The sequence below is a fragment of the Tiliqua scincoides genome, chromosome 1, assembly GCF_035046505.1.
Source record: "Tiliqua scincoides isolate rTilSci1 chromosome 1, rTilSci1.hap2, whole genome shotgun sequence".
Taxonomy (NCBI): Eukaryota; Metazoa; Chordata; class Lepidosauria; order Squamata; family Scincidae; genus Tiliqua; species Tiliqua scincoides.
In genome coordinates this window covers 314,079,856-314,217,678 of record NC_089821.1, presented here as the reverse complement: position 1 = coordinate 314,217,678, position 137,823 = coordinate 314,079,856, and the positions used below count along the sequence as shown (strand labels likewise).

General features: G+C 52.2%; 8 protein-coding genes and 1 pseudogene across 12 annotated transcripts; 5 read left to right on the top strand and 4 right to left on the bottom strand.

Annotated features, from left to right (window-relative positions):
* The first annotated feature begins 13,228 nt into the window (after positions 1-13,228).
* Positions 13,229-28,876, top strand: LOC136653715 (cytochrome P450 2C29-like). Of its 2 annotated transcripts, XM_066630601.1 has the most exons (9): positions 13,229-13,408; positions 13,836-13,998; positions 17,658-17,807; positions 19,985-20,145; positions 25,612-25,788; positions 26,666-26,807; positions 27,324-27,511; positions 28,168-28,309; positions 28,695-28,876. In XM_066630601.1, exons 1-9 carry the CDS (start codon positions 13,229-13,231, stop codon positions 28,874-28,876), a joined length of 1,485 nt encoding a protein of 494 aa, XP_066486698.1. The 2 variants fall into 2 exon arrangements, with proteins under 2 accessions (XP_066486698.1, XP_066486704.1); XM_066630607.1 differs by lacking the exon at positions 25,612-25,788.
* A 6,080-nt stretch (positions 28,877-34,956) lies between these two features.
* Positions 34,957-55,057, bottom strand: CWF19L1 (CWF19 like cell cycle control factor 1). Of its 3 annotated transcripts, XM_066630576.1 has the most exons (14): positions 55,010-55,057; positions 54,830-54,914; positions 54,669-54,747; positions 54,469-54,573; positions 54,104-54,318; positions 51,843-51,961; positions 45,549-45,633; positions 44,642-44,779; positions 43,405-43,516; positions 42,632-42,711; positions 40,918-41,127; positions 40,181-40,300; positions 37,295-37,392; positions 34,958-36,835 (listed from the first exon to the last, which is right to left on the bottom strand). In XM_066630576.1, the coding sequence occupies exons 1-14, from the start codon at positions 55,039-55,041 to the stop codon at positions 36,691-36,693; spliced, it is 1,623 nt and encodes a 540-aa protein (XP_066486673.1). In that variant the 5' UTR covers positions 55,042-55,057; the 3' UTR covers positions 34,958-36,690. The 3 variants fall into 3 exon arrangements, with proteins under 3 accessions (XP_066486681.1, XP_066486687.1, XP_066486673.1); XM_066630584.1 differs by lacking the exon at positions 40,918-41,127 and having other exon boundaries at positions 34,957-36,835; XM_066630590.1 differs by lacking the exon at positions 54,830-54,914 and having other exon boundaries at positions 34,957-36,835.
* Positions 55,058-55,113: 56 nt separating this feature from the next.
* Positions 55,114-62,899, top strand: LOC136653672 (erlin-1-like). Of its 2 annotated transcripts, XM_066630560.1 has the most exons (11): positions 55,114-55,228; positions 55,338-55,419; positions 55,513-55,559; positions 55,647-55,708; positions 55,954-56,079; positions 56,825-56,898; positions 58,419-58,477; positions 59,360-59,451; positions 59,867-59,956; positions 60,889-60,968; positions 61,120-62,899. In XM_066630560.1, exons 1-11 carry the CDS (start codon positions 55,125-55,127, stop codon positions 61,372-61,374), a joined length of 1,071 nt encoding a protein of 356 aa, XP_066486657.1. In that variant the 5' UTR covers positions 55,114-55,124; the 3' UTR covers positions 61,375-62,899. The 2 variants fall into 2 exon arrangements, with proteins under 2 accessions (XP_066486657.1, XP_066486662.1); XM_066630565.1 differs by lacking the exon at positions 59,867-59,956.
* Positions 62,900-64,389: 1,490 nt separating this feature from the next.
* On the bottom strand, positions 64,390-76,214 carry TUBGCP2 (tubulin gamma complex component 2). Its single transcript, XM_066630523.1, has 17 exons — positions 75,991-76,214; positions 75,758-75,886; positions 75,486-75,665; positions 75,075-75,234; positions 74,565-74,772; positions 74,029-74,228; positions 73,325-73,514; positions 72,999-73,144; positions 72,174-72,354; positions 71,143-71,323; positions 70,312-70,484; positions 69,941-70,069; positions 69,499-69,619; positions 68,455-68,598; positions 67,514-67,642; positions 67,151-67,314; positions 64,390-67,048 (listed from the first exon to the last, which is right to left on the bottom strand). The coding sequence occupies exons 1-17, from the start codon at positions 76,135-76,137 to the stop codon at positions 66,931-66,933; spliced, it is 2,700 nt and encodes an 899-aa protein (XP_066486620.1). The 5' UTR covers positions 76,138-76,214; the 3' UTR covers positions 64,390-66,930.
* Positions 76,104-79,671, top strand: ZNF511 (zinc finger protein 511). The gene is made up of 5 exons (XM_066630551.1): positions 76,104-76,247; positions 76,322-76,615; positions 76,730-76,857; positions 77,088-77,276; positions 77,639-79,671. Exons 1-5 carry the CDS (start codon positions 76,182-76,184, stop codon positions 77,706-77,708), a joined length of 747 nt encoding a protein of 248 aa, XP_066486648.1. The 5' UTR covers positions 76,104-76,181; the 3' UTR covers positions 77,709-79,671.
* Positions 79,672-80,143: 472 nt separating this feature from the next.
* On the bottom strand, positions 80,144-85,030 carry LOC136653639 (disintegrin and metalloproteinase domain-containing protein 21-like). Its single transcript, XM_066630532.1, has one exon. It carries the CDS (start codon positions 84,777-84,779, stop codon positions 82,668-82,670), a length of 2,112 nt encoding a protein of 703 aa, XP_066486629.1. The 5' UTR covers positions 84,780-85,030; the 3' UTR covers positions 80,144-82,667.
* Positions 85,031-86,611: 1,581 nt separating this feature from the next.
* Positions 86,612-98,639, bottom strand: MMADHC (metabolism of cobalamin associated D). Its single transcript, XM_066630540.1, has 6 exons — positions 98,607-98,639; positions 98,264-98,506; positions 95,766-95,874; positions 95,347-95,477; positions 89,127-89,213; positions 86,612-86,888 (listed from the first exon to the last, which is right to left on the bottom strand). The coding sequence occupies exons 1-6, from the start codon at positions 98,613-98,615 to the stop codon at positions 86,694-86,696; spliced, it is 774 nt and encodes a 257-aa protein (XP_066486637.1). The 5' UTR covers positions 98,616-98,639; the 3' UTR covers positions 86,612-86,693.
* A 3,275-nt stretch (positions 98,640-101,914) lies between these two features.
* On the top strand, positions 101,915-102,034 carry LOC136637124 (5S ribosomal RNA; annotated as a pseudogene).
* Positions 102,035-102,969: 935 nt separating this feature from the next.
* On the top strand, positions 102,970-112,244 carry CYB561 (cytochrome b561). Its single transcript, XM_066612704.1, has 5 exons — positions 102,970-103,519; positions 104,109-104,207; positions 105,276-105,379; positions 107,619-107,776; positions 110,655-112,244. The coding sequence occupies exons 1-5, from the start codon at positions 103,312-103,314 to the stop codon at positions 110,848-110,850; spliced, it is 765 nt and encodes a 254-aa protein (XP_066468801.1). The 5' UTR covers positions 102,970-103,311; the 3' UTR covers positions 110,851-112,244.
* The last annotated feature ends 25,579 nt before the right edge of the window (positions 112,245-137,823 follow it).

The window sequence follows — 137,823 nt, the reverse complement described above, 5'->3', positions numbered from 1 at the left end:
GAGCGCGATACCATAGTCTTTCGAGACTGAAGGTTGCCAATACAATAGGGTTATTTAGTAAAAAGAATTTAAATTTAACAAACAAAACTGATATAATGCAGAATCCAAAAGACAAAAAAGTCATGCGGTGGTTAAGTTGGTAGCCCATGCAGATGATGTATCCATTTTGGTTAAAAATAAGGAAGAAATGGAAAGAGTAATTATGATGTTTAATGATTATGAAAAATGTTCAGGATCAAGATTAAATATTCAAAAAAGTTTTCTAATTTCTTTAAAGACATTTGAAAAAGAAATGACAGTTATTCCAATGAAAGATGTAATTAGTTCAGATTTAAAAATAACAATGAATATGGAAAAACAAGAATTTGTAAAATTATTAGGACTCTACTTTTCAGTTGGAAAAAATGGATGGGAAGTTAATTGGAGAAAATGGTTAGAAAAAATTACAGAAAAAATAAAAATATGGAAAAATTGGACCCTTACAGTGTACCAACGAGCAATTTACGTAAGAACTTATCTATTACCCATGGCAATAAACATAGCAGCGGTGTACCCTCCTCCTCAGTGGTTAATTAAGGAAGCAGATACCTTGATTTTTAAATTTTTATGGGGAACTATTCATTTTCCGCTTGCAAGAACAACAGCATTTAGACGTGTTATTGATGGAGGACTTGATCTGCCAGCTATAGGGCCAATTTCTTTAGCAACCTTTTTATCTTTCAATTTTGGAAAGTGGGCTCAACTGGAATTTCAAGACGCTAAAAGGACAGATGTTAAATTTTGGTTAATAGCATTCGCATATGGTTGGAAAGGAAAACCCTGGTGTAATAAGTGGTGGGAATTAGGTAGTCTCTCTTATAATGTAACTCAGGTAATGAAACTTACAGGACCTGATTACTTATGTGGAATTTATGGAAATGTAAAAAAGTGGAATATAAATGCTGATGTGTTAAAAGAATATGGTATTTCTGTAAAAACAGCAAAAAAGAAAATATATCAACATATACTAGAAAAATGTTACTTTCAACCAGAATTAGAAAAAAAGAAACTTAAAATTAATTTGTGTAACTATTTAAGAGAACCGGATTATCCAATTGAGTATTTTAAGGACAAGAGAGTGCCATTTTATTTGTGGGACTTGAGATGGCGATTATATCATCAAGTTTATGGAGTGTTAGCAGCCAGACCGTGGCTGGCTGTCAATGACCAAACTTGTACCCGAATAGCATGTCAGAGACAATCAGTTACAACAAGACAATGTTATACAGAGACAATAGAGCATTTTGTTAGTAATTGTATCACAGCACAAGAAACTTGGAAGAAATTAGCGGAAAAAATGGACTGGCCAGATTTAGCCAAACAGAATTGGGAAAATATTGTTTCCGGAAAAAATGAAACAGAGTTTTTTACGGGACCAAGAAAGAAGAGTACAAAGAAAAGGAGAAGGAATGAAGACCAACCAACTATGAAAAACTATTGGAGTGTTCCCTGGTCAACAGTTCGCTTAATAAATTTGATAGTATTATTAGCATTAGCGTATCAAAGAAGTAGAGAAATTAAAAGTGGCAAAGAAAGTAATATAAAAAATTCGGTTGAATTTATATTGTTTAAGGTAAGTAGATATGAAAGAGAAAGAATGACGGTAACAAAATGGAAAAAGTTTTGGCCTTGGGACCAGGGAACAACAGTTCCAATAATGTGAAAGAATAACATGAAAGAACAACAACAAATATTGAAGCATTCTTTTATTAGTGATAGTTGGTAAAATGTATTAGCGATAAGTTAGAGAGTTTAATAAAATTGTACTAGTTAGAAAAAATATATATAAACCGAAATGTAACGGACTTTCGTGAACGGGAATGTAAATACAAGAAGTAGTAAGAAAAATTTCAAATAAAAAAAAATATATATACCTAAAATATATATATAAATATATATATACCTAACCCTAACCCTAACCCTAACCCTAACCCTAAGAACAGCCCCACTGGATCAGGCCATAGGCCCATCTAGTCCAGCTTCCTGTATCTCACAGTGGCCCACCAAATGCCCCAGGGAGCACACCAGATAACAAGAGACCTCATCCTGGTGCCCTCCCTTGCATCTGGCATTCTGACATAGCCCATTTCTAAAATCAGGAGGTTGCACATACACATTATGGCTTGTCACTCGTAATGGATTTTTCCTCCAGAATGGACAAGTGGCGGCAGCGGTGGGGCTGGCTGCAGGGGGTGCACCCGCCCATCACTTAGACGGGGCTCCTCGTGCTGTACATATCTGTAAATATCTGTATATATGTCAACATATATACATGTTTTTGTATGCAGTTTTCCAATATCAGTTTAGCGATGTATTTCAGCCAGGATGGACCTTTGTGTTTTTGGATGTGTGTTTTTCCCTTCCTTTCCTTTCTGTTAGCACCAGGAGGGACTTTGTTGGGGGGGGATGGTGCGGTATGGGGGATGTGACTTTGTAGCCTTTTTATGTATTTGAGTTGTATGGGGGAGCTCTGCTTGCATTTTATGTAGCAGGCATCTCCCCTCTTTGTACTTGTATTTTGTAGAACGGTGGTTTTAACCCAATAAAAAAATTATATTTTCCTAAAAAAAAAAAATTTATATTTTCCTAACCCTAACCCTAACCTTGGTTCCAGTGTTCGTGGCAACATTTCTGGCTTACAATTTTGGTGGTTTGGCAGAGTGGGAAGTAAAAAGGCTGAGGCTGAGTCAGAGAACGAACCAGAACTGGAAGATAAATTCTCACCAAACTTACAGATGGTGTGGGAGAGGTTTGGAGCCAGTTGGGGAGAATCCAGATGGGGCAAGAAGTGGTGGATAGAGGGAGAGACAGATTTTGTACTTACTCGGGCACTGAAATTTCCTTTACTCTAATATATTAAGGAAGTGGCCATTTGGATTAAAGAGCTGGGTGTAAAATCAGAAAAGTATAAGGTTAAGGGTATGGTGGGGAAACATTTAAAGAGGATGATTTATGATGACATCGTGCAAAGGAGCATTCAGAATCTGAGGAGCAAGAAACAACTCAAAAGGGCCCGACTGTCAGACTACGTTTTTCAAGAAGAGGCGACCATCGAGTATTTTAGTGACAGGAAAATCCCTTTTAGTTTGTGGGAGATTAGGTGGAGGGCTTATCATGAGGTACTCAAAATAGGTGCTACCTGCCCGTGGCTGCCCAAAAAGCAGAAAAGATGTAAGAGGTTGTCGTGTGCAGGCCCATCTTCTTCCGGGGTCAAAGATTCTCCGGTTGTTGAGACGGTGAAACACTTTGTAAAGGGATGTCACCTAGCTAAAGAATTGTGGAAAGGGGTAGCAAAAGCCTTGAGCTGGTTGGAGTTAGCCGATCAGACATGGGAGTATGTGATTTCCGGGAAGGAACCAGAACAAGGTATGCAAGGGCCAAAAGTACGCTTTTTCTAGAAGGCAGGGTGGCAGAGGGACAGAGTATTGAAAAGTTCCATGGACGCTAGTCTACCTGATCAATCTTTACGTTCTGCTCGCTCTGAGTATACAGAGAGAGAAAGAACTTGAGAGGAAACTGGCTAGGACCAAATGGTGGGTGGAATTTGTTTTCTCTAGACTCAAAGTATAATAATAAATAAGGCTTTCGACCTGGTCAGCAGAGATGGCCTCTTCAAGATTCTCCCCAAGATCAGATGTCCACCCAGGCTCCTCAGCATCATCAGATCTTTCCACAAGGACGTGAAGGGCACTGTTGTCTTCGATGGCTCCACATCAGACCCCTTTGACATCCAAAGCGGCATGAAGCAGGGCTGTGTTCTTGCACCAACCTTGTTTGGGATTTTCTTCACTGTCCTGCTGAAGCATGCCTTTGGAACTGCAACAGAAGGAATCTATCTCCGGACCAGATCAGACGGAAAGCTCTTCAACCTCTCCAGACTGAGAGCAAAGTCCAAAGTCCAGCTGAAATGTCTGCGTGACTTCCTCTTTGCCGATGATGCAGCTGTCACTACCCACTCTGCCAAAGATCTCCAGCAGCTCATGGATCGTTTTAGCAAGGCCTGCCAAGATTTTGGACTGACAATCAGCCTGAAGAAAACACAGGTCATGGTTCAGCATGTGGACCCACCTCCCTGCATTACAATATCTGCACATGAACTGGAGGTTGTCCATGACTTTGTGTACCTTGGCTCAACGATCTCCGACACTCTTTCTCTCGATACCGAGCTAAACAAGCGCATCAGTAAAGCAGCTACCACGTTTTCCAGACTCACAAAGAGAGTCTGGTCCAACAAGAAGCTGACGGAACATACCAAGATCCAGGTCTACAGAGCTTGTGTCCTGAGTACACTTCTGTACTGCAGCGAGTCATGGACTCTTCGCTCACAACAGGAGAGGAAACTGAACGCTTTCCACATGCACTGCCTCTGATGCATCCTCGGCAGGACAAAGTTCCAAACAACACAGTCCTGGCACGAGCTGAAATCCCTAGCATGTATGCACTGCTGAAATAGAGACACCTGCGTTGGCTCGGTCATATCGTGAGAATGGATGATGGGTGGATCCCAAAGGATCTCCTCTATGGAGAACTTGTGCAAGGAAAGCACCCTACAGGTAGACCACAGCTGCGATACAAGGACATCTGCAAGAGGGATCTGAATGCCTTAGAAGTGGACCTCAACAGGTGGTAAACCCTGGCCTCTGAGCGGCCCGCTTGGAGGCAGGCTGTGCAGCATGGCCTTTCCCAGTTTGAAGAGACACTTGGCCAACAGTCTGAGGCAAAGAGGCAAAGAAGGAAGGCCCATGTGAAAAGTCTGAATTCTTTTGTTCTTGTCGTCATGGTCTCTGTATATCCCCTGGGGGCTGGGGATTAGAATAGGCCCTCAGTTTGGCTGTACTTGTCGTAAGAGGCGACTAAACAGCCACCGGGTAGATGGGACTCGTCAGCCTGGGAAGGCAGCTTATCTGAGAGAAGGAAAACTCTGATCCCAAACCTCCACTGCCTTGTGGCTACATCCAGTTATGGAAAAGGCTTCAGGAGTCAACCTCGAGGCAAAATCTGGAGCCGGAGTCCCTGAGGCAGTTCGTGGCTGAACACAATCACATTCTGGCAACTCCTGCGACGCCGCTGGAACCAACCGTATTGGCCTCTGCCTTTCCATTGGACCATTTCAGTGACGTGGAGAGGGGGGATTTGCTGCATGGGTACCAGCCTATCCTCCATACCTACTTTACCCAGGCTTCACGCACTGGAGAGGACACTCTGTTCTAGAACCACCATTCAGAGCGTGACACCATAGTCTTCCAAGACTGAAGGATGCCAACAACAAGGTCTCTGTATGCATTACCTGAGAATGTCTATAAAATTAGCATTCAGGAATCAGAATATTCTGGGACCCCAAGTGTCAGGTAAACTGAGAGTTTAGCATCTGGGTGAGGAGAAGGCAAGTAGACCTCTGAGTTTTGGAGAAGGAGAGGAGGAAGACGACGAGAGGGTAAGTGTACTCTTTCTAACTCTTTGTCTTTCTAACTCCCTGTCTTCTAACCTTAACTTTAACTTTAAATCAACCTTAAAGCAAAATTGAAAGTTAGCACCTAAGGGAGGTACGTAGGTCTACTCTGAGCAGGAGCAGAGTCCTACTCGTGAGTAAGAGCCCAAGGGTCAGGCACTTAAATCAAAGTTGAAAGTTAGCTGCACCTAAGTTAGCACCTAATCGAAGGAAGGGAGGAGGATAAAGTGGAAAGCAGGTTTTTCTACTTTGTTTTAAATTAACCCTATACTCAACCCAAGTTAAACTTAATCTAAGTTAGAACATAGCCTAAACAGTTCAGTAAATTGGGACACAGGATCTAGAAAGCAATAAATAATTAAACAAACTAAAAAAAAAACTAGCTTGAGGTTACAAAACAGTCCAGCCTAAGAGAACAGAACTAGGAGGGAAAGAAACTAGTAAGGGCCAATTCCCAACCACCCAGGCATAGTCCATTTTTAGAATTTCAGCATCACCACCTTAGGAGGTGATAAGAGCCCCATTAGGCTAATCCAAGCACTCCATTCAGGAGCCTGCAGAGTAGGTTACGCCCATCAGTAGCCTTTTGTCTTCCTGAGCTTTTGTAAACTCACCTGGGAAGACCAGCCCCCCTTTCAATCAGGAAGGAAGGAGGGAGGAGGAGCCAGCCAGGAGTATAAAGCTAGGCCTACCATCACGTGAGGCTCTCTACAGACGTGTGGGGCCTCTGGGACCCCAAGTGCCTCTGGGACCCCAAGTGCCAGGTGAACTGAGAGTTTATCATCTGGGAGAGTTCAGCAGCAGGGCGAGGAGGCCAGGGCCCCATACACTGCCCTTCCTCTTCCCTTGAGAAGAGGGCTGCTATCCAGTGTAGGGTTTTTAAAAGGACCCCTAAATAAAACAACAACAAAAACGCTATGCAGTCAGACAGACAGCAGCAGGGTGGGGGCTATCCAGTGTTCTGCATCAAGTGCCACATGTATGATTATATGCCTCTGGGGCATAAGTCATGGGTGTGTCCTCGGTGCAAGGAGCTCCAGGGTCTCAGGGAACGCGTCCGCTCCCTTGAAGCCTTGGTGGCCGACCTGGAGAAGCGCAGGCAGGCAGAGGAAGACCGTGGGGAGACTTCCCGGGACGATCAGGCTTCGTCCCAACCTCAGGCGTGCAGCTCCTCAGCTGCCTGGGTGGGAAGTCTCGGGACTGGAGGACGTCATCCTGGAGAGGAGGGAAACAATCCCCTAGGGGGGACCCCTTCTCCAGGGGATGGGCCCGTATCTGAACACACTCGGGATACTCCTCGGCAGGAGGGGGGTCGGGAGCTTCTTGTAGTGGGGGATTCGATTATTAGAAACATAGAGAGGGGGGTTTGCGACGGATGTGAGGACCGCATGGTGACTTGCCTGCCTGGTGCGAAGGTTGCGGACATCACTTCTCGTCTAGACAGGCTAGTAGACAGTGCTGGGGGAGAGGTAGCGGCTGTGGTGCATGTCGGCACCAACGATGTGGGCAAGTGTAGCTGGGAGGTCCTGGAGGCCAAATTTAGGCTTTTAGGCAGGAAGCTGAAAGCCAGGACCTCAAAGGTAGCATTCTTTGAAGTGCTACCTGTTCCACGGGCAGGGCCAGCTAGGCAGGCGGAGATCAGGGGTCTCAATGCGTGGATGAGACGGTGGTGTAGGGAGGAGGGGTTTAGATTCGTTAGGCACTGGGGAACATTTTGGGACAAGCGGGGCCTGTACAAGAGGGACGGGCTCCACTTGAACCAGAATGGAACCAGACTGCTGGCGCATAACATTAAAAAGGTGGCAGAGCAGCTTTTAAACTGATCCCTGGGGGAAGGCCGACAGGAGCCGAGGGGCATCCGGTTCGGGACTCCTCATCCCTATGGGATGAGGATGGGGAGGTTAGAGAACAACAAGACAAAGGCAGAGTAGGAGAAGAAATTGGGAAAGGTAGCGAGATGGGATGTGATAGACGGTTTGGCACAATGAGAGGATGCGGGGACAAAGGAGCGAATAAGCAGCCCATCTTAGGGCATTCCATGTACAAATGCTTTTGTGCGAATGCCCGAAGTCTACGAGCAAAGGTGGGAGAACTGGAATGTCTGGTGACAAGGGAAAACATTGACATAGTGGGCATAACGGAAACCTGGTGGAATGCAGAGAATCAGTGGGATACCGCAATCCCGGGCTATAAACTCTACAGGAGGGACAGGCAGGGGCGTGTTGGAGGTGGGGTGGCCCTTTATGTTAAGGAAGGGATAGAATCCAGCAAAGTAGAGATTAAAGGTGGGTCCGACTCCACCGTAGAATCTCTGTGGGTTAAATTACCAGGCTTGTGCAGCGATGTAATACTGGGGCGTGCTATCGTCCTCCAGACCAGAAATCTGATGGGGACCTTGAAATGAGGAAACAGATCAGGGAGGTGACAAGGAGGGACAGGGTTGTAATCATGGGGGACTTCAATTATCCTCATATTGACTGGGTCAATTTGTGTTCTGGTCACGATAAGGAAACCGGATTTCTTGATGTGCTAAATGACTGTGGCTTAGAGCAGCTAGTCACGGAGCCCACCAGAGGACAGGTGCCTCTGGATTTAATATTGTGCGGTATGCAGGACCTGGTTAGAGATGTAAACGTTACTGAGCCATTGGGGAACAGTGATCATGCTGCGATCCGTTTTGACGTGCACGTTGGGGGAAGAATACCAGGCAAATCTCTAACAAAAACCCTTGACTTCCAACGGGCAGACTTCCCCCAAATGAGGAGGCTGGTTAGGAGGAGGTTGAAAGGGAGGGTAAAAAGAGTCCAATCTCTCCAGAGTGCATGGAAGCTGCTTAAAACAACAGTAATAGAGGCCCAGCAGAGGTGTATACCACAAAGAAAGAAGGGTTCCACTAAATCCAGGAGGGTGCCCGCATGGCTAACCAGCCAAGTTAGAGAGGCTGTGAAGGGCAAGGAAGCTTCCTTCCGTAAATGGAAGTCTTGCCCTAATGAAGAGAATAAAAAGGAACATAAACCTTGGCAAAAGAAATGTAAGAAGGTGATACTGGAGGCCAAGTGAGACTATGAGGAACGCATGGCCAGCAACATTAAGGGGAATAATAAAAGTTTCTTCAAATATGTTAGAAGCAGGAAACCCGCCAGAGAAGCGGTTGGCCCTCTGGATGGTGAGGGAGGGAAAGGGGAGATAAAAGGAGACTTAGAGATGGCAGAGAAATTAAATGAGTTCTTTGCATCTGACTTCACGGCAGAAGACCTCGGGCAGATACCGCTGCCCGAACGGCCCCTCCTGACCGAGGAGTTAAGTCAGATAGAGGTTAAAAGAGAAGATGTTTCAGACCTCATTGATAAATTAAAGATCAATAAGTCACTGGGCCCTGATGGCATCCACCCAAGGGTTATTAAGGAATTGAAGAATGAAGTTGCAGATCTCTTGACTAAGTTATGCAACTTGTCCCTCAAAATGGCCACGGTGCCAGAAGATTGGAGGATAGCAAATGTCATGCCTATATTTAAAAAGGGAAAGAGGGGGGACCCGGGAAACTATAGGCCGGTCAGCCTAACATCCATACCGGGTAAGATGGTGGAATGCCTCATCAAAGATAGGATCTCAAAACACATAGACGAACAGGCCTTGCTGAGGGAGAGTCAGCATGGCTTCTGTAAGGGTAAGTCTTGCCTCACCAACCTTATAGAATTCTTTGAAAAGGTCAACAGGCATGTGGATGTGGGAGAACCCGTGGACATTATATATCTGGACTTTCAGAAGGCGTTTGACACGGTCCCTCACCAAAGGCTACTGAAAAAACTCCACAGTCAGGGAAATAGAGGACAGGTCCTCTCATGGATTGAGAACTGGTTGGCGGCCAGGAAGCAGAGAGTGGGTGTCAATGGGCAATTTTCACAATGGAGAGAGGTGAAAAGCGGTGTGCCCGAAGGATCTGTCCTGGGACCCGTGCTTTTCAACCTCTTCATAAATGACCTGGAGACAGGGTTGAGCAGTGAAGTGGCTAAGTTTGCAGACGACACCAAACTTTTCCGAGTGGTGAAGACCAGAAGTGATTGTGAGGAGCTCCAGAAGGATCTCTCCAGACTGGCAGAATGGGCAGCAAAATGGCAGATGCGCTTCAATGTCAGTAAGTGTAAAGTCATGCACATTGGGGCAAAAAATCAAAACTTTAGATATAGGCTGATGGGTTCTGAGCTGTCTGTGACAAATCAGATCTTGGGGTGGTGGTGGACAGGTCGATGAATGTATCGACCCAATGTGCGGCAGCAGTGAAGAAGGCCAATTCTATGCTTGGGATCATTAGGAAGGGTATTGAGAACAAAACGGCTAGTATTATAATGCTGTTGTACAAATCTATGGTAAGGCCACACCTGGAGTATTGTGTCCAGTTCTGGTCGCCGCATCTCAAAAAAGACATAGTGGATATGGAAAAGGTGCAAAAGAGAACGACTAAGATGATTACTGGGCTGGGGCACCTTCCTTATGAGGAAAGGCTACGGCGTTTGGGCCTCTTCAGCCTAGAAAAGAGACGCCTGAGGGGGGACATGATTGAGACATACAAAATTATGCAGGGGATGGACAGAGTGGATAGAGAGATGCTCTTTACACTCTCACATAACACCAGAACCAGGGGACATCCACTAAAATTGAGTGTTGGGCGGGTTAGGACAGACAAAAGAAAATATTTCTTTACTCAGCGTGTGGTCGGTCTGTGGAACTCCTTGCCACAGGATGTGGTGCTGGCGTCTAGCCTAGATGCCTTTAAAAGGGGATTGGACAAGTTTCTGGAGGAAAAATCCATTATGGGGTACAAGCCATGATGTGTATGCGCAACCTCCTGATTTTAGAAATGGGTTATGTCAGAATGCCAGGTGCAAGGGAGAGCACCAGGATGAGGTCTCTTGTTATCTAGTGTGCTCCCTGGGGCATTTGGTGGGCCACTGTGAGATACAGGAAGCTGGACTAGATGGGCCTATGGCCTGATCCAGTGGGGCTGTTCTTATGTTCTTAACTACAATTCCCAGGAAGCCTTGCAGGTCTCTTGTTATCTGGTGTGCTCCCTGGGGCATTTGGTGGGCCGCTGTGAGATACAGGAAGCTGGACTAGATGGGCCTATGGCCTGATTCAGTGGGGCTGTTCTTATGTTCTTATGTTCTAATATGTGAGATGCACAGATAGACAAATGCTACAACCTATAGTAAAAACTGTGAAACAGTGATTGTGGTAAGAATCTGGGCACCTGGTAAGGGCATCTGGGGGATGGGGAATTGCAGGGGGGAATGTTCCTTGGGGTTCTGCAGGAGAGAATGTTTTGCGGGGGGATGGTCCCTGGGGTTCTCTCTGCTGCTCATGAAAGCCAGCACTTTCCCTGCTGCTCTGCAAGCCACGGTGACTGACCCACTAGAAGTCTGCTCCATTTCCATTGGCTAAATGCCATCATCTGCTGAATACAAAGGGAGGGGGTTACCTAGCAGGACCCCCCACTGGATCCATCTCTCTGTCTTCCCCACAGGAAAGAGATCCCACAAGTGGAGAATGAAGGCAACCAGCCTCTCCTGCAGGAGGAGTCTGTGAGAGTCACGCTCTGAAAAAGGCTGGTGCCTGATGGGGCAGAGATGGGGGGAGAGACTGCATTGCGTAGTGCGAGTTCAAGGCAGCCCCAGAGCCATCAGCCTGTGTAGTATATACAATGTATCCATGCAGGCAGTCGGAGTTCTTTTGTTTGCACTAAACTGGTTAATCATTACTCCATCCTATTGGCTTTGCAGGTTAATGACTGCCCCGGTATCTGCAAACTGAACTCCCTTGAACTGGGTTGGCCTGATCTGAGCATTCAGGAGGCAAATGGCCACTGCCGGAACAGGACTCTCTGAGCTTCTGCGAACTGCGTGGGCAGGAGTGCTTGAGAGGTTGGTGGCGCAGCAGCCAAGAATTGCCCTCAGTGTTCAGGCAGGGAAAGGACAGGGAGGGCAAAAGGCTCTCCCCCGAATTCCCCTGAGTGTTGTGGCATTTCCCAAAGGCCACAAAAGTGCTCACTGCATTTCCAGCTTCGGAAATGTGAATAGAGAGCCTGCAGAGGCTGGCAAGCCAGTGGCACATGTGCCCTCTTCCTTTGTGTTAGGAGGAAGCTGTCTTGCCCCCCAGCTCAGCACTGTCCACAACACATTCTCTGGGCATTCTGGCAGAGAAGGGTAGAGATGGGCTGGAGTCACTGCAGCAAGATTCAAGTTGAATCCTGAGTGCCCACCCCCTGTGACTCGATTCGTGCACGAGTCATAGTGCGCCCATGGCGACTCGCCCCAGAACTTCCCGAGTCATTTTGACACGAGTCAGAGTCTTTTGTGACACGAACCGCGGCACGAGTCAGATGCAACTCCCTGGAAAAAGCAACCATTTCATTTATGTAAACAAAAACTGTGCTGGTGGTGTCATTCAAGCGAGCGTAGCAGTGTAATGAGTACAGAAAAAGAATTGGTTCCATACAAATCCCAGAGACAAAATGGGATTCCCCCATTCACATCACAACTTCAGCAGGAGCACCAAGCACACCAGGGCAGGGAGCAACAGGGACTGGGAGGCGCCTGAGCTCGGTAAGGCAGAGGTTGGGACAGACTACATTGGAGTGAGGACAGAAGCAGTAATTGGGAGGAAGGCCATGCGCAGCAACTGGGAAGCTTGCCAGTATGATCCAGTCCTTTGCAACTCTACTCGGAAGTAGTTCCGTTGTGGTCGGTCATTCCACAAGCCCGCTGCAGCAATGAGTTTCTTTTTGATCACCAGGAACTGCCTCCTCCACCACTTCCCCACCTCCTCCTTCATGAGCTTCTCCAGCTAAGGCAAGAACCCCACCCCCATCCCTTGGGCTCCTTCTCCCCTCACTCGTCCAGAGAAAAAAAAACCTTCATCCAATGATCTTCAGTTCCTTCCAAAATGGACAAGAGGGCCTGCTCCCATATCCCTACTCCCCAGCACCTGCTCAATGCAAAATGAAAACATTAACCCTTCCCTGCTGCTCGCCTGGTCTGAATGATGGCACCACAAGGTCTTTCATGTGCCAAAAAAGTAAGCAAGCACACCCAGACTTGGGACTCAAGTTGTTTGGATTCATGACTCATTTCCGAGTCAATTACCTGAGTCCTGAATCATTGACACATGTGACTTGAGTGTACATTAGTCAATAAAAAACTCCCATGTGAGTCCTGAGTCTCGAGTTCCCATCTCCGAAGAAGTGTCCGACTTTTCCAGCTAAGAGGCACTACTGGGGACTGAACTTGAACTCCAAGTACAACTAAACTTAAAAGACAGCATTCTCCTTCCAAGAAAACCGTCCCCCACCCTAGGAAGGATGCTCATCTGGGCAGAGAAGAGCAGCCCCAACTCTCCCAGTGCTAGGGAGACACCCAAAGCTGGTCAATTTTCTGAAACCCCAGGCACACTGGCACAGCCTCAAGGCTTGGCAGAGAGCAGATCACAAGTCTTCTGTGAACAGGGTGTGCAGCTGTTCATAGGATCAATTGAAAACAGAAAGAGAAGGAAAGGTCAGAGAAGTTCATTTCTGGATCTCAAACAAGCTGAGCTATGTAATGGCTAATCTTATCTACTCAAAGAAACCTGGGATTCTAATTGGTGAACTTGCACTTGGAAGTTGGCTTCACAAAGAGTACATAAAGCACAGATTGTGACACCTAAACTCCACTGTGGAGCAACCTGAACTCCCTGACAGCCTCTATCATGGAGCCTCTGGGGGCAGCAAGTGTCTTTCTGACCATCTTCCTCTCTTGCCTTGTATTCTTGGCAGCCTGGAGAAGGAGCCTAAAGACTGGAAAGCTGCCCCCTGGCCCAGCCCCGTTGCCCATCCTTGGCAACGCTCTGCAACTGAAGACAAATAATTTGTGTCAGACTCTCCAAGAGGTAAGCTGGACATCACCCCCGGCATGAAAAACAGGTGAAGCAATCGCAGGAAACTGGGGGTTTTCACCATGGTGCAGCTCAGTGCACAAGATTCAAGCTACATATGGAAGGCAGGGCAGATCCAGTCACCTCAGTGGTGCTTCCCTTTCCTTCCTGCACTGACTGTAGATTGTTGGCAGTTTTCTGAATGGAGACTCTGCACTTGTGGTCTTAAGTACAGGGCAGGTGTGTTTGTGGCCTCCCCGCATTTTGAATAGCTGCTCCTTGATTGGACTCAAACTGTTTCCAGGTGCAGGTGGCAGACAGACCAGGTGCTTCAGAACTCTGCCAATCTGGCTGCCATCAGTGAACCAGGCGGGCTCTCTGCATCCGCTGAGTGACCCTTCCAGAGCACCCCAGCTGTGCCTCCTGTCTTGTATTTCCCCAGCTCGGTGAGAAGTACGGCCCGGCATTCACACTACATTTCGGAGCGGAGCGTGTTGTGGCACTGTACGGCTATGAGGCGATAAAAGAGGCACTGATTGACCGTGGAGAAGAGTTTGTGGCCAGGGGAAGTCTGCCCATAGCTGACAAACTCAACCGAGGACTAGGTATCTTATGCTCGTCCATGTGTGGGGTGGGGGTGGGGGTGGGGGTGGGGGTAGAGGTCAAGCCACTCCTTCTGTATTAGTGAGGGCAACTTCCAAAGTGGGGGGGGTCTGTGTGTGTGTGAGAGAGAGAGAATTCATAGAATAAAGTTGAGCTGCCCATCCTCCCAATTTGAAGAGATCCTTTAGTGTCATCTGCAAACTTAGACACCTCGCTGCTCACCCCTTTCTCCAGGTCATTTATGAAGAGGTTGAAGAGCACCGGTCCCAGGACAGATCCTTGGGGCACACCGCTTTTCACCTCTCTCCATTGTGAAAATTGCCCATTGACACCCACTCTCTGCTTCCTGGCCTCCAACCAGTTCTCAATCCACGAGAGGACCTGTCCTCTAATTCCCTGACTGTGGAGTTTTTTCAGTAGCCTTTGGTGAGGGACCGTGTCAAACGCCTTCTGAAAGTCCAGATATATAATGTCCACGGGTTCTCCTGCATCCACAGGCCTGTTGACCTTTTCAAAGAATTCTATAAGGCTCGTGAGGCAAGACTTACCCTTACAGAAGCCAGGCTGATTCTCCCTCAGCAAGGTTTGCTTGCCTATGTGTTTTGAGATTTTATCTCTGACACACCAGTTTTGAACATTCTCTCTATTTCCAAATCAAGGCAAAGTCTTCATTCAAGGCCTTAACAGAATATTGGTAGCCTTTTGGCCCAACTCTCAATCTTTGAACATTTATTTCGTAGCGCTAATTTCTCTATCAATACAGTAACTAGTTGGACTGTGGGGTGAGGGGGCAGCTGAGAACTAGCAAATGCCTTGTCATGGCAGAAGCAGATTAGGTGGAATCAAGCACACAGGTATCAGGTGAAACTGACAAGGTAGAACCGCCTTCTGCTGCAGTCAGGCTTCTGCTCACCAACAGAGAACATTTGAAGCAAGCCAGCAAGCAAACCTGGATTTGATGGGTTTGGCGCTTTGAGAAGTGGTCCAGGTACAGTGGTGGAGCAGGGCTGGGATGGAAGGGGCAGTCTGCAGTGGGGAAAGGCCATGAGGGCAGGTTCAGGCAGTGCTGCATCATTTGCCTGCTGAGGCAGCCCCTCCCAACCAGGGTCCTTTGAAAAGTGCCATCACCGTGTGAGGCGCTGAAGCACTCACAACCCATGGGCTTTGCCTCTCATGGTGGCAGTGCTTTCAGAAGGACTCCAGTAGGGAGGCTCTGCCTTACTGCCCCCCCCCATCCACCGCATGTCCCTGCCACACTGGCTGGCACAAAAATCCGTTGCCAGCGCTACCCTGGAGACTACGTAAAAGTCCATGGAACAAGCACGATGGTCTCCTCAATTCCTCCCCCTTCACTTTTGCACCCTTACCCCCTTCCCTCTGAGCAGAGACTGCTGCTGCTGCTGCTCCTCCATGAGGGTAGATGTACTGAGGCATGTAGCCAGTGGTGTCGCTGGGGGGGTGCGGGCCACACCGGGTGACGCACCAGAGGGGTGACGCCCTGGGGGGATGATGCACTAAAATCACGGCTTTAGGAGCTACCCCATCATGCCATACACGGTTGAATGTGGAATTCCCAGTGGAATGCAAGGCAAAAAACCCAAGTGAAATAGCTCCTTTCCTTCAAAAGTTTTGGCCAAAAAACCGGGAAGAAAAAATGCATGGAACCCTATGGAAAGTGAAAGTGAGCCGTATCGTGCGTTTACTCGCAAGTACGCGTACTTGCCATAGTCTGTCGGAGAGGACAGGCTGAGAGGAATCCAATGACACTACAATGGTCCTGATCCAATGAATGCAGCCCCCCAAAAACACCCAAGAAGGAGGTCCCTCCCTCCCAGCTGCGAGTCTGTTGAGCCTGAAACAAAGCCATGTGGCTGCGTTTACTCGCAAGTAGGCAAATCTGCCTTAGTCCGTCAGAAAGGGCAGGCTGAGAGGACTCCAACAAAGTCAGAATGCTCCTGATCCAATGAACGCAGCCTCTGAAAACACCCGAGAAGGAGGTCCCTCCCTCCCAGCTGCAAGTCTATTGAGCCCTATGGAAAGTGAAGCAGCCTCACGGTCTCATTGACTCGTTAGTAGGCAGACATGCCTTGGCTGGTGGTCAGGCCAGGCAAAGGGGAATGTGAGGACACCAGAATGGTCCCAATCGGATGGAACTGGAGCGCAACAAATGCTCCAGAAGGCAGCCTCTCCCCTACACTAAAAAGGACAAAAAAGAGGCTTGAACTGGCAAGGGGAATGCTTTCTATTTTGTACTTGCAAAGCCAGGAGGTCTTTATCTTGATGTGCCTGAAATAGAAGAACTTAAAACTGGGCACTGGAGAGGGCTGGAAATCTCACTGATTCTTTTGGGGGGGGGGGGAGGTTATTGCAGGCAAATTCACTTGGTGGAACAGGACTGGCTCCCCCTTATTTAATTATTTCTTTTATTTTAATTTAATTATTTATAATTATTTATTTTAATTTGCTTTGATGATGTCACTTCTGGCCATGATATCACATCCAATGGGTCCTGGACAGATTGTCCTTATAAAAAGTGGGTCCCAGTGCTAAAAGTTTGAGAACTGCTGCAATAAGGTGTTAGTAAGTTCACATGGGGGGGGGTGAGACTCTACAAGTTTTCAAAATCACTAAAATCAGAGTCTGGAGGAATCATGGCTCATGCTCAAGACCATCATGCTGTATATTAATCAATGTGTAATTTCATGCAGAATGCAATGAAACAAACCACATAGAAATATCTGTGTTCTAACAAGAGGTACAGCCAAAAAACAGTGGGGGTGGGGCGATGGTGCACCTGGGGTGTTGCCCCGCCCACTGCATGGGGTGACGCGCAGGCCTCCCGCACCGGGTGACGCGAATCCTAGTGATGCCACTGCAAGTAGCTGATGAGGCCCAGTGAGATGGCCACAGACAGGTGTGAGTGTGTGTACCTTGTCTTGGGTTTCCTCTTTTCCATTTTGCGTGAGGCGGAGCAGAGCCATGCCACACTTTGAGCTTCAGCCTGGAGTGGATGGTGAGAAGCAGGCTTGTGTGTGAGAGAGAGTGAGGAGAAATGTCTCACTGATCAGGCCTTGCTGTGCTTGCTGAGGGGTCCAACCAAGGGGCTTGCAGACCCTCTTGGGGAGCAACATGGAGGCCAGCTCCATTCCGGCAGCATGCATGAGAGGGAAAGAGTACAAGTGCAAGCCCCTTTGCCTGGCAAAGTGCACACCCATCATTTGTTTGCTCCTTTGTGTCTGCTGCAGCAGTTGGAGGGATTTGGAAGCAGCCCCAGAGGCACTCGCTCTCGCCAGCCATTGGGTACCAAGCACCTCTCTTGCCCCTCTGCACCCCAAAAGGAGTTTCTTCCCATCAATCTCCTTCCTTTGCTGCAGCAACAATTCACCTTTCTCTTCCTCATTGCCCCTTTGGACGCAACCTGGTAATTGCCCAGTGCCATTCAGGCGGATTCAATCACAGAGGAGAGTGATAAAAACGGGAGGGGGGCTGTTCAATATTACCTGCCCTGGTGTCGTGCAGGAGCTGCGCCACTGTCTGGGAGAACAGCCGTGTGGGCTTGTGTGCCTGAGCTCAAACCAGCGATTGTTGGGGAAGGCCAAGGTGCCAAACTGCTGGTTCATGAGAAGCTGTTGCTGCCCGGCTCATGGGTGTCTCTTTGCAGGTGTCATATTCAGCAATGGGGAGAGATGGAAGCAGCTGCGGCGCTTCACGCTCACCACCCTGCGCAACTTTGGGATGGGAAAGAAGAGCATTGAGGAGCGGATCCTGGAGGAAGCCCAGTATCAGCTGGAAATGTTTCGGGACACACAAGGTGACTAGACCCCAGAGCTCTGGCATAGCCAGAGGGGGGTGGGGCACTAAGTTTTGCAAAACTTAGTGCCCCCCCCAGCTACGCTAGTGCCCCAGAGGCTTCTTTCAGCAAGGGGGCTGATGGAATCTACCACCTGCAAGCACAGCCGCAACCGCTCTCTCCCTTGTGCAGTACCCATTCCTTGCACCTGGCCCACTGCACTGCTCAGTTTTCTCTCAGCTGCAGATCAGACCCCACTGAGGATGCAATCCTATCCTTTGCTGGAACAGGCATGCGAAGAGGCTGACCCCTATGAGTCTCCTCAGACTTGTACCACCTCCTGAGGAGGCACAAGTCCAAGGAGAATGGAGTGACTTGAAGCCACTCCAAGCTACCTGGGAACAGGGGTTGGGATCCAGCATAACTGCTGGATCCCAGCCCCGCCTCCCACTCCCCACCCACCAGCCCCCTGGGCGACCCACTGCCCACTCTCCCCCTGCCCAGTAATGCCTCCCTCCCGCCTCCTCCCCGCCCACCCCAGAGCCTTGCATTGGCCCAGCTGGGCTGACACAAGGCTCGCCAAGGAAGCCGGTGCAGAGGCTTCTGTCAGCCTCCACAGGCTGGTGCACCTCCATGTGCCAGCCCGGCTTACTCCTGAGGAGGTGCAAATGTGCTTTACGGCACATGTGCAACCCTCCTGGGCCGGCACAAGGGCCTTGCGCTGGCCCAAGTGAAGGGCAGGATTGCGCCCTTTGTCAGTGCTGGAACCAGGGCCCAGCCTGCCTAACAGTGGTGGGGAATTGTTTGGAGACCAACTGAGCGGTTTAAGATCCATGAGGAGAAATGGGTGGGTTGTCAGCACTCCTCAGTTTTCAGGAGAAGAGTTCTCAGTTCTCTTCTCCTCAGTGAAGAATTGTCCCATGAGGCAATGAGTGATTATGGGCAGATGCCACACCAGAGACACCTGCTCTTTGCACACCAAAGAGTGCCTGCCTGTGCCCAGCTTCTGCCTCAGGTCATCTTGCCACTGGAACACAAGGTGCCAAGCTCAAAGTGTCTCACCTCTCCAGCCACCAAAGCCCCCTGCCACCTCCTCTTGGGGCAGCTCAATCAGAGGCCTGCCGTTGCCTCCAAAGAGGCGGAAAGGGCTGCCTTGACTCCTGGGAGACCTGATGCACAATGCTGGAGATGGCCCAGAGTGAGGGGCTTCTTTGCACATCCGTCTTCATTCTTAGAAAAGTTTCACACACCAAACAATGACTTCCAGGCTGCATACAAAGAGACAGGACGTGACCCAGAACTGCAGGCCTGATCCCATCCCCACCACCTTGCTCTCCAAAAGTCAATGAATGGCAGCTCAGCTACTATCACATGCCAATGAAAAGGCTTTTGATAATTTATGAACCGTGCAGGCAGGCTGGGGGGGGCAGGTCTCGGGTGTCAGCTGACTGATTCCAAAGACCACAGCTGCACAGGTGCAGCATGACCCAGACTTATAAAACTACGTATGGTGTGGGGAGAGAAACATTCTTCACCCCCCTTGCAAAATACTAGAGCCAGGCTAGGCCATCCAATGAAATAGATGGGCAAGCGATTTGGGACAGATAACTGAGGTCTCTCTTCATATGGAAGTGGTGATGGGCACCCACTTGGAGAGCTTTCAAAGGCGATTGGACCATGTCCCGGAGGGCTAGGGGTCAATCACTGGCTCCAAGCAGGGTGGCTGTGCGGTGCCTCTGAGCAGGTGGCAGGATGCATGCCAGGTGACAGAATGGATGCCAGTTGCAGGGGAGAGAAGTTGCAGCTGGTGAGCCACTGGGGACATAGCATGCTGGACTAGCTGAGCCTTTGGCCACTCCAGCAGGGTTTTCACATGTTCTTGTGTCCTTATGCAGACAAACCCCCACCCAGCCACCTACCCACTTCCCCTCAGGCTCACATGGGGAGAGAGGCAAGCTAGACCCAGGCTAATTGTCCAGGGCTTGCTGACTAGAATCTGGGAGACTCCAGCTTGAGGACCACCAAACACAAGGCCCTGACAGCAGCAGGTCCCTGTCCAAGGTCAGTCATTCATGCTGGCTTAGAATGTCCAGGAGAGATTATGTTGGACTAGATGACCTCCAGCAGCCCTTCCAATTCTTCCATTCTATGATTCTATGAAAAGGCCAGAGCCTGTATTTGCCTCTTTGTGTTTCCAGAGAGACCCTTTGATCCAACTGTCCTGTTCAGCCTGGCCTCCTCCAACATCATCTCCTCCATCGTCTTTGGAACTCGATACGAGTATGATGACAAGAGGTTTCTAATGCTCATTAACTTCATCAATGACAACTTCAAGGTGCTGAGCTCTCCCTGGGGACAGGTAAGTGCCATCTTCCGATGAGCCAAAGGACCCTTTCTTCAGGGAACAAAGGCCTGGAGGTTTTGCTTTCAGGAGGGCCATGACCAAGCTGAATATATATGAATTCAAATGTCAAAACACTTGATTTGGTCTTTTCAGTTTGTTCATGGGCTGGACAGGGATGTATCCAGGAAAACTTTCAAGGGGTGAAACTGGAACTTAATTAAAGTTCATTTTGAGGGACCGATTGGGTGGCCTCCCAGGGCAACCTTCCTGCTCAGAGCTAGGGAAAGAACATTTTGGGTATCCATTCACACCACCCATCATAGCGCCCTGGTACAACTCATTTGCACTCAATGGAGACCAGTCAAGCAGGCATCGGCCTTCCTCCCCACACCCCCAGTTTCAGAGTTGGTAACAAGAGTGAGGATGGAGAACTTCTCAATGAGGAACATGACCCAAGGACAGAAAGTGTTGCAAAAACTGCACGTTTTTCTTCTTTATACAAGTCCCACCACCACATAGGGGTCATATTTTGTCACCACACTAGGGGAGTATGTGCTGACATGTGTGATGTGTTGCCTATTTCAGGGCAGCGAACCCCTTGGGATGGTGACTGTTGAGGTGGTGGTGAGCGTGTATGGCTTTTCCCTGGTTTTTGTACTGTTTGATTGGGGGCCTGAGATCCTCCCTCACAGCTACCGATGTGATCCAGTAGACACTACTGCACCATGGAGCTTGAGGAACCAGTCAAAAGTGTTGATGTGGTAGGGAAGTCACCCCCCCCATAAGAAGAGCCCAGCTGGATCAGGCCAAAGGCCCATCTAGTCCAGCTTCCTGTATCTTACAGTGGCCCACCAAATGCCTCAGAGAACACACAATACACCTGTATCCTGGTGCCATTCCCTTGCAGCTGCCATTCTGAGGTAGCCTACTTTTAAAAATAGGTGGTTGCACATGCCCATCATGGCTTGTAACCTGTGATGGATTTTTCCTCCAGAAATTTGTCCAATTCCCTTTTAAAGGCATCTAGGCTGTTTTATGATAAAGTCAAACAGCCTGGATATTTTAGACAACACATTTTAAGAAGATCTTTAATTTGGATATGGGAACCGATAAAATACAAGAAATACTCTAAATTACCCAGATGGATAAAACCACTTGAAATAGCAACTAGTCCGAACTGGATTTAAAAAGACCAAAATATATCATATAAAGATCTGTTGAATATTAAAGGAGAGATCTTAAGTAAGTTAGAAGTGAAAGGAATAAAATTGGACTGGTGGAATGAAATGCAAATAAGAACAAGATTACGAGAAGACCAAAAAATAGGTTTTTATGAAGAAGATATAAGTTTTGATAAAATATTTTTGATTGATGAGGGGAAATATATAAAACAAAATGTACAATTTTCTCCTGGAGATAAGAATGGAGGATGAAATAGGTAAAGATGCAATGGTGTGCTGGGCAAAAAACTTTGGATATAATATATCGATGGATGACTGGAAACAAATTTGGAATATAAATATTAAGATAACTAAAGCAGTGTCTTTTAAAGAGAATTTATATAAAATGTTTTATAGATGGTATTTAACTCCAGAGAAATTAGCAAAAATGTATTCTGGGTCACCAGATAAGTGTTGGAAATGTAAAGAGGTTGAAGGAACTTTTTATCATATGTGGTGGACATGTGAAAAAGCAAAGAAATACTGGAAAATGATACATAAATTCTTGCAAGAGATATTGAATTGTGCATTACCATTCAAACCAGAAATATTCCTCTAAATGTGACATCAGAAATTAAAGACCAATATAGAAAATACCTTATTGTACATATTGTTACAGTGGCAAGAATACTGTTTGCGCAAAATTGGAAATCTACAGACGTGCCAGCTAGAGAAAATTTAATAGACAAAATTTATGAAATAGCAGAAATTGAAGTTTTAACAGAAAGAATGAAAGAGAGAGATTTAGGTAGAGTAAGAAAATACTGGAAGCCTTTATATGATTGGATAGATACTTTTAAACAATATCAAGTGTTTAGATAAGTTTAAATTTTTACAATAGCAAATATGATAGCTTTTGTATTGAAGATTATTGTGGTTTTTTCAGTCGTTTGATTGCTTTTCTTTTCTTTTCTTTTTTGAATAATGCATGTTTTAATCTAGGGCCATATCCTTATGTGTAACCTGTGTAGTACCTGCCCAAAGTCTAACCCATTTTCCTCACCTGTATCTGTAATAAATAAATAAAATATTTAATAAAAAAAAGTTAAACGCATCTAGGCCAGATGCCATCACCACACCCAGTGGCAATGAGTTCCACAGACCAACCACATGCTGAGTAAAGAAATATTTTCTTTTGTCTGTTCCAACTCTCCCAACATTCAATTTTAGTGGCTGTCCCCTGGTTCTGGTGTTATGTGAGAGTGTAAAGAGCATCTCTCTATCCACTCTGTCCATCCCCTGCATAATGTTATATGTCTCAATCATGTCCCCCCTCAGGCGTCTCTTTTCTAGGCTGAAGAGGCCCAAACGCCGTAGCCTTTCCTCATAAGGAAGGTGCCCCAGCCCAGTAATCATCTTAGTCGCTCTCTTTTGCACCTTTTCCATTTCCACTATGTCTTTTTTGAGATGTGGTGACCAGAACTGGACACAATACTCCAGGTGTGGCCTTACCATCGATTTGTACAATGGCATTATAATATTAGCCGTTTTATTCTCAATACGTTTTATAATGATCCCAAGCATAGAATTGGCCTTCTTTACTGCCACCGCACATTGAGTCGACACTTTCACCGACCTGTCCACCACCACCCCAAGATCTCTCTCCTGATCTGTCTCAGACAGCTCAGAACCCATCAGCCTGTATGTGAAGTTTTGATTTTTTGCCCCAATGTGCATGACTTTACACTTACAGGTTGAGACTAATTATTTGCATGGGTTCCCTTCCAAGCACTATAGCAAATCAATTTAAAAAACAAAGTTTCTTTGCTCCAGTGATTGAAAAACAGCCTTGCTGACCTTTTGACTCTAAGAGTCATTAAGAAGACAATCATCAATCAGCTCCTCCTCCAAGGCTTAGAAAGGCACTTCACTCAGCCCCTCCCTTCACCAATGCAAAATGATCACGTTTCTTTCATGTGCTGGGGGAAGGGAGGGGTCCCAAGGAGAGAGAAGGATTGATGGCTTGTTAGCCTGCTGCCCTCTCTCTCTCTCTCTCTCTCTCTCTCTCTCTCTCATTAAGGAGGCTGTTGTTAAAGGACTGTTGAGTTTTTAAAACTGATTTTAAAGGGATGCATTTTTCCCCTTCTCTAGGGATCAGCACATCCTTTCTCATTTGCAGGGGCAATTAGTGTTGGGTCAAATCCGTGTATAAAAGATCCGTGTATAAAAAATCCCATAAATAGGCTGGACCTGTACTTACATTGAAACACATCTGCCATTTTGCTGCCCATTCTGCCAGTTTGAAGAGCTCCTCACAATCACTTCTGGTCTTCACCACTCTGAAAAGTTTGGTGTCGTCCTCAAACTTTGCAACTTCACTGTTCAACCCTGTCTCCAGGTCATTTATGAAGAGGTTGAAGAGCACCAGTCCCAGGACAGATCCTTGGGGCACACCGCTTTTCACTTCTCTCCATTGTGAAAATGGCCCATTGACACCCACTCTCTGCTTCCTGGCCTCCAACCAGTTCTAAAAGGTTTGTGAGGCAAGACTTACCCTTACATAAGCCATGCTGATTCTCCCTCAGCAAGGCTTGTTCGTCTAAGGGCACAATCATAAGGGCAATGCAGCTTTCAGGTAAGGGAACAAACATTCCCTTACTTTGAGGAGGCCTCCTTGAGTGACACCCAACTGCAGGATGCAGCACACGTCCCATTGGCACTGCTATGCCACTGCTGGAAAACACTGACATAAGGAGCTAGGATTGCGCCCTAAGTGTTTTGAGATCCTATCTTTGATGAGGCATTCCACCATCTTACCCGGTATGGATGTTAGTCTGACCGGCCTATAGTTTCCCGGGTCCCCCCTCTTTTCCTTTTTAAAGATCATTTGTTACCCTGCACATGCCTGATCTTGTCTGATCTTGGAAGCTAAGCAGGGTCAGGCCTGGTTAGTACTTGGATGGGAGACCACCTGGGAATATCAGGTGCTGTAGGCTTATACCACATGCTGTAGGCTTATTCCACATGCGCTGCCTCCGACGCATCCTCGGCATCACCTGGCAGGACAAAGTTCCAAACAACACAGTCCTGGAACGAGCTGGAATCCCTAGCATGTATGCACTGCTGAAACAGAGACGCCTGCGTTGGCTCGGTCATGTCGTGAGAATGGATGATGGTCGGATCCCAAAGGATCTCCTCTATGGAGAACTCGTGCAAGGAAAGCGCCCTACAGGTAGACCACAGCTGCGATACAAGGACATCTGCAAGAGGGATCTGAAGGCCTTAGGGATGGACCTCAACAAGTGGGAAACCCTGGCCTCTGAGCGGCCCGCTTGGAGGCAGGCTGTGCAGCATGGCCTTTCCCAGTTTGAAGAGACACTTTGCCAACTGTCTGAGGCTAAGAGGCAAAGAAGGAAGGCCCATAGCCAGGGAGACAGACCAGGGACAGACTGCACTTGCTCCCGGTGTGGAAGGGATTGTCACTCCCGGATTGGCCTTTTCAGCCACACTAGACGCTGTGCCAGAACCACCTTTCAGAGCGCGATACCAGAGTCTTCCGAGACTGAAGGTTGCCGACAACAAAGGCTTATACCATAGTCTTTCGAGACTGAAGGTTGCCAACCATGTGACATTTGCTATCCTCCAATCCTCTGGGACCATGGCCATTTTAAGAGACAAGTTGCACATTTTAGTCAAGAGATCAGCAACTTCATTCTTCAGTTCCTTAATAACTCTTGGGTGGATGCCATTGAGCCCTGAGACTTTCCATCCCAGGAGCTGAGGAGCTGCCCACCTGGGGGTGAGATGACACCTGCACGTCGCTGGAAGTCTCACCATGGTTCCTCTCTTCCTGCCTCTGCTTCTCCAGGTCTGCAACCAAGCCTCTTGGGAGCAGACCCTAAGTTCCTGAGTCCCTGGAAGTTCCTGGAGCTCCCTGAGTTCCTGGAGCACCTTGCACCAGGGCTATACCCAAGACATGCCCAGTGGCATATAGTCATACATGTAGCACTCAGTGCAAAACACTGGATAGCTGTCTGACTGCATAGTTTTGTATTTTTGTTTTGGGTTTCTTAAGAAAGCTTGAACTGGTTTGTAACCCTTCTTCTCAGGGGAAGTGAAGGACAGTGTCTGGGGCCCTGGCTTCCTTGCTCTGCTGCTAAATTTGCACAGATGCTTAACTTGCTTGTCTTACCAACGCACTTTGTCCCAAGAGGTGCTGCATCCGATGGAAGCCACTTGCTGCTCGTGGAGAGGTCCATTCCAGGAATGTTCCAGGTCCAGTCATGTGTTGGTCATGTGTCTGTGCTTCTATTTTTTTCAGCTTTACACTCTCTTTCCCTCCTTCATGGAATTCATCCCTGGGCCTCACCAGAGAATATGTAAAAATGTTGAGAGGGTGAAAGAGTTTGTTTTAGAGGAGATCAAGGCGCATAAGTCTACCATGAACCCCAGCACACCTCGTGACTTCATTGACTGCTTCCACATGAAAATGGACCAGGTGAGGCAAAATCAGTGTCTCCTCAGGGCAGGAGGTCCTGTACCACAAGCTTCCCCGACCGGTTCTGGAAGGAGATTCTTTGTCTTCTCTTTAGGGCAACATTCTCTCAGTATGATTTGATTTTATAATCAAGGAGACCATCATAACACTTTGGCCTTCATTCTAAAAGGGGAGGGAATCCCAGCTTAGCAAGGTTCTGGGTGAGACAGTTTGACTCCAGAAACCAGGGGGTAGATTGTCAGTCCATGTGGGCCATAAGGTCAAAGCCAGGCGAGTGTCTAAGGCAGGAGTCAGGTGCTTTGGCCTGTGTTGCTTGGATTGTGGCCAGAGACATATAGGTCCCAGGACACAGGTATGGAACCTTGAAGGGTCAGGCAGTCTGACACTTTGCCCTCGAGCATCAGAGCATTAACTGCTAGGTTTGCAGGCAGAGCAGAGTATTGGCTGCAAGGCAGTAAGAACATAAGAACAGCCCCACTGGATCAGGCCATAGGCCCATCTAGTCCAGCTTCCTGTATCTCACAGTGGCCCACCAAATGCCCCAGGGAGCACACCAGATAACAAGAGACCTCATCCTGGTGCCCTCCCTTGCATCTGGCATTCTGACATAACCCATTTCTAAAATCAGGAGGTTGCACATACACATCATGGCTTGTACCCCGTAATGGATTCAGTAGGGCACTGCTGAAGCCCCCAATGCAAGACTCCACCCCTCTTCAGTTGTGCCCCCAGGAGGAATGTCAAGGGACTGTGCTCAGTGCTGTTGCTTTCATCTCCCTTGACCCTATCCAAACTAGAACTACCCTTCAGGTCTACCTCCTCTTTCCTTTCATGCTTGTCTGCAGTATATTAAAAAATTGTGTGGATGTTTTTCCAGGAAAAAAACAATGAGACCTCAGAGTTCACCATTGACAACCTTGTAATGTCTGCAGTTGACTTGTTTGGGGCAGGGACAGAGACGACCAGCAGTACACTGAGATACGGGTTTCTGATTCTCCTGAAATATCCAGAAATACAAGGTGAGGATTTCTGTTGCGCTTGAGTCACTGCCCACCCCAGCTTTTCCAAGCCTCAACCAGATCTTCTGCCTGCTGCTCCTCTGACCTACCCCTACAAATCTAGGCACATGCTTGTCCAAGGAGTCAGGCTTTCTTTTATTTGAAAGCATTTTTCAGTGCAGAGCTGGAGGGCCAGTGGTTGGTGAGGAAGCAAAGGAATTCTTGTGGAACACAAGAGCTTGAGACAAGGGAGTAGGACGGTTGAGGAGTCAGGCACTAAGCCGCCACCTCACTTTTTCCTCGTCATCATTTGTCAGTTTTACCTCTCCCCCCCCCCTTGTAGAAGGGCAGCTGGGGCTGATGAGAATCAAGCTGCCCACCATGACCAACTGGAGTGATGGCTGACCTGGGCTTAGATCCCTGAAACCTCCAGATGTGTGTTGAAATTGAAATGGTCACAAGACTGGCCATACACCCCAAGTGGTGTGCACGCCTTCTGAGAGGCTTCTACAACCCTCCTCACTCCTCCCCTTCCAGAGAAAGTGCAGGAAGAGATTGACTGCATAGTTGGCCGAGCACGGTACCCTTGCATGGCGGATCGTGGACAGATGCCTTATACGGATGCCGTCATCCATGAGATCCAGAGGTTCATCTCTCTTATCCCACTTACTCTTCCTCATGCTGTGCTCAGAGACACCCCATTCAGACAATATGTCATCCCAAAGGTCAGTTCTCTCTCAGTCATCTCTCCAAGACACAGCCTGGCTGAGCCCGTCCAGTTCAGCTGGCTGTGGAATGCTGCTGGGGGTCATTGTCTCTCCATCCTACCTTAACTGGGGAGGAGGTTGCTGCACCCACACACTTCCTCCAGTGACCTCCTTTCTGTCCTTCCCTTGGTCTTGGGCCTTTGCCTTGGCTGGAGGTCCGGCAGGCTGACAGTCCCTCGTAACAGGAGTAGAGGACCAGTCCCTTCATCAGTGGCTGGCTGCGCCTTATTTCCTCGGCCTGGGCCACCACCCCTTCCGGGTCTCCACCACCACCATCACCCCTGCATCCATAACTGTGCTTTGCTTTAGCTGCCCTCCCCCCCCTCCCTTGTTGGTCTGCTCCTGGGGTGGGCACAGCCTACCTGCTTTCAGCCTGGCCTTTGGTTCCTCACACCTGGCAGCAGGTTGCAGACATGCTCTTCTGTCATCTCTGGGGAAGGCTGGACTCTGATACATTGAAGGTGCTTTAGAACCTTTGTTGTGCACAGAGGTGTTTTGAGATTGTGTTAATTTTTATGAAATGTGATGTTTTGTGCTTTTATTCACAAAAAATAGCTTTATTTTGCTATATCAACAAATGCCTCTATTGATGACAAATTCTTTACTCTCTGCAGGGCACCACCATATATCCCATCCTGAGCTCTGTGCTATATGACAGCAGAGAATTTCCAAACCCCAAAGAATTTGACCCAAGGCATTTCCTGAATAATGATGGAAGCTTCCGGAAGAGCGACTTCTTCATGCCCTTTTCTGCAGGTGAAACAATGACCCTCCATTTCTGGAGCATTTTTCAGAGATCTGTAGGTCATTCTTTGAGGTGTTGGCATCTTGCTGCTGCAGTGGAATGCCCACCACCCCTGGCACAGACCACTCACTTCCATTTCACATTCTTTGGTAGCTTATTCCAAGTGAGACCAACTTTGGAGTTTGCTGCCCTGGAAGTCTTTACCCCGAGTAACACTCCAAGGCTCAGCTGTCAGGCAATCTTGGAAAGCCTTTCCTTGCCTCCCAGCTGGTTTCCCATGCAGGTTTCTGAGCACTGAGGCTCCCTCAGACTTTCCTGAAGTGCCCTGTTTTCTGTACTTTGGCCTTAGGGTTTGTCAGGCCTATGGTGAACCTGACCTCTTGGGTTTCATTGCAGGCAAACGGATTTGCGCAGGAGAAGGCCTGGCCCGCATGGAGCTCTTCTTGTTCTTCACCACCATATTGCAAAACTTCACCCTGAAGCCCCTCATTCACCCCAAGGACATTGACCTCACCCCCCAGCTGAGCAGCTTCGGCAACGTTCCTCGACCATACCAGCTCTGTGCCCTCCCTCGCTGAAGAGGTCACCGCCTCTGGACTACACCTCACAGGCTCCTAGCCTTGCAGAGACAATGGCCTGAGACTCTCCATTGCACTGGTTTATGCCTAGAGAGCAGATTCCTGGACTGTCCTAAGAAATAACTGAGCTCTACTACAGAAACACCTTGCCCTTTCATCAGAGCATGGATGAAAGTCAGAAATGGATGGATGTCAAAGCATAGCCTTATTTAGCTTGCAAAGTTATTTTGGCTAGAGAAAAACGTAAATAACTACGGCCAGGGTGACCAAATGTCAGAACTGCAAAAATGTAGGACACCCAAGAAAAATGTAGGACACTGCAAAATAAAAGTTGAAAGCACTCATATATAGATTTCATGTGGTTAATTTTGACACTATATTACTTATTAAATTTAAAACTATATTACAGATAATTTATTATATAACATTTATTCACTACAAGAAGGCTATGAGCTGCCTGCAGGAGCCCACTCACAGGTAAAAGGAGGACTTTTCCAGGTTCTTTTCCAGGACACATCCTAGAAAAAGAGGACATTAGCCCACCAGATGCCCAGGGAGCACACCAGATAACAAGAGACCTCATCCTGGTGCCCTCCCTTGCATCTGGCATTCTGACAAGTGGGCAGAATAGGTATGAATAAAACAAGATCCTCTTTAAATTTTTATTTCTTTATACCTATACCATTATACATCCCTGCAAAAGCTCCTGATGGTGCCTTTAATGGATGCATTTGAGATGCGAGAGACCAAGTGCAAAGGTACACAACAGGCAAGAGACCAAGGAGCTCGGCAGTTCTGGATATTTGCAAATGCTACTGGTATGTTAGCTGCCATAAGTTAAAAGATTGGGGGGGGGTGTAGGGACGCTGTCACGAAGGCGCTGGCAAACCACGCCACCCGTGATTCAGCCTCCTTGCCTCAAACCTAATCAACAAAAGGCAGACGTGGTGTGAGAGGATTAGCTTGTTTGATTAGGCAAAGAGAGTGTCTGGAATGAGGGGGAAGAGGGATAAAAATAAAGAGCTCTGGAAAAAGAGCAAGAGATCTTGCACCAAGCCCAGCCCTCGTCTCTCTTATTCATCTCTATTTGAGATCCCATATTCTGTATTCATCTCTATTGAGATCCCACGGGGGGGAGGATTTTTTCTGGGAAGCTGAGCAGATTGAATTAGGTTGCCCGCTTTCAGTACCACAAAGGGGTTCTAAGCAAAGAATGAGGAGTGAAATAAGAGCTGCTCAGCTCCGTACTTTTAACAGGCTACTATGTATATGCTGTTAACAATTAAAGTAAATGGGACTTACTCCTGGGTAAGTGTAGGTAGGATTGTAACCTAGGATTCTTAAAAATGTTCCTTTTTTAAACATTCTTTTAAACATTCTTTTTTAAACATTCTTAAAAATGTTCCTTTTTTAAACTACATTTTTAAAAAAATGTAGTTTGAGAAACAGTTCTAGATTATTTGCCACTCCTCCATGCCCAGCAGGCAGTGGTGGCCAGAGGAACCTCTGCTCAGCATAGGCTGATGTGCCAGCTTTGTTGTTTAGAGCTGGCCACACTGGTGACATCACACCTTGACTCCTGGAACGTGTTCTTTGTGGGGCTGCCCATGCAGACTGTCCAGAAACTGTCTCTAGTGCAGTTGTGTCGGTTGACAGCTTGGCAGGTTGATTGCTGCTCCTGCAGCTGCATTGACTGCTGGCTGGTCTCTGGACAAGATACAAAGTGCTGGACTTGACTGTTAGTCCTTCATGGCTACATAGGAACTGCCCCTGTCCTGTGAGGTCACCTGGAGGGGTCCTCCTGCATGTGCTGCCATGCTCTAAAGCTTGGTAGGCAGCAACTGGGGTGAGGCCTTTACTGTTGTGCACCCCCCCCCCCCATTTCATTATGAACTAAACCCTTCCCCTGAAAATGATTGTATGCAGCTTGGCTGTTATGGCCTTGTAAGTTATGGTTTTTATATTGCTGCTGTCACCTGACTTCAATTGTTGCAGTGTTTTATCCCTTGTGTTGTGAATGGCCTTGGGCCTGTCATTGCAAATAGAAAATGCGGGGTAGACATGTTTTCAGAGAGAAAGACTGCTGATGGGTTCTGAGCTGTCTGTAACAGATCAGGAGAGAGATCTTGGGGTGGTGGTGGACAGGTCGATGAAAGTGTCGACCCAATGTGCGGCGGCAGTGAAGAAGGCCAATTCTATGCTTGGGATCATTAGGAAGGGTATTGAGAACAAAACGGCTAGTATTATAATGCCATTGTACAAATCTATGGTAAGGCCACACCTGGAGTATTGTGTCCAGTTCTGGTCGCCGCATCTCAAAAAAGACATAGTGGAAATGGAAAAGGTGCAAAAGAGAGCGACTAAGCTGATTACGGGGCTGGGGCACCTTCCTTATGAGGAAAGGCTACGGCGTTTGGGCCTCTTCAGCCTAGAAAAGAGACACTTGAGGGGGGACATGATTGAGACATACAAAATTATGCAGGAGATGGACAGAGTGGATATGGAGATGCTCTTTACACTCTCACATAACACCAGAACCAGGGGACATCCACTCAAATTGAGTGTTGGGAGAATTAGAACCGACAAAAGAAAATATTTCTTTATTCAACATGTGGTTGGTCTGTGGAACTCCTTTCCACAGGATGTGGTGATGGCGTCTGGCCTGGATGCCTTTAAAAGGGGATTGGACACGTTTCTGGAGGAAAAATCCATTACGGGTTACAAGCCATGATGTGTATGCGCAACCTCCTGATTTTAGAAATGGGCTATGCCAGATGCAAGGGAGGGCACCAGGATGCAGGTCTCTTGTTATCTGGTGTGCTCCCTGGGGCATTTGGTGGGCCGCTGTGAGATGCAGGAAACTGGACTAGATGGGCCTATGGCCTGATCCAGTGGGGCTCTTCTTATGTTCTTAAACTACAATTCCCAGGAAGCCTTGCAGGTCTTCTTGTTATCTGGTGTGCTCCCTGGGGCATTTGGTGGGCTGCTGTGAGATACAGGAAGCTGGACTAGATGGGCCTATGGCCTGATCCAGTGGGGCTATTCTTATGTTCTTAACTACAATTCCCAGGAGGCCTTGCAGGTCTCTTGTTATCTGGTGTGCTCCCTGGGGCATTTGGTGGGCTGCTGTGAGATACAGGAAGCTGGACTAGATGGGCCTATGGCCTGATCCAGTGGGGCTATTCTTATGTTCTTAACTACAATTCCCAGGAATCCTTGCAGGTCTCTTGTTATCTGGTGTGCTCCCTGGGGCATTTGGTGGGCTGCTGTGAGATACAGGAAGCTAGACTAGATGGGCCCTTGGCCTGATCCAGTGGGGCTGTTCTTATGAGAGCAGCGTTCCTGAGGTTTAGGATTAGGTCACCTGCCCTCAGCCTGCAGCAGCCCTGTTGTTTTGGAGTCCAGCACCATGCCAGAAGGGCCATATGACACCTCAGACACAACTGGTTTTCCCCACACAAACACTGGAGCCTGGCTGAGCCTCTGGCTGGATGCCCCCCCCCCCCCCGCACTGGGCAACTAAGTAAAGGGTTAGGATGAAGCAAGCATGTGCTTCCCCATCCTCCAATCATGGTGCCATCACATGTGGGTGGCAGCAGCTCCCTCCTGCAAAAAGCTGGAGGGCTGCTTTGCTAGGTCTGCCATTGGAACCAGCTGCTGGTTCTCAGAAAGCATGTCTGCTTGCTCCCTGGTAAGCGCAGGAGGTCGGGCTCTTGGGACTGAACAAGCAGCTAAGAGACTGTGGTTCAAGCTAGACTTGGTTAGGGAAACATTTTGTTCAGTGTGCGCTTCTCAGTTCCAGTCCAGTCTGCCAAACCTTCTCACTGCAGGAGCAGAGCACTAGAGCAGTGGTTCCCAAATTTTATTGACTGGGGGCTCCCTTGACCTACTGGACCATTGATCATGGCTCCCCATTAGGGCTACAATCCAATACACTGTATAGGGCAGTGGGTTTTTCACCAGGATTCCACGGCTCTCCGAGAATCACAGTTGGGAACCACTGCACTAGAGGTTTTGCAGGCTCTTCGCTTAACAAGGACTTCCCTAGCTGACAGCTGCCACTCAGCACACCCCTTTTGATCAAGGTCTCACATTGTGTCCAGCCAGCCCAGGTATCATGCACCTGCCTGTTTGTTGTACAGTTGAGTTATTCACTGGCTGCTTGTACTTTCTGGCCTCCTTGCCTGCCCGGTCCATGTTCCTGAGCAATCCAGTGGGCTGGCACACTCAGTGGCCCACAGCCAGTGCTACAGTGTGATGGCAAAGCAGCCCCTGGGTCTGTGCTCTCCGGAGAAGGTGTTCCTGGTTCCCCTCCCCTCAGCCTGGTTTTCCCAGCCTGAGATGGAGGGAGCAGGTACCCACCATTACCCGCCCCTGCCCGCACTCATCTGCTGACCCAGTAAATCAGCACAAACCACCAGAAACTACTCCCCTTACCAGCCTCCAGCTGCCCTGTACTTCAGGCATTTCCGAGTTCAACCTTTTGACATGACTTTCATCTGCAGAAGTCCCACCGCCCAGGTCGGTCCAGGCCCTTCCTTAAACAGCAGATCATCAAGACCCATGAAGTCAGTGATAACTGCAGCTGTCTTGGGGTACCTCAGAGACTCACCCTGTTGAGTGTGTGGACTATGGTCCACTTTACCAGCTCTGCATGAAATCCTCAGTAGGATGGGTGGAAATCTGCAACCATGCAGGCCAAAAAAAGGAAGACCAGAGTTGCAAAGGGGGGAGTCAAAGTGGCTGCAAGCCTGCAACAAAACAGGCCAACAGGACTGTAACATTTGTTCCAGGGTGCAAACACATAGGCACAATCCAGCATGGCTCTGCTTCAGGTTGCACCTCCTTTTGAGGGAAGGCTGGTGGGCACTTGGGTGTCACAACCAGTGAGGCAGTCTGTTCCCCTGCAGCACAGCTGCCACTGCCCTGTCCTGCTGAAAGAGGTAAGTGAAGGCCTCAGAGTAGGCAAGACGCCTACCTGGCCCAAAGGGGTTCTTGCCCTTTCTGGAGTTGCTGCATGCATTTTACTTCCTCGTGGCCTGCATCTTAGATGTTTATACGTGTGTATAAAAAGATACTTGTTCTAGCTCAGAGCTTTATGGAGCAAAACCACACAGCTACACCCAAACAGCCTACATTCTCCACACAGGGCAGCCTACGCATCCTCCACACTCTGCGTTGTGTGCTATTGGTCCTGCCTGGTGAAAAACTCCTAACAAAGACCCCCATGCTGCGGAGATGCCCCAAACCTTGAAACCCACAACCAGCCCTGCAAAAACACACACAGACAATCTCAGGTTTGTATGCACATATGCAACAGGGCCCAAACGTGTACACCTGTGGGCTAGACAAAGGTGGGTTAAAGCGTTCTGGCTACTCCAGAAGGATTTTCCCATAGAACTCATGGATAATTCCCAACCCAGACACAAGGATTTGTTGGTTTGGTTTAAGGTTTGATAAGGTAAAATATGGCCCTTTAAGATCCACCATTTTCTGGTTGCCCTAATACCTCACAGAGGAAGCCTGCCAATTCTGAAATAAGAATGAAGTTGCTGATCTCTTGATGTGAGAACCGCATGGCGACTTGCCTGTCTGGTGTGAAGGTTGCAGACATCACTTCTCATCTAGACAGGCTGGTAGACAGTGCTGTGAAGGAGGTAGCTGTTGTGGTGCATGTCAGCACCAACAATGTGGGGAAGTGTAGCCAGGAGGTCCTGGAGGCCAAATTTAGGCTATTAGGTAGGAAGCTGAAAGCCAGGACCCCAAAGGTAGCGTCCTCAGAAGTGCTGCCGGTTCCACACACAGGACCAGCTAGGCAGGCAGAGATCAGGGATCTCAATGCGTGGATGACATGGTGGTGTAGGGAGGAGAGGTTTAGATTCGTTAGGCACTGGGGAACGTTTTGGAACAATTGGGGCCTGTACAAGAGGTCTCTTGTTATCTGGTGTGCTCCCTGGGGCATTTGGTGGGCTGCTGTGAGATACAGGAAGCTGGACTAGATGGGCCTATGGCCTGATCCAGTGGAGCTGTTCTTATGTTCTTAACTACAATTCCCAGGAAGCCTTGCAGGTCTCTTGTTATCTGGTGTGCTCCCTGGGGCATTTGGTGGGCTGCTGTGAGATACAGGAAGCTGGACTAGATGGGCCTATGGCCTGATCCAGTGGGGCTGTTCTTATGTTAATAGGGACGGGTTTCACTTTCCTTATGAGGAAAGGCTACAGCGTTTGAGGCTCTTTAAGTTTAGAAGAAAGGTACCTGAGGGGGAACATGATTGGGATGTACAAAATTATGCAGGGGATGAATAGCTCTCACACAACACCAAAACTAGGGAACATCCACTAAAATTGAGCATTGGGAAAGCTAGAACAGACAAAAGAGTATATTTCTTTAACCAGTATGTAATTAGGCTGTGGAACTCCTTGTTACTGGATGTGGTGATGGCCTTTAAGAGGTGATTGGACAAATTTTTGGAGGCAAAGTCCATCACGGGTTACAAGCCAAGGATGTGCATGTGCAACCTCCTGGTTTTGGAAGTAAGCTACCTCAGAATGCCAAACGCAAGGGAGGGCACCAGGATGCAGGTCTTTTGTTCTCTTGTGTACTCCCTGAGGCATCTGGTAGGCCACTGTGAAATACAGGAAGCTGGACTACGGTCTTAGAACACCCCCATGCTCTCTACTCTCCCACCATTTTCAAGCAAGACACTTCCTTGGGCCGGGGGAAGGCACAGCCTGGGCTTGCTGCTCTCTCTTGAGACACACTCTGCCTCCCCAATTAACACTGCAGCGGTCACCTTTTTGCAACTGTATTCCCATGTGCCAAAAGTTCAATGTCTTGTTAAATGCTTTATTAAAAAATCTTCTTCCTACGAAAAGACTTTCTACAGCATACCACCCACCCAATTTACATTCACACTGGCCTGCAAGTGAGGACTCCCCCATCCCCCACCCCCTGGTTGACACTGAAGCTCCTACAAGCAGCAGCAGAGGCTCCCCAAGAGCCCTGTAGGAGCCCTCCTCTCTTGCCCCCAGGCTGCTGGCTTGGGACCAAAGGCCTGCTCCCTGCTTGCCCGGGCAAATGCCTACATTGCCACTGCAACACTGTTCCACGTGTGCACAGACACACTTGCCCCAGGGATGAGTCTGCTGCCCTGTGCTTGCAAAAGTGGCTCCAGTCCCTCCCCCGCCCCGCCTGCCCCCTCACCAATCCTGCTGCCATTTTGTTCTGGGCCTGGTAACCAGCCCCCCAACAGTTAAGAGCCCCTCTCTGCTGCGTATAAGGCTTGCTCCCCCCCCCACTGGCTGGTTTGCTCTGCTTCCTCTCCTCCCTGTGTAGCCTGCCCTCTCTGCAGCCAGGGCTTGGCACAGGTCAAGGAGTCAAGAACTCAGAGACACCCTCCAGGCATTCCAGCCCTTCACTCTTCATGCAGGCACCACTGGTACATGGGAGGGCATGTACAGCAATATGCCACGGCAGTTGGCAGAGGAGGCCTGGCGGAGATCTCCAAGAAAACCACAGAAGGGAGTGTGCAGCAGAGGCACAGCACCCACCAGTTCTTTGGAGGGGTGTGTGTTGGAAGCCACAGGCCAATGGAAGGGGGTAGAACATGCCCCAGGTGAGAGAAGAGGCACAGCTCAGAGAGGGTCAGTTAGCTGGGAAGTAACTGGGGGGGTGGTGGCTGGTTTCTATCCCCGGCCTCCAGGAGGTCCCCCCCCCAGGAGACAGGAGCTGGCCCCGCTATGTGTTGCTCACAGCCAGAAGAGTGAATGATCCTCCTCAGGGCTTGCATGACACAATCCAGGCTCGCAGCTTGGTCAATCCACCTGCGCAAAGTCAAACGGTGCGAAGGCCTGGCGGAACTCCTGGGCTGCAGTGGCTTCCTCTTCCCGCCCTGCCTGGCAGCTTCGCCAGTCTGCCCGACTGGGCATGCCTAGGACGGCCTCACTGGCCAGCACCTCCCTGCAGGGGAAGAAGGAAAGGAGAAGCTGTGGTTTGGCTGCAGACCACCCGTCCATTGCACCTGTCGCCATGCCCCATGCCTCTGAGGGCCTGACTGACTATCCCCCCCAAGAGCCAGCTTGCAGTGCATCCTGGGAACTGCACCCTGTTGCCCAGAAATAGCAAAGAGAGCCACAAGGACTGGTGCAGGGCCTTGGAGTCATAGCCACTATTGTGCCAATCCCTGTATTCAACAGGCATCTCTTCGAGCACTCAGCGCACAGGCCTCACCTAGAAAGGGACGCGAAGGTTGGGGAGTGACATCCTGGTGGATGCTGTCAGGAACATCCTGCCCGCTTGCCCCCTCCTTCCTCGGCCACAGGCCTGGACTACAGCTGAACAGGCCTAGAGGGGAGGGGGCAGCGGACGACCCAGGCAGGCAAGCAAACCAAGAGAGCTCTCTCACACAGATGCGCCTACCTTCCAAACTGCAGGGGGAAGTGTTTCCCAATCCGATGGAACAGCTTCTCCCCAGAGTCAAGCTCGACATAGAAATAAGGGGTACCTGGCTGGACGATCTGAAAGAGGCAAGCGCAGTCCCATCACCCTCTGAAGTGCTCCACCATTCTGCCACTGAGGCAGCCACAAATGCTCCCCCCAGCAAGCCTCCCCCCACCAATGCTGAGCTGAGCAGGAAAGATCCCAGGTTGCCTCTGGAAAAGGAGCAGCCTAGAAACAAAGCGCCTGAGTGGGGACAGGCTAAAACGTGTACAATTCTGCAGGGATGGACAGAGCAGAGAGAGGGAAGTTGTCCTGCCTTGCACAAAACACCAGAACGAGGGCACAGCCGTTCAAACTGAGTGTTGGGAGAACTGGGACAGACACCGGAGCCCAAGCACCAGACCCTTTCCTCATCAGGGGCACCTCCCTTGCGAGGAAAGGCTACAGCGTTTGGGGCTCTCCAGCCTAGAAAAGAGGCGCCTGAGGGGGGACATGATTTAAGATATACAAAATTATGCAGGGGATGGACAGAAGCTCACATACATACACAGAAGCTCCTTTCCTTCTCACGACACCAGAACCAGGAGACATTCGCTAAAATTGAGCTTTGGGAGAGTTAGGACAAAAGAAAATATTTCTTTACCTAGCATGTAATTAGTCTGTGGAATTCCTTGCCACAGGAATGATGGCATATTGCCTAGATCACCTCCCTGCATTACAATCTCTGCGCATGAACTGGAGATTGTCCATGACTTCGTGTACCTTGGCTCAACGATCTCCGACACTCTTTCTCTCGATACCGAGCTAAACAAGTGCATCGGTAAAGCAGCTACCACGTTTTCCAGACTCACAAAGAGAGTCTGGTCCAACAAGAAGCTGACGGAACATAACAAGATCCAGATCTACAGAGCTTGCGTCCTGAGTACACTTCTGTACTGCAGCGAGTCATGGACTCTTCGCTCACAACAGGAGAGGAAATTGAACGCTTTCCACATGCGCTGCCTCCGACGCATCCTCGGCATCACCTGGCAGGACAAAGTTCCTAACAACACAGTCCTGGAACGTGCTGGAATCCCTAGCATGTATGCACTGCTGAAACAGAGACGCCTGCGTTGGCTCGGTCATGTCGTGAGAATGGATGATGGGCGGATCCCAAAGGATCTCCTCTATGGAGAACTTGTGCAAGGAAAGCGCTCTACAGGTAGACCACAGCTGCGATACAAGGACATCTGCAAGAGGGATCTGAAGGCCTTAGGAGTGGACCTCAACAAGTGGGAAACCCTGGCCTCTGAGCGGCCCGCTTGGAGGCAGGCTGTGCAGCATGGCCTTTCCCAGTTTGAAGAGACACTTGGCCAACAGACTGAGGCAAAGAAGGAAGGCCCATAGCCAGGGAGACAGACCAGGGACAGACTGCACTTGCTCCCAGTGTGGAAGGGATTGTCACTCCCGAATCGGCCTTTTCAGCCACACTAGATGCTGTTCCAGAACCACCTTTCAGAGCGCGATACCAGAGTCTTTCGAGACTGAAGGTTGCCATGTATGCATGTATTGCCTAGATGCCTTTCAGAGGGGATTGAACCAATTTTGGGAGGAAAAGTTCATCATGGATGAACAAGTCATGGTAGGCATGTGCAAGCTTCTGGTTTTAGAAATAGGCTGCCTCTGATTGCTAGATGCAGGGGAGGACACCAGGATCCTGGGCACGAGGGAGGGCATCTGATGCAGCAAGGCTCTTCTTATGTTCTTACAGGTGAAAAAAAATAGTCTTTACCTAGCCTGTAAGTAATCTGTGGAACTCCTTTTTACAGGATGATGATGGTGTCTGGTCTAGATGCCTCTCAAAGGGGATTGGACAGATTGATGGAGGAAAAGTTTATCACAGGTCCCAAGTCATAAGAACATAAGAAGAGCCCCACTGGACCAGGCCACAGGCCCATCTAGTCCAGCTTCCTGTATCTCACAGTGACCCACCAAATGCTTCAGGGAGCACACCAGACAAGACAACCTGTGTCCTGGTGCCCTCCCCTGCATCTGGCAATCAGAGGCAGCCTACTTCTAAACCCAGAAGCTTCCACACGCCTACCATGACTTGTAACCCATGATGAACTTTTCCTCCCAAAATTTGTTCGATCCCCTCTTAAATGCATCTAGGCAATATGCCAACACTACTTCCTGTGGCAAGCGGTTCCACAGACTAATCACATGCTGGGTAAATAAATATTTTCTTTTGTTTGTCCTAACTCTCCTGACACTCAATTTTTGTGGATGTCCCCTGGTTCTGGTGTTGTGTGAGAGGAAAAAGAGTGCCTCTATCCATCCCCTGCATAATTCTGTATGTCTCAATCGTGTGTCCCCCTCAGGCGCCTCTTTTCTAGACTGAAGAACCCCAAATGCTGTAGCCTTCTCTCGGAAGGGAGGTGCCCCAGCCCAGTAATAATTTTAGTTGCTCTTTTTTGAACCTTTTCCATTTCCACTATACCCCTTTGGAGATGCTGCAACTAGAACTGGACGCAATACTCCGGGTGTGGTCTTATTATTGTCTGTAAGTCAGGATGGCTGTAGACAACCTCTTGATTCTAGAAATAGGCTGCTTCAGATTGCCAGGTGCAAGAGAGTGGCAACAGGTTGCAAGTCTCCTGTTGTCATGTATGCTTCCTGGAGGCATCTGGTGGGCCAACAAACCCAGCAGACCAGGAAGAGCAACAGAAAAGCAGATATTTGCACAATGGGGGAATTAAGAACTCCTTTTGCAGTTTTTGTATCCATGGGGGGGGAGCGCCCCTGTGGCTAAGGGGGGATACATGTTCCTGGGGAAGTGTGTGGGAGAGTGACGCAGCACCCTCGAGCTTGCCCCTTGCACCTCACCTGCTTGAGAGCGGAGTGTTCTGGGATCTCCAGGAGCTCAATCCGCTGCTCCTCTGCTTGAAGGACAAAGGCCTCTTTGATGTCTTCTGTTGTGCCGAGGTTGTGGGGAACAGGAACCACCTGGAATGATATTTTGCAGCAGTCTAGATTCCATCGTGTCTGCTAGTCCAATGAGCAAGATGACAGCAAGGAGCCAGGAATGCCATCACTGGGGCCCCGAATGTGCCCCTCAGCACAGCTTGTCATCACTGCAGAGAGGCCGAGGCCTCTATGCCTGGCAGGCTTAAACTTATGAACTTTTAAAAACTCAAGAGGTCCTTGCTGTAGGAGTGAGCCAGCGAGCACTCGGTCCTCCTCTCAGCGAGTTCTCGGTGACCTCTCCTCTCTCATGCTCTCTGTGGTTGCCTCATGCCGCTCAGATACTGCCTTCTGGTCGGCCAGATGGAAACTACCACAATGCACAGGGTGGGGGTGGCCAAGAGCATGCAGGCTGCCAGGAAAGGAGGTGTAGGGCCAGAGCAGCCTGTTCTGCAAAAGGGAAAAGCCAGTGCAACCCTCAGTTTGTGTACTTGGCAAGATCCCTGCAGATCTAACTGAAGGAGTGCTGGAAAGAGCGCAAGCACACGTGGCTCTGCCCTTGGGGCCAATGGGAAGGAGCGCTCAGCAGCATCCTTTGGAAGAAGGGCTTCTCATCAAACCAGCTCCTGGCCCAGGGCCACATTTTGCCACTGTCTCACCTGAAGCTGCAGGTGCTGACTCCGGTAATTCCTCTCGAACACTACACACCTCTTCCCCTGTGCTCTGAAAAACCTGCGCAAGGCAGCCTTATACTGCTCCAGCTCTTCCACAACCTCGGATGCAAGCTCCACCACAGACTGGCAGTGCCCGATGGGCAGAATGAGAACATGGTCAGGGGACAAACCACCCTTGGCTAGGGCAAGGTAGCACTGCAACCAAGAACAGAGGACCAGTTAGCAGGAGGTTCAGCCCCACCCCAGGACCTCCAACACACCACAGAACAGCAGGGAAGCCACAGGGGGAGGGGGGAATCTTTCCTGTAAAACACCCTGGCACAGCTCCCTCAACAGGTTTTTCTATTAGGATTCATTCAGCTTCCCACGGCTGCCTCTCTCAGTACGACCTGCAGATGGCGCCAGAACATCACAGGCTGGTCACTGCACCAAGTGATACTGGGTGAAAGAACATAATGCACACCTGCAAAGCTGTACTGACCATCTCACCTTGGTCAAGTCAACAGACCTGCGACAGGCAGTCGCCATCATCAGGAGGCTTAGGAGCCCTTCCTGGAGTAGGAAGCTGGCCAGAGAAGAGACGGGGCACTCTCTTGCCCTCTCCCACAAATCCCTTTCTGTGGGTACCGCAAGTGACCGAGAGTCTGCCCCAAAAACACAGGAATTCCTGGCACCTCCTTCCCACAGAAAAACAAGACCCATTTCCAAGGTGAGGAGCTGACCCCAGCCCCCAGTCTTGCCCTTCACAGGTTACAAACTGCAGCCAGTTAACTAGATAACCTACAACCTACAGAGGATGTGTGTGTCTGTGCAGGCATGCGTGCAAGCGCACCAGTCCACCCCTTCCGTCCCCAGAGCTCCCTTTCCCACCTCCCTCTCTCCTCCAGCCTCTTGGCAGACTCTTGATGGCGGCTGGGCTACAAGGTGCAGCCTGCATGTGGAAACAGGGCTAGAATTAGGGTTACTCATGCCCTTAGTTCCCACGTCTTCTCTGGGATGTCCTCAAAAGAAAAAAACAGGCCTGCTGGCTGGCTGCAGTATTCAGGTGCCAAGACCAGAAGGGCATTCATTCCAGACCTTCTGGCAAAACCCTTGAGGAAACTGCACAAGTATGGGGGCTCTACAGGTTGACCCTGCACTCTGGATGGCAAGTGCCTTTCCCACCAGAAGGATTAGGAGGAAGAGACCTCAGTGCCCCACCCGTGAGCTGCTGCTTGCCTTTCAGCAGAACCGCTCAGCTACAGCAGACCAGGTGCACAGGGGTGGCAACTCACGCTGTGCCTGACTGGGCTAAGAGTGGGGCAGAGGGGGAGGGTGGCAGTCCAGGACTATGGGAAGCCCCACCATACATGGTGGGTATTCTGGGAGGGGAGGTTGCTGGCCTGGGTGGGGGTAGAGGCTGAAACATGCCAAGGGTACACTCTCTCCCCCCCCTCCTCCCCAGCACTCTGAGGTGGTGCTCTTTGAGCAGGTACCCTCTGTTGCCATTTCCTTCTTTGCCGCTCCTGCGGCTTCACCCCACAGCAGCAGCAGCAGCACCGCCTATGGATGCAAAGTCACCAGTGGTCCTCTCGAAGCTCAAGGGACCTTCTGTGAGCCCAGAACAGACCAGCCACACACGCAATGGCACTCTGGATCACAAGCACCTGGATGAGCCACAGGGACCTTCTCTGCTGACATGGCTTTCAGAAAGACTTACGTGAGTCCCAACGCTCACCACCAAATGCTTCTCCACCTCTGGGCTGGCGAGGCAAAACCAGCAAGCTGCCATTGGCAGGGCTTGGAGAGAAAACAAAAAGACGTCGCAGAGTGAACGGAGCAGGCAGAAAAAGACCCTAACAGGACACCTGCCAAGCCAAGACATGTATGGCTGGAGGCTCCAGGACCTGGATACACTTGGCAGGCCAAGTCCCTGGCAGAGAAAACCCTTTGCATGCAGAAAGCCCCCTCCCCCAATCCCATCTGAAGCCCTGAGAAGGACTGCAAGCCTGAATTGGCAATGCAGAGCTAGATGGACCCTCAAGGGCCAGGCTTAGAAGGTAGCAGCTTCCTGCCACAACCCCAACTGGAGGCAGCAGTCTCGGAGACAAGTAGGCCAGGTGGCACCTTCTGACGACTCCAGCCACACCAGCTGGCTTTCTCAGGACCCTGAAAAACACTGCCCCCCGTCCCCAGGGGTCTGCCAATGTCCTGATGCTACAAGGGAGAGCAAGGGGAAACCAGAGGGGGCAGGAAGCCCTGAATCAATGCTCCACAGCTGAGCTCACCGGGTCTCTTCAGGACCCGGGAAGGTCTTGGTTCAGAGAACAGTACTGGGAACCACTTCAGATTTTCTTCCTTGACCCACAGTGCTCACAATAAATGCTTGATTTTCAACCTAAATGGGGAAGTCACCTGCACTCCCCTCCCATTTGCAGCTATGCGTACTCCTCAGTTGAGTCCTTGGCAGCGAAGGGAGACTGGGGTACTCACGGGGTCTGCACGGGGGCCGCTTGGGCTGGTGTCCCTCTCCTCTTTCTGCCACCCGCTTCTTTCCTCGCTGTCCACTGCTCAGGTCAAAGAAAAACTGGCTGGCAGGTTCCGCCTGGGAAGAGAGAGGAAGGCACCGCGTTCAGACTGCCATCCAGCGTGCAGAGAGGAACTGACAGGTAGGACGGGGCCGACCGACTCCCCAATGAAGCCCATTCTCAAGGCAGCTGAAATCTGGCATTAAGGGACACAGACAGCATGACAAGGTGCATCTGCTGGGAAGAGAAATCAAACCAAGGAGCAACACACACACCCCCTTGGATCTTCAGCCATATTTTGGAAGACGTGACTCTGGTGGAGTGAGGATGGGGAGAGAATTGCTTGGCTCAGTACAAAGAAGGAAGGAAGCCCCTGGCCAGCACTCTGGGCAAGGAGTGGGGAGCGCTCGTCTGCAAGACAAACTGCGAGGCGTCTTTCCTGTGACCTGGGCTGCAGTCAGTGTCCCTTACAAGGCGTCCCTCCTGGCAACTGCACGGCACCACAATGTACTGCAACCACCTCCAAATGTTTGGCAGTGACATCATCCTGTCACTGCCTGACTTCTAGGCTGCAAAGCATGGCTGGCCTGGCCACACACCTTAGAGGGCCCCACGGCTGCAATCCTTGGAGTAAACCTTTCCCATCCTTCCTCCCCTCACTCCTATGGGCCATTAAAGGACCTTCTTTTGCGGCTCAATGGTCCCTGATGGCTCATCCCCAGGCTGAATGTGTGCTGCTGCTTTGCACCTCTGCAAAGCAGTGCTCTGCAGGACAGGTGGAATTTGCCAAGAAGCAAAAGCCAGATGGGGTTTCCCCAAGCCAGCCTGGCACAGCATGTGTGTGTGTGTGTGTGGGGAGGGGGGGTGCTCTGACAATTCAAAGTGTGCCCTTCCTCCTGGCCTGTGGCTCTGAGGCCCCTTGCCATCAGTCCTGCTCCAAATCATGGCACTGGCCCAGGTGGTGCTCCCCTGGCAGGCACCAGTGCCACGCACACCTGCACGCCAACACGTCATGCATCTCACATTCAAAGCAAAAGGCTTGTCAGGCAACAATCTGGAAGCAGAAAATGGTTCATAGCCAGATCTGGAACAGACAGAATTTGTTGTGCCAAGGAACCTTTCAGATGCAGATCAGAGGCCAAGGTGGAGAGTACGATCTGGGTTACTCTGCAGAAGACCCTGCCACCCAGGTGGGATTGTACCTTTGTCTCCAACATCAGCTGATTACAGATCTCCCCCCCAGGCCTCCGGTACGGGTTCTCAGTGACATCTTGCGGCTGTTTGACCAGCTCTGCAGGGTCCATGGAACTCATTGGAAGGATGCTGAAGGCGTAGAGGTACTGAAGAAAACAAATTACAGCAGAGAGGGAGTTGGCAAACCAGATGCTGCGTGCTGCAGTATGCTGTGTGGATGGCTTGGGGTGCCTCCAAAGCAGGGAAACCTGAGGGGGCAGCATTGGAGCTTCAGAGAAAGGAAGCACCAGGGATTCCTCCACAGAGCTGCCCCAGGCAGACAAGGACTCCTCCAGCTGTTTGGTGTGGGGCTGCGGGCCCTGCCTCGGTCACTCTGAAGCATTCCTCACATCAACACCTGTTTCTATTTCAGTGTGGAGACCAGAAGTAGTAAGACAAGGGGCAAGAATCTGCAGCCACACACATGGAGAGACCAGTGAGTGGGTCAAGAGGCCCTAGGCAGAGTGCAGTGAAGGCGCACCACCTGAGGGCCACGTGAGGCTGCGGGGCGGGGAAGAGTCTTGTGAAGGACCGCAGCAGCGTGAGCTGCAAAGGCTTCCTCACTCACATGGGGCTGCTTCCGGGAAAGCAAAGCAGTCAGCAAAATGGATACGAACACCACACAGGGGGGTATGGGGGTGGGGGCAGAATTGCCAAGCAATGGGGAGACTGCTGCTGGCTACGCAAAGGGGCGCGGCCACCTCTCATCCACAGCAACTGCAAAGGAGCAGCGTTCCCCCATCCCTGTTCCAGATTTCTGCCTCAGGAGGCTCCCCGTGTACGGTGTGCTGGGTTGAAAGGCGCGTGCGGAGACGAGCCAAGGCCTCTGCAAAGCCCAGTTCTGCGTTGACAGGTGGCAGCAGGGGGACCACTTACCTTCCTCTTGTCAGCATTGCCAACGTTAGCCAGGGCGATGAATCTGCTCACGTGCTGTGCGGTTCCCTGGAGAACAGTGTGGTTTCTGCATGGGAGACCAGAGAAGAGAGGCTTTGGAAAAGGCCACAGCTCCTAGGAGCACCGTCCATCACAAGGTACTCACGTGGCCAAGTGCAGCTTGCTGCTGGCCAGAAAAGAATGTGGGTTAGTTAACAAGGCACCTGCCATCTCCCAGCCCCCTACCCACAAAGCAACCTCTGTGGTGCTGCCCTGCAGTTGTTCCCTCTTCACGATGCTGCTGCTTAGAAAACAAAGTCTCTGTTCCCAGAGAAAGGAAGGACGTCAAGAGAGCCCCGTCTGCCAGGAAGGGGAAAGGGAGAAGGAGGAGCCTTGTCCAGAGGACTGGGAAGCCAGCTGGTAAAAACTCTGCCCACTGGCAGATATGGGGAACCATAAACCCTCCTGAGTGCTGAGCAGCCAAACTTCTTTGATGCCATGCAAATGTGGGAATTTTGGAAAACGGACAAGGAACTTATCCTCCAAAACAGGCTAATAAAATCTTATCTGAGACGGAATTCAAGCAAAAAAGGGATCCAGAAAGCTCCTTAACAGAGAACTAATTGCCGCTGTGGAACTCCAGCACTCCAACACACTCCGCCTCATCTAGGCTGCGGCCAAACTCCTGGAGTTTCCACTCAATTTCCCTGGCTTTTGTATCGCTCTTGCCAGCACCCTGACTCAGCTTTGAGGACGGCCCAGTGAGACATCATCCTGCAATGTCCTGTTTGTTTTGAATCCGGTACCATGATAGAAGAGCACACGGCATCCCAGAGAAGGAGCAGGTGGATTCGCAGTTTTTCCCTTACCAGCTGTCATGCTGAAATTGGCTCAGGCTCACAGATTAGGCAGCCAAAGACAATGAGTGGAATGACAGGCCCCAGGTGACTGCAACTCCTCCAACCAGCTGCCCTGACGACATCCTGACAGCAGGCAAACTGCTCTGGGCGCTTCACCTGCAGTGGGTCACAACTGCGTGCATCTGTGCAAGGGCAAAAGGCCCACCCACCCACTGCCTTTGGGGTGCAGAAACTGGACGCCCTCTCCCTTCTTCCTGGTCAGTGTGGGGAGTTGAGAGAAACAAAATGTCCAGCAACCTGCAGTCAGGGACTTTGTCTCCTGCTAGTCTTGCTCCACCAAGTCCTGCTTTGGAGCAGCCCTCCAGGGTCTTCCCCGTGCCATGGGGTTTCTGATCACTGACAGCCTATCCTCACGAATCTGATGCATCATCTCTACTCAGACCCTCACAGAACAACCCCAGGTAAATCTGTGCAGAAATCAGTCCCGCTGCATCCAATGCAACTCACTCCTTGGAAAGCACACACAAAACCGTAGCCTCCAGAAACCCCTTGGCACGACCTGCTTTGTCTCTCTCCCTCAAGCTGGGTCTCGTCATGCTCTCCCATGTCTGCACAAGTGAAGGGCTCCTAGGATGATGCTGGGAACCTCCACAGATCAAGGAAGGAGGTTTGTCAGGATTTGTTTACCTCAATGGCTGCAATGGAAACCTACTGAAATTTGCCAAATAGTACTGCAATGGAAAAACATGCTAATATGTAGTGAGCATTATAGTTTTTATTATGCACCATAATCACAACTCTGTTCCGAGATACAGATAGCAGCTGACACGGGCAACATCAAGGGGATGTACGATGGTATCAAGCAGGCCCTAGGTCCAACACAGAAGAAAATTGCCCCTCTGAAGTCTGCCACAGGCGAGGTCATCCAGGATCGGGCGCAGCAGATGGAACGCTGGGTGCAGCACTACTCTGAGCTATATTCCAGAGAAAATGTAGTCACCGAAGAAGCACTGAACAACATTGAGTGCCTGCCTGTGATGGAAGAGCTTGACAGTGAACCAACCCTAGAAGAACTTCACGTGGCCCTGGACTCCCTTGCCTTTGGCAAGGCACCTGGAAAAGACAGCATCCCTGCTGAAGTCCTAAAATGCTGCAAAGAGATCATCGTCACTGAGCTGCATGAAATCCTCTGTCTCTGCTGGAGAGAAGGTGGAGTACCTCAAAACATGAGGGATGCAAACATCATCACGCTGTACAAGAACAAAGGTGACAGGGGTGACTGCAACAACTACCGCGGCATCTCTCTCCTTAGCGTTGTAGGAAAGCTGTTTGCCCGAGTTGTACTAAAGAGGCTCCAGGTACTTGCAGAGAGCGTCTATCCAGAATCGCAGTGTGGATTCCGAGCCAACAGGTCCACCACTGATATGGTATTCTCCCTTAGACAACTGCAGGAGAAATGCAGGGAACAACGACAGCCACTCTTTATAGCCTTCATAGATCTCACAAAGGCTTTCGACCTGGTCAGCAGAGACGGCCTCTTCAAGATTCTCCCCAAGATTGGATGTCCACCCAGGCTCCTCAGCATCATCAGATCCTTCCACAAGGACATGAAGGGCACTGTTGTCTTTGATGGCTCCACATCAGACCCTTTTGACATCCGAAGCGGAGTGAAGCAGGGCTGTGTTCTTGCACCAACCTTGTTTGGGATTTTCTTCGCTGTCCTGCTGAAGCAGGCCTTTGGAACTGCAACAGAAGGCATCTATCTCCGGACCAGATCAGACGGAAAGCTCTTCAACCTCTCCAGACTGAGAGCAAAATCCAAAGTCCAGCTGAAATGTCTGCGTGACTTCCTCTTTGCCGACGATGCAGCTGTCACTACCCACTCTGCCAAAGATCTCCAGCAGCTCATGGATCGTTTTAGCAAGGCCTGCCAAGATTTTGGACTGACAATCAGCCTGAAGAAAACACAGGTCATGGTTCAGGATGTGGACTCACCTCCCTGCATTACAATCTCTGAGCATGAACTGGAGGTTGTCCATGACTTTGTGTACCTTGGCTCAACGATCTCCGACACTCATTCTCTCGATGCCGAGCTAAACAGGCGCATCGGTAAAGCAGCTACCACGTTTTCCAGACTCACAAAGAGAGTCTGGTCCAACAAGAAGCTGACGGAACATACCAAGATCCAGGTCTACAGAGCTTGCGTCCTGAGTACACTTCTGTACTGCAGCGAGTCATGGACTCTTCGCCCACAACAGGAGAGGAAACTGAGCGCTTTCCACATGCGCTGCCTCCGACGCATCCTCGGCATCACCTGGCAGGACAAAGTTCCAAACAACACAGTCCTGGAACGTGCTGGAATCCCTAGCATGTATTCACTGCTGAAACAGAGACGCCTGCGTTGGCTTGGTCATGTCGTGAGAATGGATGATGGCCGGATCCCAAAGGATCTCCTCTATGGAGAACTCGTGCAAGGAAAGCGCCCTACAGGTAGACCACAGCTGCGATATAAGGACATCTGCAAGAGGGATCTGAAGGCCTTAGGGATGGACCTCAACAAGTGGGAAACCCTGGCCTCTGAGCGGCCCGCTTGGAGGCAGGCTGTGCAGAATGGCCTTTCCCAGTTTGAAGAGACACTTTGCCAACAGTCTGAGGCTAAGAGGCAAAGAAGGAAGGCCCATAGCCAGGGAGACAGACCAGGGACAGACTGCACTTGCTCCCGGTGTGGAAGGGATTGTCACTCCCGGATTGGCCTTTTCAGCCACACTAGACGCTGTGCCAGAACCACCTTTCAGAGCGCGATACCATAGTCTTTCGAGACTGAAGGTTGCCAATACTAATCACAACTCTGTCTGTGCAAACAGATGAGTTATTCTTGCTTACATCTGTATTTAGATTCCCTATGGGAGACGATGTAGCTGTGAACAGCCTGCATTGGCAGGAATTGAACCTGGAAGTGCCTTCCAACTCCATGGTTCCACAGGCATGTTCTGAAGAGCTATGCTTAGACAACATTGTTTTAACAGACCACTGAAAACTGCCCAAGCAGGAAGGATGACGGACAAGCATGCGTGGGTGGCAGTGGACAGGTAGCGTGCCCCAGGCAGTCTGATCCAAATGGAACTTTCCAGATACATAAAGGCCTGTGCCTTCATCCCCTCACTTGCCTGTTACTAGGCAGAGCAGAAAGCACAGCTCTAGGATTATGATAGAGAGGACCATAAGTTAAAGTCAGACTTCACTACATCAGAGAAAATTAACAAAGGTGCATGAGAAAGCAGGAGCTTGTGACTGCCGTTCTCCCAGCTTCTCTCCATCACCTGGGCTACCAATTGTCCTGGTCAGGCAGCTGTGCATACTCGTACAATTGTGACTGTTTCACAGTAAGCACCGTTATTATTTTATGTTATCACAACATTCCTTCTGAATGAAAAGTTCTTGCACGCATTTCAGTGTGCTTTTTGCACTCTCCTCCGAAACATTCCACTAGTCAGGCCGGTAGTCTGATCACCCACGGATCTATTCGGGCAACCCCTTAATTCTCGTAACTGAGAGAGGAGCATAAGCATTAAACAGTACACTGGGAACTGGACATAATTAAGATTCAAGTCACTGAGCAAACTGGGGTTCTTTAATTGGTCCAGCTGCCCTTTAAGATGAGGCATCAAACTGTCACTAGGATAATTCTTTATTAAGGCTTCTCAAATATCAAAAAAGTCACTCGGTTTCATGTTGCCACATCCAACCATTTTTAACCAGTTACATAAGAACATAAGAACAGCCCCACTAGATCAGGCCATAGGCCCATCTAGTCCAGCTTCCTGTATCTCACAGCGGCCCACCAAATGCCCCAGGGAGCACCCCAGATAACAAGAGACCTCATCCTGGTGCCCTCCCTTGCATCTGGCATTCTGGCATAGCCCATTTCTAAAATCAGGAGGTTGCGCATACACCTCATGGCTTGTACCCCATAATGGATTTTTCCTCCAGAAACTTGTCCAATCCCCTTTTAAAGGCATCCAGGCCAGATGCCGTCACCACATCCTGTGGCAAGGAGTTCCACAGACCGACCACATGCTGAGTAAAGAAATATTTTGAGGGACAAGTTGCATACCTTAGTCAAGAGATCTGCAACTTCATTCTTCAATTCCTTAATAACTCTTGGGTGGATACCATCAGGGCCCGGTGACTTATTGATCTTTAATTTATCAATGAGGTCTGAAATATCTTCTCTTTTAACCTCTATCTGACTTAACTCCTCGGTTAGGAGGGGCCGTTCGGGCAGCAGTATCTGCCTGAGGTCTTCTGCCGTGAAGACAGATGCAAAGAACTCATTTAATTTCTCTGCCATCTCTAAGTCTCCTTTTATCTCCCCTTTCCCTCCCTCACCATCCAGAGGACCAACCGCTTCTCTGGCGGGTTTCCTGCTTCTAACATATTTGAAGAAGCTTTTATTATTCCCCTTAATGTTGCTGGCCATGCGTTCCTCATAGTCTCGCTTGGCCGCCCATATCACCTTCTTACATTTCTTTTGCCACAGTTTATGTTCCTTTTTATTCTCCTCATTAGGGCAAGACTTCCATTTACGGAAGGAAGCTTCCTTGCCCTTCACAGCCTCTCTAACTTGGCTGGTTAGCCATGCGGGCACCCTCCTGGATTTAGTGGAACCCTTCTTTCTTTGCGGTATACACCTCTGCTGGGCCTCTATTACTGTTGTTTTAAGCAGCCTCCATGCACTCTGGAGAGATTGGACTCTTTTTACCCTCCCTTTCAACCTCCTTCTAACCAGCCTCCACATTTGAGGGAAGTCTGCCCGTCGGAAGTCAAGGGTTTTTGTTAGTTTTACCTGGTATTCTTCCCCCAACGTGCATGTCAAAACGGATCGCAGCATGATCACTGTTCCCCAATGGCTCTGTAACATTGACATCTCTAACCAGGTCCTGTGTACCACACAATATTAAATCCAGAGTCACCTGCCCTCTGGTGGGCTCCGTGACTAGCTGCTCTAAGCCACAGTCATTTAGCACATCAAGAAATCCGGTTTCCTTATCGTGACCAGAACACAAATTGACCCAGTCAATATGAGGATAATTGAAGAGGAAAGAGATAGTTGGAAGAGGAAAGAGATAGGAGGGCTGCTGCTAACCTGCCTGTCTGGAGCCTGTCTTGCCATCTTCCACACAAAACCTCTTTGAGTGCCTCTGCCTGCCTTGTTTTGGAAGCCACAAGGGAACTACACCTGTAACTAAGGAGTTTGCACTGTGCAATATCAAGGCTGCACCAAAACAAAAAAGCCAGGCTCACCACAAAAAGTTTGTTCTCAGGAAAGTTAACACGCAAGTCTTTAAAAACTGGTAAATCTGTTAAACTCAGCAACGCTTTTTAGAAGCTGCATTCTTGGATGATTAAGAATTTCACCTATCAATCTTCTGCATACCTGTAAGGAAGCCTTTCATAATAGGTCTTCTGCAGAGCAGCAAAATGGTATCTGGGCTTGATGCTTGCAGCCAGGAGAGAGACCAGTCCAGAGCCACATTTCTGAGTATCCACATCTCCCTGTTTAGAAACACAAAACACACACAAGCTCCGTTCTCCTGTAGATAAGAACATAAGAACAGCCCCAATGGATCAGGCCATAGGCCCATCTAGTCCAGCTTCCTGTAACTCACAGCGGCCCACCAAATGCCCCAGGGAGCACACCAGATAACAAGAGACCTCATCCTGGCGTCCTCCCTTGCATCTGACATAGCCCATTTCTAAAATCAGGAGTTGCACACAAACATCCCCTAATGCACTTGTAATGCATTTGTAACCCGTAATGCATTTTTTCTCCAGTAACTTCTCCAATCCCCTTTTAAAGGCGTCCAGGCCAGACGACATCACCACATCCTGTGGCAAGGAGTTCCACAGACCAACCGGTTGTTGGTTGTTGTTGGCAACCTTCAGTCTCGAAAGACTATGGTATCGTGCTCTGAAAGGTGGTTCTGGAACAGCGTCTAGTGTGGCTGAAAAGGCCAATTCGGGAGTGACAATCCCTTCCACAACGGGAGCAAGTGCAGTCTGTCCCTGGTCTGTCTCCCTGGCTATGGGCCTTCCTTCTTTGCCTCAGACTGTTGGCCAAGTGTCTCTTCAAACGGGGAAAGGCCATGCTGCACAACCTGCCTTCAAGCGGGCCGCTCAGAGGCCAGGGTTTCCCACTTGTTGAGGTCCACTCCTAAGGCCTTCAGTTCCCTCTTGCAGATGTCCTTGTATCGCAGCCGTGGTCTACCTGTAGGGCGCTTTCCTTGCATGAGTTTTCCATAGAGGAGATCCTTAGGGCGCTTTCCTTGCATGAGTTTTCCATAGAGGAGATCCTTTGGGATCCGCCCATCATCCATTCTCACAACATGACCGAGCCAACGCAGGCGTCTCTGTTTCAGCAGTGCATATGTGCTAGGGATTCCAGCTCGTTCCAGGACTGCGTTGTTTGGAACTTTGTCCTGCCAGGTGATGCCGAGAATGCGTAGGAGGCAGTGCACGTGGAAAGCATTCAGTTTCCTCTCCTGTTGTGAGCAAAGAGGCCATGACTCATTGCAGTACAGAAGTGTACTCAGGACGCAAGCTCTGTAGACCTGGATCTTGGTATGTTCCGTCAGCTTCTTGTTGCACCAGACTCTCTTTGTGAGTCTGGAAAACGTGGTAGCTGCTTTACCGGTGCATTTGTTTAGCTCGGTATCGAGAGAAAGAGTGTCAGAGATCGTTGAGCCAAGGTACGCAAAGACATGGACAACCTCCAGTTCATGCGCAGAGATTGTAATGCAAGAGGTGAGTCCACATCCTGAACCATGACCTGTGTTTTCTTCAGGCTGATCGTCAGTTCAAAATCTTGGCAGGCCTTGCTAAAACGATCCATGAGCTGCTGGAGATCTTTGGCAGAGTGGGTAGTGACAGCTGTGAAGTCACGCAGACATTTCAGCTGGACTTTGCTCTCAGTCTGGAGAGGTTGAAGAGCTTTCTGTCTGATCTGGTCCAGAGATAGATGCCTTCTGTTGCAGTTCCGAAGGCAACCACATGCTGAGTAAAGAAATATTTTCTTTTGTCTGCCCTAAAGCTCCCAACACTCAATTTGAGTGGATGTCCCCTGGTTCTAGTGTTATGTGAGAGCGTAAAGAGAATCTCTCCATCCACTTTATCCTTCCCACGCATAATTTTGTATGTCGCAATCATGTCCCCCCTCAGGTGCCTCTTTTCTAGGCTGAAGAGGCCCAAACGCCATAGCCTTTCCTCATAAGGAAGGTGCCCCAGCCCAGCAACCATCTCAGTTGCTCTCTGTGCACCTTTCCCACTTCCACCACATCCTTTTTGAGATATGGCCACTAGAACTGGGCGCAATGCTCCAGGTGGAGCCTCACCATCCATTTGTAGCCACCCGCAGTGCTCTGTGCTCGACAGGAGCACCGCCCAGAGGTGATGCCCACTCTGGAAAGGGCTGCCCAGCCCTGCTTCTCAGGGGTGGGGGGACAGAAGCGCCCCCGCCACATGCCTGGGTGGGAACTGGCTTCTAGGCCAGATGCGCTCGCAGCTCCCCCAACCGGGTCTCCTCCACCGACAGAGCAGCTACAGGAGAAGGAAAAGGCCAGGCCTCCCCCGCGCAGTGAGAAGTGGCTCTCTGTGTGGCGCACAGCACCAGGTGGCCTCCCGCGCACGGGTGGTACTCACGGGGCTGCGGGCGAAGGCCTCCACGCCTCTCGGCCAGGGCGAGGTCAGCAGAACGTCCACGCCTCTGAAGCCGGGAGCAGAGAGCAGCGAGTCCCGGAGCTCGGCCACGTCCCTGGCGCCGAAGCAGTGCGTCGGAGCCGGCTCCCCCGGGGCCTCTGTGCCGCTCAGGTAGGCGATGCGCAGCCCAGAAGCGCCGGTGAAGACCCCTCTGCGCCCTGCAGGCACAAGTGGACAGGTGGGTGTTGGAGCCGGGCTGCGGAGGCCGGGCTGGCAGCGCTCCCGGCGTGTGGAAGTCCACCCGCCCCGCCCCGCCCGGCCCAGGCAGCCGCTCCCCAGCACGGCCCCCCTCGCCCTGGAAGACTCACCCAGGTAGGTGATGTTCGGTGCCAGCTCGCAGCCGCCAGCGCTGTCTGGAAAGTGGCCACGCGTGTCCTCGCTGTTGGCGCCCAGCAGCAGGGTCTGGATCCGGGCTGCGGAGAGGGAAGGGGCGGGGAGGGGGCGTCACTCCTGCGCGGGGGGGGGTTCGCGCCCCGCCCCGCCCCGCCCGCCTTGCCCCGCCCCCTACCTGTCCTCCTGCCCGCGCGGTACTCCTCCCACTCGGCGTCCCGCGCGGCGTCGAAGAAGCTCCCCACGCACAACAGCAGCTGCGGGGAGAGGGCGGTCAGGGGGAGGGCGGGGGAGGGGGCCCCGCCCCCGGGGAGGGGGAGGGGGAGGGGCGCCACTCACGTCGAAGGCGCCGCTCTTGCGCTGCGCCGCCTCCACCCGGCCGTAGAGCGCGCCCAGCCGCCCCGACACGTCCCCGCACACCAGCCTGGGAGGGGAGGGGAGGGGAGGGGAGAGTTAGTCCCGGCCCGGCCCGGCCCGGCCCGGCCCGCCCCCCGCGGCCTCCTCCGACCCCCTCCTCACAGGCGCAGCGGCCGCTCCGGGGTGCCCGCCATCCTCCTGCCTGCCCGCGCACCCCTTGCGTCACTTCCGCCGCGCCGGAAGGGGCGGGGCGGGGCGGCAGCTGCGGGCGGGCGCGATGGGGCGCGTGGCGGCGCTGGCGGGGGCGGCGGCCCTGCTGGGCCTCCTGCTCTACGCCGCCGTGCACCGCGTGGAGGAGGGGCACGTCGCCGTCTACTACCGGTGAGCCGCGGGCCGGGGCGGCGGGGGGGCCGGGCTGCGCTGCCCTCTGCTGCCGGCGGCGCGCGAGCCTCTCCCTTCGCTCTCTCCTCTCCTCCTCTCCTCTCCGCAGGGGCGGCGCGCTGCTGCCCGCGCTGAGCGGCCCCGGCCTGCACCTGCTGCTGCCGCTCGTCACCACCCACAGGGCCGTGCAGGTGCGTCTCCCCCCGCCCGCCCCGCCCCTCCCCCGGCCGGGGCCCCGCCCGCCTGCCCGCCAGCCCCGCGCCCTCATCGCTCTCTCCTTCCAGACCACGCTGCAGACGGACGAGGTGAAGAACGTGCCCTGCGGGACCAGGTACGTGGCGGGCGGGGCGGGGCTGGCCGGGCCGCGCCGGCGCCTCCCCGCCTCTGACCAGCCTCTCCCTCCCTCCCCCCCCCGCAGCGGCGGCGTCGTGATCTACATCGACCGCATCGAGGTGGTGAACGTGCTGGCGCCGCACGCAGGTGCTTCTCCGCCTCCGGGCCTGGCGGGCTCCGTGGCTGCTGCCGGCCCGCCGCCTCTTAGGGGCGGGTGGAGGGCTGGCCAGGCGCGGGCGCTGGGGTCGGGCGGTCTCCTCCCTTGCCTGCCCCTGGGGCCGGGTGCCCGGCTCCTCCCGCTGCCCGTGCCAGCTGCAGGGCGGAGCGGGACTGGGGGGGCAGGGGCCAGGACGCCCCGTCCCAGCATGCCCTGCCCTGCCCCGACTCCCCAGTGCACGGCGTGGTGCGGAACTACACGGCCGACTACGACCAGACCTTGATCTTCGGCAAGATCCAGCACGAGCTGAACCAGTTCTGCAGCGCCCACACGCTCCAGGAGGTGCACGTCGAGCTCTTCGGTGAGTGGCTGCTGGCGGGGCGCCTGGACGCGCTCGCTCTCCGCGTCCGGGGCTCTCCTCTGGCGCTGCGACGCATGCCTTGGCCGGGCCGCGTTCCTCTTCTCCGGGATGCCGGCCCTCTCGCGTCGCTGGCCGGCTGCCTGAGCTCAGGAGCTCGGTGTGTCTCTTTCAGCGGCCGGTGCCATCCGGCAGACGTGCAGCACTGATCGGCTGGCTGAGGCTGCTGTTCCTCCACACGCCCACCTTTGGGTTCACAAGTTCTGCCCAAGTCTATAGCCAAAGAATGCTTCTGGTGGGCAGGGAGATTTACAGGGACTGTCTCTGAGCACGCGTGGAGTGCCTATTCCTTTCCACCAAGCGTGCGGCCTGCTGTGCTTCCCCTCCGGTCCCTGGACAGGCGGCGTGGCCCTGCTCCTCCACAAGCAACCCCCCGCTGCCCTGATCTGCCTGGCAAGCAGAATGCGCATAGCAACAATGAACTCTCTACCTGAGGGACTAGTTTTGGATTTCAGTGCTTCTGTGTACTGAAATTAACTGTCCCTTGCTGCCAAAAGCTGTGGAGGGCTCTGTGTCTTGGATGTTACTGACTCACGTGGCACACCACTTGGTTACTGGCAGGGCAGCAGTTGCCCCAGCCAGCCAGCGCTCGGGTCATGATGGGTGGCACAGCATGCTTCAGGGAGCTTGTGTTGCTGTTCCTGGCTTCTGCTCACTGTCCCTTTCGCCCTTTGTCCACTGGCTGCAGATCAGATAGATGAGAACCTGAAGCTGGCATTGCAGCAAGATCTGAATGCCATGGCCCCAGGGCTGACCATCCAGGTAAGAACATAAGAACAGCCCCACTGGATCAGGCCATAGGCCCATCTAGTCCAGCTTCCTGTATCTCACAGCGGCCCACCAAATGCCCCAGGGAGCACACCAGATAACAGGAGACCTCATCCTGGTGCCCTCCCCTACATCTGGCATTCTGACTTAACCCATTTCTAAAATCAGGAGGTTGCGCATACACATCATGGCTTGTACCCCATAATGGATTTTTCCTCCAGAAACTCGTCCAATCCCCTTTTAAAGGCATCTAGGCTAGACGCCAGCACCACATCCTGTGGCAAGGAGTTCCACAGACCGACCACGCGCTGAGTAAAGAAATATTTTCTTTTGTCTGTCCTAACCCGCCCAACACTCAATTTTAGTGGATGTCCCCTGGTTCTGGTATTATGTGAGAGTGTAAAGAGCATCTCCCTATCCACTCTGTCCATCCCCTGCATAATTTTGTATGTCTCAATCATGTCCCCCCTCAAGCGTCTCTTTTCTAGGCTGAAGAGGCCCAAACGCCGTAGCCTTTCCTCATAAGGAAGGTGCCCCAGCCCCGTAATCATCTTAGTCGCTCTCTTTTGCACCTTTTCCATTTCCACTATGTCTTTCTTGAGATGCGGCGACCAGAACTGGACACAATACTCCAGGTGTGGCCTTACCATAGATTTGTACAACGGCATTATAATACTAACCGTTTTGTTCTCAATACCCTTCCTAATGATCCCAAGCATAGAATTGGCCCATTCTTTGCCTTGTATTGGAGGATTGAGTGGGTGGGTGGGTGAAAGCAACTCCCTCCTCCCAAAACAGGACAAGGAAGCAGTAGCTGCTGCCAAGTGTGCAGGTTCTGACCCAGAAGACGTCCCGTTAGGGCAGAGCTGTTTCTCTCCGTGGTACCGTGTTGACCCCGTGCAAGAGGCATGTTTGCTGAAAAAAGTTTCTCTGCTGCTCTTTGTGTAGGCGCTAAAATTGACTGGGTTGTTCCTGGTGGTTTTTCCTTTTTTCTTCTCGAGCTGGAAGAAATGGTGGATGTTTTTTATTTGTTCTTCACGTTGATACGCGGATAGGTCTTTTTTGGACAAGACTAACTTGGGACTGTTACGCCCCAATGTGTAATAGTTGAGATACACCTTTTGCAGAATCTGCCATGACAGAGGCTGTCTGAGCAGTGAGATTCTGGCTGGCAGTAGCTCCCTGGGCTCTCAGACAGGGAAGTGTCTTTCCTGTCACTTGCTGTCAAGCATCTGCAGGTGGAGCTGGTGGGGGGGCGACCCTCACCACGATGGATTTCCCTTCATAACTGAAGAGTACAGAGGGACCCCAGAAAAATCCCACACCATAGTAGGGGGAAGAGTGCCAAGGGCGGCGTCCTGTTATTTTCCCTGGTGGTGGGAAGTTGTATAGGCACTCCCAGTTAAAGAGGTGCCAGGATGTGTCGAACCAAGGAAGGAAGAGCCTCTCCCGGGCTCTGTGGATAAAGGAAAAGGTGCCAGGGGACAGTCGCTTTTCCTCCTTCTCCTCTGCAGGCTGTGCGGGTAACGAAGCCAAAAATCCCTGAAGCCATTCGGAGAAATTTTGAGCTTGTGTGAGTATTTGCTGATTGTGCAGTGTGTGAAAGCGCTGTGCAGTGGATGACGTCAGCAGCCTTCCTCTCCCCACAGTGCAATTCCCTGTGAGGGAAGGCACCAGGGTGCCTGCTCTTGCTTCGTTCTGAGCTGGGGGAAATGGCTGCAGCTTACTGGCTAGAGGGTCCTGGGTAAAGCTGTTAAGAGCGTGATCTTGAGGTGAAACAAAAGGGAGTACTGTTGAAGCTATGAGGAGAGCAAATGGAAAGGCTGGTGCTTGGAGCGCTGGTCCCCCGTTAGCCTCCCCGACAGCGCTGCTGCAATTCAGAGTGCTTTTGAGTTATGAATGTAGTAGCTACAGCAGTTCAGGGGCACGTCAGGTTGAAGGTTAATATCAGGCCAAGGCCAAAGATTCCTCCTGGCTTGCCCTTGAGTAACTGTCCCAGTCCTATAGTGAATTTACAGGCTGGATAGGGCAAGGCTAGGCCCTGATGTCTTGGCCTGCATGCGTACAGTGTAGCACTGATGCATCATGGGATTGGCTGATGCAATACCATGTCACCAGACAAGTCATAGGATCACCAGATCCTCTCATTGGCCAGTACCAGTATATATTGCAGCCTGTGCAAGCTGCTGTGTGGGAGAAGTTATGTGGAGTGTCTGCAGGAAGCTACGTCGGTGGAGTTGGTGATCGGAGAGTTGAGAAAAGTGTTTTACTTGCTGAGCCACCTTTGAACTGTAAATATGTTGTACTTGCAACAGTCCAGCTGCAGTGCCCAACCCTTGTCCCACACCACCACCATCTCTCAGCAGAGGACCACCTTTTGCTGGAGATGCTGAACTAGAGTGGCTGGGATTCCACACCAGAGAGCTGCAGAGATTGTTTCCATTTTGCTGTACAGGGAAGCGGAGAAGACCAAACTCTTGATTGCCACTCAGAAGCAGAGAGTAGTGGAGAAGGAGGCAGAGACAGAGAGAAGGAAAGCAATCATAGGTAACAGGCTCTTTTCCCCCACATATCAGTATTGGAGGCTGATCTAGCCAGACATCCCCTTCCTCAGGTTAGGAGGGCAGCCTTTCTGGGGAGGGAACCTGGCCTGAGCTGATGGTCTAGGTTCTGGCGTGGCAGAAACAGGGAGACAACAACTGGAGTGTCTAATGGCTGCCTCCAAGTGGGGAGTGGTGGAAATCCTGCGATGCAGCTGTGTGGGGCTCAGGAGTCCTTGGATGGGGGAGGAAAAAGAACAGCTGACCAGAAAGGGGGCACACTTTCGAGGAAGCTCCCTGGGCCCTCCCTTGCGGAGAGTTAGAGGTTACAGCATCACCCTGAAGCCCTCGCCATGCAGGGCAGTGCCTGGAGCAGCATGTGGGTTGTCACTGTGCCACTTATCCCGAGATTTTCCTTGTAGAAGCAGAGAAGTCAGCTCAGGTAGCCAAGATCTGGTATCAGCAGAAGATCATGGAGACGCTGTCAGAGAAGAGGATCTCTGAGCTGGAAGGTAGCTGCAGCCTTTCCCCCTCCCCCAAGCCAAGGCTTTGCACAGAAGGATCCCCATTTGGGAGGGTGATGCAGGGCCTGTTCTCTCTCCTGCAGTCTTCAAGCAGAGGCCCTGGGATCTGGCAGTCCAGGCATGGCCCAAGGTTTTTCTCTTGTGCCTCATGAGCTTTGTGCGTCATAAGCTGCCCATGATGGAAGGGGCAGGTGCTGCTAATTGGCTGGGGCACTACAAGCCCAAAATTCCAGTGGTGAGCAGAGCTTTGACTTCTTCCAGGGACAGAGAGGCAGATCTTGGCTTAACGATCCTGACCAGTGGCAGGGTGGCCTAGTCGTCTTAGGTGTGTCTTCCTTATGAATGACCAGAGTGTGGGTCTTGCATTAACCTGCTGGTGGCTTTGGGGACCTCTGAAGACCTTTGCATCCGTTTATGCTTTCTCTGCTAGAGGGAGGCAGAGGAGAGGGCTTGGATATGGTCAGCAAGTAGCTTGATCTGTGGCATTCAATGGAGCCTTTCCTCCAACTTTAGCACATGCTTGTTTGCCCCCCAGTGGTCCTCTCCCCGTCTCTCTGCAGTTGATGCTGAGAGTTTCCTCACTCTCGCACCATTGCAGGAACACTGGAGGCAGTTTTTGCCTCCCAGGGCTCCCGGGACCCTCCTTTGTCCTTCTCCAGAATGAGCGCGCACATTTGGTCCCCTCCCGCTTCTTTCCCCAGGCCTTGCCTGAACGGACTGAGGCAAAGCTGCAGGTGGGGGGCCGTGCTCTGCTCAGCCTTGTCATCAGTGGAGCCAGTGACCGTGTTCCAGTACTTGGGCAGTCTTTCTTGTACAGTGTCCACCTGCACAGGTGACAGTTTGGACCCCAGATGAAGAGCTTGTCCTCAGTGAGCCGCCTGGGTGGCCTGCTTGATGAGTGCATTCTGCTGTCTTTCCAGACGCTGCTTTCCTAGCAAGGGCCAGGGCCAGAGCCGATGCAGAATACTACACAGCTGAAAAAGCAGCCGCTTCCAACAAGGTAAGCTGAGCTCTTGCCAGTCCCCGAACATAGGAGACTGGACTGTAAGAATCTGTATCTTGCCTTTTAAGTACAAGTTCCACCAGGTAGCTAAGATAAGGCATTTGTTGTAACTATTTTGCTTTAATTACCACGTCCTCTTTTTGCACAGTTCAAACTCACCCCGGCCTACCTGGAGCTGATGAAGTACCAGGCCATCACTACCAACAGCAAGCTTTATTTTGGGGGCAGCATCCCACCCAGCCTGTTCCTGGGCTCCTGTACCTTCAAGGAAATGGTGGCAGCAAGAGCTGCGAGAGAAGCACATCTCCTCTCAAAAGCAGGGAAGTCCCCCCTGGGGCACAGAGCGAGTGGAGGAGGAGAAGCAGCAAAGATGTTCCATGAGCTGCGCTCACCATTGCATTGACACTTCCCAGCCAGGCAGTCTTGCTCCTCCCTTCGACCTTTTCCAGGGGCGCAGCCAGAGTACGGTGCGTTTCTGCAGTATATCTGATCTCCTTGATACAGTACTCCTCCATAGGCAGCTCAGGGCTTCCAGAGGAGGTTGCCTGGGGAGGCCATGATCCACCCAGCCAGCTGTGCTGCTCTGCTTGCTCGCACTCAGTGCCACCAAGGAGGTGGTGAGGTGGCTGCTGTATCTGCCTGGTGACAGGGTGGTCTGCGCGCTGGTACTCCCACTCCAAGGTCTTCTGCAGGTGGCAGATGTGGGGTTCTAAGGGGTCCTTTCAAACGGGTGGTTCTGCGTTTTGAATTCTGAGTTGGTATCTTGCTCTCCAGGGTAGAAAAGTGCACGTTTGAACCAGTTCTCTATGAGGCACGGAGTGAGGCAAACCCTTATAGCAGTGGTATTCAGACTGGGGCGTCGCGATGCCCCAGCCTGAGGGCCCTGGTCTCTTTCCCCTTAAGGGGCAGGGGCAGCCAGGAGGCAGCGGCACGATCCCCAGGATCGTGCCGCTCAGGGGGGTTGCAGGGGCTTGGGTACACTTGACCAAGCCTCCTGCAGCCTCCCTGGTGTGCAGGGAGCCCTGCGCAACCCTCTGCAGGGCTCTCTGCACACAGGGACTGCAGGCTGCACCCCAGTCCCTGCAGCCCTGAGGACTGGGTATTGTGTTGCTGCCTCCCCCCACCCCTGCAAAGACTTACTGCAGGCTTCAAACTCCCTGAGAGTTTGAAAACCGCAGCTGTATGGGGAAAGGAAATGGACCAAGGCCATGACTTGTAATCTGACATGTTATCTTTACAAAAATCATCTACGTCATCGTGTTACGTGATCCAACTTCATCTACCCAAACATGAAATTCCAATACGCCCCTAATGGCTGCCATTTCTCAAAGAAAGTCCTTTAATTTATCTCAGGCCTTTAAATTGGAGAACTTATCTCCATGAGCTCCCTCCGGGGCTCCTATTAAACCTCCTTTCGAAGGGGATGTCATCCTGCTCCAATTACACACGGAAACAGTTTGTTCTCTCAATGCTGGGGGGGGGAAGGGCTCAGTCTTGGTGGTTCTGTCTACTTTGAGAACCATTCCTTGCCTGTCCTCAGTGGGCACCTTCATGTATCTCTTGGTCCTGCGACTGGACCCAATCAAGGATGGTGACAAAGACTTGTGAAGGGGTAGCTGCCTCTTCAGCCTGTTGTCTGCAGCCTGCTGGTCCTGTTTTCATGCCCTCTGTAGATGCTCCTGTAGCAGGGTTTTGACGATCATTGCCAGTCCCATTCGAGAGCTGCCCAGTCTCCGGCTTGACAGCCTTCCTACTGCGGTGTTCTTGGATATGTTGTTGGCCCACTTGCATGCAAGTGATTGAGCTTTTGGGTGCTAAAGTGAAATATGTGCTCTTACTACAAGCTTGCTTGTGAGGATTAATGTAATGCCTGGAAATGCTTAATCTGTAATGGTGTTTTTTAAATTAAAGGAAGGTTGCCTTTCAAATACAGGTGCAAGAGGATAACTAAAGATATTTCCTTTACTTTTTTGCTGAAAGCGGTATTTGTGCTAGATCCATTTCCCTGCCACCTGCAGCATGGCCACCTGGTCTTGATAGTGCTCTCTAGGAAAAAGGATCAACTAGAATAACTATCTGTCAAAGGGGGAGGAATTCTAGTGGTTGTATGCAACTTCTGCTCTTTTTCTCACCTTTACTCGTGTTTAGGGCAAAAGGGACCATTTCCTTTGCAGAATGTTGTAGTTCCGTAACTGTCATGGAGGGACATCTGAAGTCAGGATGGAAGACCTCGCCTGTCCCTGGGCCAGGGAGGGGGCTTGAGCTCCCTTCCCCTCTACAACAAGCACCAGGAATACTGCTGAGAATGAAGTTCAGTGCACCCACATCTGCCCAGTTGTCTTGCACAGTTGTTCAAATAGTTCCCCTTCCAGGTAGTCACTTGCACAGGTTCTTAGCTTTTGCCAGAGGAGCCTAGAGCAGGACTCTCCAGCCTTTTACAAGTTTCAGAAGTAGAGAAGATGGCTTCCTCTTCCCCACACACATGCTGCACAGATAAAGTTGCACAACCCCTTCTCCACTCCATTACAGTGGTGGATTTGATAGTAGGGCAGCCACTTATTGAAGAGCACAATGTTAAAATAAAATGTAGTTTTTAGAAGGGAGGTGTCCAGGCTTACTAATCATTTTGGTCACTCTCTTCAGCACCTTTTTCAGTTCCATTATGTTCTTTTTGAGATGTGGCAACCAGAACTGGTGATGCCACATCTGGAGTATTAATACCATGGTACATAATATTGACTACGTTACTCTCAAGTTTTTATTTCTTGTGCCAGTCTGCATTACGTTACTTACATCAAAAGCATCTGCCATTTTGCTCTCCGTTCTCCCAGTTTGGAGAGATCCTGCTACAGCTCTTCATAAACCCTTCTGGTTTTTACCACTTGGAAAAATTTAGTGTCATCCACAAATTTGGCCACCTTTATTTATTTAGCACATGGCATATAATACATGGACTTATATATCAATTAGACTAGATCAAATGTCAATGTCCAGTTCATCCAGCCATTCAAGGACAGAGTTACCTTCATTGAAAGAGTCAGACCATGGGCCAGTATACGCCCTCAGTTTGCAGCCAGACACAATGTGGTTGGTATATGGTTTGGTGGGAGAACCCACAATAACACTGTGGGGTCGATACTAGTGCCCATTTAAACACTGAGTCCTGACTAACACCACGTAGGGTATGAATCCTGTCCAAAGTTTTCCAATGCTGGCCCCCTCACTGCTCAATCCTGTCTCCAGGTCATTTATGAAGAGCACCTGTCCCAGGACAGATCCTTGGGGCACACCGCTTTTCACCTCTCTCCATTGTGAAAATTGCCCATTGGCATCCACCCTCTACTTCCTAGTCCTAACCAGTTCCCAATCCGTGAGAGGAGCTGCCCTCTAATTTCCTGAATGAAGTTTTCTCAGCAGCCTCTTGTGAGGGAGTGTATTATTATTATTATTATTAACAACAATATTTATATACCACTTTTCAACAAAAAGTTCACCAAGGGGTTTGCAGATAAAATCCAATAACTAAATGACTCCCGGTGCCAAAGGGCTCACAGTCTAAAAAGATGCAAAATAACACCAGCACACAGCCACCAGAAAATACACTGCTGGGGCGAGGCGGGCCACTTACTCTCCCCCTGCTAAAAAAAGGAGCACCCACTTGAAAAAAGTGCCTCTTACCCAGTTAGCAGGGTTAACGCCTTGTAAACACCTATTCTATATTCAGATATAGAATATCCACAGGTTCTCCCATATCCACACACTGGTTGACATTTTCAAAGACTTCTAAATGAGGCAAGACTTGCCCATGCAGAAGCCATACTGATTTTTCCTCAGCAAAGCTTATTATATCCGTTTTAAGGTTTTATCTTTGATGAGGCTTTCCCCCATCTAACCTGTAGTTTCCTGAGTCCCTGGGGCATTTGGTGGGCCGCTGTGAGATACAGGAAGCTGGAGTAGATAGGCCTATGGCCTGATCCAGCGGGGCTGTTATGAGTCCCTCCATTTTTTTAAAAGATTGGCATGACAGTAGCTATTCTCGAATCCGCTGGCATAGTGGCTATTTTAAGGGATAAGTTGCATTAAGTTCCATAGTTCATTAAGAACTTTTGGGTGGATGTCATCTGGACCTGGAAACCTATTGGGCTTTGTCAATTAGGTCTGAAATGCCTTCTTTTAACTTCTACTTAATTCTTTACTCCTTCATAATCGTGCCTAGAAGAGGTATGGGAGAAAACTACTAAAAGGAGCTGAGAGAGGGTCACTTTGGAGGCGCAGAAAGGCGACTAAAAAAGAAACGTGTAAAGTTTAAAAAGGCATCCGTGGTGAGGGAAGTAGACAAACATAAGCTAATGGAACATCCACAGGAACATCCAGTGAAATGTGCTTAAGAGAATCAGGCAAAATTCAAGGCATCCAAATGCCTGGAAAGAAAACCACATATATGACTTCCATAGGAGGCAGACAGTCTCGCCATGATCACTAATACACAAACAGTTTTGTGTGTGTTAATCTGGCATTGTTACAACTTGCCATAAGCAACAACTGAGTGTTTCTTTCTAGAAGCAAAGCCACCGTTTGCTTTTTCTGCCACATTCAGGCCTTTCCCCTTCAGTTCCCCACCGGAGTGTTTGAAAACTGTTTTACTTTTTCAGATTTTGTGATTTGAATTGCAGAAAGTGGCATTATGTGTTTTTATTCCAAATTCTCATTCTTAATTTTTAATAGTGTACTAGGTAGGTGACACAGTGTCAGCACATACAGTCACAGTATTATTAGCTGTAAAAGTATTATTTTAATTTCTCAAAAATACCTTAAACATCAAAATGTGGTGTTCTGTGCTGTAAACGAACGTAACCTGTGAGACACCAGAAATCTGCCCAATCCCCTTTTAAAGGCATCCAGGCCAGATGCCATTACCCCATCCCTGGATCAGGCCATAGGCCCATCTAGTCCGGCTTCCACAAACTAATGACACACTGGCTAAAGAAATATTTTCTAAACCTCTTCTCATAGGGCAGGCCACAGCTTTACTTAGTGTAAGAGGAAAAATATCCCCTGACCACATAGACCTCCTGAGCTGTGATGGATACAGCAGAGGCCACGTGACCCCCACTGTGCCAGCACAGCTTAAGACTGGGCTGCCCAACAGGAAAAGTTTCAAGCACTGGCTTGATTCATTAGCTTCAGTCATTAGCTACCTGGCAGCTGTACTGAAACCTGATGAACAGTTAAGATACTGAACTTTCCAAAGGTGCCTCAGGCTAAACTCCTTCCCTTGACAGCTGAAATGGCTCTGAGGAAATCTCTCACAGTGAAGCAAGGAAAAAGGGTTGTTCTTACTGAAAATGTGTGCTTCCGGTCTGTTTCTAGGGCACTGGTCATTATTTCTCTTCCTGTCAGGCTCCCCAGGAGGTTTTGCAAGACCAGGGGAAGGAGTGGTTTCTATTGTATTTCACTGATGGTTTCTGTTGCCAGGTACTGGGAGCGCACTCACAGGTCAGTGAGGCACTTCTGCAAAACAGGCCATTTAAGGCTTGCAGCAGTTCTGTCCCGCTGTGAGACACAGGCCATGCTCTGCAAGAATGTGTAAAAAAAAGATGTTTTAAAAATTGAGATTTTGGGGGGGGGGGTGCTCAGGTGAAGTCTGCTTCTGGGTATGCTTTTAACGAGGATCTCCATACCCGCACCCTGGACAGTATCCCAACAGGCCAACCTCTGTGTGCAAACGGTTCCCACTCAAGGCTACAGAAGCCGTTTGCAGGTGCTTTTTATTTCAAGCCAAAATACACAGAATTCAGTTTTGTGCTTCAAATATTACAAACACCACACACAGAGACTCTCGACACACGTACACCAGCAGCTGCAACAGATGTGGCTCAACTGCACCTGGCCAACATCCGCACAACACAGGTGCCGATCAAAGCCAGCAGTTCAACATCACCTGAGCCCGAGGGACGACTCACTGACCAGCTGTGACAGCTCCGGGGGGAGCAGCAGCAGTGGGGACAGCGGCCCTCTGGCTTCGCTCTGCAGACATGTGTTCCAGGCGGTCTGTGTAGAAACCATTGAAATCCAACCTAGAGAGGAGAGGAGGGGAGGGACACAAAAACCCTGAAAAGGACCCCCTCCAGCTATCCGGTCTGGGGGTCCAGCAGCAATGCTGAGCAAGGGCCACTTACCTGTAGATGATGTTGATCATGCTGTGCTCGCAGTCGTTGGTGCTGTAGATGCTCAGTTTGTCCAGGAGGTCCAGGAGATGTGCAGAGAAATTGTGATCAAACTTGTTGATGGTTGCCTCAAAGCCAGAGGTGACCTGCAAAGAATCTGCGTGCTCTGCTAAGAGCTGCAGAGCAAAAGCGTGTACTTAGGGCTGCTGTCGTCCCTGTAGGGGGACTGAAAAGGTCTCCCCCCTGTGCCCTGCCACCTTCTTTGGCCAGGAGAGCCCCAATGTAGAAGCAGCACATGCCCCAAGCAGCAGCTGCCTCCCAAAAGGAGGGCCTCTCGGCCATGGAGAGCTCTCTGGAGGTAGCCCAATGACCCACCCTGTTGGCAAGCTGCTTCCTCGAGGATTCCTCTACCCGCTCCTGCTCTGTGGGTGGACCCCGCATGGTCCCATGCTCTACGGTCAGGCGCCCCAGTTCACTGTCCAGCTTCATGCTGTGGGAGAATCTCTGCCACATGGGGGAAAAGCAGACATGAGCAGCAGTGGACACTGAGCTCCCCTCTTCCTTCAAGGCAGCAGGTACAAAAAAACTCCAAGGCTTAACCTCATCCTGAGAGGTGGAAGAGCCAGAAATAGTTGTTCATCCAAACCAAGACTGAAATGCCAACAGAGTGCAACCCCAATAAAACCCACACCACATATTCACAAACAATTTCCTGAACATACACATGCCCAATCTGACCAGTCGCTCTTCGGTGAATGAAGTGGAAAGAACAGAATGGATGGCAGCAGGTTTGCAGGTCTAACAAGAGACAGCCAGAGCCATTCAAAACCAGCTGTATTTCCAGAAGGCTGAATGACTCGCAGAAGACCCCTTTCTCAAGACCTCCTGTTTGCAACCACCACCACTCACGGGGTCTCCCCAGCACACGCATGGCCAGGCTAGTCCTTCCTGAGTGTCACAGTTCCCATCTCAGGGAGCCGGTTCTGGGGCAGAGCTGGGTATTGCATCAAAAAGTGTGCAATTTGAAGAGATCACCCAAGGCAGTGTGCAGAGGGAAGAAAGGAAGGGAGCCCTGAAGGAAAGGAGGAGAGAACCATCCTTCCCCTCTAAGACACTGAATGACTGACCAGCCAGGTGGAAAGAAAACTGCCAGAGAACAGAATCACTGTTGGGGGTGCCGAGCCAGAGGTGAGCCTTCAACTGCACTGCACTACAAGCTGACAAACATTCACCCTGACTCCTCCTCGTTTCTCCCACTCCACCCCCCAAGAAAGCAGCAGCTGCCACTCAGTCCTCAAAGCCAGGGAGAGCCCGACCTGCATGCAGTTGGTGAACATGACGCAGACAGACATCATCTTGGAGAAGATCTTCAGCAGCTCTGGGTTGGTGAGCATGCAGTCCTTCAGGCAGTTGTCCAAGAAGCTCGTGTGGTGACTCAAGACGTCGTCTATGTTGGAGGCCTGCGGAACCAGCAAGACGACGCGTCAGCCAGAGAGCAGCCCCGGCACAGGCGTGGGACCCCGGCCAGCAGGCACTGGTGCTCAAGCCCTCCAAGGAAGCAGAAGGAGCCAGGAGAGGCCAAGGCTGGCACTGTGCGGCCGTCCAGGAGATGCCACCAACCTTCCGAGGGAATAGCGGGCGGCTGTGTGAGACAGGGTCTTCTCGGCGATGGCGCTGACCCAGCGCAGTGCCCGGCCTCTGCTCTGTGCTGATTCAGGGAACGCTTTCCTGCACTCCCACAGGGGGAGAAAGGCACACCTTCTCCGGCTACCACAGAGCCCTGCTGCAACCGAGGCTCAGGACCCGAGCGCCACTGGAACCAGAGGCTGCACACAGCCACTGACAGACTGGACTTCACCTCTCCTCACCATCCTTACGTTCTGTGGCAAAAACTGCAGACCGACTGCACGCGATGTGAAGGAGACCTCCTGGTTTCCATGAATGACCCCCCCACCCCAGTCGCAGCACTGCAAGAGGAGGAAAAGTTCTTTGCTCTCCTTGCTTTCCTCTTCTGAAGAAACAGGAAAAGTGACCAAAAGGGGCTTGGTGCCTACAGAGGACCCGGGTCCACACTTCAGAACCTGTGAAACACTGCAGAGGCCTGCCCCGCTTGCAGAGACGCTCATGCCTGCAGGTCAGTGAGGCTGTCTGGGCAGTCAGGGGAAAAGGACCGTGCTGGGCTCTCAAGACTCAGGCAGAGGCAGGAGCATTGAGACAAATCCATTTTGCTTCTCAGGCAATGAACATCAAACACTCTTGGCCTTCTCTGATGGCAGAGAAGCCCCCCCCCCCAGCTGCCTGCCTGGACTAGCAGGATCACAGCCTCATCCTTCCCTCAGACCTGCTTGCTCCACACTTACCAACTTAAGATTCTTCTCCAGGATGTGCCAGGTGGGTTCCATCACTTCAAACATCATGTAGTACTGGATGTTCTGCACAAAGTTGAGCATTCTCTGGCGCAGAGTGAAAGCACCAGCAAACCTGAGGGAGAGGCAGGAAGTGAGCAACAGGGCAGAGTACAAGGCACGGTCTCGCTGCTGTGGGCAGCGGCCACCAAGGGGCAAGCAGTGCTGGAGCTCCTGTTGTGCCGGCACAGCTGCAGAGCTCCACTGCAGCCGAGGCACCTCCCTGCCCCACCTGCAGAAACGACACAGCACTGCGGGGCAATTCTGGGAGCACCAACGCTATGTGACCCTCCTTCAGGCATCCCCCCCACCAGGCCCTGGGCACACTGTGCAGGTTCCCCTGGGAACACATCTGGGGAACACGAGGGGGGTCTCCCACCCCACCAAGCCCCCTCACCATTTGGAGGAGTGGAGGGAGTACTGCTTGGCCGCCTTGCTGCTGATCCAGACATTGCACAACTGCCGCTCCACGTGCTTGCAGTAGAACAGGTGCCTGAAGAGCATCTGGTAGCGCGTTAAGGCCTTCCTGCAAGTGCGGCATACAGAGCAAGGGGCCGGTTTTCACAGTGCCCCGACAGCTGGACCATGGCTGCCTGGAAGGTGCTCCAGCCTCCCGCCTGCAGTTCCAGCGGCCCGTATGCCAAAAGCCGCCTGGCCACCTTACCCAGAGAGAGCTTTGAAACAGCCTAGAGCAGGTGAGGTCTCCTTCTGGACCACTACAAAATGATGGTCATTCTGGTACAGCCAGAACCGGAACACCATCATTACCTGTTGATGATCAGCGACAGGGGCCACTTCACAATGTAATCGAAGGAAAACGCTTCCAGGCCACTGAGGGAGAGTTCTGTTGGATCTGCGCTGATGATGGCCTTTTCCTGCTTTGTTTCAATGGCCAGGACCCGCAAGAGCTGAGTGATCAGGTCGTGAGGCATCAGATCAATCTGCAAGGAGAGCAAGCGGGCTGCCAAGTGCCCTTCCTTGGCAGAGTCATCCTTCCCCCCGCAGATCAAAACGTAACCGGCTGGGATGGATTCACCCCACCACCACTGGACCTCTGGCTAGAGCCAGGCAGAGCTCTGTCCCCTTCCAATTATTCCCCACCCAGCCTGTGAAGGTCTTTGGGAAGGGCCCGGCTCAGACTCTCTGCAGCAGTGAGAAAACTGGGAGGCCAGAGTGGCAGGGGTGCCACGACTCCTTTCTGGTGCTCAGCCTTTGCAGAGAAAAACCTCCCACTTCTGAAAGCTCAGCAGCTGCAGCCACGGCTTTAGCCCAGACACAGTTCCTGCTGCTGACACAGGAGTCTTCTCACACACCCTTTGGAGTTTTGGCTCCTGTCTCACAGCACTGGGTTCAACAGTTTCTCGCCAGCAGAGGGGGATACTTCTGCCACTGCAGCCAAAAGGGGGGGGCGCAGAGGACATGCATGGGAGGCTGCAGACCCCAACAACTGTCACGCCACCACCATGACCACACACCTATCAATTGCTACAAAGCAGGTTTAAAGGGCCAAGCACTGGTGGCCTCCAGCAGGAGGCGGCCAGGTCTTGCTGGATTTCTCAAGAGTACCTTGCGCCCACGTCTGCCCAGAAGGGCTCTCACCTTTAAGTCATCCTTGAATGGGTCGGTGTTCGCTGTGCTCATTCGCAGCGCCAGCTCTAGCAATGCTTCCAGCCTGGTGGGAATGATGTCGTCTACTGGCTTCTTCAGTTCCTCTTCCGTCAGGTCCATGAAGTGGACGTAGAAGTCACCCTGATCCATGAGGAAGTAATGCTTGATTGACCTGTGAGCCAAAACAGCATCCATAAGGCTGCTGCAGCAGCGAGGCAGGCACGCAGGCAGAAAGCAGCCTTCTGTCCACGCAGCCCTTTGTCCACCCAGCTCACTTCTGCCACTGCCAACTGGGGGGCTCTCCTTGGTGGCTCTGCCACTGAGCTACCACCCTCCCTCTTGAAATGTTAGGTGGGAAAGCGCCAGAGCTCAACGAAGGAGAGTACCACCTTGCTGCTCAAGCCTGCAGAACAATATCTACTGCAAGGCATTTGTCAGCTTCAGCTTGAAGGATGTCTGTTCGAAAGGAAGAATCGCCTTGCAGTACATGCCTCTTGAACGCTCAGGCGTATGGGACCAATCAGGCCCTTTGCGCGGACACTGCACTTTCGTGTGTCTTGCCTCAACGTCACTCTTGTAAGGACTCTATCTGTATTTGCCCCCTCTTGATGCTGGGGGAAACAGAGGCCAAGAGGCCACCATGGGGGAATGCATGGCAGCGATGATTAGATTAGGACCTAGGAAGTCCTCACTCCACAGCTCAGGCCCCTCGGTCGCTCTTGGCAAGCAGGGAAGTGGCTGTGCCAAGCTCTTCCTGTGTCAATACACCCAGGCTCGAAAGGGCAAGCAAGGCACTTGGAGCTGCAGAGCTCCCGACTTGCAGTCCAGCTTCTGCCTCCTGCCGCTTCAATGCAAGCAAGCCTGAAGGGAAGATGACCTAGATGAGGGCACCAGCATCTCACACACCCAGCAGGGTGCAGCTTCTCAGCTGTCAGAAGTCCCTTTAATGCCACAGAGTTGCATGTCACAAAGGCAGCCAGCCCCCCCCCCCTCAAGCCGGGATCCCCCTGAGCAAAGCCAACCTCAAACGGGCCACCAGTTCCTTTTCTTCCATGAGAAAATCAAGCAACACTTTACTAGCGTAGTTATAGGCCTTTTCTATTTGCTCCACGTATTCCCGCTCCTTCAAGGTATAGATAACCTCCTTTGCCACAGGACAGGTGACATCACGACCACACTCCCGGACAACGTTCAAATACTTCCCTAAAGGAAGGAAGGGAAGGGAACAACAGCAAGGCAGGGATAAGCCTGAAAAGAACTCTGGGCACAGCAATAACACAGACTCCACATCACCACCAGGTCCTCCTTCACCGGGTCCAAATCTCGTGGCCAGGTCTGGCCCACAAGAGCCTCTGGTCCATCCCTTGAACTGCTCCCCACCCACAACTAACAATTCAGTCCTCAGACCCTTCTGTCATGAGCACACACGCACGTAACATAGTAAGACCAGTGCATGTGCATAGAAGAGCAACACGAGGGCTTACTAATCACCCAGTGTCACCACACCTTTGTCTTGCGTTGTCCAGAAGAGAAGGGGGGAAAGAGCACATAAAGGAAAACCTTCCTGTTTTTCTTCCTAGCTCATTCAATGACAAAAGAGCTGCAGCCACAGAACAAGCAGACAGTGAATGCCGTGGGCTCAAAGAGGACCAGAACACAGGACAGTCTTCACAAAGCTGGAATCCAAATTCTGATGCTGGTCAGAACAAGTTGCCTCCATTCTGATCCTCCAGCCACAAGGGCTGCCCAGCCCTGCATCCAGTATGATCACCGCCAAGAGCCCATCCCGAGTTTTATCAGTCATGCTCTTTTCTGATGCTAGTGGTGTTCCACTCAGACCCTCTTACCTGTGCTCAGTATTTTGTCAGCAATCTTCTGGAGAAAGGAGGGAATCTGTTGCTGAACGATGGTGTATCTCTGATCCCAGTATTTATCATTATAATCTTCCTGGATCTTTTCCTTCTGCAGCTCGTGTTCTTCCACCATGAATTCACTGTGGAGTTCCGGGGATATATGGAGAGAGATATGGGAAAGGGAAGGCTGCACGACAGAGGGGGGAGGCTCGCCAGGATGCTCAGCAATTCAGCGAGGCCCCAGAAACAAACCTTCCCAGAGAGATTCTTCTTCCTCCTTGCAGTTAATATGCAGAATAAAGCGGAGCTCCTCAGCGTACCTGTACGGATCGTTGATAATTCCCCTATAGATCCACCTCTCCAGGATTTCGAAGTAAGGGACGCTGGCGGCCTTGGTCAGGTACAGACACAGCTCCTGGGCTTGGCTGTCCCCCGTGTAGTTGAACGTCTTGTCGTGGAGCAGACTGAGGGTGGAACCCCCCAGACATTCGCCTTTGTCTACCGAAGAAGCTGGAGCAGAAGACAAGCTTTGGAGAAGTTCACCAGGGCATACTCTGATGCCATTCATTCCCCACCCCCGGCTGAAGCCTCAGGAGTCCCACTCCTTCAAACAGGAACCATGCAGGAGATACGCTTCCTCAGCTGTTCCAACTCCAAGACAAGCAAGCCACACAATGAAGGTTCATTTCACTCCTGCAAGGCTTTTTTTTTTTTTTATAATTAAGGCTCCTTCAAAGACTAATCAACCAGGAACCTCATATGGAGACATAACCACAAACCCACCCAACTGCACAGGGGCACGTGTGGCTACTGGTTAGCTCCAACCAATCTGAACTGTGAACCTGGCCTCACCTCACAGTGAAACTGAAGATCCGACTTACAAGAGTGACACAAAAGAGAACCTGGCCAGGAGGTGCATCAAACCACCATGTTTAGACCAGCAGGTAGCAACGAAAGGGGCAGGCAGAGAAGGCTAGAGATGGAAAACACACACACACTCTCTCCCTTGTGAGCTCCTTCTCACCAAGCGAGGCCAGGATCTCCATGGTCCGCATGGTGGGCTGGATGTAGAACCACAGCTTCTGCAGGGACAAGAGGCCTTGGCGTTGGAGGTGCTCCAGCTGGGTGATCAGGATCATGTACTCCTTCACAAGGGTTCTCATGGCTGCAGCCAGCGCGTGATTCACTTGCCCATACTCAAAGGAAGACTTCTCCTCAATGAACCTGTGAAGCAGTCAGACACTGGACTAGAGAGCTGGTTCCAGCCCCAGAAACACAGCAAGAGGAAAGAGAAGAAGGTGGCGGCTTCAGGCTACTCAATCACACAATTCCAAGGGGAAAGGGGGACACCACAACCAGAGCGACCAGGGAGAGTGACCAGGGAGTCCCACAGAAGCTGTGCTTGTTGGCCACTCAACAGCAAGGAAGGAGGCTGCTACCAAGCCACAAACAGCAAGGCTGATAATGCTTCTCTAGAGGCCCTGACTTGCCACAGCCACATGCAGCCCCCCTCAGCCCACACAGCCCCTCCCTCTATGAAACTGCAGTCAGGGCAGAGACCTGGTCACTACAGAGTAACTGGCAGCAACAGGAAGAATCCGTGTGACCAGCTCTTTGACCGACACATCCAGATTAGGATCCACCAGGAAGGCTCGGTTCTCTCTGCCAACAAGCGGCTGGGCAGCAATGTATCTGCCATCCACCCCAATCAGGGCGTAGAGCAAATCCTCCACAACTGCAGATTCCTGAGACGCCAGCGGCAGCGACCCTGAGGGGGGACAGGGAGAAAAAAAGGTGCACGAGTTACCTTGGAGATAACCGCCCAACAGTCCTTATGAGCTGCCCGGGCCCAGGGCAGAACTACAAGCAGGAGGCAGTCTGGAAAGGAGACATGCTACTCCCCGCCGCGCCCTCTGTGCAAGCTGGCGGCTGAGGACAGCAACTGCAGCGGCTTCCAGGACAGCGGCCCTCCAAGCAGCGCCAGTGTCAGGCGCGCAGCCGGCTGCCCGACAAGGCCCCAGCGCAGAACGGCTGCCATCGCCCGCATCCAGCCGGGGCTCCGAGACCCACCTATGGGGGCGGCGCTGTCCGTGCTGCAGCCGGAGCCTGCGAGGAAGTCCCCGATCAGGGCGGGTCTCTCATACACCCAGGCGGGGAAGGACGGGGCGGGCCGGCCGGCGCTCTTCCTGCTGTGCTTCTCCCGGAGCGTCTTCCGCACCGCCTCAGGGGGCTGCCGCAGAACGGAGGAGAGAGGCTGGCCGGTGAGGGCGAGAGGCCGCGGCCCACCCTAACTGGGGCGAGGCCGAGGGCCGGGCGCTCCGCAGGGCTGCGCACCCGAGGGCAGCAGGCTGCCGGGCTGGGCGCCTCCGAGAGGGCGGCGCCCAGCCCCACCCCAGGCTGCTTCTCTGAGCAGGGCGGCCTGCAGAGCGCCTGGGGCTGCGCGTGTCCAGGGCGGGGGGCTGCAGCGGGCGGGGCGGGTACCTGCGGCGCGCCCGAGCCGGTGGCGACCGAGCCCAGCTGCCTGCGCAGCTCTTCCAGCTCCTGCACCGTCATCTTGGGGGCGGCGGGGGGGCTGCGGGGAGGGGCGGGCGCGCCCCCGACGGCCCCGCCCGCCGCCCGCTCCGCCCGCTCGCGGGCGTTCTGCTGCAGGCTCTGCAGGGTCTGCGAGAGAGGGAGGGAGAGAGAGTCAGGCGGGCCGGCAGGCAGGCCCCGCCTCCGGACGGCTCCGCCCACCTCCACCCCGCCCCGCCCACCTCGCGGTCCTCGGCGAGCTTGGCGAGCAGGTAGACGAGGCCGTCCAGGTGGCGCGTGTTCTTGGCGCGCAGCTCCTCGTAGCGGCGCAGGAACTCCTCGGGCCGCCGCGCCTGCCCCGCCAGCTTCACCTGCGGGGGGGGCGCTGCTCAGGCGGAGGCGGAGGCGGAGGCGGGGCCCCCAGCCTTGGCGCCCCGCCCCCAGCCTTCCCCGCCCTGGCGCCCCGCCCCCGTACCTTGGCGCCCAGCGCGGCGGCGGCGCTGGTGACGTGCGCCTGGCGGTTGCGCTGCAGCTGCTCCAGGTAGGCCTCGGCGCCGTCCGCGCCGCCCCGCAGCAGGCCCAGCAGCTCGCTCACGTCGTGGTGCAGCCGGAACTCGCTCATCCCGCCGCCGCCAGGCCCGCGCCGGCACCCCGAGCCCGCGGGCGATGGCGCCGCCCTTCCGCTTCCGCCCCGCGCGCCTCCGCTTCCCGGCGCAGCACCGCTTCTTCGAGGTAGGAGGCCCCGCCCCCGCCCGCCCGCCGGCCCCGCCCCGCGCCGGCCCCGCCCTCACCGCTCTCCCCCGCAGGAGGGCGACGTCCAGCGGCACCTCCAGCTGCGCGCGCTGCGGGAGCCGGACCAGGAGCAGGAGCCCCCGCGCGCGCCCGGCTCGGCCCCCCCGGACGCGGTCCGCTGCCAGGCGCCCGGCTGCGCCCAGACCTTCGCCTCGCTCCGCGGCTACGAGCAGCACTACCAGGCGCGGCACCGCGCCGCCTGCGCCGCCTGCGGGCGCGCCCTGCCCTCCGCCCACCTGCTGGCCCTGCACCTGCAGGAGCGCCACCCGGACGCCCTCTTCGCCCTCGCCGCCCGCAGGGCGCCCGCGGTGAGTGGGGCGGGACCCCTGGCCGGGAGGGGGACCTGGCCGCGGGGGGCCGGGACACGAGGGGGGGGCCGGGGCCCCGCCCTCTCCTCTGCTGAGGCCGAACCCCCCCCCCAGTACCAGTGCCTGCTGGAGAGCTGCCCAGAGAGGTTCCGGAGCTGCGGGGAGCGCAGAGCCCACCTGGTCGGAGCCCACCGCTACCCGCCCGACTTCTGCCTCGACCGGCCCTCGAGGGATCCTCGGAGGTAGGCAGGAGGGCTGCGGTCTGTGCCTGGGGGGGAGGCTGACTCTGTGCTGGCAGAAGGCCGGCGGCCACGCTCCGGGAGGTTCTCCCAATCGCCCTGTGCGGGGGCAGGCTGAGAGCTGGGCGTTTCGGGGCTGAGAGGAGGCCGGAGCGGCCGCCGAAGGGCAGAGGCTGGGGGCGGCCCTTGGGCCGGAGCAGAAGTCCGAGGCAGCAGCGCTGGTGTTTCCGCAGCTGCACGGAGCCCAGAAGGTCACCGCCGAGGGAGGGTGCTGTGCAGGTGGACGTGCCCACGGAGGCCTCTGAGCAGGGGCCCGGAGAGGCCATGGAAACCAGCTCTGCGGAGAGGCCCACGGAGGACCCTGGCCAGCCCGTGACAGGGGCCGTGCCCACGAGCGGCCCGAGGTGGCTCTACAGAGCCAGGTGAGGCCTTTGACCCCCCTGGCAAGCGTGGTCCCCACCTCCCTTTCTGGCTTGCTTCTTGTGCTCGTGCCTTGTTTGCTGAGGGTGCCGCTCTTCCGCCTCTGTTGTCGCAGGTGCTGCCTGTGAGGCGGCTCGGCAAACAGCGGATGAGCGTCCTGCCCGTGTTGGAGCAGGGGGAGCAGCCTCCCTTGAGGCCCAGGCTGGGTTTGAACCCAGAAGTCTTGACCCGCAACTCAGCCTTTGTCAGTTGCGCTGACCGCTTCGCCACTCCTAGGGGTTTATTTGAGTATCGCTGTGCCCTTGTCCCTGTCCACAGCCGCTTCAGCTTTTTCACACGCACACTCCTGCGTTTTGTCTTCCAGAATTCCATCTAGCATTTGCTTTGGGCAAGGGGCCCCCCGTGGCTTTGGAGGCCGGAACGAGGACACCTGAGCCTACGGCCGTTTCTGTCTCCTGCGGGATTCCCAAAGCCTTGCAGAGGAGCAGCAATGTGACCAGCTGTCTCTCCCAGAAGTTGCAGGGCAATTTGGTCTTCCTCCAAGGGCCACTGCAGGTGGAAATGTGCCCTGGAGGAGGAGGACGCAGCAGCAGTGGCAGCTCACAAAGGGAGGACACTACACTGAGGAGTTCCCTGGGCTGTCCAGCACCAGTGGGTGCTTCTCGAAGTAGCAGGGACTGGAAGGGGAGGTGGAAGAAGAGATTAAGCAGCCCAGTAGGCCATTTTTGTGATTGTAAAATACTGGACCTGTGTGTAACACCACAGAGTGTTCACAACCTGTCCTGTGCAGCCCTGGCTCTCAGGACAACTGGCCTTTGGATAAGTCAGCTGGGTCCAGGGGTGCCTGAACCCTCGTCATTCCACCCCAATGAGGAGCCTAAGAGGCAGGTGCCTGCAGAGATGGGGATGGGGCCTCCTCTCCTCTGGACCTGCTGGAGACTCTCGTTGTTACCCAGAATGTTGACTTTTTACAGTGTAAGCGCACAAAGGAGGAGGTGTTGGCAGAGAAGAGTTATTGGCAGAGAAGAGTTGGCTGGGTCAGGCCCAAGAAGGTCTTTCCCATCTCGGTGGCTCACCAGCCCTTGCCTGCCCCCTCTGGAAGTCCACAAACAAAAAAGGAGGGCCTGTTCTTCCACCATTCCTTCCCTGGAACTGGGTCCAGAGTGTGACTAGCTCTGAGTCTAGAGGTGGCACCAGCCTTAGGGTTAGGCCTTGAGAGGAGACCTGTTTTTCATGAATTGATCTCTTTTCAAACCGCTCTAGTTTGTGGTCAGTAGCACAGCTTCGGACACAGAGCTCTACAGGCCAATTGTGTGTGTTTGCGCGCGTGTGTGCGCATGCAAAGGCCCCCCCACTTTACTCTCCTATTGTCAGTTTCATTGAATGACAGCCTGGAGTGGACATTGTGAGAGAGAGAAGAACCGGTCCCTGCCTACTCTCCAGCGTTGTGAGTTTCAGGTTGTATTCTCGTGAGCCTTCTTTTTCTCACAAGAGCCCGTTGCTGGTCTCTCAATTGTCAACTGTGGTGGGCATCTGTGTGTACACTTTTTGTCAACATGATTTAATGGCAGAAGAGACCTAGAGGCTGGAAAGGTCGAGCCGAACTCCAGCACCTGGGTTCTCCTTCTGTTTAAAAATACATGGTTGATTTAAGTGCATTTTGGTGTATAGTATATCCAAACGGTCATTGTTTTCTCCACTGTGGGTAGCCTAACCCATGCCATGCAATACCACTTTGGCCTTAAAAGTGACCTCAAACCTTTTTTTTTTAGGGTGGCATCTGCCCACATCTTGCCTGTCACTCTTGTGCAAAATGCCTGGTGCGGAAGCTCTGCTAACGTGCAAATGCCAGTATGAGTAAAAATGGCATCATGGCTTGCCTTTCCCTTCCAGGGCAAGATTTGAGCTGGGGTGCAATTGTTGTGCAGAGGCTTCAAATGAGAGGCGGGATAGCCCCTTGAGAGAAGCGTACCAACCCTTAACATATCCAGTTTTATCCAGATACCGGCTTTTATCAGAACAATGTTGTGTATGTATTACTTCCATATTCTGTTCCCAGCACTTCTAAAATCCTAGTAGGTGGCCAGAGACAAGGCTTTGCTTGAGTTTGAAAAGAGTGCCATATTCACAAATGGTCATAATTAATGTTTTGGGATGCCAGAACTTCAATGAAGAGACAAGAAAGCTTGAATTCTTGCTAGAATTCCTTGCATATGACCACATTGTGCTTGGAAGCTAGTAGTGGTTGGAAAAGGCTTCTTAAGAACAAATGAGTAACTCGTCATTCCTTGGAAGGGGAATGCTCCTTGAAACAAATGCACACTTTTTCTGCAAGGTTACTTCAGGATTATAGAATAAGACTCCAGACTGCAGCAAATAAAATTTTTTTCAATTAAAAAACCCTTTAAGTAATCTGAAGTCAAATATTTCTCATGGTTCTATATCATAACACACATTCTAAAACAGTTACCATAATATACTGTGTGATGAGGTAGATGATAGAAGTGATTTTTAAAAACTACAGTAAATTGTGTCTGCTCTGAAGTATAATCACTGGCTAGACTTGAGAGGATGTTTGTGTGCCACACAGTACACTACCTGAGGGTGTCTCTATGAACAGTGATTGTGACTTCCAGACGTGGGAATCAGAGGACGTGAGCGACACAAGCTGGGCTGCGGGTCAGGCAGAAGTCAGGTGGCTGGGTTAAGCCCAGTTTTGTTTGGGTTGTTTAGTTTTGTTGCGTAGGTTTGTTCCACCAAGTATACTTTCATTGGAGATGTCCTGGGTGCCCCAGGAGCACCTGCATGCCCCACCGCAGGATGTGTGCCACTGAGCTGCATCTGTTAGAACTTCTGAGCCCTGCAAGAAGCAGACAAGAAATCTAGCTTGAATTAGGACTACTTGGTATGGAAGGGCACCACTTTCTATTGGTTTTCTTGTCTGCGAGGTGCACCGTGTTGCAGTGTGCCCGCTGTTCCACCAATAGAGATTGCCGTATTCTACACGCATGATTAAATCACTGAACTCTGTAGGAGAGTTGATGGAGAAGGAGAACAAGAGGGATGCTGGTGGCCGATTTGTGCTGCAAGATGAGCTAAGCCTATGCTTATGAGTAAGTGGTTCTCAAAACTCTTCAGCTCTGGGACCCACTTTTTAGAATGATAATCTGCCTGGGACCCACCAGAAGTGATGCCATGGCCAGAAGTGACATCATCAAGCAAATTAAATATATATAAAGTAAAAACAATGAGATGGGGAAGCCAGCCCTTTTCTACCAAGTGAACTTTTGCTGTAGCCTGCCTGCACTAACATTAATCCCCTTCCAAAAAATCAGTAAGATTTTCAGCCCTACCCAGTTCCCAGTTCAATTTAAGCTCCTATGTATCACCCATTTCTGCCCAGCCCACAGGTGTACACATTTGATCCCTGTTGCTTATATGCAACGTATGCCACTGAGCTTTACAAGTCTTTAAAAAAAGTCACCTCACCAGCTCAAGCATATGTTTTCATCTTTTTTAGTGTGTGGGGGGGCCTACCTTCTGGAGCTTTTATTGAGCTCCACTTTCATCAGATTGGGATCATTCTGGTGGCCTTGCATTCCCCTTTGACTGACATTCAATATGAGCCAAGGCACATTTGCTTACTTGCAGGGAAATGTGTACCTTAGTGGTACATGTTTTCATAGGGCTCCATGTATTTGTCCGCCTGGCGTAGGGTACTTCCTTCTGGAGTGTTTTTGGGGTGCTGTTTATTTGATTAGGATCATTCTGGTGGGGTTGGATTGGATTCCTCTCGGCCAGGTCTTTGCAGTGGACTAAGGCACTGTCGCCTACTTGTGAGTAAACGTGATATGGCTCACTTGGACTTCATAAGCCTCCATGCATTTTCTCTCAGCTACCTGCTTGTCAGCTTCAGCTTCATGACCCAGTTTGAGAAACCCTGTGCCAAGTTATAAAATGGTTGATGATAGCAGGCACCTCTGTTAGGGTTCCTTTGATTGTCATACGATTCACCTGATGCATCATTTAAAACCTCTGGTTTAACTATTTGCTTATACCTCTGCTGACTGGACCCTAACACAGCATAAGCTTTCCTCATACTAGCTTGTCACTGCCCCAACAACTGGGTGGAACACAGAAAGCCCCACTAGAAGAAATAGATTTGCATAAATAAGTAAGTGAAGATACAAACTAGAACTTTACCCACCAGGCTGGATGTACTGAAGATTCTCAATGCTCCCATTTGATGCAGTCTCTGCTCTCCTGAACCTCCACCAAGATCTGTTGTCTGGGACACTGAAGCCCCTTGAGCAGAGAATTCATTAATGTGCAGTGTGAGCTGCTTTGCTTCCTTCCTAATGGAATTCCAGAGTCACAAGGAAGCCAGTAACGTTGCCATGATTGTTGAAAGGAGACTTCTGGTGCAGCCTCTGCCTCAGAATGGCAAACCCTTAGGGCTGTGTTTTTCCAAACCTCCAGGCCTCTCACTGACAGCCTACTGGAACGGACAGTCAGTTCCAGTATAAAATTCTGCCTCCACAAAGCATTAGAAAGATTCCAAGATGTGGCAATATTTCAACAGAAAAAATCACATAACTTGCCTGAGCACAGAACCAACGCCTGCCTGCCCACCAATGATCTGCCACCAGCGAACTCTGCAAACAGCTGCTTCCAAACTGGAAAAGGCAGGCACCCGTGAGAATCATTTCAAGAGCTATTTTGTGGATCCAAAAAATTACGCTGAAAATGTCTCTGCTGGAGAACATTCAACAGGCTGGACCTGCAAGAAGAAGGAACAACCACTTGGGACAGCTCCTTTCAGAGAACAGAGGGCCTTTCAGAGGCACAAGCACTGACGAGGAAGAGGCCTGAGCTTCTCTGCACTGTGAACTGGCGGTTTCTCTGCAAGTCCATCTGTGTTGCTTCCGCATGACCTGCAAGCAGTTTTCGTTGGCCAGAACGTATCTGGAAAGACTGGGGCTGCCTTGTTCAGGAGATCTTGTTCGTATCTGGAAAGACCAGGAGTGCCTTGTTCAGGAGATACTCCACTGTCCTTTGGTCACAAGAGGCCCCATGGGAAAGCGCCCTTAATGTGACCGTTTGGGTGTCTCCCTTGAGTCTTTTCGTAAGCTTGATGAGCCTGGAAAACCAATTATTCTGAGAAATGGGGTTTCAAGACAATTATTCCCAAGAGGCCACATTTACGCTGTGTGACAGGCAACAGAATGCCTTATCTGTGAGAGTGTGGGGCGTGAAGCACCTCGCTGTGCCTGCTCTGCTCCTCTCTCCAAAATGCCCACTATGTCAGGGGCGAGACTTTAGGAGTGGTCCTCATCTGGGAGTCTGTCACCCGATGCAGTAAGCAATTCAAGCAGTTTCGTCCATGAAGTTTCTTACAAGATGCCAATCCCCTCCCTGAGAGCAGCGGCAGTGGACACTGAAACGACGACCCACATGCTTGCAGCCACTCCTATGGTGCCACGGTTGGTGGGTGGGGGTCCACTGTCAATGCTGCCCCCGTAGCCTTCCTCTAGGCAGTACGGAGGGGCCCAGCCGTAGTCACAGTGGCAATTTCTATGAGAGTTGCACACTCCTCTGTTGTGGCACTTGGTTTTATTGCAGTCGTAGTTCAGGAGGGACACTTGGATGCAATCCCTGTTGAGGCAGATCATGCCACTGCCGCACTGCGTGCCATCCCTCACCTCTCCCAGGTCAGCGAGGCCTGTCTCTCTGTGGGGATTTGTGCCCCAGCACAAGCTGTTGCGGAGAGAGGTTTGAATGACGGTGCTCTGTGCATTCAGATCAGGCACTTCCTTGACATTTGTGCACTGGACTCTGCCACACAAGACACTGCTGCTTTCACACTTCTTGTAAACGTTGCCACCAGTCACGCCACAGTTGCCAAAGCGATCTCCACGGGAGTTTATCTCCTTGAAGCAGTGCAGCGGGGCAGCGGCTGCCTGCTTGCCAAAGATGGTTTTGCACTGTTCCTGGTGAGTGGAGCACTTCCCATGGTAACAGTAGGCGCCCTCTTGGCACGGTGCTCCATCCTGCACATGGAGATCTTCAGGACACCACTCTGAAAGCCCCGTGCAATACTCGGGAAGGTCACAGGTGCTGGTCCTTTCCCTGCAGACTGTTCCCGACGGAAGGAGCTGGCAGTTGGCACAGCACTTCCCAAAGGCACAAGTGGCTCCTGAGCGTAACATGCAGTTGGACTGGCAACATGCGTCTGAGTCACAGTGAACTTTCGACCCACAGTCACACTGCTCGCCACTCTCCACTACCTGGTTGCCACAAGTTCTGCGTTCATACAATTTCTCGTATTCTGGTGGGATCAGCAAGCACTGTTTCTGGCCACCATTTATCAGGTTAGCATAACTGTGGTAGCTGCAATTGCTGAACCTGCTTGCGTTGCTCTGCAGTGTGGCCATAATGCAGGAATGCTGGTGACAAGTGCAGTATTTCTGATCATGCTGCATGCCAAGGTTGTGGCCCAGCTGATGAGCAAAAGTGAGACTGAATGACAGCAAGCTGGATGTAATGAACACTTCGACCGCAGAGGCCCACATGGGATCGCACACTGTCCCTACAAAGGCCAAGCCCAGCCGCACTCCAAAGTACTGGTAGGCCATTAAGTGGCCGACATCGTGCCTAAGCCGCTGAACGAGAGTCACTTTCCTCCAGGCGTTGAAAATATCCAGCAGTTCCTCGATGCTTTTAGCAATGGCAATGAGGTTCCTTTGAGACCATATCTCCAGCCCCACCACAGCCACTCGAATGCCAAGTGGTTGGTACAGGGAATCAGCAATGTGGATGGCATCCAGCACTTGAAATGTGACCAGTGTCTCGTTCTTGCCAAACTGAACATATCGTTCGTGGTCCACCACAACTGCAACCTTTGCATACCTGGTGCGTGTCTGCCAGGCTCCTGGGTCACTTCCCCCTGCTGCATTCGCAGTGTTCAGGACCATGTCCTCTTGGCGACTTCGCTCCCTGTCTGTCAGGCCACACCGCATACGGTCCACACCCTCCTTTCCCTCGAATGGATACACCACGTGCTGGAAGGTGGCAGATGCTCGGAGAGGCTCAATCTCAAAGGTCTTGCTTCCCATCTGCAGGAGGCCCCGAAGGCCCCCAGAGCAAGTGCTGAGGACAACCAGGGAGGAGGGCTGGCCTTGCACAAAGCCGTGGTAGAAGCAGTCGTCCCTGATGAAGGGGTAGTCCACCTGGAGGTCCCCCTCCTTGCTGTAGGTGAAGACAGGGAAGTGTTTGGGGACAAAGCCCCTCTTCGGTTGGAGGTGTACCACGTGGCTCTTCCCCCCAATCTGCAGTAGGTAATTAACGGCCTGGGGCTTGCGCTGTCCGTAGCGTGGGCTCAGCTTCCTCGGGGTGGTCACCTCGTAGGAGGCGTACCTGAACCCCCGTGGGGGCGTCTGGATGGGCCCCTCACTCAGACTGCTTTTCAGGACTAGCAGCAAGAGCCACACCAGGTTGCTGGTCATTTTCCCAGGCAGGGAAAGAACCCCCAGGGCGCCCTACCCCCGCTTCTCATCCCTGGAGCTGCTGGGGGGCCGCGGGCAAGACGGGGCAGGGGCTCCATGTGAGGCAGGAGAGGAGGGTTCTGACCATAGCAACCGTCAGTGCCTTTGTAATGAGGGCGGAGCCTGCTGAGTCACGGATGGAACAGAATGGAGGGGAAGAGCAGAGCAGGGCTGGGAATCTTGCACAGCGCACTAGAAAAGCCCCCACCCACCTGCTGTACAGGACCCACAGTCGTGGCGTCAGGCTGGACTCCTTCCATTCCATCCCTTCGCAAGGACAGTGAGCCCCCCCCCCCCCACGGAATGCTTCTGCCAAACATCTGGGGCCATTTTTGTTGGAGACATGCCTCTTGAAGGCAAGTAGACTATGCTGGATGCAGCGCAGAGAAGCCAAACATGTGTTGTCTCCAGTTATTGATTTATTAGTAGTTGAAGTTCAGAGCACGATACCATAGTCTTTCAAGACTGAAGGTTGCCAACAGGAGTAGTTGACAAATTGATATGGTCCAGCTTCAGTCTGGTGAGTCCCTCAAACAGTAGGCACACCAGCCACAAGCCTCTTATGCAATGGGGTGGTCCAACTAAGAGCCCTACTGGATTAGGCCCAGGGTCCCGCCAGTCCAGCTTCCTGGATCTGACAGTGGCCCACCAGATGCCTCAGGGAGCATTCAGGACAAGATACCTGCATTCTGTGGCCACTCCCTAGCATGTCAGAGAGAGGCTACCTCTAAAACTGGGAGGCTGCATACAGTCGTCAGGGCTTGTGGCCGTGAAGGACTTTTCCTCCATAAATCAGTCCAATCCCCTTTTAAAAGGCATCCAGGCCAGGACTCTTCAACCACTTCAAGCCAGTGGCTTTTTTGTGCCAAACCCCAGTGAATAAATTATGAAACTGGGGCCCCATCACCAATCCTGCCCCCCCTCCCAGGACCAAATCCAGAAGTGGGTTTGGTGCATTGCCTTTCGTTCCAGGTACAGGCATAGCCAAAACTTCTCCCTCCCCCATTAATCTCCCGTGATCCCCACTTTTGCCTCTTTTTCAGAACCTCCATCACTTCCACCTTCCCACTCCATTTTCTAGCAGGTGTTTGGCAATGCCCAACTATCTGCTTACATCTCTCCCCTCTTCTATCTTTGCCCCTAAGAGTTCCTTTGCCTGTCCCCTTCTCTCTTCTCCTAACAGCTTTCCCACAGCTGCTACATATGTGTATTTCCTGTTTCTGTCCCCGTCCCGTCCCCCCGTCCCCCGGGAACTTTACAGGAGTTTCTGTGATTTGCACCTGGCAGAGTTCTTGCACCAGATTACTCTGGCCAGTTTCCAGTTCCTGGATCAAACAGAGAATTCTTGCAGCCACGATTATCATAGTGGACAAGGCACAGACCAGGAGACCATGGAAATGTCCGCTGCCATGTCCCGCCTCCTTGTCCCATGACAGTGCTTTGATGCCCTCCTTGCTTGTTAGTTGAAGATGGTGGTGTTGGGGAAGAGGGCCACTGCTCATGGGAGGGGTAAAAATAGGCACCAGCCAATGAACTCAAGCCCAAGGACTGTTTGGGTACCACCTCACAGCACAATCTGGTAAGAAACTATGCTGGGATGGCCAGTGGAGAGGCCACTACCACCACAAGCGCCAATGCACCTGTGTGGAACTTGTCCATAAGGTATGGGTGCAAATTACCCAGGGGTCTGAAAAAGTGGTCACAACCATCTTTAGGTTGGCATCAGATGCCAACTGCAGGACACTTACAATGCTGTACAAATAAGACTAAAACAGAGCCAGTCCACCAATTAATGTAATTTAAGACCCGATACGGTCCAGTAGTGTTTATTGACCAGCTCAAGTAGAGGGAGACAGCAGCAACGGTGCCACGCAGTCAGTGCCCACTCAGCTTCTTCAGAACAGGACTGCTGGGCACAGCATTGGTGAAGACACTTCCCACTACCACGTGTGTCCCCCAAAGGTGATGGCGGATAACTTTACAGCAGCCGAGGTCTTCCACAGAGAACCCTAAATGGCGGTAGCGCTCGTCTGTTTCAAAAAGGGTGCTGTTGGTGTAGGGGCCAAAGAACTGGAAAGGAAACAACCGAGCACCACTGAGAGCTTGCTGTGAGGATCCTTGCTGAAGTCTAAGCTCACAGATCACAGTGGGACCCCTGTACGTTTTTCTGTCATTCCTGCTGCTTTTGTATAGATTTTAACGCCTGCAGGAATTTTCTCCCTGGGGAGGTGCCTGGAGGCTGCAGCTCCATCCCTTGACATGCAACTCTTCTGAGCGATGCCACCTGCCAGCTGTCCTAGTCCAAGAAACAAGCCTTCTGCCAGCCCCTGCTGCAACCATCTTGCAGCAATGCAAACACACTCAACACCCTCTAAACCCACAAATGGGAGAAAAGCAGCTGCACATGTCCACTGCCTCCGGGCAAAGAAGCACTGCCTCAAGTGCTGCTCCTCAGGAGCAGAGGAACTCCCTCCTTTTCTGCCCAGCACCATGACTTTCCTAGTGGCTGTTTGCTGGAGTTTCCTCTGTGTCTTTTCAGACTGAGCCCCTTTGAGACAGGGAGCTTCTGTTCCCTTTGTGAACTTTTGGGTTGAAAAGCAGCCTATAAGTATTCTTAATAATAATGTCAGTTGTCCCCTACTTCTTTGCAAGAAGTAGCAGGGCTGGCGGGCCTCCTGCTGTCGCCACACAGGCTGGTGAGGCCCCCTGCCTGACCCTCTGGCTGGCCTCCTGGATGCTAAGGGGGGGGAGATAAGAGGCTGGAGGGGGAAGTGGGGGAGGCAGAAGAGGGAGAAAAGGAGAAAGAAGGTGGAAAGAAGCTGAACCCAGGAGCCAGCCCAGTCACAGCCTAGCTCTATGCAAGGCAGAGCTGGACTGGGAAGGATGGGGTGCCCCCTCTGGTGGTGGAATCCAAAATTACTCTGGCTGAGCAGAGGAGGGGCAACCCATGTCGTGACGTATGCCCCCCTCCCTCCTACAGAGAATGTTCTTTCATAGACTGTTCAAGTTGGACGGGGTCTTGAAAGCTCAGTGCAGCCACGATAGCATCCCTGACAGGTTGCAGTCCAGCCTCTGCCCGACAACCTCCACCAAAGGACAGCCCATAGCTGCACGAGACAGGTTGTCCCAGTGCCAGACAATTCTTGCAGCTTCCTCCAAACCTAGGTCTACTTCCCTGTAGTTTCAAGCAGGTGGCTCCAGTCCAGCCTCAACAGCCACAGAGGGCAAGGCTCCTCTTTCTTCTTTGGACATAGCCATCCTTCAGACATAGCCATCCTATCTCCAACATCTCCAGGCAATAAACACCAACTGTTCTCCATAGGACGTCTTGGTTTCCAGGCCCCTCACCACCTTAGCTGCCCTCCTATGAACCTGCTACGGCTTATAAGAACATAAGAACAGCCCCACTGGATCAGGCCATAGGCCCAGCTAGTCCAGCTTCCTGTATCTCACAGCGGCCCACCAAATGCCCCAGGGAGCACACCAGATAACAAGAGACCTGCAAGGCCTCCTGGGAATTGTAGTTAAGAACATAAGAACAGCCCCACTGGATCAGGCCATAGGCCCAGCTAGTCCAGCTTCCTGTATCTCACAGCAGCCCACCAAATGCCCCAGGGAGCACACCAGACAACAAGAGACCTGCATCCTGGTGCCCTCCCTTGCATCTGACATAGCCCATTTCTAAAATCAGGAGGTTGCATACACATCATGGCTTGTAACCCATAATGGAATTTTCTCCAGAAACTTGTCCAATCCCTTTTTAAAGGTATCCAGGCCAGATCTACGTCCTCCTACAAATGTGATGCCCAAAACTGGACATAGGATCCCAAGTGACTTTCATATGACTAGGCTTTGAAAAGCCCATTTAAATCTGGGACGTATTCTTTGGTTCTCTAAACTACCCCCTCCCCTTCCCCAGTGCCAGCAAACCAGCAGCTGCAGCATTTCAGCCAACAGTCTGTTTTAAGCAGCCACAAAGAGGTCCATGAAAGAATTCTCAGAAGATGATCTGCTGCCTCCCACAGCTGACACTCTCCCAGCCCGCTTGGAAAGACCCATCTGCTTTCAGCATTGCATCCACCATTGGCTAAATGGCCCCTTCAGCAGCAATGACGGTGGGTTTGGTGATCTCGGTTTGTTCTTCAAGTAGTTCTTCTTCAACCCCACAGAAGAAGTGGGTTCCAAGAACCATGTTAGGTGACCCTCTCGCCATGTTAGGCAACCAGCAGGATCCTCCTTGTTCCACTGCCAGTCTGAACCCACCTCCCCATGCTGAGCAGTCATCTCATTTTGGACAAAAATACTCACTGGCAGTCCTGAAGTTGGGTCAATGAAGTCAGCCCAATAGCCCTCAGCACCCAAAGCGTTGCAAATTTCCTTGGCACCACTGATGAACTAAGGGGAGAAATAGAAACCATGAACACCAGATTATGCAATGCTAAAGACACAAGTGTATCTTTCTCTGCACCAAATAATGCAAACCTAACATAGCTCTGGCTGAAAAAACTGAATGAGGCACAATAAGAATTAACATTAAATAATCTATGTTAAGATACAGCAATGAGACTGAGAGGATATTACTTTGGCTCATCAGCAAAAGATTTGAAGTGCTGTACAAACAAGATAAAGCACTTGCTTGCTTGTGTGAGTGGACTGTAGCACTGCGCCTCTTAGCCCCCCTTTTCAGCAAAACAAACACTCAACACCTTCTCTAGTCTACCCACCGTGACCCCACTTCAGACGGCCCAAAGAGAGAGCTCGACTTCCAGTCTCAAGCTTCCTCTGCAGCGTGTCCCATGCGTTTCAGTCCTCAATGTTTTGATGCGCAATGAAAAAGGGTTATTTTTCATAAGGGTTATTTTTCATAAAGCGATGTTTTGATAGGAACTGATGCAGAACCCATTTTGGGTTTTTGAGGGTTTAAAGCGTTTTTGAGGAGTGGGATGGACACATATCAAAACTTAACAGCCAACTACTTTTAGTTTGGTTGTTAGTGTGACATCGTTACTGGAATAAATCAATAGCTTTTCTGTACCTAATCAAAGTTACATGGTAGAGCCTGTTTTGTTTTTATACTGATTGCATTAATTATGTTTTACTGAGGCTGTAAGCTGCCCTGGCTCCTTTTCAGAAAGGGAAATAAGGGGATATAACTCTTTTAAAATACATAGATATTTGATTGCAACTTTTTCCTTGTATATTTGCTAAGCTAGGCTTGGTTCAGTGATTCCAAAACTGTGGGTTGGGACTCATCAGTGGGTTCTGACTCAATTTCTGATGGGTAACAACATTGACAGGGCGAATTAGGCTGTGTCATCAGGGATTAACCAAGTTACTGTGGGGGAGGGGGAGCACTGCTGCTCAATCACCATTATAGCCACACGCCTTGGCATTCATAAATTAGGCAGCAGCCCTTACAGCCCTGATCTGCTGGTTGCAATCTGATGAATGCAGGCCTCAATGAACTCTCAAGGAAGCCCCCCTCCCCTCCAAGCTGACAAGGAAAATGTATTGAGCCATATGGAAAGCAAAACTGAGCCGTATGTGCACATTTACTAGTGCGTAGGCCATTGGCTCACAACAGGAGAGGAAACTGAACGCTTTCCACATGCTCTGCCTTCGATGCATCCTCGGCATCACCTGGCAGGACAAAGTTCCAAACAACACAGTCCTGGAACGAGCTGGAATCCCTGAAACAGAGACACCTGTGTTGGCTCGGTCATGTCGTGAGAATGGATGATGGCCGGATCCCAAAGGATCTCCTCTATGGAGAACTCGTGCAAGGAAAGCGCCCTACAGGTAGACCACAGCTGCCATACAAGGACATCTGCAAGAGGGATCTGAAAGCCTTAGGAGTGGACCTCAACAAGTGGGAAACCCTGGCCTCTGAGCGGCCCGCTTGGAGGCAGGCTGTGCAACATGGCCTATCCCAGTTTGAAGAGACACTTGGCCAACAGTCTGAGGCAAAGAAGCAAAGAAGGAAGGCCCATAGCCAGGGAGACAGACCAGGGACAGACTGCACTTGCTCCCGGTGTGGAAGGGATTGTCACTCCCGGATTGGCCTTTTCAGCCACACTAGACGCTGTGCCAGAACCACCATTCAGAGCGCGATACCATAGTCTTTCGAGACTGAAGGCTGCCAACTAGGCCATTGGCATACCCAGCGGGGTCAGGGAGGCAAATGCCCTGGGGTGCCACATCTGTGGGTGTGGCGGTGCCTTCCTTGTCCCCTTCTGGAAGCCTTTGTAAGACTGGAGGATGTGCGTGGCCTCCCCAGCCCCTGGACACGAGGGCATTCTGTAGTCCTGGTTTGGGTGGTACATGCCAGGATCGCCAGCAGAGTAGGCAGATGTGCCTCAGCTAGTATCAAAGGCCAGGTGCTCAAAGGTCAGATGCTCAAGAAATGCTCCAGAAGGTGCCCCCCCATCACAGTAAAAGGATAAAAACAGAAGTTCAAGCAGCTAAACGTTTAGTGTTTCAAGTGAAACACTTTTTTTAGGCTCATAAAGCAAGACGGGTAGGAACTTCCCTGCTGCCTGTTAGCTGCCTTCCAGCATGCAGGTTGGTTGCCTGCGTGTTCAGTTCTTCAGTTCAGCAAGAACATTTAAACAAGAAACACTTGTGCTTCAAGTGCTACAAAAAAAAGTATTGCAATGGGCATGTGTGCGGGGGGAATCCTCTGGATCAGGGGTGTCCAAAGTTTTTGGCAGGAGGGCCACATCATCTCTCTGACACTGTCAGGGGCTGGGTAAAAAGAATTAATTTACATTTAAAATTTGAATAAATTTACATAAATGAATATATTAAAGATGAACTTACATGAATGAATGAAGGTCTTGCAATAGCTCAAGGCCTATAAAAGGCCTGGCACAAAGCAAGACCAGCCTTTCCTTCACTGCCACTGCTGCAACACAGATGTGAAACAGCAAGCAGTGGAGGGAGCACTCATCCCACAGCTCACGCGAGAGGTCAAGCAGTCACCCTCACACTGAAAGCAGTTGCGTCTGACCAGTGCGGGCTCCAACAAATCTCCAGAGGGCCAGAGGCTCATTGGAGACTGGAGGCTCTCTGAGGGCCGCATTGGGAGTCCGCAAGGGCCACAAGTGGCCCCAGGGCCGGGGTTTGGGCACCCCTGCTCTGGATAATTGAATCCACAGATATGGGGGCCTGCATGTACCTTGTCGATCTAGGACATGGGAGCTAACTGGCCCAGAGTGTACTGTTACCATTGGCTAGAACAGCGGCCAGTCATACTGGGACAAAGAGCTCTAAAGGAAGCAATGATATATGAGATATTACTGTATAGCAGTGGTTCCCAACCTTTAGATCAGGGACCACTAAGGCAAAATTTGGAGACAGCAAGGACCACATGAGACCCCCCCCCCGCCCCATACACAAAAAATACAACTAAATCCATAATGCATAACGTAATGAAGAAGAGACATGTGAAGGAAGCACCAGCTCAGACAGACCTCTCAGAATGGCTGCTGCATGTGGGCTCAGGAAGAAAAGCCCTTCTGGCGTGCACTGTGAGGTCTTAAGGGGAAAAAAACCTCTCTTCACTTCCTGTTCTGACTGCTGTCATGCTCTAGCTGTGGACTTCTTTGGTTGGGGCTAGGAGAGCGTGAGCCAGCCTACAGGCAGGTATAGCCAAGGAAGGCAGCAGCCAAAAAACAACTGCCCCTCTCCCATCTGTGATTAGTCTGTGGAACACCTTGCCCCAGGATGTGATGATGGTGTCTGGACTCGATGCCTTCAAAAGGGGATCGGAAAAATTTCTGGAGGAAAAGCCCATCACTGTTAATCATAGTGTGATTAACAGCCCAACCCTGTGTGTGTCTCCTTAGAAGTAAGTCCCATTACTCCCACGTAAGAGTGCATAGGATTGCAGTCTGAGGAGATGGAGGAACTAGGGTGGGGGAGGCTCCCCTGTGGACAAAGCTGCTGCTACTGCTCTCGTGAGGAGGAAAAGGCAGGAGTCACACCTGCTGCATCTCACTATGGTGGTGCCTCTTCTGCGACTCCTGAGAGGCACAAAAAACCTGGTAGCCTGGATCCCTGGCTCCACCCCCGGAGTTAGAAGAACACATCCAGAGGGCCCAATCCCACCAACTGGGGGTACCAGGGCTGGGGCTCGAGCAGACTGTTCCTCCCCTCTCCTGCTGTCACACCACCTCCAACTCCCTTCCTCTGCGGGGAACCACGTCCAGAGCCTGGAGTGCTCCCCCCCCACCCCTCTCCTAAGGCAAAAGGGAGCTTCCTGAGCTGGCTGGAGTCCCAACCTGACTCATGGGAAACCTTCAGGCTCACCTGAAGGCTCAGGTGGAGGAATGCAGGTGGTGACGCCTCTGCTCCTGAGGCAGCTGCAGCCAACCTGAGGTGTGTGCGGTCAAACATGCGCCCGCCCTCCTTACAATGTGCCTGTGTGCCCCAATCCTCCCTGGGCTCTGTGGCTTCCCCTTCAAGGCTGTCTGGGCACTCACACGCATCTAACAAATGTGATTCAAACTCGAGCGTACCAGAGAATACCGTTTTTCCCCTCTCCTGCTGCCACACTGCCTCCTACTCCCTTCCTCCATGTTCCCTGGCCAGCTGGAGTCCTGACTCCCAGGGAAACCACATCCAGAGCCCGGAGGCCACCCCTGCCAGCGATGCCTTTGGGAGCCCGCTCCTCCTAGTCCTCCTGATTGCACTCATTCCTCCTCCTCAGGCCCCCCCCCCACAAAAGGGGCTTCCCGGGCTGGAGTCCTGATCTGACTCCTGAGAAACCAGGCTGCCAGGGCTCAGCTGAAGGCTTGGAGTCGAGGAATGGAAGCAGCAGGGCACCTCTCCTCTGAATGCAGCTGAGCCACAAGGCCGCACAAATGTGCACACCTTACAGTGAGCCTGCACTTCACTTTTTTGCTTGTCTGGGCGCTCACACACAAGGAGGGAGGGAGTTGGCGTTGGGCAGGCAGGAGAAATGCTGTGCTCTGATTGGCTGCTGGCACTACATAGGCTTTTTTCCTTCCTGGAAGGCACCAGGAAGTGTTTCTTTTTTCCTATCTTTTCACCAGAGATGTCGCGGACCACAGGCTGGGAACCTCAGCTGCACAGCAACACTTATTCCTGAAACATTGTTGGATACAGTTCAGGCCAGCATTTCTTTGCAGATTTCTTATGATTTTAGTGAGCTGTCTCTGATGAATTAACTATGTTATTCTTAGTATTCCAAGTGTCGTTTTTTTTCAAATCTGAGTCAAGTTTTAATCCTGGCTAACTTAACTATACTTGGATTACTGTAGCTTTTCTTGTGTGTTTTTTTTAATTACTAGGTATATTCACTTAATTAAAAGAGAGTGCATGCATTTAATTTGTGGAAGACTGTCTGCCCTTCTGAGACCAGGGCATGTTTCAAATGTGGGGCTAAACGTTTGGCACTCACATCGCTGCATTCTCTCTAAGGGAGATGGTCTGCTGATGGGATGGGCAGTCTAGAAGAGTCCACATTTTCTGGAACCAGTGAATGTCAGTGCAATACATCTACACACCAATGGAAAGTACAGTCTGTTCTGTCACCCTAGACCAGGGGTTCCAAAACTCACAAGCGATATGACACCCTCTCCAGCTGGCACTAGTAGTGGAATCTACATAGTCGATCTCACAGATGATAAGGGAAGATCTTGAGCCCCAAATCATGGCATTTTCTATGACCCTTGGATAAGTTGGGGGTTAAACTTAGGGGGTTTCTAACTATAATTTTGTCCGATTTTACCCGAGGCCAGATCTTGAAAAATAACCTCCTGGTAATTGTTTATCTAAGAACTGTACAGTCTCTAATGAAAGTGAGCAACAATCCAATTTACTTAGAAGTAGACCCCATTGCTTTCCATGGGTGTTATTCTTAAGTAATGGGGCACTGAATTGAGCCTGACACTTCGTTTCAGATGGAAAGGAGGATTTCATCCTGGGGTTTTAAGAACCAGACCTTTGCCAAGCATCTGCAAAATGGAACAAGGCTGCAGAAGGGGCAGGTGCGATCCTGCCAGAACAGGTTCAAGGCTTGCTTGATTTAAATGGAAGTGCTGAGCTCTGGCTGGATTTTTTCTCAGGCGCGAACAAGCTAGCTTGGCTGCAGCTTGCAATGAGGCCTGGAGACTAACAGCCGTCTAATTATCTCTGCATTGTTTCTTACTTCTCCTGGTGCCATGACTTGTCTGACTCCTGAGTGACCTCACAGATAAGGTGAGGAGATGATTTACACTTGATTTATTGGCAGAAATTTCCTGCCTTATAGGGGAGTATCTACGGTACGTGATGATGACACGAGGTGATGATGTCACTGGCACTTACTTCTGGGTACTGCAACCTCAGATGACCCTAAAATTGGCGCAAGACAGGTAAAGGTGGTGGACTCCCCAAAACTGCAAAAACACACACAGTCTGCAGCGCAGAATCTGCTGCTGAGCAGCTCAGCCAGTGCAGGTTCTGCAACCCCCCTGGGGTCCTGTCGTAACACCCAAGGGTGTCCTAAACTGATGAGACTTACCATTTCTATCAGGATCTCCCGCTCCTTTTCTACCTCTTGACTCCATGCAGTCATATCATTTATGGTTTTCTGTGTCACTGTCAGCACAGTTAGATCATTGGAAGTAACATCTGGAAACAGCAATTCAAAATCTGCAAAGACAGCAATGAAACAGATCAGATCTCTTTTGCAATTATTCGGTTCCTCCCCCGCCCCCCACGGGCAAAGAGGGAAGCCTAAAAAAGACACCCTGTGTTTGGCCCACAGCTGGCAGGAAGTACATACAAGGCAAGCATCTTCCCGCCACCTCAAAGAATTTAATGCTAAGGTTCTCTCACCACCCAGCAACAATTCTCAAGCAGTCTTCCAATACCACTCAGATTCATAAGAGTCTGCTAAGATTATGACACGGTAAAAGCGGGGGAGGGAGGAGCCTGTACCTTTCCGCAGCAGTTCTGGGCAGGCTTGAATGCTACATTCCACTTTGGCAGCTTCAAAGTATGTGTTGGCATGACTAACTTCTTGCTGCTTGCAAGGAACACCAGAACTCTGAAGAAACAGAAGGTGGTGAGCTTTCATCCTGCACAGGGCACAGCCACAAGACTCACAAAGCGCCTGGCCTGGAGTTTTGTGCCAGCTCCTGCAACCTGCTGAAAATTCAGTAAAGTGGCGCAGCCTCCAACTCCTCGGCAGCGCAAGGACAGCATTTTCTCTGACAAGTGGCAGGAAACCCCTCAGGAGCCCCCCAGACCCAGGAATGAGTTCAGGGGTGCCAATGTCAAGACTCCTGGGGGGTGAGGGTGTATTGCAGTGATTCTCAAACTCTCTAGGAGTCCTTGCAGGAGCAGGAGGGAAGGCAGTGAGGCGAGCCCCAGGATCGCATCGCTAAAAGGGCTGCAGGGACTGGCGTTTACTTACCAGTTCCTGCAGCAGCCTCCAAGGGGTGCAGGGGACCCAGCGCAACCGTCTGCAGCTCCCCCCGAGGCTTAGAAAGCAAAAGCGGAGCGATTGCACCCCACCTCCGCTAAACTGAAGCGGAGCATGATCGCTGCACTTCCATTTTGTAAGCTTTGCGACCTTCTGCAGGGCTCCCCACAACCCCAGGAGGCTGCTGCAGGGACTGGTAAGTAAACGCCAGTCCCTGCAGCCCCCTCAGCAACGTGATCCTGGGGCTGCATCGCTGCCTCCCCCTGCCCCCACCCCTTAAGGGGAAAATGGCCAGGGCCCTCAGGCTGGGGGCTTGCAATGCCCCAGTTTGAAAAGCCCTGGTGTATGGAATCTCATTTTTTTTTTTAAACTATAGAGGGATTCCTGCCTGGGACAGAACAAGGCTATGTTATTTTGTACTGGTTTCCAACCAGTATTCCTGGGAATCTGGGCTCCTCTGCCATGAGGAGGAGAGGCAGCAGGCCCACCAGGACACTCTTCCCATCATCCTGCAGTGGCAGAACAGGGCGTTCCTTCCACTTTCTCTAAGGCAGCCTCTCAATCCCTGCAGAACCTAGGTCAACTGCTGGAAGTTTTGCATTGGGCAAGAAAATAACATCACAGAGCGATGCCGGGGGGGGGGAGTGTCGCCCCCTGGCCCATTTACAGGTTGCACATACAGGTTAGCTGCGTTAAATCGATGGTTCGAACGTTTTGTACTTCCAAGATGTACGCTGCCCCTTGCAATTTGGGATGGAATTTGGACTAGGGTTCTTTTGGACTAAGGCTAATCTCAGACACAGTGTTGGCAGAGGGAGCCATAAGCCTGACGCTCCTGGGAGCCAGAGGACACAGAAGCTGGTGACCTTCAAGCTTCCACGTGTTTGTTTATACTTTCTTAAAAATGCCTACCCTGCCTTTCCCTTGCTAAACTAAAGCCCAAGAGTGCTTACAAATCTTCAGAAAGACAACCTTCAAACATATCATATAAAAATAATTGGGGCCAGCAGATTCAATCTAACAAGAAACTAGATAGTGAAAGGCGAAGCAGGCAAGTAGCACACCAAACACAGGTGCAGGAAACACAACCTGAAACCATCAGTCAAACGCTCAGCAAAAGAAAAGCCTTCCAGTCACCACTGAAATAGAGAAGGGATCCTCCGCAGTCCCGGAAGGGCGTTCCGTAGCCGCAGGGCCACTGCAGAGAAGGCTGCCCGGGCGCTGGGCCAAGGGGACCTTGCAGAAGAGCCCCTCAGCTCCGGACAACCCAGACCCAGCCTGGAGGCTTCAAGGTCCGCACCAGCACTCGGAACAGAGCCCGGCGTCAGGGCGGCCAGCAGAGCAGCGCAGCGCAGCGCAGCCACCGAAGAGACCGCCGACCTCCAGGAGCCCGAGGGGCCACAACTGCGCGCCGGCTGCAGCCCCAGAGCATCTTCCGGGGCAGCAGCCCAGTCGCGCTGCCGCTCAGGCCCGGCCCACCGCGGCCCGGGCCCAGCAGCAGTGCAGCCAGCCCGCCGCAGCCCCCCAGGCGGAGCCGCGGGTCCAGGAGCACTCCAGCCGCGCGCTCCCTGCAAGGGGAGCCCGGCCTCCGCCCGGGACTGCCGGGCCGGGAGGCCTCCGCCGGTCTGGACCCGAAGCGGCTCCGTCCAGACCCGTCAGCTCCGGCGGCCTCTCCGGGGCGGGTCCAGGGCAGCCCGCGTAGGCGAAAGTCCCGGTGGCGGCGCCCAGGAAGGCTCCGGCGCGGGGCCGCAGGTCCTGGGAGGCCGCGCGCTGAGCCCCGGGGCCTCCCTGCGGGCATTGACGGAGCCAGGCCTGCGCCCCGCGCCGCGTGCGGAGGCCGCGGGGCGCCTCTGCCGCCCTGCAGCGCCCCGGCCTCGGGGGCCGGCCTGGAGCGCCAGCCCCGCTCCACCCGGGAGACCGGCCCGCGCAGGGAGGGCGCCGCCGCGGGCGCGCGGGGAGGCGGCCTCGCTCCAGCCCCGGGCCCGCCCCGCCGCCCCCTCCGGGCGCTTACCTGCAGCCGCGGGCGCCGGGCCGGGGTCTCCGCGAGCTCCGCCAGGAGGCCGGGCAGCGTCGAGCGCCCGCGGCGCGGGAGCAGGTCGGGCAGCGGGGGGCCGAGGAGGCCCGGCGGCTGGTCCGGCCGGGCGGCGCCGCCCCCCGCGGGAGGGAGAGGCTCGCGGCGGGCGCGCGGCCGCAGAGCCGCCCCGGGGCCGGGCAGGCAGAAGCGTCTCGCCAGCGGGGTCCGGCCGCGCAGCACCTGCGGAGGGGGGCGAGAGGGAGCGCGCTGAGCCGGGGCGCGTGGGCAGGCGCAGGCCCGGCCCCCCGCCGTGGTCCCCGCGCCGCGCCGCTCCGCTCACCCCCGCCATGGCCGCAGCCGCCACTCGCCCCGCCCCGCCCCGGCGCCAGGCGGAGCCCGCCCCCTGGGGCCCGAGGCCAGCAGCGGCAGCACCTGGAGGGGGAGGGCTGGGCCGCGGAGCCCGGTCTGGTCTGGGGCTGACACCGCCGCAGCCTGGCCAGCCAGGCGTGCTGGGGAGGGAGAGGGGCCCGCTGCCGGCGGAGGAGTGCGGAGGGCTCCGGAAGCGGCTGCAGAGCAGCTTCTGGCCGCGCAGGACTCCCTTCCAGTGGAGCCGAAATGCGCCGGTGCTCGTTCTCCGCACGGTTTTCTGTACTGATCGGATTTTAGAGAGGCCGAGGAGTGCCTGGTTTCCTTCGACTGCAAGCTGCCGGTGCCGGGCTGCCCGGGCTCCGAGACTGCCAGCTCCTTGCCCCAGGAGGCGGTAGTGATGGCGCCTAATGGCCTCCATGTCTTTTAGAGGGGTGCTGGACTGCCTGGCAGACTCTCTCCTGCCGTGCCCTGGGCCGTCAGGGTCTGGGGGGCTTTGTGGTGTTGCACAGGTTCGGTGGGCAGATGGGCCTTCTCGTGACCGGCTCTCCGGAGCCCATCTGGGTCTCCCTGTGTGTCTGAAGCCCAGCCCAGGTGCCATCATTGTGGGGACTGGAAGTGCCCAACAGGCTGCAAAGAGTTAGTGCAGAGCCTGCCCTCCCCAGTGCCCTGCTGCTGCACCAGCAGTCACAGGTGGGGCCAGTCCTGCTGGGGGGCGGGGCGGAGAGAGGGGGGTCTCTTGGCTCCCTCCCTCCCTCCGGGCAGCTCCTCTCCCAGGAGGAGGAGACTCACCCAGCTGGAGGGAAGTCAGGAAGGGGAAAGGGGTCTGGGTGGGGAGGCGGGAGCAGCACCCTGGAGGTGGGGGGCAAAGGACTGGAGCGTCTCTGCTGAACCGAGGGGCTGGACATTGGTAGGTGGGGCATTCCTCTGCCCCCCGTTACGTCACAAGCGCTGCCCACCTGAAGGGGGTGCTGAAGAGCCTGGGCAGGTGGAGCGCAGGCGGCGGGGCTGGAGCTGTGCAGCAGTGACGTCATGCAGGGCAGTCCCGTGACACCACAGCAAAGCTAAGGGGCGGCCCAGAGCAGCCCATCAGCGGGTGTGTCTGCTCAGAGTGTCTGTGCACCAGAGTGTCTTGCGGGCTAGGGGAGAGCATGGCTCACTGCCGGCGCCACCCGGCGAGGCTGCGGGTGTTCCCAGCGGTCTCACCGAGCTCCGGGACCCGAGGCGCCCCTTTTGCCCCCTTGTGTCCCCCAGTCTCAGGGCTCAGGGCCCACAGAGGGAGAGAGGGAGGGAGGCAGGGCCAGCATGAGCAGGGCCTGCAGGTAGTCGGGCAGGGGTGAGTGCAAATTCCTGATTTTAGAAATAGGCTATGCCAGATGCAAGGGAGGGCACCAGGATGCAGGTCTCTTGTTAACTGATTTACGTACTTCTGAGTAGACGTGCATAGGATTGGGCTGTGAGGATACTATTTAGGTTGGCCTCGTAGATGGGCCAGCCCTGCCTCCAGGGAGGGAGCAGGCTACAGCCAGCCCTCTATCATTTTAAATCATGTTTATATTGTGATGCATGAAAACAAGCATCTTAGCAGTCTCAGCATTAAGACATCCACAGTTAGACTGTAAATAACTGATCAATACAGCCATTGCAGCAAAACCAATGCCAGGCATAACACAATCATTTCCCCCTTCTGGATGTTTGCTGAAAGACAGGGCCTCCTCTGCATTGGCGTCCAACAGGGATGGCACCAGGCCACCTGGGAAGCTGCTTTACGGGGCCTGGTGGGCATGCATGTACAAAACGCCCTTTCGGGCATGGACACGTGCCCCCGTGGTTTCCTCCGTGAGCCTGGATGTGAGGCCTGTGGGGTCAACTGAACTGAAGGCTGTTTGCACAGCAGCCGTTTTTGTCCTTGTGTGGCAAGGCGTACTGGACACCTTGCTTCGGTCTTCTGGGCTGGATTTAGCTCTTTCAAGCCAGAGTCCTCCCTGACTTCAGGTGCCTGCTGAGCCATTGCGGTCCAAGTGCGTGAATCTGTTCAGGCTGTCGGCACCTCGGATTTCAGAAAAGGCCTGGAGATATCCGTGCCTTCCGATTTCACCCGGACTCACTGGGGGGGGGGGATGCTGGGGGCACTGCTGGGGGGGGAGCAGCTGCTGCTGCTGCGAGCCGGGCGTACATGTCGCTGCTCCACGCAGAGCCAAACCTGAGAGGAGACTGGCCTGCGGCAGCTCTCTGCTTGTGGGTCGCTTGCCGGAAGGCCTGCCTGGGAGCTCAGGGACAGGCTGCGGGTCTGCCGGCAGGCAAGGCGCCCCCGTTCTAGTGGGAGCCCACTCGTGCTTGCGATGGGTTATTCTCTGGAAAGGTCCGAGGGAGGCTTGGGGGCGCTCGCTGGTGTCCCTGCCCCGCCCCAGCTGCCGAGACCTGGCCCTGCGCAGGACGCCCCGCGCCCGTCTCGCCCTCCGCCTTCGGACCCCGACAAAACTCCTCCGAGGCCCGGCGCGGGAGGCGGCGCTGGCAGTGCGCGAAGGGCCACCCGCCCGCAGGGAGCGCAGGCAGGAGGCGCGGAGCCCGGGACGCCCGACCTGTGCCGCGCCGCCCCGCTCCTCCGCCCGCCTGGAGACCGGCTCGGGCTGCGGGAGCGCGCGGGCGCTGCCCCCAGGCTTCCTGCGGCCGCGGCCGCGGGAGGCCCCGCCCCGCCCCGCCCCGGAGGCCCCGCCGGCGGCCAGCGAAGGTGAGTCATCAGGTGAGGCCCGCTGGGCCCCTCCCTCCGTCCCCGCAGCGAGCCGCCTTCGCCCGTCCAGACGGAGGGGCTCTTGCCGCCGCCGCCGCCCCAGAGCCCGGGGAGGCCCCTCCTTCCAGGTGAGCGGGCGCCGCTCCCCGCCGCCTGCAGGAGCGCTGCGGGTGCGGCCGGCCGGACCCGCGTTGGGGGCCGTGGTGGGCGGGGGCTGGCGAGCAGGTCGGAGACGGCAGCGCGGGCGGTGGCAGCCCACGGGCCCCCCGGGAGCTTCCGCAAGGGCCGCCTGGGCTCGCGGGGGCGGGCAGAAGTCCCGCAGCGCCCTCCCCCCGCGGCCACTGCCTGGGCAGGTCCTGCGGCTCGGCGGTGGTGCCGGTGCGCGCCCTGCCCCGGGCGTGGCCTGGCCACCTGCTCCTGGGCGCTGCCCTTTCTCTGGGCCTGGCGGAGCAGGCCACTTGGGAACCCCAAGGGCTGACCGCAAGGCCTGCGCCCCAGGGAGGGAGTATGGGGCTGCCCGGCCCCCAGCCTGGGTGTGGGCAAGCTCTCTGCCCAGCAGCAGCTGTTACCCTGCACATGCCCAATCTCATCTGATCTCGGAAGCTAAGCGGGGTCAGGCCTGGTTAGTACTTGAATGGGAGACCGCCTGGGAATACCGGGTGCTGTAGGCTTAGACCAGAGTCTTTCGAGACTGAAGGTTGCCAAACATAACATAAGCATGGTTGCTGGCTGCTGCAAAGGCCGTCCTGGGTCTCCACCCGCCTGCCCTCTGCCAGGGACGCCTCTGCCCCGGGGGCTTCTGCGCAGCCTTGCCTTAATTCCGTTAGCTGCTGTGATCTAATAAGGTCTGCAGCTCTGGCGAGCAGCAAACGTGCTGGCGCTTCCCTCCAAGATCAGGCCCCACCCGCATGCCCCCCACCCCCAGCATTCAGGGTCTGCGCTCCACAGTCTGCTCACTGCTGCCCTTGCCTTGGACCTGGACCGAGTCGCAGGAACGCCCACTCCTGCCCAGCTCCAGCCTGTCTGGGGCGTGGGCGAAGGCTCCACCGGGTGGACTGTGGCCCAGAGCCAGCCCCTCCCTTTCAACTTCGCAGAAGACACAGTCGGCCAGCAGGAGCCTGCTAGACACAGAAAGCTGATGCCGGACACGCAAGGTAGCCCAGCCATTTTGCAGGAGGTGACGGGCTGGAGGAGGAAGACCCCTCCTGGGGGGACCCCAGAGCTGCAGGACTCCTGCCCAGCCCTGCTGCGCTCTTGCCTGATAAAAACGGGGCTGCCAGATCAGGCCTGGGGGGGCACCCAGCGCAGCCTACCTTTTCCTACAGGGGCCAACAGCAGGAGAGGAAGCCATTGTCTAAACCCCCCCCCCCAGAAGGAAGAGGGGGTGGAAATCTTCCCCAGGAGGGCCTTGCTTCCAGACCAGTGCCTGTGGACAGCGAGGCGCCCCGAGGGCCCATCAGCGTTCTCTCCTGGGCCTCATTTAGTCCATGTGGCCCAGGAGTCCGTGATCAGAAGTGCTTCTGGTTCAGTCGTTGGGTGCAGCGCATCCCATCTCCAAGTGGCTTAAAAAAGGTGTCTTTTTTTAAAGCACCAGCCTGCTGCTCTCTGCCAAAGCGGATCGTAGCCACTGACGTTCAGCATTCAAAGAGGCCACAAAAATACTACTTGCCAAGTACTGATGTTGTGGCAATGTCTGGCCTTCTCTTGAAGTGCTGTTCTTTGGCCACTGGCATTGTGAGAGCTTGGTGGTGGTTGGGGCCAGCTGCACGAAGAATTGCTGCACGAAGGTGCAGCTCCTGGTAGGGCAGGGCTCCTTTTCTGGGGGAGATGCCCCCTTTTGAGGCTGCCCAGCCAGACCCCCTGATCGCTTTCCTCCTGTCCCCACCCCTGATCGCTTTCCTCCTGTCCTTGTGCAGAGGTCTTGGCTGCTGCTTCTGCTGGGAGCCAGATGGGGGACTCGCCAGCCAAAGCCCAGAGCCCAGTGGGTCTCACCTATGTGGTGGGGGCATCGCAGGTCTTGGGCCTCGCTGTGATCACTGTGACAGGGGTCTGGATGGGCCAGTACCGGGATGGCATCGCCTGGGAGAGTCTCAAGCTGCAGCTGAACGTCCACCCGCTCTGCATGGTCATTGGAATGGTGTTTCTTCAAGGAGATGGTAAGAGCTGCAGGGTACGGTGGGGTGGAGGGGTGGGCTGATGCTCCAGAGGGGTTTGGGGGGCATGAACCTCAGCCAGGTCCCTCTGTAGGCAGAGGGGAGCATTGAACTGCCGCACAGACGAGGTTGTGAGACCGAGCAAACATGCAGCACCACAGACTGTCTCAGAATGCTCAAGTTTTTTTAAAGCACTAGCTTTAGTGTCATCAGTGGGGCTTAATCCGTACGTTCTTTGTGAATAATAACACATTAATCGTTATGCAGCATTGAAGCAAAGTTGTAGACGTGCAGTTTGAATAATGAAGTGCTGGACATTTGTTCTGTCTCAAGATTTCATAGGCCAACGTCAATGGCTAAGTCTCTGTATTATCATTTTGAAATGATGATGATGATGTGTGAGTTCTGGCAGTGGACTGGTGGGAGGGAAAGGAGACTGGTTTTCAGTGGAAGGCCCTGGCATAGCTGGGTCAGGTGCAACCACATACCTGGGGGACAGAATCCCTGGAAGGAGGTGGCCGTCGTCTCTGAGACCTTCACAAGCTTTGGGAGCAGAAGGGAATCATATCTCCCTTGGTGTTTTTACCCTCAGCCCTTTTGGTTTACCGCGTCTTCAGGAATGAGAGCAAACTGTTTGCCAGGGTGCTGCACGGCCTTCTTCACGCCCTTGCGCTGGTCATTTCACTGGTTGGTGAGTGGAAAGACGTCTGGCACAGTTGTGCCATTCCCCTCCTTGAACTGGAGAGGAAGGTTGAGGGTGCGGGCCAGAAAGCCACACTGGGGAAATCATGCCTAGCAGTTGGTGCACGCACCCCTTCCGGCTCTCAGCTGCCCACTGCCACCATCTCAAACTAAGAAGACCAGGATGAGGGGGACTGTCTGGGGAAAACTACCCCTTCCAAGGCGGTTCTTTAAAATCCTTTTGCAGTACGCCTGTCAGCAGCTGCCGGGACAGCCCCCTGCATTACCCACAGGCTGTGGACCAGGCAGCAGGCAAGAGGGCAACGTATAACCTGTTCATTTGAAACACCCAAAGAAAGAAAGTAACTTGCTAGATGGGGTGAAGGGGGTAGAAAAAGAATGGCAAGCTGCTCATGGAGAATTCCTGAACTTGTTTGGGTGGGCGTGAAAGAAACAGCTTGGCTAAATTGGACGCAATGAGTGAGGCCAGCAAAGAGCTACTCAAGAGCAAGCATGCAGCTTGCTCCCCCCGCCCACCCACCCATGCATCAGTGAAGCAGCTGCATTTGCAGGCTGGCTTGGAAGGGAAAGAGTAGGCAAAGCAGAGTGGAATTCCCTAGATGCATCTAGCCAGGAGCACGACTCAGATTGCTGCAGGCTGCACAGGCACGTCTAGAAGATAGCAAGTGGTCTCGTTGCATCATCCCAGTGGGCTTCCCTGGTTGCTCAGTGCCAGCTTCCTGAGAAGCTGGGGGGAGTAAGGAGAGTGTGCTGGCTGCTCCCCAAGAGTGGTGAGACCACAAGCCTGAAAGCCTGACTGCCAGTCCAGCATCAGTAGCACAGAAGGCCCCCAAAAGTTCTGCTAGCACACTTCCCGACACACACACACACACACCAGCTGTGCCCACTGCTGCTTTCCCAGATGAATTGCTGACAGAATGGACCTGCCTCCCCACCCCAAGGGTGCCAGCCTCTCTGGGGAAGGTGCCTTCACCGCAACTGAGTGGTGGGGGGCTGGGTGCAGTTGGATGTGGGAAACGGGAGTCTGTGGGGACGTTGCTGCTGTTTTTATTTTCAGGTCTGATTGCCGTCTTCAAATACCACAAGAAAAACCACTTTCCGGACATGTACAGCCTGCACAGCTGGTGTGGCATGCTGGCCTTTGGTGGCTACTTCATACAGGTGGGGTATGGGGGTTTCGGAGGAGGGTTTTGTCTTCCTGGCCTCCTTTCACGCATCCATTTGTGTCCCCCAGAAGGGTGGCAAGTCTGTCAAGAGACACTTAGTGGCAAGAATCTGGGCTAGAGAGGGGAAGGCTGTGGGTCTCCATTATAAAAATAATAGGGCTGGGGACTTCCTTGCCAGCTGCACAGGAGGGCCCCCTCCCACAACCAGATCTCCTTCCATGCAAATGGAACCTCAGTTCCTGATATGTTTCCGAAGATCAGCCCAAGGAAATGTGTCCCCTACATTCACTTGGCACTGCTGTTTTCAGAATCAGACTTTGGTATGTCTAGACTGGGAGGCTCCAAACCCCAGCCTGTGGGCCAGCTGTGGCCCCTGACGAGCCTCCATCTGGTCCGCCATGAGCCTCTCCATCTGGTCCCTGGCAGCCCCATGATTCTCCAGAGGCGTGGGGAGCTCTGCTTGCGTTCTGAGGCCTTCGTGAGGCCTTAGAATGTCACTGCTGGTTTTCGGAAAAACTGGAAGTGACATTTTAAAGCCTCAAAAGGCCTTTGGAGGGCCAAGGAGGGCTTCTCCAGCCCTCCAAAGACCTTTTAAGGTTTTATAACGTCACTTCTGGTTTTTCGAAAACAACAGAAGTGACCTTCTAAGGTCACAAATGGGCCTCAAGTGTGTCCCGGGGCAGAGGAGATGGACGGGGCAGCAACAGGCTTGGAAGGAGGGGCTGCGGGTGAGAAGGTGCCTCTCCTTTTTCCTTTTTCCTGAAGGAACTTTTGTATGTGTGTAAGTGAGAGTGAGGGGGAATGCCGAGTGGGGAGCATGCAGCTCTGGAGTGGGGTCGAAAGGAGGAGGGGCGGCTGGCGAGGAGGCTCCCAGACCGCTGGGCTTTGGAGCTTCAGGAAGGGAAAACGTTTGCAGCATCTGCCCACAATCACCTTCCTTTTGCCTTCTTCAACGTGGAGAGACAATGACAAGTGAAGGAACCATTGGGGGGATGCAGAGTGGGGAGCTTGAAGGCTGCAATCTGGTCCACGTTTTCCTGGGAGTAAGTTCCACCGTACACTTGCTTCTGACTTACTTCTGAGTAGACACACATAGGTTGCGCTCTAAGCTTGAGGGGAGGTGGGCAACCGGCAAGGAGCCTGCTGGCTCCCAGACCGCTGGGCTTTGAGCTTCGGGAAGGGAGGAAAACCTCTGCTGTGGCCATGTGCACTTGCCTCCTTTTGCCTTCTTTATCATGTTCGTGGGGGGGGGAGTGAGTGAAGGAGGGTGTGTGTGTGTGTAAGTGAGGGGGGGATGCTGCATGAACTTTAAGGTTGGAAGGAGGAGGGGCGGCTGGATCTTTGAGATCCGAATTATCTCCTGGGCTTTGAGATCCCAGCGAGGAAGAAAACCTGCTAGTGCGCGCAATGGCTTCCTTTTGCCTTCATCATTGGGGGGGGAACAAGTGAAGGAACTGGGGGAGTGAGAGTGTGTGAGTGAGTGTGTGTGTGGGGAATGCTGAGTGGGGAGCTTTAAGGCTGCAATCCGAGACGCCCTTTCCTGGGAGTAAGCCCCATTGGACACAATGGGACTTACTTCTGAGTAGGCATGCATAGGGTTGTGCTTTAAACTCGGGAGGAGGAGCAGGAGGTGGCTGGCAAGGAGGCGTGCTGGCTCCAAGACTGCTGGGCTTTGAGCTCCAAGAACGGGAAAAACCTCCTTTTGCCTTCTTTACCATGTGGGGAGGAGGACAAATAAAGAAACCAAGAGGGTGTGTGTGTGAGAGAGAGTGGGGGGGGGGAATGCCAAGTGGGGAGTTTTAAGGCTACAATCCTATTCCTGGGAATAAGCCCATTGGATACAATGGGACTTCTCAGTAGACATGCACAGAATTGCACTCTAATCTTGAGAGGAGGATGTATGCATGCATTTAATTTATTAATTATTTATTTCCCCACCCTTGACACTTGCAGATGCACAATGTGGCCCTATGCTAAAAAGTCTGGAGACCCGGTCTAGACAATGGCCATGTCCTGTGCTGGGCCCCTGAGAATAGACCTGCAGCCTTCCCCTCTCTAGCCCAGATCCTCCAGGGCTGTCCAGAAGAGTGGTGGGGGCTCTGCCCCAGGAGAGCAGCCCGGCCTCTTCGAGTGGGCAGCAGCAAGCCCTGGGAGTGGCGGCCAGGAGGGGTGTGTGTGTTGGGGGAACTGCTGCTGCCTGAACACTTCTCTGCCTCCCTCTCTTCCCTCCCCAGTGGCTGCTTGGCCTCTGCTTCTTCCTCTTCCCTGGAGCTTCGCTCTCCTTCCGCAGCAGATACAAGCCGCAGCACGTCTTCTTTGGCATCTTCCTGCTCCTCCTCTCGATTGCTGCTGGCCTGCTGGGCATCCTGGAGCTGCTCCTCTTCAAGATTAGGCAAGTGCTTCTGTTCCAGGCCTTGGGCAAATGCGTGTTGAAGTTGGGGTGGACGGCTCGAGAGCTCCACCACCCCGTTTGACTCTTCCCTGGGGCAGCCAAAAGCCCTGGGCCTAGTATTCACAGGATGTGGCCCCCCTCGCTCACTGCTTGACCGCCAGCTCTGCAGGGCACCAGGCAGGAGTGTTTCTCTGCCCTGCTTGGAGGCACTGCTGGGGGGGGCGGACCCCGCAAGGTTGTTCTGCGCTGTCCCTAAGCCGCAGCTTCTTTCCGCGGCTGAAGCAACTGGTGGCACTCAGGCCCTGGCCAGCTGGGACAGCAGTTGCACATGGTGCTCTTTTCACACTGCCTGGTGCTGCTGAACACATTGTTGGAACCTGGGTTGGTGACAACTTCAGTGCGTTACACAAACCTGTCCATCTCAAGGCGAGGCAAAGGTTGTGCAGAGGGCAGTGGCAAACCCCGAGTGGCACCCTGCCTGCCTGGACTGCTGGCCTAGGCCTCTGACTGGTGCGTGACACTTGCCAATCCTCTAGCGGCAGGAGCAGTCAAGCAGAGTCTCCAGACGGCAGTCTGCACACTCAGGATGCCTGGAACGAAATTCTTAGTCAGGGGGTTTAGACAGAGAAAGGTGGACAGAGATGTCAAACAGCAGTCGGGGGGGTGGGTGAGCTCACAGGCAGGGCAACTAAAAACTGGATCCTAAGTCAAGAAGCTCCCAGGCTGTGGCTCTTGCTCATAGGTTCTGATGTGTGGTGCAAGCCGGGCGGAGCTGCCCAGCTCATCTTCCAAGAAAGGCGCACCAGGGAAAGGTTCTCCCAAACTGTCCTGGTGAGTCTGACAACTCAAAGCGTGACCCTGCTCCAGGCCTGTGGATCTGAGGCCTCTCGCCACAGGCCAGGGTTGTGCTCTCCTGCCTCACCTGCCGGCACTGGTCCGGGGTCATGCTCCCCTGCAGATAGGAGCGCTATGTGCACCAGCACATGAACGTGTCCTGCACTGGGGACCTAAATAAAAGTGAAAAGTGGGGGGGGGGCTGCTTTGGCATGTGTTTATTTGAAGGTGAATATCCTGTCCAAGTTCAGGGCAGCTGAAAATCCTACCATCGTCAAAGGAACAGAATAAAGAGCGTTTGGGGGGGGGGGGAATAAAACAATATGCCTAGAAAAAGTCTATGGGAGCAAAAGCTTTTTCCGATCAGGGGCTGCCTATAAGCCAGGATTGACCAAACAGGGACGAGATGCCTCATGTCACAATCCAGGGCCCAAGTCATTGCCCCAGGACTGAAGCGCTAGGTTGAGGCAGCCCCTATCCTCTCCCTTTGGGACTAAGGTGGTTCCACCCCCCGCCTTCCAGGACAGGCCACCATGGCAAGGGGACTGTCGGTCTCGGCCAGAGGATGGAGCAGCTGCAGGGACCTCACTTCCCCCTCCAGGCTCTGCTGCGTGCAAGTTCCACCCAGGGACTGGAGAAGCAAGTGGTGGTGGCTTCAGTCAGAGGCTTTGGGGGTGAGGTGTGCAGGTCTTTGTGGTGTTTCACGCCAGCCCCCAGGAGTGTGAAATTATAAAGCTGTGAGCAGCTCACGTGCCTCCCTGATGGGAAGGGAGAGATGGAGTCATGGTTGGCAACCTTCAGTCTCGTAAGACTATGGTATAAACCTACAGCACCCGGTATTCCCAGGCAGTCTCCCATCCAAGTACTAACCAGGCCTGACCCTGCTTAGCTTCCGAGATCAGATGAGTAGAAAGATTTTAAAGTTCATGCAGCAGTCAGCAGATTTCTGGTGCACAGGGTGCTTAGAATCCTTCGTGTCAGTGCACCCTTGGAGCAGACATCTGGGGAACCGTTGGAGAGGAGCCACCGTTGGAGTGGAGACAACCCCCAGACTGTGGTCCAGGCTCAGGAAGCAAGGTGGCCAACGTTGGCGGGAGAAGCTGCAGTTTTGTGTTTGCTCAGGTCTGGGCCTCTGAGCAGGTGTGAATGTACATCCAAGCAAGGACTTGGCAGAACTCCAAGCCTGGCAGTTGTGCGTAGCTTGAACTGGTGGCCTGGCACGGGGGGGGGCAGCGAAGTGGTATTGTAAGGTACTTCAAAGAGGGGGGCAAGTTTCACAGAGATGAGACAGGTGACCACAGAGGTCCACAGAGATGAGCACTTTTCCAGAGAGAGAGAGAGATGTTTATAACAAGGTTCCATAGCCTTGTAGGCTACAAGTGGGCAGCCAGATCCCTGAAATTTTAATTAGTATCAATTAGTAATTAACAGTAATTTCATTAGTGATGCAGAGAAAGTGGAATGCAGAGCAGGAAAGCCTGGCGAGAACAATCCACAGATGGGCCTGTCCTTTGTGCCAGAGGGATGACCCTTGACTGGGACTGTAAGGGCAGGCCAGTCCCTACCCTTGAGGGGCTAGATGGGGTAGTGGGCTGGGACTGGGCTCTAACAGCAAGTGTGGGAGAGGGGCCTGGGCCTGCCCACCCTGGGCTTAGGTCTCAGGGGGTGAAAGACCAAGCCCAGTTGCTCACCAGTTGGGGTTGGCCTGCCCTGCTGGTTTCCCGAACTGCTCCTCTGGCCATTGGCTCCCACACTGAGGGAACCCTGGTCTTTGCACACATTCTAGCAGGAGATGGGGTGAGAATGGGCACCCCAGCGAGGGGCCCCCTCTCTCCTTGCGGCAGGGAAGCGGCCGAACTTTCTGGCATCAGGTTACCCCTGTCTAGCGGGCCACAATCCTGACTGGAACTCCACAAAGGCCTTGACTACTCCTTTCCTGTAGGTGTTGGCCCCAAAGCAGGCCTACTCCTCTGCTGCTGGTCCAGGTGTGAGTGCAGCCAGGAGCCTTCCAGCCCAAGTGACGCAGTTCTTTCTGCTCTTGCAGGGACCAGTACAGCTCCTTTGCGCCTGAGGGTGTCCTGGCCAACGTCTTGGGGCTCCTGCTGGTTGCTTTTGGGGCCGTGATGGGCTACATCCTGACCCGGGACGAGTGGCGGAGGCCCCCTGTGGCGGAGGAGCTGGCTCTCTCCATGGACTTCAAAAAGCTCACGGAAGAGGAGAGCCCAGCCAGCCCCAACTGAGGCTTCCTGGGCCGCCCGTGGTTGTGCCTTGCTTGTCCTGTGCGGTGTGACTGCCCCTTTCCCCCTGCCGTGTGTAAGCACTGCCCTCCCCCTGCTCCGCTCTTCTCCCTTTCTCTGTATTCGTCCTGTTTCCTTAGGTCGCCGTTTCCTGTTTATGCCCAGCACCACGTCCCCAGCAGGGTCTCCTGGGCTGTGTGAAGGTGCCACGTTCCGTGACCCCAGGCTGTCTGGGGAGGCACGAATGAGCAGTGAGAAAGGCCAGCCGGAGGGGGCGGTTCTTGTTCTATTGCTGTGAAATCATCCTTGCCTGACTGCTGAGGTTCTTTGCTTGATCCTGGAAGGGGACTTGGAGCATCCCCAAAGGGTTTGGGGGCTGAGGGGTGGCCACCTCTGTCCAACGTGGCATCTTTCTTACAAGGGTGAGTCAGTCTGGCTTTGGCTGTGGGGGGGGGGAGGCAGGTGCCTCAGTTGCTGCAAGGGCTGCACACAATCATGGCCGCTGGTAGGGTCTTGCCACCCATTTTCATAACCTTGACCAGACTCGGTGGGGGGAGGCCTGTGTGGCTTTGCAGTCCAGCACTGCTGCCTCTTCTTCCCTGCACAGCAGCGGAGTCTGGCTGCTCTCACAGCCTGCTTCTTTCTGCACCTGTTCCTTGGGGCTTAGGACACCATTTGGCGTTGGGGGAGTTCCAGGCCCTCTGTCATCACCTCCTCCATGTTCGAGGGGTCTAAGCAAGTATGCGGCAGGCACACTTTTGCTGGAGCGCCTTTTGGTGCCCGGGTGGGCGACGAGGCCTACACCTCCCCTGCACACAGGGTGCTATAGCAGTGCTCGGCTTGCCTGAGGAGGCTGCCCTGGGCCCTGTTGGAGCCGGGGCCACCCAGCTGGCTCTCCAGGAGTTTGGGCTGAGCCGTTTGTGGGCTACTGTGTCGGGGTCCAAGTTGTGCCGTGCAGGAGTGCCTCTGTTCCTAGGCGGCGGCCCTTCTTGCGATTGCAGCCACGCTAAGTTTTGCAGGGGATGTAAATGCCTCCCCCCCCCCAGTTAAGAAAGCTGGAATGCTGCACATTATTCCTGGGCTCAGAAATTTGCTGGGCCAAGGGGTGGCAGTTTGGTGGACTGACTGTGGAGGCACAATGGCATCGCCAGCCTCCTGTCCAGGGCTGAGCTCAATGGAGCAGGCTGGGAACACGTGTCCAAAGAAGGTGACACAAATGCTGAATTTTCGAGGAGTGAAAAGTTCCTTTCCTGGGAGCACAACCTCAGTTCAAGACTTGGGGGGAGCTCATAGGAACAGTTAGCACAATCAAAGGGGGAACCAATCCTGTGCCATTGATCTAAATGTTGCCTTTGCAGCGACATCAGCTCTTTCTTCTGCTCTCTCGTATGAATTGTTTGGTGGATTAGCTGGAGTTCAATAAATATTTGCAGCAAACCTTGAGTGTGTGAGTTGCCTGTAGCCGACAGGCTCAACCTCTGCAGAAACCTCCCTCGCCCCCCACCCCCAAGGAAAGGGGGTCACTCTGCATGCCTGACTGCCTTGTGCAATCTGCTTGTTGTAATCTGAGCCCACAGAGGCGAGGGCTGGGGCTTGTGTATGCACAGGAATTGTTCTCCAGCAAGCTGTGGCCTGTGCAGAGAAGGTGGGTCCCTCGCACCCCCTTCCTTGCTTTATGCCCTGCTTTTACGCTGCTGGGGCACAGAAGCCAGTCGAGCCCATCGGCTACCTGGAGATGAAAGGAGGCTGCTGGGAGAAGGAAGCAGGGGCTGTTGGAGACACTTGAGAACAATATCTTAGTCTACAGCCTGTTCCCACAGCATGCTTTATTAACTCCTTCCCAGCCAAAACCATCAAGAAAAGGATGGAGCCAGCAGGAATAGTCTCCACTGATGGAAAAGTTCTTAATTCTGGGGGGTGGGTGAGAATTCCGCAGGTGCGACGCCACCACCAGGAAGGCTTTGTTCCTTGTCACTCTTCACCTCTTTCGCTGGTGACCTGATTAAACACAGAATTGAAAGGGACCTAAAAGGTCATGTGCTCCAGACCCTGTCCTGTGGGCGGGATCTGGCGCCCAGCTTTTTCCCTCCCCCGTGTGAACAGCATGTGCGTCTTGTGATCCATTGCCGCTCCAAGATCCCGCTCACGTGTGCTGCCAGGCCAGGCGTCTCCCATTCTGTACCTGCGTCTTTGCCCAAGTGCAGAAGCTGGCATTTGAACCTGTTGACCTTCATCTTGCAAATCCACCTCACGATTGTATAATCTAGCCCAGGGATGTCAAACTCTTACAGGGGGCCGAAGTTGGCATTCATAGTGTCTGCAGAGGGCTGGAAGTGACTTCGCTAAGCAGATGATGGCCAGAAATAAGCACTTTCTTCTCATGTAGAAACTCATTAGCTGCAAATGACAGAAGAAAAATATGCAAATCCTGGTCATATTTTTAAGATACGAGAAAGCCCAATTGTCATTGGGAGGGCACCAGGATGCAGGTCTCTTGTTGCCTTGTGTGCTCCCGGCGGCATCTGGTGGGCCGCTGTGAGATACAGGATGCTGGACTAGATGGGCCTATGGCCTGATCCAGCGGGGCTGTTCTTATCATGCTGGGAGAGCCCAATTATAACATGGGGTGTATAAACTGCTTCCGGGGTCTGCGTTTGGCCACTGGGCCTTATGTTTTAACACCCCTGATCTAGCCCATATTTTACAAACTTGTTGATTGGGATGTCATATGGAACCTTGTCAAATGCTCAAGATAAATTACATCCACAGCACTCCCACCGTTCAGTAAGCTAATAATAGTGATAGTTGGCAACCTTCAGTCTCGAAAGACTCTGGTATCGCACTCTGAATGGTGGTTCTGGAACAGCGTCTAGTGTGGCTGAAAAGGCCGATTCGGGAGTGACAATCCCTTCCACACTGGGAGCAAGTGCAGTCTGTCCCTGGTCTGTCTCCCTGGCTATGGGCCTTCCTTCTTTGCCTCAGTCTGTTGGCCAAGTGTCTCTTCAAACTGGGAAAGGCCATGCTGCACAGCCTGCCTCCAAGCGGGCCACTCAGAGGCCAGGGTTTCCCACCTGTTGAGGTCCACTCCTAAGGCCTTCAGATCCCTCTTGCAGATGTCCTTGTATCGCAGCTGTGGTCTACCTGTAGGGCGCTTTCCTTGCATGAGTTCTCCATAGAGGAGATCCTTTGGGATCCGCCCATCATCCATTCTCACAACATGACCAAGCCAACGCAGGCGTCTCTGTTTCAGCAGTGCATACATGCTAGGGATTCCAGCATGTTCCAGGACTGTGTTGTTTGGAACTTTGTTGTCCTTGGAGAAGTGATCATAAGAACATAAGAACAGCCCCACTGGACCAGGCCAGCTTCCTGTATCTCACAGCGGCCCACCAAATGCCCCAGGGAGCACACCAGGGAACAAGAGACCTCATCCTGGTGCTCTCCCCTACATCTGGCATTCTGACTTAACCCATTCCTAAAATCAGGAGGTTGCGCATACACATCATGGCTTGTACCCCATAATGGATTTTTCCTCCAGAAACTTGTCCAATCCCCTTTTAAAGGCGTCTAGGCTAGACGCCAGCACCACATCCTGTGGCAAGGAGTTCCACAGACCGACCACACGCTGAGTAAAGAAATATTTTCTTTTGTCTGTCCTAACCCACCAGGATGTCCCCTGGTTCTGGTATTATGTGAGAGTGTAGAGAGCATCTCCCTATCCACTCTGTCCATTCCCTGCATAATTTTGTATGTCTCAATCATGTTCCTCCTCAAGCATCTCTTTTCTAGGCTGAAGAGGCCCAAACGCCGTAGCCTTTCCTCATAAGGAAGGTGCCCCAGCCCCGTAATCATCTTAGTCGCTCTCTTTTGCACCTTTTCCATTTCCACTATGTCTTTTTTGAGATGCGGCAACCAGAACTGGACACAATACTCCAGGTGTGGCCTTACCATAGATTTGTACAACGGCATTATAATACTAGCCTTTTTGTTCTCAATACCCTTCCTAATGATCCCAAGCATAGAATTGGCCTTCTTCACTGCCGCCGCACATTGGGTCAACACTTTCATCGACCTGTCCACCACCACCCCAAGATCTCTCTCCTGATCTGTCACAGACAGCTCAGAACCCATCATCCTATATCTAAAGTTTTGATTTTTTGCCCCAATGTGCATGACTTTACACTTACTGACATTGAAGCGCATCTGCCATTTTGCTGCCCATTCTGCCAGTCTGGAGAGATCCTTCTGGAGCTCCTCACAATCACTTCTGGTCTTTACCACTCGGAAAAGTTTGGTGTCGTCTGCAGACTTAGCCACTTCACTGCTCAACCCTGTCTCCAGGTCATTTATGAAGAGGTTGAAAAGCACCGGTCCCAGGACAGATCCTTGGGGCACACCGCTTTTCACCTCTCTCCATTGTGAAAATTGCCCATTGACACCCACTCTCTGCTTCCTGGCCTCCAACCAGTTCTCAATCCACGAGAGGACCTGTCCTCTAATTCCCTGACTGTGGAACATAAGAAGAGCCCTGCTGGATCAGGCCAAAGGCCCATCTAGTCCAGCTTCCTGTAGCTCACAGTGGCCCACCAAATGCCCCAGGGAGCACATCAGACAACAGATGCAACCTGCGTCCTTGTGCCCTCCCCTGCATCTGGCAATCAGGCTGTCTAAAGTCCACCTGTGCCCTGTTCAGGGGCTGACCACTGTCTGGCTGCGCTCAGGCTCCTAACCACTTCAGCGACAGAAGATCTCTTTGGCTGGTCCATCCCAGAAGTCTGACAACACAAGTGGCACCCTGAGGCCTTTGGGCTTTTTCCTGCCATGGCTGCGAGGGGGGGGGGAAACCTCTGGAATGGGAAAATGAGCCAGGCGTAGGCACAGTTGCTCCTGGGTGCCCTCTCCCAGTTGTTGGAGGAACCAATTTGGCTCCATGGTGTTCTGGAGAGCGAAGAGCACTGAAGCACTTGGGGGTGATGGCATGGCTGATAGAAAGCACAGGCTGAGCTTGGGCCAGAGCTGGTTCCGAGCTTGAACAACATCTTAAGCAGCCTGGACGTGCACCACATCAAGGAGCACCTCCTTTCCTGCCCCTGGGGCCCTGCATGCTTGGAGTCTGTCCCTCCACTCTCAGGTCCATGGTTGACTGGGGGCCAGGAGTGATTTTGACCCACAGTTGGGCCCAGGCTCTGGAGCCCCTGTCCTTGAGAGATCTGGCTGGCCCCATCCCTACTGAGCTGTGAAGGTTCTTGGTTTGACACTACATTTGATGCTGGATCTGTACCTTGAGTGTCTGAGGGCTGCTCTTGTCGCTGCTCTATTGACAGTGCTGCGTTTTGCTGCTGTGTCCGACTAGGTTTTTTGAAGAATGCTCGCCCAGAGCACTTTCATGATAGAAAGGTGGGATGTATGTGTCTTACCTGAATAAATGTTGAACATCAGGAGAACCTGGCTGCTGGATCAGGCCAAGGTCTAGCACCCCACTTCCCACCCTGGCTTCCCAGAAGCAGGAGCTCCCTTGCAGTTGGAGACCTGAGGGACGCTGCACATAAGGTCATCGTCCCTTCCACACAGCTCTGTCTGAGCCTCCCTTAAAGTGTGACCAGGAGCCGCTCCCCTCTCTGACTGGCCCCTCACGCCTGGAAGGCCCTTCTGCACAGCTGCCACAGGCCGAAGGGGGCCCCTCATTCCGACTGAGCAATCCACCCGTGACCTCCGCGGTCTCATTCCTGGCTTGTCCCTGACATGAGCTGCTTCAGACTGACAGCTCTGCTGGCCCTTCCCTGCTCTGCAAGGCCCACAGGCATTTCAGCGAGTAAACATGGAGCTTTGAGAACTGGCTGACCAAAGTGCTGCCTGCAGCAGTCAGAGTCACAAGTGTACCCTCCCCCCGTGGGCCACGTGAGTTTCTGCCCTCTTGGCACCTGGAAGCAGCACCCTGCGTGGCAGTTTGTTCTCTGTGCAAGTGACTGTCTGTGAAGAGGCTTGCAGGGCCTGGGCCCGCCCTCCCCCCACCCAACTGCAAGGCAGTGCAGCCTGCCTGGGTGACAAGATTGCTCAAGAGGGCCTGGAGTCTTCAGTGTGCTCCCAAGGTGACCTTGCTTCCACCCTGGCTATCTGCCCTGTTGACAAAAGGAGCAGGAGGACTTGCCTTGGAGAGATGAATCAGGGAGCAGCCCTCCTCCCCTCCTCCCTTTCCACTGCCTTGCACTCCTCAGGCCCCTTGACCAAAACAATTCCCTCTGCAGATGACCAGTCCAGGTTGACCCAGCTAGCAGTACCTCAAGGGGGGCCTGTATGGGAAACAAGGTGCCCTTGTTTGGCTGCTTAGCAAATCCTTTGTGGATTTGAGTGGAAAGAAACCCGTCTTAAGAGTCGTACGCATTATATTTTAACTCTATTTTTGTGATCAAAGTCCAAATACATAATATTCTGTACTTAAAATAAATGCCTTAGAACATAAGAACAGCCCCACTGGAACAGGCTAAAGGCCCACCTAGTCCAGCTTCCTGTATCTCACAGTGGTCCACCAAATGCCCCAGGGAGCACACCAGATAACAAGAGACCTGCAAGGCTTCCTGGGAATTGTAGTTAAGAACATAAGAAGAGCCCCACTGGATCAGGCCATAGGCCCATCTAGTCCAGCTTCCTGTATCTCACAGCGGCCCACCAAATGCCCCAGGGAGCACACCAGATAACAAGAGACCTGCAAGGCTTCCTGGGAATTGTAGTTAAGAACATAAGAACAGCCCCACTGGATCAGGCCATAGGCCCATTTAGTCCAGCTTCCTGTATCTCACAGTGGTCCACCAAATGCCCCAGGGAGCACACCAGATAACAAGAGACCTGCAAGGCTTCCTGGGAATTGTAGTTAAGAACATAAGAAGAGCCCCACTGGATCAGGCCATAGGCCCATCTAGTCCAGCTTCCTGTATCTCACAGCGGCCCACCAAATGCCCCAGGGAGCACACCAGGTAACAAGAGACCTGCAAGGCCTCCTGGGAATTGTAGTTAAGAACATAAGAACAGCCCCACTGGATCAGGCCAGAGGCCCATCTAGTCCAGCTTCCTGTATCTCACAGCGGCCCACCAAATGCCCAGGGAGCACACACAACACCACAAGACACTTGCATATCGCTGCATCTAGCATTCTATTTACACTCACACACACACCCCCAGCAAAACCAGATTGCAATTGGGTTTAACTTGTGATACTATATTCAACACATGGACCAATTTTTAATACATGAAACCTCCTGAACACCCTTCACTCCCTCGCTAGTCTGGGGTATGTGGAAAAACTTCCATCCACAGCCAATTCGGATGACAAAAAAATATTCCTACCCGGCCCTCATAATGAGCGACAAGCTAATCTCAGACTGTCTGTACCCATCACGGCCTGTATCCCGTGATGGAGTTTTCATCCAGAAATCTGTCCAATCCCCTTTTAAAGGCATCTAAGCTGGATACCATCACCACATCCTGTGGAAAGGAGTTCCACAGACTAATTACACGTGTAGTAAAGAAATTTTATTTTGTCTGTCCCAATTCTCCCAACAGTCAATCTTAGTGAATGTCTCCTGGTTCTGGTGTTGTGCGAGAGGGAAAAGACCCTCTCTCTATACATCCCCTGCATAATTTTGTATGTCTCAATCATGTCCCCCCTCAGGCGCCTCTTTTCTAAGCTGAAGAGGCCCAAATGCCATAGCCTTTCCTCATAAGGAAGGTGCCCCAGCCCCGTAATCATCTTAGTCGCTCTCTTTTGCACCTTTTCCATTTCCATTATGTTCCTTTTGAGATGTGGCGACCAGAACTGGACACAATACTCCAGGAGTGGCCTTACCATAGATTTGTACAACAGCATTATAATATTAGCCATTTTGTTCTCAATACCCTTCCTAATGATCCCAAGCATAGAATTGGCCTTCTTCATTGCCACCGCACATTAGGTTGACACTTTCATCGACCTGTCCACCTATGTATTGGCAACCTTCAGTCTCAAAAGACTATGGTATCGCGCTCTGAAAGGTGGTTCTGGCACAGCGTCTAGTGTGGCTGAAAAGGCCAATCCAGGAGTGACAATCCCTTCCACACCGGGAGCAAGTGCAGTCTGTCCCTGGTCTGTCTCCCTGGCTATGGGCCTTCCTTCTTTGCCTCTTAGCCTCAGACAGTTGGCAAAGTGTCTCTTCAAACTGGGAAAGGCCATGCTGCACAGCCTGCCTCCAAGCGGGCCGCTCAGAGGCCAGGGTTTCCCACTTGTTGAGGTCCATCCCTAAGGCCTTCAGATCCCTCTTGCAGATGTCCTTGTATCGCAGCTGTGGTCTACCTGTAGGGCGCTTTCCTTGCATGAGTTCTCCATAGAGGAGATCCTTTGGGATCCGGCCATCATCCATTCTCACGACATGACCGAGCCAACGCAGGCGTCTCTGTTTCAGCAGTGAATACATGCTAGGGATTCCAGCACGTTCCAGGACTGTGTTGTTTGGAACTTTGTCCTGCCAGGTGATGCCGAGGATGCGTCGGAGGCAGCGCATGTGGAAAGCATTCAGTTTCCTCTCCTGTTGTGAGCGAAGAGTCCATGACTCGCTGCAGTACAGAAGTGTACTCAGGACCCAAGCTCTGTAGACCTGTCCACCACCACCCCAAGATCTCTCTCCTGATCTGTCACAGACAGCTCAGAACCCATCAGCCTATATCTAAAGTTTTGATTTTTTGCCCCAATGCGCATGACTTTACACTTACTGACATTGAAACGCATCTGCCATTTTGCTGCCCAGTCTCCCAATTTGGAGAGATTCTTCTGGAGCGCCTCATAGTCGCTTCTGGTCATCACCACTCGGAAAAGTTTGGTGTCATCCGCAAACTTGGCCACCTCGCTGCTTATCCCTATCTCTGCACCAGGGCCCACTTTTTAGAATGAGAATCTATCAGGACCCACCAGAAGTGATGTCATTACCAGAAGTGATGTCATTAGGCAGGAAAATTTACAATCTTAGACTGCAATCCTACCCACACTTACCCAGGAGAAAGTCCCTTTTACTATCATTGTTAGAAGCATATGCATGGTAGCCTATTAAAATTAAGATCTGGAACATTTTCTCAAATGCAGCCATATACCATGGTAGCATCAAGTCTAATATATTTAAAAATAAAATATTAAAATGAATAAGGACCCACCTGAAACTGGCTCGCAACCCACCTACTGAGTCCCAACCCACAATTTGAGAAACACTGCTCTAGATAATTTATGAACAGGTTGAAAAGCACCAGTCCCAGGACAGATACCTGGGGCACACCACTTTTCACCTGTCTCCATTATGAAAATTGCCCATTGACACTCACTCTCTGCTTCCTGGTCCTCAACCAGTTCTTAATCCAGAAGAGGACCAGCCCTCTAATTCCCTGAACCAAGAAGTTTTCTCAGCAGCCTTTGGTGAGGGACTGTGTCATAAGAACATAAGAAGAGCTCCACTGGATCAAGCCAAAGGTCCATCTAGTCCAGTTTCCTGTATCTCACAGTGGCCCACCAAATGCCTCAGGGAGCACACCAGACAACAGACACAACTTGCATCCTGGTGCCCTCCCCTGCATCTGGCAGTCAGATAGGATTAGAACATAACTTAGGTGAAATTTATAGACCTGAATAAGGTAGGGCTTAATGTATGTGAAGTGCTGAGTCACTAGGTCTCAGGTGTAAAGCGAGCTAGCTGATAAGTCATGCATTATGAGACAAGGTGTGGTAGGAGGAGGAGGAACCACCCACCTTGATTTGTGCACAGAGCTTTATAAGAGACTGTGAACGCCCTCATTTGTGGGTTGTTGGTGGTCATGTGTGTTGTGAAATTACTGTCTCCTCTCCTCTCTGCTTTGCTATGCTGTAGTTGTAAATTTGTAAATACAGACTGAAATGGTGATGGATTGCCTTGTGTCTGTGTACTCTCTACGTTGTGGCCTGTGTCCTTGAAGATGCATTCCACTGGACAACCAGATAAGGAGCTACTCCCTCCTCGACAGGTTATGGGCCCGGAGGCAGCAGCTTCAAAATTACACTGAGGCTTCACACCTGGTGAGTTGATTTACCTTGCAAGCCCAGGAGGGGCAAGGACATTATATCAGCAGCTAAAATGCAGTCTGTTACAGCACCAACAGGGTTTCCCCTGTGCTGTCTGAATGGCTCTAATTACTCAGCGTGGAGTTATCCAATGGAGCTGTACTTCCGGAGAGAATTGCTGTGGGGTGATAGAGATTTTAGAGGGTTAACTTATCTTCTCTAGTTTAAGAAAAATAACTGAAATTGGAACCAAGAGAATGACTGTTGTTCCCCTCAAAAACAGGATAGGAGGGTCATTATGTCAAAGTGACCTAAAGAGGTAATGATTGGCAGAACGTGTAGATCATAACTTTCCCAAAGGGAAAATTCCAGGACCTTGTATAACCAAAGTTGTGGGCCAGGAATATTTTGGGATGCAGGGCAGAATGACCTCCTAATTCGAGCTGGGACCATGCACCAAACCTGTCGTAATAGGCCCAATAAGGAGGTGGAAGTGACATACAGTGTCACATGGGTAGCTTGTTTATCTCATGTTATTTAGTGTGATTTTCTGGGTGTGGTTCTTTGAGAAACAGGATGGGAAACAAAGAGTGAACATTTGTATCCAAACTGAATCAATTGGCTTGCGTAATTCACTTACTATGTAGAAATAAAGCCTCCAAACCCTTTTAAAAGGTCTGTGACTGTTTGGCATTGCGTCAGTAAAAGAATCTGAGAATCTTTCCAACAGGGGATTGTGTCCAATGCTCCTAAACAGCTGGAGGAGGAGGAGGACTTAAGGCAAAATGATAAGGCACTAGCTACAGTTGTGTTGTGCCTAGAGAACAGCCAATTGATTCATGTGAAAAGAATCACCTCTGCAAGCATTTGCTGGGAGACTCTGTGTCAGATTTGTGTCAGAGACTCTGCTGCTTCTAAAATAAGCCTGACCCAAAAATTGTACTGGCTTCACTTTCAGCCGGGAGGCTGTGTGGCTGACCACCTGCAACTGATAAAGCAGATTTTCCAGGAGTTAGAAGAGAAAGATGTTCACTTCCCTGAGCTGCCTAACGTTTTTATCATCCAGAGCTTGCTTGATGAGTCATGAGATGTGCTTGTTACTGCTCTGGAGTCCTTGCCACAACGTAATTTGACTCTGGCTTATCTTACTGGTCAGCTGCTTGAAGAAGAGCAGAAAAGAGCAGATAATCTGCTTGGCCAGAGCAAAGATACCAGTGATGTGCCAAGGCCACGTAAAACTACAGCTCAGGCTGCAGAGGAAGAGACGTCCAGAGTGCATACTGCCAAGAAGTGCTACAGGTGTGGCTCAAGTAACCACCTCATAAAGTTCTGTAAGGCAAAGAAAGCCAAAGCCCCAGAGGAGAAGAGCTTCACTTCAGAGAAGAGGACTGGAAGGACCCAGCTTGCTGTAGTGAAAACAGCAGACAACGCCCAAGACATGTAGCTTGTTAACAGCGATGCCAGCCAACACATGACCCAAACGATCCAGCCTTGTTTGCTTCGCTGGAACCCACTGCCACATGTGAACTTGGCAAATGAAGTTTGCTCCCCTATGCAGGGCGAGGGAACGGTGTTTGTACCCTGTTTGGGTAAGCCTTTAACAGGGATGCTTTGTGTTCCTGCCCTGCAGCATAACTTGCTTAGTGTCTCTTGCCTTGACCAGCAAGGCTACGAAGTGAGCTTCCCAGGGGGTGTGTGCACTATAAAGAAGAACGGAGAAATTACTGCACAGGGCACCACGTTAAATAATCTGTATGTGCTAAAGGCTGTAGCAACTAATAATTTAGCCCAGGCTACTTTTAAAAATAAGCCGCTACATCATAATTGTATTCATTTACTGCACTCCCTCTGCGACACTCTAAAACCAGGAGCTTGCACATACCTACCATGGCTTGTAACCCTTGTTGAACTTTTCCTCCAGAAATTTGTCCAATTCGCTCTTAAAGGCATTTAGGCAAGATGCCATCACTCCTTTTGTGGCAAGACGTTCCACATACTAATTACACGCTGGGTGAAGAAATATTTTCTTTTGCCTGTACTAACTCTCCCAACACTCAACTTTAGTGAATGTCCCCTGGTTCTACTGTTGTGTGAGAAGGAAAAGAGCCTCTCTCTATCTACTCTATCCAGCCCCTGCATAATTTTGTATGTCTCAAACATGTCCCCCCTCAGGTGCCTCTTTACTAGGCTGAAGAGGCCCAAACGCTGTAACCTTTCCTCATAAGGAAGGTGCCCCAGCCCAGGAATCATTTTGGTTTCTTCTGTACTTTTTCGATTTCCACTATATCATTTTTGAGATGTGGCGACCGGAACTGGACACAATACTCCAGGTGTGGCCTTACCATAGATTTGTGCAACAGCATTACAATTTTAGCTGTATTATTCTCAATACCTTTTCTAATGATCCCAAGCATAGAATTGGCCTTCTTCACTGCCACCACACATTGGGTTGACACTTTCATCGAGCTGTCCACAAAGACCCCAAGATCTCTCTCCTATCTGTCTCAGACAGCTCAGAAGCCATTAGCCTATATGTGAAGTTTTGATTCTTTGCCGCAATGTGCATGACTTTGCACTTACTGACATCGAAATACATCTGCCATTTTGCTGCCCAGTTTCCCAGTTTGGAGAGATCCTTCTGGAGCTCTTCACAATCTCTTCTGGTCTTCACCACTCAGAAAAGTTTGGTGTCATCTGCAAACTTGGCCACCTTGCTGCTTAGCCCTGCCTCCAGGTCATTTATGAAGAGGTTGAAAAGCACCGGTCCCAGGACAGATCCTTGGGGCACTCCACTTTCCACCTCTCTCCTTTGTGAAAATTGCCATTGACACCCACTCTCTGTTTCCTGGTCTTCTACCTGTTCCCAATCTAGGAGGGGACCTGCCCTCTAATTCCCTGTGGAGTTTCCTCAGCAGCCTTTGGTGAGGGACCATGTCCAACGCCTTCTGAAAGTCCAGATATATAATCCAGATATAATTCCAGATGCGATTCTCCCTCAGCCACATGCCTGTTGGCCTTTTCAAAGAATTCTAAAAGGTTTGCGAGGCACAGGGACCTTTTTAAAGATCCCCCCACGGTCTGCTTCTGGCTCTTGAAGGGGGTGGGTGGCAGGAGACCCAGAACCTCAAACCAAATTTGCTTCTCATGCCAGGAGAGGGCACTGCTGCCTTGCAGATATTAACAGTCCAAATAACTTGGCCAGAGTTTGGGGAGGCTCTGCCACAATGAATATTGTGTGCTCAACTCGCTGGAAGGCTGTGAAATGAGACGGGGTTGATTTTGTGTCTCAGATGAAGCTGAGAACTGCCTGCCCCACAAAGGTTCCCTTTGCCGATGCTTGTCCTGTCTCTGAATCGCAGGCAGGCAAAATCTGCCACCTGCCAGAGGAGAGGGCGCCCTGGCTACAGACTCCCTGGAGTCACGGGGCATGTGGACTCACCATGAGGGTGCCAGATGGCACAGGAGCAGTGCTGTCCTTGCTGTAAAGCAGGACTGTGCCTCTCCACCGGCACTAACAAAGCTTCTGCGGCTGGACTGGTGACAGTTGCGAAACGGTGTCTGCTCAATTCTGCTTGTTGGGTGGCGCAACGTGATGGGGAAGCAGCCTGGAGCCTCCTCAAGTCCACCCCTGCCACTGTACAGTAAAAAGACCCCCGCAGTGCTCAGTGCTGGGTTTGGGGAAACTGTGTGATGGAACAGGGTGAGGAGGCACAAGTGAGCGGGAAGCTGCTCGCGTCTGGGACGGGCTGGAAGGAGGTGGGGACAGACTTTGGGGGAAGGGACTCCCAGATCCACTGCCCTCTCATCCCCCCTCATCTACTGCTGGAGATGCAAAGCCACAGCATGTTGCCTCATGGCTGGGCCGGCTGTGTGTGCCACCCTTAAGGCAGGCAGGCTAATCTTGTCTGGCAAGGACAAGACTGAGGGGGAGGTCAAGGACTGAGAGGGGTCTCCAGAGTCCAAGCTTGAACCATCTGCTCCCAACGTGCTGTGGGGCAAAGTGGTACCAGTGAAAATTTTTTTATTTCTGGTCCTTGATGTGTACATATATGTACAGGTGGGGCCTCCATATCTGCAGATTGTTTATCCACAGATCTGGACCTGTATTGAGCCAGACTTGGCCCCACCTGAGCCCTCCTGAGGGCTTTCTGACATCCACAAAGGCCACTTGCATCTGCCCACGGCCTCTGTGGGCTTCAAAATGGCCTTTTCGGTCAAAGAAACACCACTTCGTTAGTGTTTCTGACGGAAACAGGAAGTGATTTTTTTGTGCTATATAAGGCTTTCTGAGAGCTGGGGAAGGGCTGTGCTCTGGTCCCCTTCAAAGAGTTTAAGGGGCCGAAGATCACAGATGCGATTATCCATGATTTTTGATATCCACTGGAGGGGGGTTCGAGAACAGATCCTCTGTGGATACCGAGGTCCCACCTGTATATGTAAGGGCATGGTTCTAGGTGCCTGGTTCATGGTTCAAGGCAGCATGTTCCAGGCCAAACACATTGTTTCAGGCTGACGGCGAGTGGCCTCAGTTCTACGGGCCAAGAGTAATGCTGGTTTGAAAGGAGCATTGCTTGCCTCCCAGGAAATTCCATGGGCAGCTGCACCTGGCTCATGCTGCACATTTGACCCTGTGAGCCAAAGTCGCATCCTGGAAACTTCCTGATCTGGAATAAACTGAGTCATTAGCAGTGATGTGTACAAGCCTCTATCCCAGGGGTCTCGAAACTCCCGCCCGGGGACCACATTCAGCCCTCTGGAGGATTTTATCTGGTCTCAGAGTTTTCCCTGCATCTCAGAGCTAAAAATAGCTCAAAAGGTGCACTTCCAGGTTTCCCAGCATGGGAATATTCCTCATTCAGCCACTAGAGGTGCTGATTGTATTAGATTGCATTACATCAGTGATTTTAAACATTTTTCACCTCTTGGCACACTGACGAGGCACTAAAATGGTCAAGGCACACCACCAGGTTTTTGTCAATTGACAAGGCGCATCATGCTGCCAGTGGGGGCTCACATCTCCCATTTGCCCTAGTAATAAATGACCTTTCCCCCAGATTCCCGTGGCACACCTGTGGACCACTCGTGGCACACCAATGTGCCACGGCACAGTGGTTGAAAATGGCTGCATTACATTCAGCACCTCTATTGGCTGAATGAGATCTATACCAATGCTGGGAGACCTGGAATATCAATATAAATTAAAGTGAATGTCTATGTTAAACTTATACGGAGTAGAACCTGAGATAAAAAGAAATTTGAGACTGGCATCGTAGGTCGCTTGATACTTTTTCAAAATTCATTCCTCCCTCGTCCTGGCCTATCACATCTGCCCCCCGACCCCCTCCTTCTTCCATCTCCAGCCACAGATTGTATTCAATCAAACTCGCAGCACATTGGTTCTCCGTGTATGTATTATTTATTTATTTTCTGGCCCTTGACACTGTGTCAGATATACAACGCGGCCCTTGTGCTGAAAAGTTTGGAGACCGCTGCGCTAACCCCGTCTCAAGTCAAGTCTCATGTTTCTACCTTCGAGTCTCGTCAAATCTCAAGTCCTTACTCAAATTCTCAAATCTCAAGTCTTGACTCAAGACTTCTCAAATCTCTGAGCCAAATTATCAGAAAAAGGGAGGTGGTGTCTGTCAGTGACGTGCAGGCATGGGGGACAGAGCCTCACCAGACCCAAACAGGGAAAAAAAACAAGGACCCAACAAGTTCTTTTTTCTTCTTCTCTAGCACAGTCATCGAGATTAAGCAGCAGCACCCCCCGCCCATTACAATACTCATCTGAAGCAGACAGCAGCCGATTTGCTGTAATCGTGGCTGACTTCCAATGGGGCAAAACAAACAGCAGGATGCCTGTGTCATCAGTCTCTGGGGAAGCATCAGGAAGAGTTTCCAGCAGGTTAGGCTGTAATCATGGGTGTCTTCCAATTAAAAAAAAAAGCAGAGTGGCTGGCTAGCCAATAAAAAAACAGCAGGGCACCTGCATCAGCAAGCTCTGGGGAGGCAGCAGGAAGAGTTACTTCTCTTCTGTTTAAAAAAAAGCCATGAGAAAAGCAGGGAAGATCCTGTGCAATGGACCAGATCTGTGCAATGGACAGAACATTTGTTCCCTTATGTTGGGGATGCTTTGCGGCTGCACTGCTGCTGAAAAGTTGGTTAGGATTGGGCCCCAAGTCAGATAGAGATTAAGAACAAGAACAGCCCCACTGGATCAGGCCAGAGGCCCATCTAGTCCAGCTTCCTGTATCTCACAGCAGCCCACCAAATGCCCCAGGGAGCACACCAGATAACAAGAGACCTGCATCCTGGTGCCCTTCCTTGCATCTGACATAGCCCATTTCTAAAATCAGGAGGTTGCACATACACATCATGGCTTGTAACCTGTAATGGATTTTTCCTCCAGAAACTTGTCCAATCCCCTTTTAAAGGCATCCAGGCCAGACGCCATCACCACATCCTGTGGCAAGGAGTTCCACAGACCAACCACACGCTGAGTAAAGAAATATTTTCTTTTGTCTGTTCTAACTCTCCCAACACTCAATTTTAGTGGATGTCCCCTGGTTCTGGTGTTTTGTGAGAGTGTAAAGAGCATCTCTCTATCCACTCTGTCCATCCCCTGCATAATTTTGTATGTCTCAAACATGTCCCCCCTCAGGTGCCTCTTTTCTAGGCTGAAGAGGCCCAAACGCCATAGCCTTTCCTCATAAGGAAGGTGCCCCAGCCCCGTAATCATCTTAGTCGCTCTCTTTTGCACCTTTTCCATTTCCACTATGTCTTTTTTGAGATGCGGCGACCAGAACTGGACACTCCAGGTGAGGCCTTACCATCAATTTGTACAACAGCATTATAATATTAGCTGTTTTGTTCTCAATACCTTTCCTAATGATCCCCAGCATAGAATTGGCCTTCTTCACTGCTGCTGCACATTGGGTCGACACTTTCATCGACCTGTCCACCACCACCCCATGATCTCTCTCCTGATCTGTCACAGACAGCTCAGAACCCATCATCCTTTATCTAAAGTTTTGATTTCTTGCCCCAATCAAGAGTTATTAAGGAATTGAAGAATGAAATTGCTGATCTCTTGACTAAAATATGCAACTTGTCCCTCAATATGGGCACAATCCCGGAAGATTGGAGGATAGCAAATGTCATGCCGATCTTTAAAAAGGGAAAGAGGGGAGACCCGGGAAACTATAGGCTGGTCAGCCTAACATCTATACCGGGTAAGATGGTGGAATGCCTCATCAAAGATAGGATCTCAAAACACATAGATGAACAGGCCTTACTGAGGGAGAATCAGCATGGCTTCTGTAAGGGTAAGTCTTGCCTCATGAACCTTATAGAATTCTTTGAAAAGGTCAACAGGCATGTGGATGTGGGAGAAACCGTGGACATTATATATATCTGGACTTTCAGAAGGCGTTTGATACGGCCCCTCACCAAAGGCTACTGAGAAAACTCCACATTCAGAGAATTAGAGGGCAGGTCCTCTCCTGGATTGGGAACTGGTTGAAGATCAGGAAGGAGAGAGTGGGTGTCAATGGGCAATCTCAATGAGAGAGTGGTGTGCCCCAAGGATCTGTCCTGGGACCGGTGCTTTTCAACCTGTTCATAAATGAGCTGGAGACAGGGTTGAGCAGTGAGGTGGCAAAGTTTGCAGACGACACCAAACTTTTCCGAGTGGTGAAGACCAGAAGTGATTGTGAGGAGCTCCAGAAGGATCTCTCCAGACTGGCAGAATGGGCAGCAAAATGGCAGATGCGCTTCAATGTTAGTAAGTGTAAGGTCATGCACATTGGGGGAAAAATCAAAACTTCACATATAGGCTGATGGGTTCTGAGCTGTCTGTGACAGATCAGGAGAGAGATCTTGGGGTGATTTGAGAAATGGGCTATGTCAGATGCAAGGGAGGGCTCCCAGTCTTGTGGAGTCTCCCAGTGTCCCCCCCAACACACACACACACACACACACACACACACACACACACACACACACTATCCAGTGTTCAGCCCAAGCTGCACCTCAGGCTTTCATGGACTCCAACAGAGGGAGGAGAAAAAGAAGAAAAAAAATAGCCACTGAACTGTACAGACATTTAAAGCAGCAAACTCTCTGGATGGGTGATGCAAATGATGGCTTAGCAGGGTAGACATTCCCAACACACTTTTGGAGGCCCACCCTCACCTCCTCCCTGGGAACCCACAAGAGAGCAGAGACAGGAGGAGTGCGGAAGAGAGCACCAGAATTAGCTGGAATTACCAGCTATCAGGCTAATTGTCAGAGTGATGGATGAAGCTAGGCAGAACAGACTAAGTTTCATTTTAAATCAGAAAATACTCCCTTTTGCTTAAACTATGTAAAACATAGCTTGCTGGAAAGCACCCCAAGTCTTCTATAAAAGACCAATCATTTATGCAAATGGTAATGAACCAAATGTTAATGGGTGTTTATAGCTAAATTAGTTAGAAATAGGAAAATATTATGCTTAGCAGTGCTTAGAACAAAGAGAGCATTTTTGATCTCTGAAGCTGCAGCCAGTAGACAAGCAATAAATTAAGCAAATGAATGTTTGCTACTGTCAAACAGCCAAAGCATCAGATAACAGCTACCCACACTGAATGTTAGGGAGGAAGATGCTGGGAAACTCCAGACATCTTCAAACTCCCTGCTTATTAACAGAGAAAGCACATTAGAGAGAAGGGATTTTTGCATTTTAAAACATTATATTTTCAAAAGGACAGTGTTATGAACACTGGAGAGCTGTTTAAGGCTAATTACACAAAGGCAACACACCAGAGCATCATGGAAGTGTCAAATAAATCACTAAGTTAGCATGCAAGCCAAATATTTTTAATCCTTAATAGTTATTGCTTAGAATTATAATCAAAATATATATAAAGGCACAGTAAAGAGTTTAGCTGTTAGATTACAGCATGAAATACACAGAAAGGAGAAAGCTATTAAGTTTTATTTAAAGCCTTTAGTTTGAAAATGTATCCCTATAACATTGGAGAAGGCAGATGTCTGGCAAAAGTTAATTAATCAAAAGGTCTGTCTCATAGACTGTGGAACATGGTATACTCCTTAAAGCCAGCTCTAATCAGGGTCTGTCTCAGCTTGCATCCCTGTTACCTTGAAAACTCCAAGTCTTTCAGAATTTATTGCATCTCATAGATAAGAACTCTGTAGACTCAGGTAACAGATTTAAAGACTTATAATTAGAACTAGGAAACTACAAAGAAAGATTAAACACAACACAGAGACAGATTATAACTCAAAGAGAGGCAGATTATAACATACAGAGAGTTAGGGAGTGACCAGAAAATTTATGTTTCTCTTGGTACCAAAAGCAGATAACTGAGGGTTATACATAGGTCAGAAGCAGTTTAATGGAAAGATAGTTTATCTTGTTTGACAGATAAAGATAGTGTTTGGTAGATACAAAACACCTACAAATCAGCTGGACAAGAACAGATAAGCAAAAAGTATTCCTAAGAGTGTCTCCTGATCTGGAAAATATCATTAGAAGCCCTGATTAACAAAGACATTCCAGAGAAACTCTGTCTGAATTCAAAGTTAACAAAGAAAGCAGGATTTAACAAAGAGAAAGTCTCTTAAAAATCCTTGTTTGCAGTAGGAATTTAGTTTGTTTTGTATTGAATTGAGTTAATATAGATACTGAGAATGACAGAAAACTGAAGGTTTAGATTATAGCGAATCTACATTGTTTGATAAAGGGAATTCAAATTAGTCCTGCAATAAGTGGGTAAACAGTGCCACCTAGTGGTTTTAAAATATGTATGCATTTGCCATAAAAGGAAATAGTAACTTGAGACTGACCAATCAGATGTTTGTAATCTTGTAGCCAATCCCAAGAAAGTTTCCATTTCTGATGTCATGAACCCCCAGTCAATGACAGTGAGATTTTTCAAACAAAGAAGCCAGAATCCCATATAAAGCAAGGATTCACACTGAAACATTGCTATTGGAGGATGAGTTGCTCCACACTGAAACATTGCTATTGAGGATGGAGGAGAGTTCCCACATAGCTCTCATTGCTCACCACTTTGGACAAGGAGTCCCTGAGAAGCCTGTTGCTGGCAACAAATAAAAGCTTGCAGATGATCACCATTCTTGCCTACCGAGTTTGTTTTCAACTTTACTTTTAAAGTTTGCTTTTGAACTTTGCTGCGGACCTTGCAACAATGGAGCTCTGGAGAGACTGTCCTGCGCCAAATGCCTTCAATCCCCCCCTCCACTTCCTACCCAGGCTGGAGGAGGGCTGAGCTGAAGCAGGCGGTTTCCTTACTGGCAGGAAGATCCAGGGAAGATAAGCAGCAGCAGCTGGGCACAGGGAAGGGGAGCCAAGCCTGCTGGGGTTCTTAGGAAGGCAGCTTGGCTGCTGCTGAGAGCTGCATTTCCTCCTCCTTGGCTCCCCCTGCTGGTCACATTACTGTACTGCATGTTGCTGCTTGCTGGCTGCTGGGGCAGGGGACCCGGCAAGCACCAAACAGGCTCTGCGGACCTGATCCGGCTCATAGGCCTTCAGCTTGACACCTCTGATCTAACACCTCAGATATTATTTCAGATGACTGGACCCCGCAGAGTTCCTGCATTGGGCATGGAAGGCTGAAGCGGGAATGTTTGCAGCCCAATCTTAACTAAACCCCCCATGGCAATGGAGCATCTGCTCACCCTGTGGGGGTGGGTGAGGCCCAGAACCCTCCTCAAGGTAAGGGAATGTTTGTTCCTTTCCCTTGGAGTAAGCCTCCCAAACAGTCACCTCAGATCTGCGCCAGCCATTTTTCTGGGGCAGTGCCAAAGAAAGAGGAAGGAAGGGGCGAGGAACAGGGACAAGATCCTGGGCACACCGGTGCTCCCGCCTGCCCAGGTATTGACCTTCCCTGCCCTGTCCCTTCCACGGCTAGCCCAGCGCGGGTTGACCTGCAGTAGAGCTGGGCAAGGGGCAGGGCCACGTGTGGCGGTGGTCAAGGGCAGGGCTGCTGCTGTGTGGTTGTCAAGCCCAGTTGGGCTGAGGCTGCAGTTCCTCTGGGTCGGACCTGCTGCTATACAGAGCCCCACTGGGCCGAGTTAAAGCCTGCAGGCTTCAAAACAGCACAAGATCTGGAAAGGCTCCTCCTGACTCCTGCGAGAAGCGCCGAGCAGAGAAACAGTCTCTGATCGGAGTGTTTTGCAAGCGCCTCACAGGTGCAAAATACAGGAGGGCCAATATGGCACCTTGACCCAGGAGAATGTGCACAGAACTGCCGTTCCTTGAATTCAGCTCAGCTGCTGAAATGAGAGCCGGAAGACAGAAGGAGCCTCTTTGGAGAAGAGACAATTGTTTGTCATTCTTGGAAAGCTAATCCCCATCAGCAAAGTCTGCTCTGCTCTCAACTGGCGTGACGGAATGATTCTTCTACATCAAAAAGTACTTTGCTGGGGGTGAGATTCTGGCCAGGAGACCTTTCTGATGGGAGGAAAACCTAGATGGGTGTCCTGGGTATTCTTAGTGTAGCCATTCAGAACCTGCACGCCTGCATGTGGGTCCTGCGTACCTGGGGAAGGGCTGCTTTTCTTATGGCATGGAGTTCGGTCTCTTCTAGCAGATCTCTCACAAGTGGCTTGGCAGTTCCCCCCCAAACAGTGAGGCAAGCATGGACAAAAGGCACAGCAGAGACTTAGCCGGGCAAGAGCCTAGACCCCCTGGCATGGCTGCTGTCTGCAGGAGCCAGCTGGCAGCAGCTTGCCACCCTGGGAGGGCTCTTTCTCCCCCCAACCTCCTCCCAAATGCCACTGCCTGATTGGAGGGCACTCTGCCCTTCTCTTGCCCAGCTCCCTCACTTGCCACCCTGAAAGGGCTCTTTCTGCCCCCCACCTCCTTCCACATGCCTCTAGCATCTCCTGCCTGACCAGAGGAAGCCCTGCCCCCCCCTTGCCAGCTCAGATGCTGGGAAGAGTTCCTCAGCCAGCAACTGCTCCTTGGTTCCCTGGCAAAGCCCACAGGGGAGTAACAGAGAGAGAGTCCTGCTGTGGCCAACAACTTTGCAACAAATGGGCACCCAACCTGGGGTCCTCTGTATGTGTGTGCGTGCGTGTGCGCGCCTGAAGCAGCCATTTTGAGTGGTGAGTTGGAAGGGGCAGAGAGCGCATGAGGCTTGCCATGAACTTGGGTTCTCCCTCTGCCCACCTCTGGTCTGCTGCCTCCAAGCCTCCTTCTGCTTGCCGAGAGAGAATGGCAGCAGCAGCAGCTCACCTCCACCCCCAGTGCAGCTGCTGCCCAAGCGTCCTCCCCACCCCCAACTTGCCACTTAGGAAAGCAGTGAGCTAGGCGGGTCCTTGGTCTGCTCGCAGGACCCTCCTTGTGCGCTGCTGATGGTGCTGCTCTCAGCCTTCATTTCATCTTCAGCCTTGTGGTGCGGGCATGGCCCCCACCCCCCTCTTGGAGGCAGCATCCCTTTGGTCTCACCCCTCCATCCAATCAGAAGGCATGAGCCGCTTTCTCAGCACTGTTCCTCCAGAGTGCCAAAGGGTCCTTCTCTGGCTCCTCCAGTTACCCTGTGAGCACAAGCCTGTCCAACCTTCCAGTGCCGAAGCAGCTGCAGTGCAGCTCCGAGGAAGGAAGCAAATGTCCCCTTACCTTGAGGAGGCCTCTGTGACACTCCCTCCAGCCCACCCACCATTGGCACAGCTGTGCCAGTGATCAGCACTGGAAGGCTGGATAGGATTGGGCCCCATGTGTCTGCCTCGACTGCAGAGCTGGGGAGAACCTGGGGCAGACCGCACAAGCTAGTGGTGGATCCCTTGCCAGGTGCCTAGCTGGCTGGCTAATTATGTGCAGCAGTGACAGTTAATTATCTGGGTGAATGTACTGCAGGTAGATTGTGTCCTGTGATCAGTGTGTTTTGTTAGACAACAACGTGCAGCTACGCAAAGCTGCCAGGCTCTTTCTTCTCCAGCACTGCAACTCCAGCACAGCAGACAAACCCCCTCCAGGCAAAGCACCTTCTCGCCCTGCAAGGCACTGCACTGGTGGCCTGCTTGGCAATAGGGGGGTCAGGAATGTTGGGGTGAGGCTCCAACCCCCCTCCAGCTCAATGGAAAGTGCTGACGTGGGTGGTTCTTGCCGAGGCCGGCGCAGGCCTCAAGACGTCAGTGGGCCAGCGCCTGGCAGCAGTGTCCTGGGCTGCTGAAGCTGGCGTGGATCCCAAGGCAGAAATGACAAAAGGCGGACTAGGTGGAGCCCAGAGCATCTGTGTAGTCCTTGGGCCCATGCGGCAGAATGTGCCGGAGCACCCAGGGCAGGACCTGACCTCAGAGCCCAGAACGGGACGGGGCAGGCCTGCAAAGAAGCCAGGCGGGGAGTTCCCGGCCCGACACCATCCTCTCCACCCTGGGCCAGCGAGTGACTGCTTCTTGGTAACGTTGCCAGGCCAGTGCTGGCCTCAGGGCCCTGCTGAGAGAAGCGTCTCTAGGGTGACCCCCTCAGGCTGGGAGGCACCCCGTTCTGCTGCTTTGCTTCTGTGGAAGTTATTTATTTATTTATTTATTTATTTATTTCCCAAGTGGGCATTCAAAGCCGCTAGTCACCCTTGACTGCTCCTTGACTCTCAGTGCCGCACAGGGAAGAGGGACTACTGGAGCGGTGCAGGTTCTGGTGACTGCCTCTGTCCTCACCAGGCAGCTTTGGGGTGAATCCACCCCCTTCTCAGTGCCTCCCCACAATCCTACCAGCCGGAAACGGCTCCGTTCCCTTTGTTCTCCCTCCTGCAAAAGCAGGGTGGTGTGTGGGTGAGGGTGAACTCATCTCTGTCAGGGAGCCAGTTTGCGCCCCTCACGTCAGGTGGAGGAAGGAGTCTCAGGCTGGGGAAATTAGCCCAGTAAAGCTGAGGGGAGAGCCCAGCCAGTTCTCAAGGAGCCAGCTAAATCCAGGGTCCTGTGGAGGGAGCTGCAGCCGCCACCAGGGACAGTCCTCTCCAAAGCACCAGCTGGAAGGGCAGTGTCACGCCAGCAGTTAATCCAGAGGGGCTCTGGCTGCCCTTCTCTGTCCGCCTCCCTCAGGGGCAACAGGAACTCTTCCCAGCAAAGGGCTGCTTGTCTGCTGGTGGAGAGACAGGCTGGGCTTGCAGCTGTCCCAGAGGCTCCAGGAGGCAGCCCTCCTCACAGCCACCGGCAGGTCCTGGAGATTGGAACAGGGTCTCCTTGGCCAAGTGACATCCTGGCAGGCTGGGGAAAGACATGCAGGCAAGGAGGGGCTGCAGCCCCTGGACAGTCCCCATGCACATTGCGTGGAGAATGGGGTGGGGCACACCCCAGAGAGCACAAGCATTTTCCCCTCGATAACACTGCAAAGGGGCTTCGTCTAGTTCTGGCATCCAGATTCATCTACACTCATCGACTGCAAGTTGTGTTGCTGCTGCCATTACTGTGGTGAGCTTGGGATTGCGCCTTGGGAGTCCAGCCCCAGTTAGTTTGCCTAGAGTGGACCAATGGCAATGGCCCAAGAAGCTCCTGGACTGGGAAGCTACCATCAGGAGTCTCAAGGACCCCTACCTAAAAGGAAGTGCCATGGGGTAAAGGATTCTCCCCCCCCCCCCCAGGCACCAAGTGAAGACAAAAGCTGGACAAGAGGCGGGGGGGGGGGGGTTTGGTCTGGCTGAGATTGGAAGGGAAGCCAAGCAGAAGAGCTGCAGCAATTGACTTGCGCGGAAGGACACATGAAGCTGCTGAGTCCTGCAGGTGCACCAGGCTCCCCACACCATTCGCTGCTCAAATGTGCCTCAATAGAACTGGGACCCTGTCTCAGCCACTGTCATGGTTATCACCAAGAGAGTCAGGGAGAGATGAGGGGACACTCCAGAGCCTGGCAGGAGGCTCCCACACCCTCCTTCCCCAGCCTAAGCCACCTCGACCTTGAGGATCATGGGGTCCGCTTGCAACGCCAGAAGCACCCAGGTTCTTTTGAAATGCATTCCCTGAGGCCCCAATCCGAACCCGCTTCCCAGCACTGGCACAGCTGCACCAGTGGGACAGCTTTTCTTTTCTTTTTTCCTTTATTATCATAAGTAAATGAAATAATAATAATCAAAAAGAGAATGATGGACAGAGAAACCAGATAATGCCTCCGACCCCCCCTTCCCTCTGGCAGGCGAACATTAAAAGTGCATTTTGGCCTTGTGAGAGGAAGCGGCGAGGATCGGTAATGACTGGAAGCAAGCGAGGTGTGTGCTTTTGAATGTTCTCGGCTGGCAGAGATTAATTAATCTAGTGGCGGTTAATGCAGCCAAACAGATTCTCTGCAAACCGCTTTCTCCATTCCAAGCCATGATTCTGCATTTATGAACTTCTCTTGGTTGGGGAATGATCTTCTCAATAGGCCGATTTATGTGCCTCAGTTGACTCTCGCTTAGTAATAAATATATAAACATCCATAATAGGTTTTAATAGGTTGACATTTCAAGCAGCTTAGCAGGATATCTGAAGGCCTTGGTGAGCTCCAAGGGCCCCACTGAGGCTAGGCACACACTGTCCAAGGCCCCAGGCCCACTGACATGGCGTGCGGGGTCACTGCCCTCCCCTCTCTGGAAGACCAGCTGGGCAGTATTTCAGATGACAAGTCAACACCTGGCATCTAGTAGAACATCCCGAAGGGCGGGAGGGTGTTTGCCTGCCCAGCTGGGGTGCTGGCGATAAGGGAAGGGAAATGCCTTTAAGCCAACCTGGAAGCGGGAGCGGGCCTGTGCTGGCAGCTGCCCAGTGGCTTGTTTTGGGTTACGTCACTGCTGCGGGGGGAGCCGGCACGGCCCGACACCAGCACCATCTACTACTTCCTTTGCCTGGACGCTGCCCCTGCCAGCCAAATTCAGGTCTGATCCTTCACTTGAGAGGTCTAGCCTCTCAGAAGGTCATGGGACAAAGCTGTACATCTTTCTCTCCCTCCCTCCCTCTCACAACAAACAGACATGCATACGTATTTCTAAAGCTGGGGAGAGGTGGGTCCCACCAGCTTCCTCCCAACTGAACCGCACCTGCATGCACACGACCTCCTCCCTCCAAGAGCCTGGCTGCTCTGCTCTGTATGCACTGCACACCAACGCAGGCATGGAGGATCAGAGATGGAATCTCTGGGCAGTGCCCAGTCACACACAGTAAGCTTGAACGGGAAGGAAAGGCGGACTCTGACTGGCCCTCGAGGACTGGCCCCTCCCTGGCCCCTTACTGTCAGGGTGAGCTTCCAATACATCAGGGTTGTGCATCTGAGTCGTCACACCATCTTAAACTCTGCTCTGACAGTCCTCCACTGTTTCTGGTCAGCCTGCATTTTGGGGAGCTAATGAGAGCCCTGGGGAGGGTGGCCACGACTTGATCCTCAGACAGGCTGCTGGCTGTGCAATGTTTCAGGTGCCAGCAAAGGCAGCCTCGGCCCAAGGCTACTCCTCTGCACCACGGGGAGTGTTTGCACATTGACTTTGCAGGTCCACCTTCGGGACTGCTGTGGATGCCATGTTCTGCATGGACTCTGTGACCACTTCCAAGACAACTGCAATTCTTCAGAGCTGGTTTGCAAGGACAAGTCTGCCAGGGAAGGCATCAGTGACAATGGCCCACAGTTAACTTCTGAAGAATTCAGGAACTTCGTGGTCTGCAACTGCATTTGGCACATCACCAATGACTTGGTGGAAAGATCTGTGCAAATTTTCAAGAGATCCCTGAAGTCAAAGACAAGTGAAAACAGGTCCTGACAACAAAAACTTGCATGCTTCTTAGCATAGTCCTGCTGTACCTGCATAGTCTTGCATAGTCCTGCTGTACTTGCATAGTCCTGCTGTAGTGCTGTTTGTGTGCAGAAGTTGACGTCATGCTTGGACTTGTTAAAACCAGATTTACAAGGCTGCAGTCCTAGACACACGTGCCAGGGA

Bases quoted from the DNA above. Each gene is read 5' to 3' on its own strand.
- LOC136653715 (XM_066630601.1), top strand. From the start codon at position 13,229: ATGGAGCCTCTGGGGGCAGCAAGTGTCTTTCTGACCATCTTCCTCTCT. The intron at 13,409-13,835 runs GTAAGCTGGACA...GTATTTCCCCAG, and splicing joins TGTGTCAGACTCTCCAAGAG to CTCGGTGAGAAGTACGGCCC. The intron at 26,808-27,323 runs GTGAGGATTTCT...CTCCCCTTCCAG, and splicing joins GAAATATCCAGAAATACAAG to AGAAAGTGCAGGAAGAGATT.
- CWF19L1 (XM_066630576.1), bottom strand. From the start codon at position 55,041: ATGGCGGGCACCCCGGAGCGGCCGCTGCGCCT. The intron at 41,128-42,631 runs GTAAGTCTTTCT...TCTTGGTTGCAG, and splicing joins TGGTGAGCGTTGGGACTCAC to TGCTACCTTGCCCTAGCCAA. The intron at 36,836-37,294 runs GTAGGCGCATCT...CTTCCCCTGCAG, and splicing joins TTCCCCCTGCAGTTTGGAAG to GGAGGTGCTGGCCAGTGAGG.
- LOC136653672 (XM_066630560.1), top strand. From the start codon at position 55,125: ATGGGGCGCGTGGCGGCGCTGGCGGGGGCGGCGGCCCTGCTGGGCCTC. The intron at 55,229-55,337 runs GTGAGCCGCGGG...TCCTCTCCGCAG, and splicing joins CACGTCGCCGTCTACTACCG to GGGCGGCGCGCTGCTGCCCG. The intron at 55,420-55,512 runs GTGCGTCTCCCC...CTCTCCTTCCAG, and splicing joins CCACCCACAGGGCCGTGCAG to ACCACGCTGCAGACGGACGA.
- TUBGCP2 (XM_066630523.1), bottom strand. From the start codon at position 76,137: ATGAGCGAGTTCCGGCTGCACCACGACGTGAGCGAGCTGCTGGGCCTG. The intron at 70,070-70,311 runs GTAATGATGGTG...CCGCACTTGCAG, and splicing joins CTGTCGCTGATCATCAACAG to GAAGGCCTTAACGCGCTACC. The intron at 68,599-69,498 runs GTAAGTGTGGAG...CTGGTTCCGCAG, and splicing joins TGGAGAAGAATCTTAAGTTG to GCCTCCAACATAGACGACGT.
- ZNF511 (XM_066630551.1), top strand. From the start codon at position 76,182: ATGGCGCCGCCCTTCCGCTTCCGCCCCGCGCGCCTCCGCTTCCCGGCG. The intron at 76,616-76,729 runs GTGAGTGGGGCG...CCCCCCCCCCAG, and splicing joins CCGCCCGCAGGGCGCCCGCG to TACCAGTGCCTGCTGGAGAG. The intron at 77,277-77,638 runs GTGAGGCCTTTG...TTTGTCTTCCAG, and splicing joins AGGTGGCTCTACAGAGCCAG to AATTCCATCTAGCATTTGCT.
- LOC136653639 (XM_066630532.1), bottom strand. From the start codon at position 84,779: ATGACCAGCAACCTGGTGTGGCTCTTGCTGCTAGTCCTGAAAAGCAGT.
- MMADHC (XM_066630540.1), bottom strand. The intron at 95,875-98,263 runs GTAAGCGCCCGG...CTGTTTCTTCAG, and splicing joins CCCGGCGCCCGCGGCTGCAG to AGTTCTGGTGTTCCTTGCAA. The intron at 86,889-89,126 runs GTGAGTATTTTT...TTTCCTTTCCAG, and splicing joins ACCCAACTTCAGGACTGCCA to TTCTTTGGCCCCTACACCAA.
- CYB561 (XM_066612704.1), top strand. From the start codon at position 103,312: ATGGGGGACTCGCCAGCCAAAGCCCAGAGCCCAGTGGGTCTCACCTAT. The intron at 103,520-104,108 runs GTAAGAGCTGCA...TTTTACCCTCAG, and splicing joins GGTGTTTCTTCAAGGAGATG to CCCTTTTGGTTTACCGCGTC. The intron at 105,380-107,618 runs GTGGGGTATGGG...TTCCCTCCCCAG, and splicing joins TTGGTGGCTACTTCATACAG to TGGCTGCTTGGCCTCTGCTT.